This window comes from Dipodomys merriami, unplaced genomic scaffold (assembly GCF_024711535.1).
Source record: "Dipodomys merriami isolate MVZ:Mamm:240054 unplaced genomic scaffold, mDipMer1.0.p SCAF_1185, whole genome shotgun sequence".
In the NCBI taxonomy this organism is placed as follows: Eukaryota; Metazoa; Chordata; class Mammalia; order Rodentia; family Heteromyidae; genus Dipodomys; species Dipodomys merriami.
The window spans coordinates 19,626-163,804 of NW_027202477.1; the positions used below are offsets into that span (position 1 = coordinate 19,626).

A 144,179-nucleotide genomic window follows, 5' to 3' on the forward strand; every position below is an offset into this window, starting at 1 on the left:
TGTGAAAGAGATAATTTTTTTGTTGTTGTTTTTGTTTTTCTGAGACATTCGGTTCCTTTTGGAAAGAGTTTGATAGCATCCTTTGGAATTTGTTGAGAGTGCATCAGAGACTTCACATTTGATGAGGAATTATCTCACTGCCAAAATCAGAGTACACACTTAGCTTCAATTGATGCATTTCATCTTTCACTTAAAGGGAGCTAAATATCAAAAACATTTACACATGCACTTGGAGAGACTTTTGAACTACTAAGCTTTATCACATATGTACCGTATCTGGCTCTTTACAGGATTTCTTCATAACCTGCCCCTGTGTTGTCCAGCAGAAAGGAACAGTCACAAATACATTGACAACAGCTTTAGAGTTGCAGCAAGCAGGTAATTAGCATCTGCAAGGAGAAGATTGCTTATGCATCATACTCAGATTTTTCACACATTCCTGTTACTACTTCAAAAAGAATTCCTTTGTGAAAAACATTATGAAGCTAACAAATCCATAGGCAGCAGGCAACCTTGAAAAGCAGTTGTAGATAAGACACTTTTCTCACCAACGTGATTACCTTTGTGTAAGCCCTTGGCTATGATTCTTCTGTAATTTAAGTTAGCAGTTTGCATGCATATCGTCCCCAAATCACCTCATCTTTTGTTATTAATCCAAAAATATCTGAATTCAAAAAATAATAACATATTTTGTCAGGTTAGAAAGTGCATGTACTAAAAAAAGTAGTTATTTAGAAAGAGAAGATGTAGCATTGGTGTTTGAACTTTCCCTTTGGCAGAGAGTGGCTTCATGAATCCTGTAATTATTTTAATAACTGTGCTTCCTAATTAATCTCAGTAAGCCAAAATTTATTCTAGAAAGCTAAGTACAAATTACATTATGATTTTTCTATTTTTCCCACTAGGATAGTTAAGTTCCAGCGCTGTGTATGAATGTGTGTGTGAAAATAAATTTATATCAAAAGAACTTGGCAATCGACAATGATAGACAGACTTTGTCTTGAAAGTATTTTCCATATTAAGAGCCAATAATTTCACTAAGTATATTTTTTCCAACATTTTCTATTTCCTTATGAATCGAGTAATGTCATTCTTTCTGACGGAAGCATAGAATTCCATTGTGTTTATATACCACATTTTCTTGATTCATTCATCCAGGGGCATCCTGATTGATTACATATTTTAATTATGGTAAGTAATGCTGCAATGAACATGGTTGTACTGTTGGCTTTAGTATGACCTGGTTTGTGGTTACTTGGACAAAAGCTTAGGGCTGGATTGCTGGGTGATAGGAAGGCTCTATGTTTAATCTTTTCAGGAATCTCTATACTGCTTTCCAGAAGTATACTTTCCCACTAACAGTGTAGTAGCCTTGCTTTTTGGCCACATCCCTACCAGCATCTGTTTTTGTTAGTTTTCTTAATAATGACAGTTTCTAACTGGGGTGAGGTGGAATCTCAAACTTCTTTTGATTTGCATTTTTATGGCCAGAAATGTCGAATATGTGTCCACTGGCCATTCTCAATAGGCTGTATGCTTTCCCTAATTTGTAATAATTAGAATATAACTATAAATCTACAAGTAAACTCAATGGATAGTAAGAGGCAAATAATTATACTTGGACATGATTAATTAAACAGCACTATAAACATTCACACTGTGAGAGCAAAGGAACATGTTCTTAGGAGAGGATCACAAGAGCTCAATATCTATATGCCTATGATCATATAAAATGATGCGTATTGAAATGAAATTTAGAAAATGGAAACAAGATGTTTTCATTGTACTATTTGTGATTCTTTTATTCCATTTTTTCTTTGGCTTATTCCATTTTGTTGCTATTTTTTAATTTCTGTACACTTTGTCCTGTATATAAGGTTATCTTATTGAAGAGGGGAAGAGGAAATATAGAAATCATTTTAAAAAGATGAACCAATTAATGTCTGTTGGAAATGAACTGTACAGCTTGGGGAAGAGTGGGGTCAACAGGGGAAAAACTGAGAGAGAATGAGAGGGGGGATGACATTGTTCATCATGAAATGTACTCATTACTTGACATATGTAACTGTAATCCCTCTGTATATCACTTTTACAACAATATTTAAATAAAAAAGTAGAAAAAAGAGGCAATAAATTAACTATTTTTTCTATGCAACATATCAAGAAGGTATATTGTATTGTATTTTTATAGAGAAAATTCATTTTGGTAGTAGTCAGAGATTAAAATTACTGGAAATCTTGAGTGAGTGAATGAACTACTATACTAAAGTTTATTTTAGATGTAAATAACTATTTGCACAAAGTCAAATTCATCTTGAGTATTAAATAAAACTTGCTATGAATATTGACTTATATTAATGAAAGCTGAATAGACAGATATGATTTCATGTTAATTGAGTGCTGGCCAATAAACTACACACATGTCATCTCATGTGAATGAGCACAATAATTTCTTTTATACACATGCAGGTATTAATGTTCAGAGATGTTAAGTGAATTGCTTGAAATAACAAAGTAAGTGATAAAGTCTAGATGCAGTGCTAGGAATTTTACTGAAATTCTAGCACCTAATCTCATTGTTGTATTTCTTTAACTCTCTTTATTTTCAAGCAATAATAATAGTAACCATAAATATGCGCTTAAAATAATTTCCCAAGTAGATAAATAGTATAATCTTTCCTCAGAGACTCCTTTTATGCCCCTTACAATGTAGTATATCAACTGGCAATTGTTTAACTTGTTCTGTTCACATCTTTACAACCAAAATACAATATACAATATGCAATAAGTGAGCAGTAATGGCCATGCAGATTGAAAAATGATTTGCTTTCACCTTAATCCTGTAGTTTAATTTGAGGGTATAATATTACAAAATACTATAAGTAATTAAAATTATCATAATTTTAAAAATGTATATATCATGCCTTATTCATTTCTTTTCCACATAGAAAAATTCTTAAACTATTAATAGGAATTACTATTTCTTCGCACTTTTTGTTAAAAGAAGATTACAGAGAAAATATTTGATTTGGGGAATTAAATTTTCATTATTTTTTTCCTAATATGGATTCTCAAACTAATCAACAATCAGACTGTTTAGCTTCTGTAATTCTTTTTTAAATACGTTTGTATTGTAAAAAATATTGTACAGAGGGGTTACAGTTACACGAGCAAGGTAATGAGTACATTTCCTATCAAGCATCGCTGCCTCCTCCTTTGTTTTTCCCCTGCCATCCTTAACTCCCACCTCCACAAATATGCTCCTCGTCCCCCCTAAATTGTAATGTTAGTTCTTCGACATAGTGTCTTGTACATCTCATTGTTACAATGGGTCAGCCTGTATACCTATTTAAGCATTTTGTTTTTTCCCTTCCCCTCTCCAAATTAGAGAAGTGTATATACAAGATGCAGAGCACCGACATCAAATACAGTGAAAACAAGAGTTATACAAAACAGGGGTTATACCGTGCAGGAGGAATATACAAAGAAACAAAGAAAAATCACATGGTAAATTATATAAAGTGATGTAAGCAAAGACCAAAGAAACATAGGTCCCATGGTTTCCCTTATTTGTAATAACTAGTATATGTCTGGGACAAGTGGAAAAGGACAAAAGGACCAGATATGATGTGAAGCAAAATGAACCCCAAGATAAGGACAATAAGGACAGAAGTAGGTTTTTTTTTCTACCCTCTCTAATTCTTATCCCATAATCTAACGATCTATTCAAACTGAAATATAAAAACAATGATGATACTTGAACTTAATTATTTTGGTTACTATTTGCTTAGTCCAAACCCCCAAAATACACACTCAATTCATAACTGCCTGGCCAATACACCAAATATGTTACCAGAAAGTATAGGGCAGTTAAACATTCTCACTCCTTGTATTTGAAAGAAAAGAATCCATGCAAAACAAGTATAATTAAAAGTAATAAGTGAACTTATTAGACAATAAAGATGGCAGAAAATGAGAGTGTGTGGTATAGACACATCAAGGGAAAATAGCAATTGAGTGCATTGCAACCAGCTTGAGCTCTCTTCCTAACTACAGTGATTGGCTTTGGATTAGATAGAATTGGAAGTCTTGAAGATAGATTTTTGTTTAGTGGGTCCTCTTTTGTTTTCCTATAAGGATGTGATACCAAAGATTTACTGTTCTTTATCTTTTTATTCGTATGTTCTTCTTTTTTTCTTTTTTTTTCTCCTTCTTCAAATCCTTGCCCCATATGACTGTCAAGCAGATGTTGGTTTGTCAGCTTATCCTGACATCTTCCAACATTATAGGATTGCTTTTCTACTGACCTAAATCCCTTTCATCTGATTTCTCAGCTCTTCCATTTTTCATGGAAAAGCATTGTGTGAGCTTAAATGATAGTTAATTGATTCTAAAGTTATGTTGATTATATTAATTTGTTCAGATGGGAACATAAAATAAAATACAGTAATATGTCCTTGTCAATGCCCAGACAGGTTTTATTCAATGAGTTTATGGACATTCAGGAGGATTTAATTTCTTTGTACTGTATTTGATGACATCTCAGGAAGGGGACTTGTAGACTTACAATTTCACTAAAATATTGACTAGGTTGTAAATTATTGGTGTCCATTGTGATCACAGATATATTAAAATAGTTTGCCTTGTAATTTGTGATGAGTCATCATTGTATGCTAGTGGGCTTTGTACAATTTATACTATGATTTCTGAAAAGTGAAAAATTAGAAATTTTAAGTGTTTTAGAAAAGAAAAAAAGAAAATAATGGCTGTAGAATTTTCAAAGACAGTAGTTTCATTTTGTGCTATAACATTTTGGTTATTTCTATGCGCAACATGGAACCATTAAATGTGTACTAATTGTTAAACTCTTGAGGCTTCCATCCTGAAAAATATATAAAATATATATGTATATGTGTGTATGTATATGTCTCTGTGTTTATATATGTGCATATGTGTACATATCATATGTATGACTGTATTATTTGAATATTTATAATAAAACAAGATTTATTACTCTTAAAGTGCTTACATTTCAGTATGATAAAGAAATAATTCAATTCTACACTAAAAGTGTGGGAAAGTGAGCTGTTAGCTCAGAAAGGAGGATGGAAAAGACCTTTTAGGTATAAATGATAAAAAAAAAATTATGGTAACCAGTACATGTCTTAATAAATTAACGAGCAAATACAAGCAGATGAATAATAAAAATGAAACCCTATCTTGTACAATAATATGCACAGGGCTGGGAAGGTGGCTCAGTGGTAGAACGCTTGCCTTGCATGCCTGAGGCCCTGGGTTCAATTCCTCAGCACCACATAAGCAAAAAGAAAAACCCGAAAGTGGCACTGTGGCTCAAGTGGTGGAGTGCTAGCCTTGAGCTGAAGAGCTGAGGGACAGCGCCCAGGCCCAGAGTTCAGGCCCCATAACTGGACCCCTCCCAAAAAATAATGTGCACTTATTTGAACACATGAACTATTTGAGCATATATAGTCTAGTTTACTTACAAGAGTTTCATATTGCTAAGAGTTTGAAGAAATTAGTGAGGAAAGTTAGTGGATGATGCAAGGAGTTTATACTGAGTGCTGCGAAGTAAAAGGTTATCAGTTGAAGAGTAACATTATCATAGTTTCATACTTGAAAATAAATATACCTGGAATGAGTCAAAGAAGTGTTGGGGAATTTTAAAAATGCTATATATTTACAGATGAGAGAGATTTTTGCTATAAATTAAGGGTAAGAGTTAAGAAAATAATTATGATGCTGTGTTGCAAACAGCAGCCACGGGGAGTAAGGCAGTAATGGAGATCAGACCATGGAGTTGAGGTTTGGGGTACCTGGGGACCTGTAGCCTTCTGCCAGCTTCAGATCCCAAGGTTCCATTCACCAAGGTTGTGATGGTTTGACTAAACTTGCATTTTTATAACTGGACAAAGCAGTAGGCACTCAGCAGAAACAATAGTTGTAATTTTGAAATGGACTGCTTTTCCAGGGCTTGAGGGTGCAGAAGGGTCTTTCCCTGAAATGCTGGACAGGAGCCCTGACACAGTCAGCTACAGAATTGTAAGAGGATGACTGACATTCTTCAGTGCACTCTATAGCCATTTCTATTTTTAAATATCAGCATCCAAAATATGCTATGAGATATTTCACCCATCAGTATAAACTAGGATTTGTATATGGTGATGATGCTCAGGAAATGGCTAATGTAAGCCTAAGTGTAGCTTAGGCTAGGCTACAATGTTCAATGGATGACATAGAATATAAAGAATGTATTTGTCATATATTACAGACTAATCAGACAGGTAACACCATGAGAGCTCTTAGAGCATATGTGTGGTGCTTCCCTTTAAGGAATTAAACAACGTTCTCAAATTCATGATGATGGATTCAGCTATAGCTCACTAAGAAAAGATACCAAGATAAAGAATGAAAAACTGAAAGAAAAACACCTTTCAAATATTATTATCTATTGCTCATTTTATTCTATGTAGCTAATATGAAGTAAGATTGAAATAATATCATAAATCAAGGGAAAACCCAGGTTGCAAAAATTTGATTTATATCCTAATGTAGAAAATTCCTTAAATTGACATAAATTTGTATTAGGAGCCTCCTGCTGTTAAATAATACTTTCCAACCACTTAATTAATAATTAGTGCTGAATGTATGTTACACAGATCTGTTTTGATTAGGTCAAGCATTCAATGAAAAGTTATTTCTAAGATTAAAAGCTCTTTGCTTTATTTTCCTTATATATAGCTTTTTTAAATTACAAAAATAATGAATGCTTAAGAGAAAAAAACATCAGATAGTATAGATGTAACATTGACTTTAAAGAGAATTTTTCTATATAATGTTATGTAATATTAAATGCTATATACACAATTTTAAATTATTTATCAGTTAAATATTTAAATTTAAGACCATCACAACTCCTGTAAAATGTTTTTATAATGATCACTAAATGAATAGTACCTGCAAAATAAAAATATAAGTTAGGATAAAGTAACTAACAATATTTTAACACATACATATATAAAAACACAATAATAAAAAGTATATTATATATGCTATATAATATGCAATATTATATACCCATATATAATTTATTTTCTTCCTATATATAAATGTTTTAACATAAACATATCTATAAGTACCATACACACACACACACACACACACACACACACACACACACACACTACACATACACACACACACACACACTTTTATACTTATAGCACTTAGAAGGAAAATGAAATATAAGAGGAAGAAGGGACTGGGAAGGTGGCTCAGTGGTAGAGTGCTTGCCTTGAATGCATGAGGCCCTGTGTTCAATTCCTCAGCACCACATAAGCAAAAAGAAAAAAAGCCAGAAGTGGTGCTGTGGCTCAAGTGGTAGAGTGCTAGCCTTGAGCTGAAGAGCTGAGGGACAGCGCCCAGGCCCAGATTTCAGGCCCCACAACTGGACCCCCCCACCAAAAAAGAGGAAGGAGACATTTAGGAACAGTTAAATTACAAGGTTATTTTTAGAAATTAAACTAGTCAAAGCAAACCATTCGCTTATTTTTCTTTGAAATTGTTATTTTGAATCCTGCCATTCCAACATGAATGCAAGTCTATTAAATGCACTTATTTAAAATGCAAGTCTATGTATTCCCTAAAGAATATGTTTGTCGAACTATAGACCCATTTCTTTGATGAACATTGATGCAAAACTTCTCAACAAAATTTTGACCAATCGACTTCAACAATTCATCCAAAAAATCATACACCATGATCAAACAGGATTCATTTCAGGGATGCAAAGCTGGTTCAATATATGCAAATCAATTAATATTATTCATCACATCAACAGGAGCAAGAATAAGAACCACATGGTTATCTCAATAGATGCAGAAAAAGCATTTGACAAGATCCAACACCCCTTTATGATGAAGGTTCTGGAAAAATTAGGAATCCAAGGAACATTCCTCAATACAATAAAGGCTGTATATGACAAACCTACAGCCAGCATTATACTCAATGGTGAAAAACTAAAGCCATTTCCTCTTAACTCAGGAACAAGACAAGGATGCCCACTCTCTCCACTTCTCTTCAATCTAGTATTAGAATGCCTAGCTACAGCAATAAGACAAGATGCAGACATAAAGGGGATCCAAATAGGGAAAGAAGAAATAAAACTCTCCCTCTTTGCAGATGACATGATCTTGTATTTAAAGAATCCCATAGACTCCACTCCCAAATTACTCAAGCTGATTCAAAACTTTGACAAAGTAGCAGGTTATAAAATTAACCCCCCAAAATCAATGGCTTTTCTATATGCCAACAATGAGAAAAGTGTGGCTGAAATTAGGAAAGCAACTCCATTTGTAATAGCCCCACAAAAAATAAAATACCTAGGAATTAACTTAACCAAAGAAGTGAAGGACCTCTATGATGAAAACTTTAAAATCTTGAGAAAGGAAATCAACACAGAACTTAAAAAATGTCAAAACCTCCCATGCTCCTGGATTGGCAAGATTAACATCGTGAAAATGGCAATACTTCCCAAGGCTATCTACAAATTCAACGCGATACCTATCAAAATTCCACCCTCATTCTTCAAGGAAATAGAAGAGGCAATCCAAAAATTCATATGGAACAATAAAAGACCCCGAATAGCAAAAACGCTCCTCAACGGAAAGAACACTGCTGGAGGAATATCAATACCAAATTTCAAACTCTACTATAAAGCCATAGTAATCAAAACAGCTTGGTATTGGCATAAGAACAGACCTCAGGACCAATGGAATAGAATTGAAAACCCAGAAATGAACCTACAGACCTATAGCCATCTAATCTTCGATAAGGAAGCTAAAACAATAGAATGGAAGAAAGACAGCCTCTTCAGTAAATGGTGCTGGCAAAATTGGTTAACTACATGTAGAAAACTAAAGCTAGATCCTTATATATCACCCTGCACCAGAATCAACTCCAAATGGATCAAAGACCTTGAACTCAAAGCAGACACTCTGAAAATATTACAGGATGGAATAGGAGAAACCCTAGGTCTCCTTGGCTCAGGCCGAAATTTTCTGAATAGAGACCCGGAAGCACAACAAATCAAAGAAAGGTTGGACAAATGGGATTGCATAAGATTGCAGAGCTTCTGCAGGGCAAATGACATAGCTGGCAAGATCAATAGAAAGCCCACCGATTGGGAGAAGATCTTTACTAGCCATACAACGGACAAAGGTCTCATATCTAAAATATACTTGGAACTCAAAAAATTAAACCACCCAACAACAAATCCTCAAAGAAACAACTGCCCAATAAATAAGTGGGCGAAAGACTTAAAAAGAAGCTTCTCTGAAGAAGAAAGAAGGATGGCCAATAGACACATGAAGAAATGTTCAACATCCCTAGCCATAAAAGAAATGCAAATCAAAACAACATTGAGATATCACCTCACTCCAGTTAGAACAGCAAAAATCAAGAACTCTAACAACAACAGATGCTGGAGGGGATGTGAACAGAAAGGAACCTTACTTCATTGTTGGTGGGAATGTAAACTTGTTCAACCACTTTGGAAAGCAGTATGGAGGTTCCTCAAAAGACTTCACATAGATCTCCCCTATGATCCAGCAATCCCACTTTTGGGCATTTACCCAAATGTTTACAAACAAGACCACACTAAATGATTCATATTATAATAGCTTTACAGAATAAATCTGGAGCTGGATGACTTCACTGATCTGCCAGGTGTTCATTACATATCTTTGCAGTCTTTAGTAGTTTGGTTTACATGGATTGAGATAATGTGTTGCTTTTCCTGGAGTTTTTTTTCCTTTCATGAATTAATATATTAAAAATATGAAATAATTGACACCTAGAAAGGATAAGATATACGTTTTTCTTCCATATTAAACAATTTTAGCTATTATAAAGATACAGAAAGAAATAAACTTGTAATTCTTCTATGAAGCCAACAAAAATATAATTTCTGGTTACAATAAATATCTAAATAAGAAAGGCATCTTCCGTTTTACCATTTTCAACTTTACTATTAATATAACAACTGAATGTTTGCTATATTCCTAATTCAGGCCTGGGTACTATTTAAAAATCTTGAATACAAATGTTTATTAAACTTCATTATGTGAACTGGCTGCAAGTGTTATACCTCTGTTTGAGAAAAGAAGATAGCTTTCCCATAAAAACACAAAAGCTATTTAAATTTTGCTGTTTGAAATTTTACAAAATATTGCAATCATTTTGCATGGTTACAATGGTGTTATATCTCCACGTGTCTATTGGCCATCCTTCTTTCTTCTTCAGAGAAGTTTCTCTTTAAGTCTTTCGCCCACTTGTTTATTGGGCAGTTGTTTCTTTGAGGATTTGTTGTTGGGGGATTTAATTTTTTGAGTTCCAAGTATATTTTAGATATGAGACCCTTGTCTGTTGTATGGCTAGTAAAGATCTTCTCCCAATCCGTGCGCTTTCTATTGATCTTGCTAGCTATGTCCTTTGCCATGCAGAAGCTCTGCAACTTTATGCAATCCCATTTGTCCAATCTTTCTTTGATTTGTTGTGTTTCAGAGTCTCTATTCAGAAAATTTCGGCCTGAGCCAAGGAGACCTAGGGTTTCTCCTATTCCATCCTGTAATGTTTTCAGAGTGTCTGCTTTGCCTTCGAGGTCTTTGATCCATTTGTAGTTGATTCTGGTGCAGGGTGATATATAAGGATCTAGCTTTAGTTTTCTACATGTAGTTAACCAATTTTGCCAGCACCATTTACTGAAGAGGCTGTCTTTCTTCCATTCTATTGTTTTAGCTCCCTTATCGAAGATTAGATGGCTATAGGACTGTAGGTTCATTTCTGGGTTTTCAATTCTATTCCATTGGTCCTGAGGTCTGTTCTTATGCCAATACCAAGCTGTTTTGATTATTATGGCTTTATAGTAGAGTTTGAAATTTGGTATTGATATTCCTCCAGCAGTGTTGTTCAACATCCCTAGCCATAAAAGAAATGCAAATCAAAACAACATTGAGATACCACCTCACTCCAGTTAGAATGGCAAAAATCAAGAACTCTAACAACAACAGATGCTGGAGAGGATGTGGACAGAAGGGAACCTTACTTCATTGTTGGTGGGAATGTAAACTTATTCAACCACTTTGGAAAGCAGTGTGGAGGTTCCTCAAAAGACTCCACATACAACTCCCCTATGACCCAGCAATCCCACTTTTGGGCATTTACCCAAATGTTTACAAACAAGACCACACTAAAGCTACCAGCACAACTATGTTTATTGCAGCATTATTTACCATAGCTAAGATCTGGAACCAACCCAGATCCCCCTCAGCAGATGAATGGATCAAGAAAATGTATATATACACAATGGAATTCTATGCCTCCATCAGAAAGAATGACTAAAATCCCTTGTTCAGAGCATGTGTAGAGATAAAGAGTTGTAGCAAGCATTCATCACAAGCTTGGGAATTATACAGTTACATAAACCAATTGGAATAAATCTTCCTTTCTGGTCCCTGGCTAATTCTTTTCTTTTCTTTTCTTGGAGTGAAAGTAGGTCTATATCTTTTGAAATGTGTCAAATACACCCTCTACAGAACTCTGAAAAAAGTGTGTAAACAGAATAAGTGAATGGAAGCTCAAAAAAAAAAAAAAACACTGTGTAATCACAGTCTTAAATAATGATTCAGATTTTGGAATTTGCAATTATTTAAAATTCCTGTGAATAATTAAGAATAGTATGACATGTACCATTTCAACATTTACAACAAAGAATGTTAATCTATTATTAAAATTCACATAATTCTTCAGAAGAGGAAAGTAAATAACTATGACATTTGTGTCATGGTATTCTGGATGAAATAGGAAATCACTAAACTCAAAGAGAGATCAATTGCACATACTTAAATAGAAGTAGAAGAAAAACAATTGAAAACAAATTCCTAAAGTGATGGAAAACAGTTTCAGGTGGCATTCTATATGAAGACCAATATCTGCAATGCCAAACACATGCAGACTATTTTTGTAAGTAGTTAGATATAAAAATTATTAAGTTTTAAGCTGAAATAACACAATAGATGCCTGACTTTCCAACAAGAACAAAGGTATCAATAAACTGTTAAAATAATCTAACACATTTCCTACATACCTGTAGATTTAAAAAAGAATGAGGAAGATAGCTTTGAGGTAGTTTAAAAAGTCATTGGCATGAATGCAGCGGTGATACAAGACACTAAGTTGAAAATGAACTTTACAACTTGGTTGGGAGGGGAGGACTGGAGGGGGAAAAAGGGTAAAGCTAGGGAAGCAGTGATACTGTTTAAAAGAATACATTCTCATTACCTGGCTTATGTAACTGCAACTGATCTGTAACTCACCTTTAAGAATAAAAAAAGTCATTGACAATGTTTGAAGAAGTAGTTATAAGAGTTTCTTCAAAAATAAACTATTTAGACAGAAACAGAAAATTCTAGCTTTTCATGAATCTCTAATGATTCTGAAATCTTTGTGGAAAACAAATGTACACAATCTTCAGAAACAGAGATGGAGATATACGTATTCAATCCAATACAAATAAACTCATCTTGTGTTTGAAATCATTTAAGTATGACATTATGCAATATTCTGTAAATTTTATATATGTTCTGAATCATTGTTTTTTAAAAGGTATCAGTCACAAACACTGCAGTATAGATGTACAATATCAAAATACCATATTCATATATATATATCTGCATTCACATGTACAATCACAGAGCATGATGCTAACATTTCTGATATTACAAACGAGAAAGATAAACCAGGAGATACACTTTATTGCAGCATTATTTACCATAGCTAAGATATGGAACCAACCCAGATGCCCCTCAGTAGATGAATGGATCAAGAAAATGTGGTATATATACACAATGGAATTCTATGCCTCCATCAGAAAAAATGACATTTCCCCATTTGTTAGGAAATGGAAAGGTTTGGAAAAAATTATATTAAGTGAAGTAAGCCAGGCCCAAAGAAGCATAGGTCCCATGGTTTCCCTTATTTGCAATATCTAGTTTGTTGCTTTGTATGTCCCTCCCCCACAGTGTAACCCCCGCTTTCACTATATTTGATGTCAGTATAACATGTGGAGGAGATGGGGACAAACAAGTCGTTTAAGGATTCAGGTGGACCTGTTGCAACAATGAGAAGTACAAAATGTCATGTCAAAACCAGCTTTACAATGTCGGTGTGGGGGGGGGAGGGGGGTATAATTGGGTGGGGGGAGGGGGGTATAATTGGGTGGGGGGAGGGGGGAGGCGGGGAAGGGAGGTGAAGGGTAAACAAAGGAGGAGGCTGCAATGCTTGGTAAGAAATGTATGCATTATCCTGCCCATGTAATTGTAGCCCCTCTGTACAGTATGTTCTCAAATAAAATAAAATAAAATTAAAAAAAATAACTAATTTTTATTCATCATGAACAATGATTAATATTAGCATCCTGAAATTCATATTTTATGAGTACATTTTTAGTTATATTTAGATAATAAAATAATGTTGAATGCTGTTAAATGTTTCTATGAGAAAAAAGCATGTAGATATAGGACATTAGAAACCCTATTTAAGCTGTGAAAGATTTATAACCTTAAAAATAATTAGCATTATAAAATAGTATTGAATTTCATTCTGCACTACTTGATAAAGAAACAAAAATCAGCAACACTGCTCAGAATTTTGTAGATATTATTTTCTAGATATAAATGAATATAAGACCATGGATGGATCTATGTGAATGATTCACAAAAAGAAAAGAACGTAACTCATAGGAACACTATTTTTTAATGTAGAAGCAAATGTTAAAAATATTTATTAAACATTTTGTATATCTCACCTGAGCTGCAAAAGAACTGAGGTTTCATATGCCTGAATGCTAATTAAAACAGCAAGTCAACTAAATAAGGAAAATGGAATTATGACACTTTCTCAGCATAAATGAATCAAGAATTTCTACCTAAAAATAACTTAAGAGATTTGAACATTCAGTGACTCTGGTGTAATTAACATTATGTATGTAATAAAAACAGAAATGTAGAGTTCTGTCCATTGCTTGTAAGCCCAGATAATCAGTAGGTTGAGCTCTGAAGCCAGCTTAAACCCCATATAAGAAAATAATCAACAAAAAATGCTGGAGGCATGGCTCAATGGAAAGAGAACCAATTAAGCAAATGTTTTGCCCTGACTCAGTAACTCTGATCCTCAATACACAAAAGGAAGGAAGGGAGGAAGGAAGGAACGAAGGAAGGACAAAGAAAGGCTGAGCTCTAACATAGAATATAGCACAAATTTTTAAATAAGTTTTATATTGTGAAGATACTGTAAAGAGGGGTTACAGTTACACGAGCAGGTTAATGAGTACATTTCTTATCAAGCATTGTTGCCTCCACCTTTGTTTTTCCCCTACCATCCCTTCACTCCCACCTCCCGAACTATCCTACCTCCCTCACTGCCTGAATTGTAAAGTTCATTTTTTGACATAGCTCTAGTACATCTCATTGTTGCAATGGGTCAACCTGTATCCCTAGTTAAACATTTTGTTTCTTCCCTTACTCTCCCCAACTTATACCGACATCAGATACAGTGAAATCAGGGGTTATACCGTGGGAGGGGAATATCAAAAGCAACCAAAAAAATCACATGGAACCTTATAAATAAGTTAGAAACAATAGCAAGAAAGAAAAAAAAAACACTTGTGTCCCTATCATGGGGTTCATTTTGCTTAACATCATCTTATCTGGTCATATATACATAGCTTTTGACCTTTTCTGCTTGTCCCAGACATATACTAGTTATTGCAAAAAAGGGAAACCATGGGGCCTATGTTTCTTTGGGCCCGGCTTACTTCACTTAATATAATTTTTTCCAAGTCTTTCCATTTCCTAACAAATGGAGTTATATTATTCTTTCTGATAGAGGTATAGAATTCCGATATATATATATATATATATATATATATATACACACACATATACATATACATATATATATACATATACATATAAATATATATATACACATATACATATACATACATATATATATATATATCACATTTTTTTGATCCATTCATCTACTGAGGGGGATCTGGGTAAATAATGTTGCAGTGAACATAGTTTTGCTGGTAGCTTTAGTATGATCTTATTTTTGATCATTTGGGTAAATGCCCAAAAGTGGGATTGTTGGGTCATAGCTCTATGTAGAGACTTTTGAGGAACCTCCATACTACTTTCCAAAGTGGTTGAACAAGTTTACACTCCCACCAACAATGCAGTAGGGTTCGCTTCTGGCCACATTCCCTCCAGCATCTGTTGTTAATAGGTTTCTTGATTATAGCCATTCTAACTGGGGTGAGGTGGAATATCAATGTTGTTTCCGTTTGTTTCTTTTATGTTTAGAGAGGTTGAACACTTCTTCATGTGTCTTTTGGCCATTCTTATTTCCTCTTCAGAGATGATTCTCTCTAAGTCTTTAGCCCACTTTTTTATTGGGCAATTGCTTCTTTGAGGATTTGTTGTGGGGGTATTTAATTTTTGAGTTCCAAGTATATTTTAGATATGAGACTCTTGTCCATTGTATGGCTAATGAAGATCTTCTCTCAATCCGTGGGCTTTGTATTGATCTTGCTAGCTATATCCTTTGCCATGCAGAAGTTCTGCAGCTTCATGCAATCTCATTTGTTCAAACTTTCTTTGATTTGTTGTGTTTCTGTGTCTCTATTAAGAAAATTTTGGCCTGTGCCAAGGAGATCTAGGGTTTCTCCTATTCCATTCTGTAATGTTTTCAGGGTGTTTGTTTGACTGCGAAGTCTTTGATCCATATGGAGTTGATTCTGGTGCAGGGTGATGTAGAACGATCTAGCTTTAGTTTTCTACCAGTGATTAACTAATTTTGCCAGCACCATTTACTGAAGAAGGTGTCTTTCTTCCATTCTATTTTTTAGCTCCCTTATCAAAGATTAGGTGGGTATAGGTCTGTGAGTTCATTTCTTGCTTTTCAATTCTATTAAATTGGTCCTGAAGTCTCTTCTAGTGCCAGCACCAAACTTTTTTTTTATTACTATGGCTTTGTAATATGAAATTTGGTTTTGATATTCCTCCAGCACTGTTCTTTCTGTTAAGGATCATTTTTGCTATTTGGGGTCTTTTATTGTTCCATATGAATTTTTGGATTGCCTATTTCCTTGAAGAATGAGGATGGAATATTGATAGGTATCACATTGAATCTGTAGCTACCCTTGGTAAGTATTGCCATTTTCACGATGTTGATCCTTCCAATCCAGGAGCATGGGAGGTTTTTCCACTTTCTAAGTTCTGCTTTGATTTCCTTTATCAGGTTTTTAAAGTTTTCATAGTAGAGGTCCTTCACTTCTTTAGTTAAATCCTAGGTATTTCATTTTTTGTGAGGCTATTACAAAAAGAGTTGCTTTCCTGATTTCAGCCATGCTTTTTCTCATTGTTGGGATACAGAAAAGCTATTGATTTTTGAGGGTTCATTTTATACCCTGCTACTTTGCCAAAGTTTTAAATCAGCTTGGGTAATTTGAGAAAAATGTGTATTCTGATGTTGCTGGGTGAAATATTCTGAAGATAACTGTTAAATCTAGTTGATCTATGTAGTTGTTTAGATCTGTGGTTTCTCTGTTGAGTTTTTGCCAAGTTGATCTATCTAGTGGGGACAGTGGTGTGTTAAAGTCCCCAACAATTAATGTCTTTGGATCTATGTGGGATTTGAGGGAATTAATGTTTCTTGGATAAATTTGGGTGTTCTGTTGTTTGGTGAATAGATGCTTAGAATTTTAATATCCTCCTTAAGGAGAGATCCCTTCATTAGTATGTAGTGACCTTTATCTCTTCTCACTAATCTTAATTGTAACTCTATTTTATCTGACATTAGGTTTACAACTTCCATCTGTTTATGGGGGCTATTTGCTTCGTAGATTTTATTCCAGCCTTTCACTTTCAGAATATGGTTTTGTTATGGGCAAGGTGTGACTCTTGAGGGCAGCAGATAGAAAGATTTTGCTTTTTAATCCAACTAGTCCATCTATGTCGCTTAATCAGAGAGTTAAATCCATTCATGTTGACAGGATTGAAAGGTGTTTGGTAGTTCCTGCTGTGTTATCCACCTTTTTTTGCAGGCTGTGACAGCTGGGTTCTTCCTATGGTTCTTGGATTCTCAGTTTGGGAGCAGTTTCTTGATAGGCCAAATTTTTAATGCAACTATGTATATAATACTAGTAAAAGAGAACTGGGTTTGAATAAAGTGAGAATAGAAAGAAGAGTTCAGACATTTTATTTAAAGATATGATCACAGACAAAGAAAATAAGAAGTAGCAATAGTAGGATTGAGCATATGACAGTATCATGAAGCAGAAGATTTAAAGAAGTTATCTGCAGAATCAAAATTGGGAAGGTATTTAAATATTTGTGATTTTAATGAAACTAATCAAATTATTTAAAATTGAGTGTGGCTTAAGAAGACAAAAATAATGGTGAATCTTGAAATATCTAGGGAAAAGGGATTAAGTACATAGATTTCTTGCATTTCATCTGAAAATCCCAATAAAAGGAACTATATAACAAATTGATATAGATTCTCATGTTGATATGTGTATTCACATTCATTGTACATACTGTACTGGAGATTATTATGGCTAAAGTTCCCTAATAGGAAGATGAAGCCACAGCTCATGTAAAGAGGTCTAAAAAAATTACACAGTGAGAACAAAAAAGGATGTTATTAGCAGAGGATCACAAGGGCTCAATAGCTACATACATAAAATCATATGACATGATGTTTATTGCAATGAACTCCAAGTAATGGAAGTAAGAGGTTTTTGCTTATACTGTTTGTTCATGTTTTCTTTTAACATTCTTTTCCTTATTTCAATTTTTTGTTGTTAATTCCCTACTTTCCCTGTTTTTGGTTTCCTTTGTCTTGTATATATAAGTTTATCTGATATGGGGAGGGTAAGGGGAAACACAGAAAGAAGGGACAAAGACTAAACCAATTCAGCAGTGAAACACAATGGACACTATGTAGGAAATGACCTATACAAATTTGTGGGAAGGGAAGTCAGGAGGGGGAAAACTGGGAGATAATGAGGGAGAGGGTGATACTCTTTAAAAGGAAATGTACTCATGATCTGACTTATACAACTGTAACCCCTTTGTACAACCCATTTACAATAAAGTTTTAAAAAAGAAAAAGTCTTATTGATAATCCTACTGGGAAAAAAGGTAACAAAGTACATTATTTTTATTAAATGGAATTAAATTAAAAATTCCATTAGGTATTAAAATGTTTGTTAATTGCTTCTGTGAACAAAATACACTGTTTTTAAATTGATATCGTGTATAAAAAGTTAAAATATTAATATAATATTTTAAAATTATAGTTATATACTTTGCTCATATGTTAGTGTGAAAATTGTCATAAATTATAAAACGTGACTAAAATTTGATTTTTAAATAATTGAACTATTCTGTATTTGATACGGTAAAATGTGTCATTTTGAAAAAAAACAAAAAATATACAGTGTGAAACACAGTCACATTTCATTTCATATATTAAATTGTGTGTGTGTGTGTGTGTGTGTGTGTGTGTGTGTGTGTTTCCTTGGAATTTTCACAAATGCACATACTAGGCAAACACTCAACTATAGAAATATACTTTGAATCAGAAAACTATATTAAGTATATATTTACTTAAATTTGGTTTTCTCATTAACATATAATTTACAGAGAAAATGCATTCACTAAGAAATATGGAACAAGAGAATTTTGCATATGTTTAGGAGAATTCTAGAATTGACTTACATATATAAAGGATGATATACTGGTGAAGGCAGGACAGTGATTTTCTCCAGCATAACCTTCATTAGACTGTCCTTTCCCTTTCTAATTCATCTACTGATGCATTGGAAGGTTATTGAAAGTGAAGGTAGAGGTTGCATACAAATACTTTCTGGAATATGTTTTGGGAAGAAAAAAAAGGCAAGGTTATGCTATTAGTTAAAAGTCCTAAAAAACAGAAAACCATATTCTATAACACCTCACTAAAATTAAATATGCATATAATCTGTACAGGCACTTTGGAGTAATTGGGCTCTGAAGCTTTCTTCTGTCTTAATTGGTGACAGAAATCATTGAAAAACCCCACTTCACTGTGGGGGGAAAAAGAATCGATTATGCTTTTCTGTGTTTCCTTGAAAGCTTCTTATTCACATACTCACATGTAAACACATATATACATAGACATGCATATGTACCTTCATTTATAGGTACATGAGTGTATAAATGTACAAATTTACCTTCCAAAAGAATGCAAATGATTTCTACTTAAAATATAATCGCTCCTGGTTTCTTCTAAATATTGGTCAGGAATCAACTGAGCATGCTACCAAAACTGATCAAAATTCCCCCCAACTCTTCAAAATATGAAGAGAATATGTAGATTCAACAATTCTGGATGGCTTCAGTTTCTTTCCACAGCAAGAGTATGCTACTTCAGCAAGAGTTTCAACATTCTGTTCAAATGCAAAACGTTAAACAAACAACTCTGGTTGAGATATTTATGCCATTAACTTGAGCAAAGATATTCATATATATATATATCTGCGATTACCTGCTAATCATCAAATGGTATCACCTGTGACAAAGACTGCCATAAATTTGTAATTATTTATGTACCCAAAGTAAAATGAAATCCTGGTATAAATACAGAAATAATAAAATGGTTGGCCAAAGCAATATGGAGAACCTATGCTAAAGAAAGCTGTTGAAAAGAAACTTGTGAGAGTTTATCTGATAATAACTGAGCATGTCTTACTCCATTGTAACGAGCCAATAGAAATGATCTTTGATATCTGCTTTTAAAGCAGCAATAATATTGAGGCAGTATGGAAGAAAGTAATATATCATTCAATAGAGTTTGTCAAAATTCTGTTTCTAATAGAGGCTTTTACAACCAGTTGGGAAGAATTGAAATGACGTTTAGTCTAAGTAATTAACAGTCACTTTTTAGTAAGTGGATTAAAAACATGAGTTGAAATATACATATATGTGCAAAATTACATGCTTTTTTTCCGTCCTTCATTGAGAAGCATAGGTGTGTATGTGTAGGTTTGTATGTATATGTGCTATTGTACACAGATGCATATCTGTATGCATATTTTAGGGCATATTTATACGTGTGTATGCATGTTTGTACATGTGTGGCTATGTGTTTCTGTGGATATGTTTTTGTAACTTTGTGTGTGTTTTATATGTGTGGTCATAGGCTACAGGTGTGAGCCATTGGCACCTGACATATTTTCCAGTTTGTATGTATGTGGGTTTGTGTGTATTTTTGTGAAGTCTAAGAGGTGTCATTAACTATCATAATTTCTTTTTTTTTTTCTCGAAATCTAAATTTCCTAATTTTAAGTTGAGGAAATACATTTTAAATTGACTAAATGACATTGTCAATGATTCTTGTCCTATACTTGAATAACTTCAAACATCTTGACCTTTCTTTTTTATGAATTACACTTACACTAACTAAGGCTGAGGTTTTAAAATATTTGAACAGATGGCAAGCCTGTTTCTTTATAACCCTGCATTTAAGGTTGAAAGCATTCAAAACACATTTGTTTTTGTAAATACATGTTTTTAAATCAAATGCATTTTTATTAAAAATCATAATTAATTTTATATTTAAACGTTAGAATTTTAAGCTGGGCACCAGTGATTCATGCCTGTAATAATGCAGGACTGTAAATAATGCAGGACTTATGGTATACATGTGGTGGTGGACATATTCTTAGAATTTAAGAGATTGGTGGGCACAAGTAGCTTATACCTATAATCCTAGCTACTCAGGAGGCTGAGATCTTTATCTGCAATAAAACACCAAAAAATGAGAAGTGGCATAGTGGCTCAAATGGTAGAATGCTGGCCTTGAACTGATGTGCTGAGGAACAGCGCCCAGACCCAGGGTTCAAGCCTCATGGCCGACAAAAAAATAAAAATAAATAAATAAATAAAAGTAAAAATTTTCAGGGGTAAACCCCTCTGTACACTAATTTTACATTAAAAAACATTAAAAACGATCAGCGGTAATCTTTGCTACTTTATGTTGCTGTAGTAGTGAGTACCTAATTACTGCAAAGTAACCGCTGATACACTTATGGCCCATCACAACGCCATCATTTTGCTGCTTAAAGTGATTCACTCATATCATGACTTCATTAAGGACCCCAGCATTCCATAAATAAGTTTTAAAACTTAGTTTCTATTATCATATACAAAAAATCAATTTCAGAAATGTTCTGAGAGCTTTTTAAAGTGAATTATGGTAGATTCTTGCTAGAAGTTCATAAAATGTGTTTTGTTGTTGCATGCATAAGTTTTTATACTCACACATATTATCTTATCAATATATGCTATCATAAATTTCTAAGAAACCTGAAGATATTTCCTTGGAATGACCTACTAAATTGTCGATAAAATTATTTTTAAACATCTAATTTGTTAATTTTATTTCTATTAAAATAATAAAATAAAAGAGTTTATATCACTTTATTACTGGCAAATTAAGTACTATATAAGGATGATGATCTTATCATTTGAATAATTTATATTTTAAAATAATTATTTTCATATTAAATTATTTCCATATTTTGTAGTTGACATATTAGAAACACATACTACAAAGCTATACTAATTGAACTATCACTAATTTAAAATATATTTTAAAACCAAAGGAAATAGTATATTTATATACTATATTCATGGAAAATGGAATGTACATCTTAAAACTCAAAATCTCACATATGCAATTTATAACACATATTTCATCCTGTATATAATATTGATATGCCATCTTTTTGAATTATGTGTACATTAGTCAAATATTTAAATATGAATACGTTATGTTTTGATAAAGATATATTGTTTACTATCTTATTTATGATAATGAGAAGGAATAGAAAATACACATAAGATGCAATATTGATATATCCTAAAAATTAAAATGAGATATTTAATGGTGAATAAATGGTAATACCAGATAAATATTGTCATATGCTTTCTCTTTCAACAACCACAACAATAATAACAACGACAACCATAATAAAACACTGTACTTTTTATTCTAGACTTCCAACTGACTAGGACCATATCACATAAAATATATTACTTTCCTTAGTCATGTAAATGTAACTCATCTGTAAATCTGTTTGCAAAAAAACATGTATTGCAGATATAAATTGTATGTATCCCATAAACATATTTACTATAGTCATAAATATTCCATAAACTTTTCATATAAAATGTTTTATATTTTTATGCAAGACCAACTCCACAGTTTTTAATGTTATTCATTTATATTTAATATGTTATATATATTTACAAAGTTCAATTCACTTTGTATTTTTTTATCTGGCCACCTACTAACACGAAGCATTGATATCCTATGGTGTTTAAACTTATAGCTAAAGATTCCTAAGTACTATAAGTCTATGTAATCATTACAGATTTTTCATTTTACTTTTGAAATTAAATCCTTTTTAATATAATGAATTAGAATTGAATATTTCAAATTGATATTTGTTCCCCTTCATCTGTGTGTTCTTGTATAGTGGAAATTCAACAAATATCTAACAGTAATTCTCACACTTGAGTGACAGTCAATGTTTTATGACTATTGGGAATTTATTAGAGATTCATCATATAATATAATCATGCTATTTTAATATTTTATTTTCTACATTTCATATTTCCCATTATGATGAAAAATTTTATTTGTATAAAAATATTTAAGTTCCCAAGGAGGAATCTACTAATCATTCATCCAATTAAAAAATGTATTGAATAGCTGCAAAGAATAAAGGATGTGATGAACTCTGTGTGACTAAATGTAATTAAGAAAGAATTGCAGATATGGAAAGGATAAGTAGACAGCAGTGTGGGACAGCAGGACTAAGGGAGCCAGGGAAGGATGGAAGGAAGGAAGAATAAAAATCTTTTGTGGAGGGGGGATCTCTTTTAGACTTATGATTTTATATATAGAATTCAAAAACATCTCACTGAAACTCTTTTCCCAACTTGAACAGAAAGGATTCTTATGTCAATTTCAAATTGGAAATCTCCTTCAATTTTTCAAACAGTTGTTAACCTGAGCATTTGCAACTTGAATAAAAGTATGATGATTTCCAAAGCAAAACTGTGTTTAAAATTCAGGTTTCTCAATTGGGAATAGGAGAGCAATTCTCTGTTTGTGCAATGCATTGCCTGCTGTTTTCATTAAACAGGAACTGTGCTTTTTTTTTTAACCTTTGCTCCATAAAAATAGACAGAAAAAAAAGATCAAATGAATTCAAGTCTAACAATTGGAGTTTTTGGTATAGCTGTTGTATTTTACAAAAATGTCAAGTACTTAAATGCAGTTGGTTTCATTCACTGTTATTTTACAAGCAGCATTCTTTGGATTGGAGCTGGTATTGATGCAAGTTATGCACATTACCACCCCCTCAGGAGCTGGATGAACTCAGCTACAGAAGGATAAAGACAGAGAAAGCACCTGCACAGACACAGCAGATGCTGACTAGAAATACATGCTCTGCTTGTTTATTTGTATAACATGAGCAGCTACATAATTTGCCTCTAAACAAACAAATCCCTTTAGATATCAACTATAGGAAAACTAAACAATCCAAGTGGCACATTTATAGTGCCTTTATTTACCACATTTGTCTTGAGAAATTTTTAAAAGGTTCTCATAATTTTGTTACTATTCATTGTTTTCATTAATTTAAATATTTAGATCATTTTATATAAATTACATGAAAGTTTGGAAGGTGATAAAAATTATAGGTTGTATTACAGTTTATGGATAAAAATTGCATATAAATTATTTAGTGTATGTAATAATGGGTATTACATATATACTATGTTATATCATAAGATGTATATACATGTGTATATAATATATAATATTGGATATTAAAAGAAACACAAAGAGGCTAAGATTCTTTTTTTCAGTTTGGATATTACAAAACTACAGTGTTAGATTTCTATGAACCTATGATTGAATAAGAAAATGTTTGTCACAGTAATTACACCGGGACATGATTAATTAAACATCCGTCTAAACATTGACACAATGAGAACAAAGGAGGATATTCTTTGGAGAGGATTTCAAGGGCTCAATAACTACATGTATATGACCATAGAAAATGATCCTTATCCAAATGAACTCCAAGAAATGTAACTGAGATTTTTTTTGTCAGTCGTGGGGCCTGAGCTGTTCAGCTCAAGGCAAGTGCTCTAACACTTGAGCCACAGCGCCACTTCCAATTTTTCTGAGTGGTTTATTGGAGGTAAGACTCTCAGAAACTTTCATGCCTGAGCTGGCTTTGAACCTTGATCCTCAGTTCTCAGCCTCCTGAGTGGCTAGGATTTCAGTTGTGAGTCATCTTCTGGCTTAAGAGATTTTTTATTATACTGCTTGTGGCTCCTTTTTTCCCCTTTTCTTCTCTCCTGTTTTCATTATTTTATTCCCTTCTCTCTCTGTTTTAGATTTCTTGTATATAAGTTTATCTGATTTGGGAAGGGAAGGGGAATCACAAAAACAGTGGGACAAAGGGTAAACCAATTCAGCAGTGGAACCCACTAAACACTATGTTGGAAATTTACTATACAATTTTGGGGGGGAGAAAGTTGGGAGAGGAAAAACTGGGAGAGAATGAGGGAGGAGATGACACTGTTCCAAATTAAATATACTCATTAACTGAGTCATGTAACTGTAACCCCACTGTAGATCACCTTTACAATAAAATTAATACACATTAAAAAAAAAAAGAAAATGTTTGTCACAAGTTCACCAAGATTTTCCTAGGAACAATGGTTTATTGTTTGATAATTCAGAATTCCAGTGTGTAATGCTGAAAATACCAATAGAATATGACTTTTATGAATGACAACAGTGTATACTTCATGGAATATAATGTATATAATAAACTTTGCAAACATTTCATATACTTTATTTACATGTTTCCAGGCTGCCATGTCTAATGTTGAGTAAAAGTTTTAAGGGTCAGGTAGTTTCAAGGTTTTGTGTAAAATACTATTTTGTGTGTTTCCATAAAGACACTTCTGGATGCTACTAACACTTAGGTGGTAGACTGAGAGAAGCAGACCAACTTGCCCAGACAAGTGAAGATTTGAAGACAGAAGAAATTCTGAAAATAGGGAGCCTCCCAGATGACATTGAGCTAAGATACATATACATACATATATATTTCTGCCTCAATTCCTGTGTGTATTCTCTATTTTTGTATCCATTCAACCCCCCATACAAATATATATTTATGTAAATATATATTTATGTGTATGTGTGTTAGTATAATAGACCTATATTTATATTTACCCCTGTATTAACTTGTATATCTATAAACATATATAAATATATATTTATTTAACATATACATATGTTTATAAAGGAACTTAGATATATAGAAATTAATTATACATATATGACAGAATTAATGTTCATATATACACACATATTTATATAAAATATGTTCATGTTTATATATGTATATATACACACAATCAAATAGAAAACGTCTACATCTGCACATGTACATGTTTGGTACTATTATTATCTATTCTACTTCCACAAAATAAATTACAATGAAACCACAACAAAGTAGTATAAATGAAAATAAATTTATGAAAATAATGGTGGCATAGAAGTAAACCAGAGGCTGGGCGCTGGTGGCTCACGCCTGTAATCCTAGCTACTCAGGAGGCTGAGATCTGAGGATGGCGGTTCAAACCAGCCTCGGCAGGAGAGACCATAAGACTCCAATCTCCAATAACCACCAGAAAAACCGGAAGTGGCGCTGTAGCTCAAGTGGTAGAGCGCTCGCCTCGAGCTGAAGAGCTGAGGGACAGCGCCCAGGCCCAGAGTTCAAGCCCCAAGGCCGACCAAAAAAAAAAAAAACAAAGAAGTAAACCAGAGATTATGACAATTTAGAGGTGGTTTTTCACAAGTGGAACCCATTTGACTAATGAGAAGAAATCAGATCTATTCTAATGCTCTTAGGAAAGTTGGCTTTTCCTGTTCAGAAATCCTTAATTTTGGTGACAAATAAAAAACAAATCTGTAATATTTTATAAATTAATTCACATAAATTTTGTATTAATTTCAGTGGGCATCAATAAGATAAGCAGTGAAACCTGGATAAAAGAAGATGTATAATCAAAATAATTTCACATAAATATCCAAATTCCCGTGAGTATCTATTGGTTTCTTACAACATTTTGATCTGCACGGCAGATGGGTCATGGACAAATGTCCTCTTCCGATATCACAGCTAAAACTGGATTTACCATGTAGCTAGAGTGCACATAGATGTTTTTAATTAACAAAAGATTGACAGACTAGTAGAGAAAATATATGTCAGTTTCCTCAGTTTGCCAATTGTACATTATTATGAGTGACTATGCAGCACAAACATCAAATATTTAACAAAAACAACAAGAAAGAGAAATACTTCATTGAACAAGCAGATGAGACTCTAGACAATGTCATAAATCAGGGAACAATGCAAATTTAAAATGATTAAGATGAGGAACGAAATACTGACAATGACAAGGCTCTATAAAGATACTTTACAGATTACAAAAGTAAAAGTAATTAAAAGAGGAGTACTGACTGTGGAATCATTCCAAACTTTTGCTTTTTTAAATTTTATTTTATTGTAAAGATTCCATACAGAGACGATACAGTTAGTTACATGAGTAAGGTAATGAGTACATTTCGAAACAATCACAAGAAAGAAAAAGAGAAATGTAATCATTACCTTACTCACATAATTGTAACCCCTCTGTACGATATTTTCACAATTGAAAAAAATGAGTACATTTCGAATGTTGTTCAGTCTGAAATCATGAGATCTCTCTTGAGATGACACCTGCAGCTCCCTGAAATACTGAGAGCAGCAAAATGGATTTCTTTTCTAATTCTGGATTACTGACTGACTGGGTGTTCTCACTGGATTTAAAGCTGGTAAGAACTGTGGGTTTGTACTGTTGCTAAAAATGCTGATCTGTTGCCACCAGATTGCTTGACTTACCCTATAGTTTTGTCCTCAGGTTCCCCTGACCCCTAGTGAGCTGGGATTGGAGCTGGCAGTCTCTCTTTTACTTTATATTATATAAAATCTATTTTTTCCATAGCTTTTCAGTTGTCCCTTTACCTCATGTGTAATGTTGGATCCTTCTTCTCTCTGCCTTCATTATAGTCTATCCTTTGTCATACTCATGCCACTTATTCCTGGACACATGCGAAGCAGCTTCTATTCTGTGGTATGAAATCACCCAAGAAACTGAACCTTGAATTATTCCATTAGGAGAGGATGCATTTTAGATAAAACAAGACTGCATTAATAAACTCTTGATCACAAAATCATAAACACTAAATCAGGATGTAGGCAGTATGTAATGGAAGAAAAATGTAAAAGAAACAGATTTTTGATGATTGTCAGTAGAAGTAGAGGATTGAAAAGAAATTCAATTTATGACTACATCCTTGAGACCTACAAGTTGAAACAATTCCTCTTCTCTTGTGTCTTCGGGATTATAGTGTGACATGAGTTTTTCCTCTTTCACTTTAGAAGATGTGAAAAGGAGGAAATTGGAAATAGAAAAGTGAGCATTGAGGCCAGAAGTTAATATCCACAGGTTAAATTCTAATATTCATGGACCTAATGGTAGTGATTCATTTTATTGCAGCACATAATGAAAATGCATAACTAAATTACTATGTACAAATTATGGTATGGCCAATCTTTTATAAGACTCTCATGCCTACACCATTGAAAACCATTTTTTATTAATTTTCATAATTACAGTAAATTATATGGTGGTCCTATAATTTTTTGGGGGGGTCCGGATGTGGGGCCTGAACTCTGGGCATGGGCACTGTCCCTCAGCTCTTCAGCTCAAGGCTAGAGCTCTACCACTTGAGCCACAGCGCCACTTCCGGCTTTTTTCATTTTGCTTATGTGGTGCTGAGGAATCGAACCCAGGGCCTCAGGCATGCAAGGTAAGCACTCTACCACTGAGCCATCTTCCCAGCCCCTGTGGTCCTACAATTTATTAATCATTAACTTTATTGAAATTAAATATGAGCCTGGAAACACTTTCATATTTCTTGATTAATATTTACAAAACTATATTAAAATCTTAAACATACAACATGTATATTTCTTTGTCCAAATCTGTCTTCAAAAAATGCAATGCATTTACTTTATAACAAATTTTTATAGAAAAAATAGGGTATGTATAAATTAAATATGTAATCAAAATGAAATAACAATATCATCACTGTAGAGTACATCCACACTCATACACAAACAATATTTGCACAAATTATATGTATATGGGTTTTAAAACCATGCACCATAAATCTAAATGTTGTAATTCATGTGATAGAATATTGTCATTGCATGAATGATTTTAACTAAATTTATATAAGTTATACATAATATATTATGTTAAACTTATTACAAATAAATATTTATATACTTAATTCTGTCAATAATGGTATGTAAAATAAATTGGTATTCTGATATATAAGATAATCTTTGTAACATGAATTCTTATATTTTCGGTTGAAAAATTTTACTTAACAACCATATGACTGTAGTATTTGGGGTTGTATTTTTTTCCAACAATTCTATAAAGCTGAGTTGAGCTCTAATAGTTTTAGTAGTCCATTTGCTCAGAAAATTATAAATAATTTGTTTATTCTAATTACTACATTGGGGATTTGTCACTCAGCCAACTTGCATGTTTTAATTTTTACCACCTTTATACAGGCATATATTCTTATTCTACCACTGGAGGTGAATAAATACAAAAATAATAAGACAGATTTTGCTTTCACTATCTTATTGATATAGACATATGAATTTCAAACTTTAACTTTATTCAAAGATACATATTATAATATTCAAAGAAAAAAGAGTCCTATTTAGTTCTAATTAGTCCTATTTTATTTGAATAAAATAAAATCCCAATATTACTTATTAACTACTGCTTTCCAAAGTGTATAGCTTATGATGACCAAGACCTCAAACTCATATTACTGGGTGTCTGTATTTTTATTTAATACTTATATACTTATATACCATGGTCTTCATTCTAATCATAGTGTTGCGGATCTAATAATAATGTTTATTGTCATTAATTCATTTAGTTCTTAATAATGCACATGTGGCCACATGACACAGCTACTGATATGAAGACTGTTGACTTTGGGGCAGGGATGAGAGAGGATTCCTCAGAATCAATTGTTTGTCTTGTCTCACTGGCATGATTCTCTAAACTTGCAATAGAGATGAAAAGAAAGAAGGGTGATTGGCTCTTAGTTGTATTATTTAATTTGTTTTCAATGCTTTATAACATTAAGGTTTTTCTTTTTCTGTTATGAATTGGATGTGCAGTGACAGCGCTAATGCTCAGACAAATGGCCCACTCTTTTCTTTCTGCAATAGACTTCTATCAGTACAGTGTAAAATCCTGAGTGCTATCAAGATTGCTTATTAGGTTAATGTTTAAACCACTTTTGGAAATGTATTTAGCTCGTTGGCTGATGCTATCTAGCATTAAATTATGCTTAGCTTCTTTTTCTTTCCATGCAGCTCCTGATCCTTAGTCAATTTTATTTGCCATACTAAGAATGCAGGGCAGCACTCTACACTCGAACTTGTCTCAGCTTTGCTTCTCTCCACTCTTTTCTTTTGCATCTTCAGTTTTTTTATTTATGCACAGTGTTACAGGTAATTTTTCCAATATGTCACAATAATACAATGGTAATAATGGTGAAAGCACTGTTTCTTCTTGCAAGATGCTTATTGAAACTTTAATATTTGTTCCAAGTATTATTTATTTTAATCTTCACTACTGCTGTGATTTAAGTATTTTATTTGAGAACATACTTTACAGAGGGGCTACAATTACATGGGCAGGATAATGCATACATTGAGAACATTCTTTAAACCTCTTCCAAAATCATTTTTTTTCTTTCTGTCATTTTCACTCAATAAAAGTGGCCTTTCAAATTAGTGCACAACAAATTGATATAATTTGTGACATAGTTTATGTGCACTTGCCTGTTTCCTTCCTGCTTCATCTTTTAGTTCTCCCTGTATGTCTTCCACGATGGTTTAGTTCAATTAGCTAATTTGAACTATCTTTATCGCCACCCAAGAGCTTTTATTTTTATACTTATTAACCACCACATGGATTAAGAAACCTTCCATGACATTCTAATCATAAATCTTGCCTTATCCTTAAAATTTGGAATTTCATTCTTCTAATGACTGTCACATCTTCTGGCAGGCCCAGTCTCTGGAGTACTTTCTCCCTGTGTGGACATTGTGAGCTTATCTCTCCCAACTTTCCTCCAATGATTTGCGATCAATCAACTAGATTCCCAGGAGATCTCAAATGCAGTGACTGTGTGACACTAGCAGTCTTGAGACACATGAAAAGCCAAAGTTTTCTTTTGAATCCAAAGCCTGAGAATTACACATTTAGAAAAAATTTCTTCCTTCAGAGTTTACTCCTTTCTCCAGTGTATTTGATGGAGAATAACACATTAGGGAAGACAACCAGTTTCATACTTAAACTTCTGGGCATGTTCTTTGTAGTGGTTAAAGAGCCATTGGCAACAAAAGTCAATTAGAACTTGGGATAGGGAGTATATTTTATTATCTACATAGTTCTAATATAATCACATAATTTTTATAACAGAGACTATAAAGTTTTAGGGAAAAAAGGAGATTTAGTGCTGAAGGTTCATGTTGTAGAGTACCCGTATAAAAAGGGCAAAACCCTTAGTTCCAACCCCAGAACAAGCAAAATATTAGAAATGAAATAAAAAAACCAAAAGTATTTGATTAAGCAAACAGAAATGAGCAAAAAATTAAGGACACAAAACATGGAATGAAGGCAGTTTGGGCAGGAATGGTTAAGGAAATGGAATCTTCTCTTATTTAAGGGAATGGAATTATTAGAAGATACATAATAGTTCCAATTCCTTAACTTTTGGAATTCTACCTTACAAAAATGTGAAAAGAACTTCATATATATTGTTTAAAATCCATTAATTGTGTGATTGTTATTCAACAATTTAAAATAATTTAGTTTTCAATAATAAAAATTTAGTATTGTGTAAACAATGCAAAAAGAACAGCCTAAACATAAAAGAAGAAAAAAATTAAACAGAATGATTTCTTATTTGACAAGTCTTAATTCAAGAAACACTGCAAAGCTAGGTTAAAATTTCACGTTTTCTCCATTGATTTTTCTTTCTCAAGCAATAGCTCTTTTGACTACCGCCAGTAGAGTATTTGGGACATGTTTACTATGTGAATTTCCACGATATCCTTTCCTGAAATGATATTTGCTTTGCTACTATACCAGTGCTGCTTGGGATAAAAGAAATGTACAACCTTCTCTTTGTCATGAACATATGCTTAGGTCAACTTAGGAGGGATATGAAACAAAAATGAGGAATATCAAAGCCTATCAAATCTATCCAATTATTATCTAGTCAGCTCAAATAATGGACTGTAGATACAAAAAGATGTAACTTTGAGATCAGCCAACAGCAGACCAAGCACTTCAGTTTATCCTAGATTGAGTCCCCAACCCACAGAACTTGGCATAAACCTGTTGTAACCAGTAATAATCAATCCTTGAAATTTGTACATATCAGTAATACACTAATATAAATATATTGCTATGGAAAACAGATTCTTTCATTAGAGATTTTAATACCTAGCATCCTAATGTGAATCCCAAGCCCAGTGTATTTGCTAACATGAACCACAAATTAGAACTGGAAAGGCAAGTCAATATAAAGCGGAGATAACTTTAGTATGGTAACGTTAGTATGGTAAGGCTCTGAGATATCAGCATCATTCCTTACAAACACATTATTCCATCTTTATGTTTAAACATACCCATACCAATTAGAACATCATTTGTTACAGAAGTAATATGATAAGATCAGCCAAAATTATTGCCAGCATATCTTACTATTTGTCAGGTATAATTATACAGGTTTCCTTCAGATACTTTTTTAAAAACTGTTTTCAAATGCGATGTGCATCAAGGCTATATTCACTTTCAAAATTGAAACACTAAAGCTCAAGTGGATTAAACAAAAATTTTCATGGCCAATGTTGCTGGGTAAAAATATTTATTACCAATTCACCTGATTTGTCTCAGAAAACAAAAGTAAATGGACATGTAAAACTGAGTTGGCTTCCAGTGTCTTTTATATCTGGTCATTACTATCATCATAATTTTTCAAATTATTTTTGTAGCATTAATGTACTTATGTAAAGCCATGTTTCTTTCTCTCAACTTCTGGAAGTCTCATGGAGACATTGTGGTTTCTATTCAGTGAGCTGAGACACATTCATCTGTTAAATGCATGCATTTAGATTCTAACCTTAGTGTGTGAACTTACTTGGAAATACAGTCATTGTAGATTTTTTTAAGATACTACTGGGCACTTTTGATGCATGCCTGTAATCCTAATTTATCAAGAGGCTGAAATCTGAGAATCATGGTTTCACAGCAGGTTGGGCAGGAAAACCTGTCAGAGTCTTACCCCAATTAATTACTAAAGTCCAAGAAAATGCAGCTGTAGCTCAAGTGGTACAGCACTAAGAAAGGGACAATGACCTGACTCTTGAGTTAAAGTACTAGTAAGTTCAAACATAAAATAAATAAAATTATAGAATTTATCACTGAGTTTTAGGTCAAAGTGAAAAATGCCTTGTGAAAATAGAAAGGGTTGGATAGATTTGTCTATATTTCATGGAAGGCAAAGGATTGTCTACCTTTTCAAACCAAGAAAGATGGGCCAGAGATTCTCATTGAAAGCTTCCAGATGTAAGCAACTTTACTAACACATTGGTTGCAGTCTCCCAGGCTTTACAATTATGAGAAGATAATAATTATTTGTTGTTGTAGTCTGCTCATCTTGTGGTATTTTGTTATAGGAGCTCAAGGGAACTAGAATGATTAACTTTGACCTAAAATTTACCTTGATCATGTTATTTATCAAAAACAAAAATAATGACATAAAATATTTTGACTAATCCTTGCATTTAGCCATATTAAGTTGGAAGTTATTTTTATGCTTGAAACTTAACTAAGCCCTTCAATCATATCCTTCAATTTATGAGATTTAAAAGTTGTTTAATCCTCATAAATATTTTAATCTGGAAAGTCTCTTGCATACTTATTCTAATTCTCATATCTGGGTATGTATGTAACCTCTCATCTTCCCGAGTTCATATCTTCTTTATCATATTTTATCAGATTTACCCAATAGTAATTAACATGGTCTATGAAATATTTTTCTATATTGTTTTTCCCCAAAAACTTTAGGTCTGAATGTTCTAAAAGAGATATCATCATGCCTCCAAACTTATCAGACACCTTAGGTGTATGACTTTGTTAATTTAAAATGTTAAAAATGTTGTGCTTGGCACCTCATGCCTATAATTCTAGTTTCTTGGGAGACTGATATAAGGAGGATGCAGCCCAAGCAGAAAACTTCCTAAAACCCTTCGTTATCTAATAGCTGGGCACTATGGTGTATACATGTCAGGCGAAGTTCCCTCCTATCTGAGAATCTGAGATTGGGAGGATTCAGATCCTAGTCTTTCATGGCAGGAACGTTTGTGACAGTCATTCTCAACCTATTTCTGTATATGGTGACTTACATAAGTCATTGTAGCAATTGCTGGGAAGCCCAAAGTATAGCGATTATACTTTAGGAATGAGATTATGCATGAGCTCAGGCAGAAAGCAAGTCCTTCTCTCAAAAATAACCAAGGAAGAAGTGGAGCTGGTAATGTAATTCAAGAGGTAGAGTGTCAGCATGATAAATGTAAAGGCACTCAAGTTAAATCTCACTACCATCAAAGCAAAACAAAATGCTGAAAAGTAAACATTTGCTTAGGCTTGGGATTAAGAAAAAGGAGAAAGTATTACAGGTAGCAAGTAATATATATTTTCATTTAAGTATGAACTTACATACACGTCTGAATGACAAATATCCTATAAAAATTAAAAGACAAGAAAATTCACATCCCACCCAAAACCTCATTACAAGGGAAAAAAAAAAAAACATTTACCTCTTACAAATCGGCACAAGAATCCTTAAACGACTTGTTTGTCCCCATCTCCTCCACATGTTATACTGACATCAAATATAGTGAAAGCGGGGGTTACACTGTGGGGGAGGGACATACAGAGCAACAAAGAAATAATCTTATAAATGCGTTAGAAACACATGCATGAAAGAAACGAAAACATTAAAATACATATTTAAGGGTTCATTTTCCTAACATCACATTATCTGACCTTTTCCACTTGACTCATACCTATAAGGATTCAGGTGGACCTGTTGCAACAACGAGAAGTACAAAATGTCATGTCAAAACCAGCTTTACAATGTCGGTGTGGATGGGGAGGGGGGGTATGATTGGGTGGGGGGGAGGGGGGAGGCTGGGAAGGGATGTGAAGGGTAAACAAAGGAGGAGGCTGCAATGCTTGGTAAGAAATGTATGCATTATCCTGCCCATGTAACTGTAATCCCTCTGTACAGTATGTTCTCAAATAAAATAAAATAAAATATTAAAAAAAAACAAATCAGCACAAGATAAGGTTATTTTGTGAAACAATGATGAGGTTCAAATTTAGTTTTTCTAAATAGTGTCTATTTCTAAATAGTGTCCATTTTACTTTGAATTTTTGTTATAAGGATTCTTCTTTCTTTTATGGTAATATGACTTTCACAGACAATAAGAAAAAAACACTGAGAATCTAATACTTAAGTTTTTAGATATGTGCAAATGTTTTGACAAATTTACTGAATTTATATTATGTGTGTTTCCTTCATATATATGTAAATATTTGTACAAACAGAAGAAGAAAAAAGGGAAGGGTAAAGCGTTGAGAAAGAGAAAGGGAGAAAAAAGTCAGAGTCAGAGGATGTACTTTATCCTAGCTCTGTATGTGTGTGTGTGTGTGCACATGTACACAAGTACATATTTGTTGTATGCTTCTCAATGTGTTGGAAAAACTGGAGAATATAATCATTTATTTAGGAGAAAGATTAAGCATGCAAATTCAAGCACCTATATTCCCAGATGTCTTGTCCCAAGGGCAGTTGGAACCAACTGCAGCACATGAGGATCACAGCTAGGCATTTAATGGAGCATTTATGCGGAGTTATATTTATGAAGAGCCTATTGAACTATTGAATCAGCATATTGAGTAAAAATCCACTAATTTCCCATATCTGCTCAAAGAAATTTGCATTGAGGTCACAGGCTGAAGCCAGCAGTCATCTTCCCATATTGTAATCATTTTCTGCGAGAATTTCTCCAACATCCGCAACCAAACCAAGCCATCCTCCTTCCGGCTCCTTCCACCCTTGCAGAAAATTCTACCTCTGCTGTCATTGCTGGGAATCTTGTAAGTGGCTTGCAAGAAAGTGACCAAGCCAAGCATTCACAAATGAAGCCAAAGTCAAAGGAGACTGGCTCAGGCTTGGTGCCAGTGGCTTGCATCTGTAATTCTAGCTATTTGAGATTCTGAGACCTCAACGATTTTGGTTTCGCAGGAGCTTGGCTAAAAATGCCTGTGAAACTCCATCTGAAATTATCCAGCAAAATGCTGAATTGGAGGTGGGGCTCAAGTGGTAGAGTAACAGCCATAAGTGAGCAAGCCCAGGTCCTGAGTTTAACTCACAGTACCTAGAGAAGGGGAAGGGCAAAGGAGAGTGGGGGAAGGGAATAAGGGAAAGAAAGAGAGAGGGAGAGGTGAGAGAGGAGAGAAAGAGACTTACATATGAGAAGTTTCCATAAGTTTTAGTAAAATTTTAAAAATATATATTAAATATGTACTCTAAATACATACAATTCAATGAAAGCATTTAAAGGACTAGAACTTTATTGATTGAAGTGCAAGAATATGTAAAATTAGGTTTGTGCTGAATTTGATGCCACATTTAGTATAACAATAATACAAAACAGTAATGTCAGTTTTCCAGGACAGTTTTCCAGGATTATACTGAAATCACAGCTTATATCTAACTGAAAGCAAATAAAGACATTACATATGAATAAATGCAAAATCTCAGTTTCAGATATTACTCATGTTGTCTGCTTGTATATTTACATATACCTCCTTGAAAGTAGGATGCTTTAAACAATGCATAACACTTTATTTCTATAATTAACATGTATGTGTTACATTTAACTATGGAATGAAGACATCATTAAATGAAAATTAGAATATTTTTCTCATTTGACTCAGTAAATATTTCATAAGTTATACAATTACCTTGATACTTTGCTGAGGAAAGTTTATTTAAGGGCAATGGGTATAGTAAGAAATGACAGAGTTTGCAGATTTGGTATAGAATTATGTAACAGTATTATTAAAGATGGACTTCTTGTGTATATACACCACATTTTCTTGATCCATTCATCTACTGAGGGGCATCTGGGTTGGTTCCATATCTTAGCTATGGTAAATAATGCTGCAATACATATAGTTGTGCTGGTAGATTTAGTATGATCTTTTTTGTGATCATTTGGGTAAATGCCCAAAAGTGGGATTGCTGGGTTATAGGGAGCTCTATGTGGATTCTTTATGCACAATGGACTTCTATGCCTCCATCAGAAAGAATGGAATTGCCCCATTTGATAGGAAATGGAAAGACTTGGAAAAAATTATATTAAGTGAAGTAAGCCAGGCCCAAAGTAACATAGGTGCCATGGTTTCCCTTATTTGCAATAACTAGTATATGTCTGAGATGAGCAGAAACGGTCAGATGAGTTGATGTAAGGCGAAATGTACCCCAAGATAACGACTTAAAGGTTTTTTCTTTCTTGCTATTGTTTCTAACATATTTATAAGATGATTTCCACCGGGGGCTGGTGGCTCCTAGTTACTCAGGAGGCTGAGATCTGAGGATCGCGGTTCAAAGCCAGCCCGGGCAGGAGAGACCGTGAGACTCCTATCTCCAATAAACCACCAGAAAACCGGAAGTGGCGCTGTAGCTCAAGTGGTAGAGCGCTCGCCTTGAGCTGAAGAGCTGAGGGACAGCGCCCAGGCCCAGAGTTCAAGCCCCACGACCACAAAAAAAAAAAAATGATGATTTCCTTGTTGCTTTGTATGTCCCTCCCCCACGGTATAACCCCTGTTTTCACTGTATTTGGTGTTGGTATAATTTGTGGAGGGGAAGGGAAATAACAAATTGTTTAAATAAGGATACAGGTGGAACCACTAAAACAATGAGATGTACAAAATGTTATGTTGAAAACGAACTTTACAACTTTGGCGCCACGGGGTGGGGGTTGGGGGTATGTGTGTGGGGGAGATAGGAAGGGATGATAAGGGGAAACAAAGGAGGAGGCAACAATGCTTGATGAGAAATGTATCATTACCTTGCTCATGTAATTGTAACCCCTCTGGATGGTATTTTCACAATAAAAAACAAACAAATAAAAAAGATGGACTTTTTAAATTAGAAAGATTAGTACCCAGTGGTGGATATAGTAAGATGCTTTATATCTATAGTTGAAACATATTGTAATATCCTCCTAATGAGAAATACTAAGTTGTGTGTTCTTGAGAGTTTGGGGAGGAATGGGTTGAGTAATCAAAGGCATTGGAAGGTCTGGGTTGAGGGTATGCCTGATTGAAGGAAGACCATTGGCAAAAGAAAAAAAATGCCAACACTTCAATGAAACTAACCTCTAAAAAAAAGATGTTACATAAGGGAAAAAAAAGATTGTGACTTAAATAATTTAATTTTAGACATTTCAAATAAAAATTAAACTGGGCCAAAATATCAATAAGCAATACTGTAGATGTATTCCTTACTTTCTAGTTCTGAGATCTAAATGTCTGACACTAGCTTTTATACACAGATGAACTTGTTATGATAATTTATATATATGTATATATATGTATATATATTGTTTAACCAGAGGGGAACATCAAGTGGTCAGAAATTTTGAGATACAGTATCAACTTTTGAAACTTTAAGTGCTAAGCATGTTTTTCTGAGGCCATTACTTAGTCAGCTACTATTAAACATTTTTTAAATTAATGATTGGGGTGATGAACCGAAGTGTATCTTTATTAAATTTGCTGATGACACCAATTTGGTAGGACAATTAGCACATTTAAAATCTGGATTGAAATTCAAAATGACCTTGATGAGTTGGAGAGGCACCTGGATATAAACAAGATGAAACTGATTAAGTTCATGTGCTGTAATCATTCAGTCTATTTCTCATTCACAGTAGCCAAACCACTATGCAACTCTGATGTGAACTTTTAATGACAATGCTTTGAACAATCTGTTTTCATTGTACTGCAGTCACAGCAAAAGTGAAGTCAAGATTTTGAGGCATCTAACTGGCTTTAAACCAAAGTTGTTAGACTAATCGAAGTGATTTCACTGCTAAGCATCTGTAAGACTTCAGCACTCAGGTTTAAGATGGTAATATCCAGCCAAAATCACATGGGTCAGGCCATTCTTTTTTCCCCATCCTGGACTGGAAATATCAACCAAAAAATCTGTATGTTGAAGAAGCAAATGTCATGTCACTAGCCACTCATGTACAAAAAAGCAAAAGGAAATAGGATTGAGGTTCAGCTCAGTGGGAGAGCCAATTGTCTAAGCCTTAGAAACTCATGGATTGGACCCTCAGCACCATCTAAATCTAAAAAAATAGTAACTCACAAAGAAATATTTAATTACAAAGTGACATTATGCTACATTAGAAACAGTTTTTGAGGGGATTTTTATAGTTGACTTATGGCTGACTTATGGTGCCAGTGTTTCACACCTACTAATTCTAGCTACTGAGATCTGAGGATCATGATTTGAAGCTGGCCCAGGCTGCATGGGGCATGAGACTCTCAACTCAAATTAACCACTCAAAATTTGGAAGTGGCACTGTTCCTTAAAGTGATAAAGTGCTAGCCTTAGGCTCAAAGACATCTCCCAGGCCCTAAGTTCAAGCCTCACAACCTACAACAACAACAACAACAACAGAAGTAGCCATGAATAAAAGAAAATAAAAATTTACTGCAAAAGTAACAATGATGTTGACACTTTGTTATTTAAATTTTAAGGTCATGGTATATAATAAACATCTTACATAAAATTTAAATTATGAAGACATAAAATTTTAACAAATTTTCAGAAGTGTGTCAGTAGTCTGATACTCATCCATCTTTTATTTCCTCTAGCCAATTTAATTATAGTTAAGAAGAAAAAAATTCTAAGAAAGGTAGGGTTGAGGGTGAGGGTCAGGGGTAAAACATGCATGAACTACAGGAAGAATGCAGGCTGGGTAATCAAGATCTGAGACTAAGCCCAGGGAAAATGTGTAAAATCCTATGGTAAAATAATTTCAAGGCCAAGTGAGATGAAGGTGTCCTCAACTGGTAGAGTGTCTGCCTACTAAGTACAAGGCCCAGAGTTCAAATGCCAGTACAACCCTCCTCTCCCAAATGTATGTGTGTGTGTGAGAGAGAGGGGGGGAGAGAGGGGAGAGAGAGAGAGAGAGAGAGAGAGAGAGAGAGAGAGAGAGAGAGAGAGAGAGAGAGAGAGAGAGAGAGAGAGAGAGAGAATGCTTTGTATAAAGAATACATACTGAATGAATTGTTGTTACTATATGTGTCTGCCTGTGGGGATGTCTGTGTGTGTGTTTTTTTTTTTCTTTTTTTTCTTTTTTTTTAAATTTTATTTTATTTTATTTGAGAACATACTGTACAGAGGGGCTACAATTACATGGGCAGGATAATGCATACATTTCTTACCAAGCATTGCAGCCTCCTCCTTTGTTTACCCTTCACCTCCCTTCCCCGCCTCCCCCCTCCCCCCACCCAATTATTACCCCCTCCCCCCACCCAATTATACCCCCTCCCCCCCCCACACTGACATTGTAAAGCTGGTTTTGACATGACATTTTGTACTTCTCATTGTTGCAACAGGTCCACCTGAATCCTTAAACGACTTGTTTGTCCCCATCTCCTCCACATGTTATACTGACATCAAATATAGTGAAAGCGGGGGTTACACTCTGTGTGTGTGTTACTGGGGCTTAAACCCGTACCTTGCATATTCATGTAGTTTTTTGGAGGCACATCTCAACTTCTGGCTTTTATCTGGTTAATTGGATCCTCACATCTCATATCCTAGCCTTCCTAGAGAGTAAGGATTATAGGTGTGAACCCAGGTCCCAAACGAATATTTTTTGGTTCATCAAATTATATGTTGAAAACAAAGTAACATGTTGAGAGGAAATCATTCGAAAACAAATCCAGAGGGGGGGAAATGGTTAATTAATAGTTAATTAAAATAGGCCCTACACAACTCTATTTTAAGTTTTCTGAAATATGCCCATTGTCACTATTTCTTTCCTATGTACTTGGCATGCAGGAAAACCTATGTTTGCATGCTAAAATATATCTGTATACATCCAGAAAAATCATAGCTTCCTCAGCCGCCATATGTTAAATGTGTAAAAATAAAGTACTTTTAACAATAAAACAATTAAGTTGATCAGATTTTGAGAAGTTATATGAAAGTGGGGGTGTGTTTTACAATGTCTGCCTTTCAGAAATGATACATTATTTGGGTAGTTTTGCTCCTCATATTTGCATCAAATGTTTAATTATATTATTTATACTTTCCTAAATCTAAAAGTATTAAAATGTACTGGGATACAAGTTTTGAGCTATAAAAAATCTTCTAAAACCCTAATGTACATTACTATAAATGATTTCTATCTTTTCTATCTTGTTTTACTGAGATTATAAATGATCTTCTTTCTCTTTTTTTTCTCTCTTAATAATTGAAGATAGACAATATAATAAACTAGCACAGCTAGGAAAACAACAACAACCAAAAACAATAATTCAATGTGGGATGTTATTACCAAAGTGTAACTCCTAAGTGTATAGAGTAAACATCACTGTTTTTAACACTATGAAAACAGGCAGTCATGTTTCCTTATCTCCTAATAATAAGTTTCATCAACATCCTGAAAGGGACACTTTTTTTTTCTGCTTTGAGAAAGATAATTTTGTGGTACTGTCATAAAAATCAAATTTCCTTCACAGTATCAGACTTTGTCACAAAATTTGAAGCACCATTTCCCATGAGACTAATGGAAATCCACTGTCAGGTTCTGTGTGTTTTCCTCCCCAGCTTTCTGTGATGCACTGACCCCAGGGAAATAGATCCACTTTACTCAAAAGATTTACTCTAAACTAATAAATACCAGCCTAGAATGGTCAAATGGAAAGCATTCTTTTATCCTTTTCCTGTTATTTTGTTTTTTCTCTCTACCTGATTCATAAAATCTATGATATACTTGATCATATTGGAATGATTTTAAAAAACATTTTAAGATGAAATTGTGGGTTTCAAAAATGCAAATGTCTTACAATATCAGCTAAGATTATTTAAGTGATTAAAAGTTAGAATTTTATACAGATTTATCATTAAACCAATTTATTTTACTCCATATGAACCCACAGTTTGCGTCAAATAGTTACTCATTTTGGAAATCTTTTCATAAAACATAATTTTACATCCACAAGTACTCCTTTGCTACAAAGTCCAAACTTCATTTTAATATCAAAGCTGAGATATTTGCTATGTACTTGCTCTTACATTTCATCTCCAGCATCATTCTTCTTCCCATTTAATGAGCTGTGAGCTCCAGGAATCAATGACAATCCTCCAAGCAACAAACAGGCTGTATCAAACCGGTGTTGCTTGGTTTGGAAGGCTTTTGATAGTACCTTCACCAAGCTGTCAGTAACTTCAGATTGCTTCAGGATGATAGAGATATGTAAGTAGCCAATTTATTTAAGAATTATGCAAGCTGAGCACTGGTGGCTCACAACTGTAATTCTAGCTATTCAGGAGGCTCATGGTTTGAAGCCATCCTGGGCAGGAATGTCCATGAAACTCTTAGTTCCAATTAACCACTAGAAAACCGGAAGTGGAGATGTGGCTCAAATGATAGAGCTCTGAAAGATAAAAAAAAAAAAGAAGGAAGGAAAGAAGGAAGGGGGGGAGGGAGGGAAGGAAGGAGAGAGAGAGAAAGGAAGGAAGGAAGGAAGGAAGGAAGGAAGCAAGGAAGGAAGGAAGGAAGGAAGCAAGCAAGGAAGGAAGGAAGGAAGGAAGGAAGGAAGGAAGGAAGGAAGGAAAGTAGATAGGTTAGAATTCAAATAATTTATAATTCTAAACATGTTTGTAATATACAGCTAGTACTTCAAAGCTTTCCTATTTACATTATACAGGCCAATATATTGTTAGAATATTCACATAATTTTTACTGTATCAACAAAAAGTAAACGTCAGACATTTTTATTGACCCCCCCAAACAATTTCTTCTTGGAAATTTTTATCTGGAATGAATTACAATTCATTATTTTACATTAGTATATTCTGCAACCTTGTAGAACTTCCTGCTTTTAATGGATTTTTAATGACTCCCTTAAGTAACTTTATTAATAAGAACATGGTATTTGAAGCTAGAGATTATTTTACTTCTCCTTTCAGTGGTGATGAGGTTACTTTGATGTTAAATTATCAACAGAAGCAATCAGCATGTGTAATTTTTCTTTATTTCTTTTTTTGCATGTTTCTTCATTTTTAAAATTTTTATTCATTTATTTTTATCTTTTAATTGGGAAAATATGGTACAGAGGGGTTACAATCACATGGGCAAGGTAATGAGTGTATATCTTTTGTTTTGTTTTGTTTTGTTTTTTTTTGTGAACATACTGTACAGAGGGGTTACAATTACATGGGCAAGATAATGAGTACATTTCATATCAAGCATTGCAGCCTCCTCCTTTGTTTACTCTTCACATCCCTTCCCTTCTCCTCCCTCTCCCCCAGCACCGCCTCCTGGCCAAAGTTGTATGTTAGGCCAAACGAACCCCAAGATAAGGATTCAAATGTTTTTATTTTCTTTCTTGCAATTGTTTCAAATATATTTGTAAGATTATTCTCTTGTTGCATTGTATGCCCCTCCCCCATGATATAACCCCTGTTCGTTTGTTTTTTTGTCAGTCGTGGGGCTTGAACTCTGGGCCTGGGCGCTGTCCCTCAGCTCTTCAACTCAAGGCGAGCCTCTACCACTTGAGCTACAGCGCCACTTCCGGTTTTCTGGTGGTTTATTGGAGATAGGAGTCTCAAGGTCTCTCCTGCCTGGGCTGGCTTTGAACCGCTATCCTCAGATCTCAGCCTCCTGAGTAGCTAGGATTACAGGGGTGAGCCACCAGCGCCCAACTTATAACCCTTGTTTTCACTTTATTTGATGTTGGTATAATTTGTGGAGGGGAAGGGAAAAAAACAAATTGTTTACAATTTTTCTTTATTTCTAATTTTCATGGAAAATATTTGGTCTTTCAACATCAAGTATAATTTGTGTGTATGTGTGCATTTTCATTCTCTTCTAAAATTGCATCTCATCAACTGAGTTATATTGAATTCAAACCTATGAAATTTTTATCATAAAGGATTTTTTGATTTTTCCCAAATATTTTTTATTGAAAGAATAATGAATTGAATCCCTTTATTTTGTTGAAATAGTACATTGCTGGTTAAATATCTGAAAATGTTTAACCAACTTTGCATTGCTACCATGAAGCATATTCCTGTAGGGCTGTATAACCTTTTATTTATATACCAAGAGACATTTGTATGTTTATATCAGTCAAGGGCCATACAAAATAATCAATAAATATAGACATAGTAGGTCATTAAGAAGAAGCATAGAAGAAACAAACATATTTTTTATTAACAATTAAAGTGAATCACCTCAACATTTGTATAAAATAACTACTTTTCAGACTGTCCCTACTCTGCCAGTATCAGAATTCTGTTTCTTCACAGTCAATGTGTACACATTCTTATGGAACAGTATTTGCACTCATGTGGTAGAAAGTACTTTGGGGATATATTTTTGGCCTCCATCAAAATGATGTGACATGTTTTACAGCTCCCTTTAAGTAAGAAATTTGACTGCTAGAAGAAATCCTGATTTTTAAATTTTGGTTACCTGTGTAAGTCCTACTCAGTCTACAAGTCATTTTGATTATCTATACATAACAAAGAACAAGTTAATAAGTCACATTAAAATTTTTAAGACTAAAATAATTAGATATATTTTAAATTATCTCACATTGTCTCAGTTGGATGCTGGAAAATCTGTTTAATTATTTATATGTCATATAGTATAAGTCTGTGAAATTTACTTGCTTTTACAAATAGATCTTTTTCAGAAACTTTTAAGTAGGTTGTTTGTCAGACTAATATGGTAAACAAAATACTTAAGCATATATGAAACCAGTTGATTTTGTTTGATAATTCTTTGAAATATACATGACATAGGACAATGTACTTTAAATCAGACAACTTTTTGTAAAATAAATATCAAAACTTTCAATCCTTCATGCATGTTTGTATTGAAATAAAAAAAACAGAAGCCATTGCTTAGCTAGAGGATATTCTAATGTTTAACATGTGTTTTTGTCAGAAATGAAGCGAATTCATTAGACAATCAAACAGAGTACATTAGCAAATCAATTTTTATCATGATTGCATTAAAATTGAATTTTTATTACTTCATTTGTATAACAGGTCACAATCAGCCAGATTATTTGCTGAGTCATAACACAGCTCATATTTCCAAGAATGCTATTATTTTTTAATCTTAAGCATTTTATACAATTAATTCTGAGGACAATATAGTTCACATTATGTTCCTCTTTTTTCTTGCATTAAAAGTGATTGAAGTGTTGATCCTCTTCATCTTCTGCAGGCAAATGCTACTTCATAAAGATATGATTAGCTGGTTCTAGGTGTCCAGTTCCCACATATTGAACTTTGCTCACTGATTTCTTCCCTGATTGCCTGAAACATATGTCACAAGAAATGATTTCCAAGCTTTCATTCTAGCTTTTATTGACTCCAATGAAAAACTGCTCAGAACATGAAGTTGCCACAATACACTTCATTCTTACCATTCTGTTTGGTTAAAAAATTCTTGGAATCCTCAAATATATGTGTGTGTGGGGGTGGGTGTAGGTGTGTATATAATGTGTATGTATATATTATGTATATATAATGTGTCTATGTATATATACATGCACATACAAACAAATCACACACTATTTACTGTGAGAGATGGATAAGCTGAGACTTTAATTTCTAATAATAACTTTAATATACTCACAAATATTATCTATGCTGAAAATTGTATTTTAAATCACAACCATGCTACTTGTTTAAATGGTTGAAAACACATACTGTTAGTAAAACAAGGCTGTTACATGGTGGTTGAACTCCACTGATTTTAATAAGGAATATCACCTCATGGTTTTCAATAGATTCACATTCCTTGAGCTTCCTCTGCTCTTATAACAAGCAGGTAAAATATTAACTAAGAAGGAAAACCCTCCACTCCATTGTACTCCTTAATATGACAAAGAAAAGAAAGCTTTAACAGGTATGTTCATGGACTACTGTTAGGGGTACTTGCTAAGAAATAGAAGAGTAATGCTTTATAGACTTTAGAAAGATAAAAGACAGGTGAATTACATATGGTGAGTTTGGGAATACATCTATAAAGTTAGTCTCAAAGTGAACTATGCAAAATTTGTAAAGTTATCACAAAATCACTTATTCTAAATGATTGTACAATTATTAACTTAAAGTTATTCATCATAATCTCAGCAAGAACACCATGCGTTCAAACAGTTCCAAATCAACCTTAGCATCTGCTTTCATTTGTGATGTTGGCTTAGTTATTAATGAATTCTTTCACTCACTGACATTTGTGATTTAGGTAAAATAACTGTAAAACATTTTACCAGTGAAGTGTTTGTACCAAACAAGGTAGAATTCCATCCAGCCTTTCTGACTTTCCAATCTAATTAGAAAAACCCACGAACTGATAATTGTTTAGATATATCAGGCAAACATTTTTTTAAATCTAACAACATAATATGACTCTGGACATAGTCTAACACATGTTGTGTGAAGTAGAGAAAGTAGCATTAAAACCAGACTCAATTCAAAGTGCCCTTGACTACAAGAAAATGCATAAAGACTAACAAGGAATGGAAACTACAGGGAGTATAAGAATATACCAGAATGACAGGAGTCTTTCTCAAAATTCTCAGAACAGAAAAAAAAAATGGAGAAGTAGATATGAGCCAGTTAAGTCCTTATAGAACTAAGTAATTATTTTAGGCATGAACTTTGAAGCACAGTAAATTGCCTCAGGATTTTATAAGTGACATAAACTGTCAGATTTTTTAAAAGAACATTTTAAGTCTGTGTAGAAATTTAATTGGTTTATCGTGTTATAATTATGCAAAACCCAGCTAGAAGAATAGAATAGCTACACCAACAAGAACTTTTACTGTCTTAGAAAAGTTGTCATTAAAGGAATATGCAACATGCAGTAAGGACAGGCTTACTAGATGTTTAGATGTACCATTAAATGATAATTTAACAGTTGCAAGTGATAAGTATTGGCATGGTAAATTTTCTGGTTGGTTGTAACACAGAATGCATGGAAACTACAGGATCATTCATTTAAGCAACTGAAACTGTGGCTATTAATTTCCTCAATATTGTAATCAGATGTTTGGTAAGTATTCTTATAGACTTATTTTTTGTTAATTCTTCTTGAGGCTAACTGATTATCTGATGCCTCTTGCAATAACCAATCTTTTTCTCCCACTGGATTTATTGGGTCTCCTTCATCCATAATCTAGCTTTCCCAATGGTAGATTTGAAACAAAAAGAAAAGCAAAAGACAAGATATATATGTGTGTGTGTGTGTGTGTGTGTGTGTGTGTGTGTGGTGTGTGTGTGTGTGTGTGTGTGTGTGTGTGTGTGTGTGTTTGAATATCCAAATTTTGTAAGCTCAACTATTATGAATTGAAGGTAATCTATGAAAATGCAAGTAAGACTAGAAATAAATTCTCATATTATCTGGGCATCTTTGACTATCATGTACTGAAGCTCTCTATTTCAGTCAATGATTTGAATATTATATTTGCATACATATAGAAGCCATTTTAATAGCCTTTTATTTTTATTTATTGTTAAAGATAAAATAGTGTTTTAAATTGTTATTGTTATTATATTATAATATAATAAGGTTATATATTAGATATTCCAGTTACATAAGTCAAGTTCCTAATGCTCTCCCATTTTTTCTCTCCAATCCCCATCCAGAAGTTGTATAGTTCATTTCCAATGCAGGGTCTAGTGAGTACCCTTACTACATTTATTTACCATTGTCACTCCATTTCTGTGCCTCCTCTTACATTCCCAAAGACACATAAATGAACAATCTGAAAAAAAGAAAAGAAATCAAAAACAAAAGAGAAAAACTCATTTTGAGTTATATTAATTCTTATCAATGAAGTGTAATTTCTTTAATCAATTGCCGGCAGTTTCAAAATAGCACTTTTTTTTATTCCTTCTCTATACTAAGTGGTGCATTAAAGTTAAAAGATACTGTTTTATACTTGTTATATAGCATCATCCTTGATATTGGCAAATCAATACTATTATAATGTAGTAAAAATATGTTGTACTTTAGCCTAGAATCTTGAAGTAATGATAAGAAGAAAAGGAACTGAAGTTGCTCCTGTGAATGCAAAGTAGAGCATTCGTGGTGACAGGTCAGCATCTACCAGGATCTGGGTTGAATTCTTAACAGTCACACAGAGTCATTTCAAAAAATATGATGACATGCTCTTTCTTCTAAAGGGCAAATAATGACAAAAATGAATAAGTGAATGATTGATACATCCCAATATTCAAATTAATGCATACTCCTTAAAATAGTAAAAAAAAAAGTACTTTATGATTTGTGGAGTTTATTTGCATGCTCCTAGGTAAGTTTATGCAAATATATGTATGAATATGTGTAATTGTGTTTAAACTACCCATTCCATATTTCTCTCAGATGACTCCATTTATTTTCTTTCAATTAAAATCACACCCATAAGAAGACAAAAAGTTGATCTGCAACCACCAGCATTTGAGGTTGTAGGAACAGTATGGAGGCAATTCACAGTGCAACTGCTTTTACTTGTAGGAGAAGAGAATTCATCTGCCACTTCATTTATTTCCTCATAACTCATGGGTAAATAATTGGTCTGGAAGAACTCCTATTATACTTCTTTTGGTCATAAAAGAAATGATATTTCAAATCTTTCATTTCATATTGATCAGCTTTTTTCATAAATCAATATGGCCTTCTCAACACAATTGGTCTAACCTTTAAAATGGATTTTGCATCTCCTTGTTTGATTCAAAATGTTTTGGTATTCCTTGTGAAAAGAACAAGTAAATAGTATATTCCAATCCTTCAAAATATTTTCTCAAATATTGTCCATATCTCTGCAAAATAGCTTTAATTATTTTTAAAAAGAATATTTCTAGTTTGTTGAAGGCAAAATAAAATGTTTTGACATTTTCTTCTCTCCTTAATGAGATAATCAAATCAATATTTGCAATGCACAATAAAATCAGTCTGCATATATTAGAAAAGAATAGTGTAATTATAATTTGGTTTTGTGAAAAGATAGCTAATTTTAGCTACAGCTCTCATCTCCATATCAATATAGTACTTAGCTAGCCTGTAATTCAAGTAAGAACAAAGTAAATTCAGATGAACTTTTTCCAGTTTAAGGGATAAATTAAAATAGAAATGGCAAACATGAATAACTTCCAGTGGTTTCTGATTATTACAAACAACACTATGTATTAGATATTATAACCAACTACAGAGGCAGCAAAGTAAATCTCAAAAGAAAGTGAGGAGAGTCCCAGTGTGTTCCTTTGTGGTCCTCTCTTCAGGAGTAAAGTTTTAGAAATTGATCAAAACTCACAGTAACAACAATCATAATGGGTTCAGTAAATTTGCAGTAATATATATGTGTGTGTGTGTGTGTGTGTGTGTGTGTGTGTGTGTGTGTGTTTGTGTGTGTCTAGTATTTTATTTCAATGATGTACAGTTTACATTTGATGTTTATTGTATGTCTCTCATAGATCATCAAACAAATCTGCTCGTGAAAACACTCAGGGTTGAGAGTTTTCACTTTGCATCGGAAGAATCTCTACTCTTCACTACGAACAATAAATGTGGAAAAATCACCAACTGCATTTCAAGAATTCGGTCCTTAAGGAAGTCATGTCATTGCTGATCATACCTAGTCAGTCAAAATGAGTCCAGAAAAATTCAGCCAAAGAAATTAAATGTATATAAATATTTGGGCAGTAATAGAGTTTGAACTCAGAACTTTACATCTTTTTGTTGTTGTTATTGTGGTTTACTATTTAAGAGTTTTTGGCTATTTCAGAATTTTTGTTTTATTTAGACTTATGGTTAGCTAGGGTTTATTGTTAGGATGGACAACTGTTCTACCTGCAGCCATCTACATAGTTGAGAGGCTGTAGGAGCAAATCAGACAGCACACTCACAGAGGTTCAGTCTTTTAAACTTCCTGAAGCTGGACTGGAACCATGATTGTCTAGATTTTTTTTTTACCTCCTGCACAGATGGTTTGAAGATATAAATGGCTTTGCTCTAGGTCAACATTTCTTCAAAAACTCCATTAAATTGTAACCATGTTGCTACTTTTTACAAAGGAAAATAAACAGACATCATAAAGATGATGCATCCAAATATAAAGAACTCAATCTATGGTTGCTGAAATTCAAATACCTATAAATCAAAAGGTAGAGTTCCCCACACAGCAAGTACTAGCTGATGAAAGAGGAAGATTATACCTCCATGGAAAAAGAAGAGTACTGATGTCCCAGAGATTTTGGTTCACAGCAGTTTCATAAGGGAATGGTAATCACAGAGGTATTCACTCTCTGGTGGTGAGCAGGATACATTTTTGTTCAGAGGCCCAAAAGATCTCTTTGGAAGAGAGGTCTAAATCTACGACACTTTACTGTCATAAATTCTACGTTTCCACTGTGCCCATTTTCACAGATGAATTTGAAAGTGTTTACATTCAACAAGTGAGCAATATTTGTACCTCACAACATCACTTGAAGGGTCATCTCCATTCTGTGTATGGACAACTGCATTTTTATAGCTACAGTAACATAGTTGGTGTGTACCCAGATCCCCTGTTCTCCTGGTGGTTTACTTCTGTATATGCATGGCAAGATTTGTACTTTTTATTCTTTTCAGGTATATGAAACAATAGTCTCATGGAACTTTTTTTTTTTCTTTTGTTGATCGTGGGACTTGAACTCTTCAGCTCAAGGTGAGCACTCTACTGCTTGAGCCAAAGCACCACTTCCGGGTTTCTAGTGGTTTATTGGAGGTAAGAGCCTCACCGAGTTTCCTGCCTGGGCTGGCTTTGAACCATGATCCTCAGACCTCAGCCTCCTGAGTAGCTGGGATTACTGGCCTGAGCCACCAGCACCTGGTTGGCACAAATTTTTTAATGTGGTTGTTTGCACAATGTTTTTGTTTTTGCCCAAATGTTTCGATGGAGAATGTAAAAATAAATCCTCCTTTAATATCAAAACTTAACCAATTTTTTCAACCAATAAGTTTATTTGTGAACATTTATTTTTAAAAAGTTTGAGTTAAATGATTCCTAGTTATCAAAAGTATCTCTTCATTTTGTAGTTGAAAATAACTAAGTCTCTGAATATTTAGACTTCGTTTATTAGTTAAAGGTATGTTTGCTTCAAATTTCATCTATTTTTTTAATTTAGCAATCAACAAGTTAGTGACTTAAACAAATAGTATAAGAAAAGATGGCCTAGGACTGTGTGACTGAGTATAAACTGAAATTGGATCAGTTTTCCAAGTGGTCAACACTAAATAAATGACAAATAACATGTGGGTGAATAAATACATGTACACAAACATATACATGCATGCACTATAAAAGTATGTCATTCATAGGAAAACATAGAACTAAGATCATTAGATTTTCAGTGATTTCCTGAAGCTCCAAAGCCAAGTTTCATGTATTTTTAATATTTATGAAATCCCTACCTAATCTAATAATGATAATGTTTATCAAAATGCCATATAAGCATAAAAGATGTTTGTTTGTCGGGGGTGAATAACAATGAAGTATATTTTAGGCATGTGCATATACACATATTTATATGAACTCATATTTATTTGTAAATATATATACCTAAATATATAATTTATGTGTGTATAAATATGTATAGGAATAAATATTTATATATTCACATATATATGTATATAATATATGAAGTCAGAAAAATATAATCTACCTAAACTCTGTTGGAGAAAGTAAATTGAAGAAGACAAGGAATATAATAGAAAAGGTAAGTTATTTCAAACCAGCTTGTGCACATTTATAAAATTATAACAATAAAACCCTTCATTAATACGTGCTAATTCAAAATTGAATTTAAATATAAAAATAAACTACAAAAATCTAAAATCACTGAGAACAGATAATTGTAGGGTTATATGTTCAGTAAATTACAAGAAAAACGAAGACATTCTACCTCTCTACATGATAACAGTTATACTCAGAAGGTATGGATAGACAAGCAATATTTTAAAAATTCAGAATTTAAATGCCATGAACTTGTGTAGAATAGGACTAACACCTGAGCTACTTGCTCTAGGAGTTCATAATTATGGTAATATACTAAGAACTGTAGAGCTGCAACTTTCTGCAAGTGTACACGTGTTTGTGAGCCAGTACCAAGGGCTGAACTCAGAGCCTCACATTCTTACTTATCGTTTTTTCTGCTATATTTAGAGTGGTTATTTTTATTGTTATTGTAAATATGTAATGTACAGAGGGAGGACAATCACATACGTCAGTAATGAGTATATTTCCTTTTGAACAGTGTCACTTTTTTCCTCATTTTCTCAGTTTTTTTTTCTTAATTTACAACTCTACCATTTGAGCACTTTACTTTGGTGTTTGATTGGAATAAGGGTCTCTAGGATTTGTCTTCTCTATGCTGGCTTTCAATTGGGATCTTCAGATCTCAAACTCCAGTACATCTAGAACTGGTCATAAACGACCCCTGCCCAGGAACTGTACATTTTTATGTATCTCCCTTGATTAAAATTATCATCTAAGTACATCAGACACAGAAAATAACTTTAAGTACACTGATTTGCAAAATAATTTACCTGCAGTGCTGAAAAAAATGTCTCAGTGGTAGAGTGCTTGCCTCGCATGCATGAGGCCCTGGGTTCAATTCCTCAGCACCACATAAGCAGAAAAAGCCAGAAGTGACACTGTGGCTCAAGTAGTAGAGTGTTAGCCTTGAGCTGAAGGATTGAGGGACAACATCCTGGACCAGAATTCAGGCCCCACTTGACAAAAACAAACAAATAAACCAAAAAAACCTGCTAAATCTATTCAGGTTGCTGAAAAACTATACTATTACAGAAAGGAGAAAACACAAATTTGTAGTGAGCACTCAGGAATTTGGCTGAGTTTCCCAGCAATAGTATATAATACTGGTTGAACTTGGCCAAGTTCAAAATCTGTCTTCCCAGTTGCACAAATAATTAGGGAATAATTGAATTATACCAATTGTTTGGTTGTTATGAAGAATCAATAATTAGAGATACAAAAATTTCCTTGATCTATGACTTAATATTGTAATTCAGATTATGTAGTTAATTAATACCTGAAATGTCTGCTCTTGAGCTTTTTTTCCCCTTTAAAATGCAACCACCATTTCTCTAATACAAACTCCTGTCAGCTTCCTCAAGGGCTTTGTAAAATTTAGTTATATTCTCAAAATCATAAATCATCTCTGTCAAGATTAGCATGTCTAGTCAAACAATCTATTACAAAGAGATTAAATTTTAATTTTTAGGAGAATAAATACTATCCAAGAGGAAGAATACCCTTGTTAAATGAAAATACATCTACACATAGGCACTTATAACTGCATTTAGGACAAGATTTTACTTTTGAATGTAAAAAGATAAAGTGCCAAACAACAGAGATTTGTTCAGTATTTTACAGAGATATGTTCAGTATTTTCTTTGTATAGTGTCAATGTTTATGTTTATATGTAACTCTTACTATTTAATGAAAATAAATTTTTAATTGCTTGACATCAGGAAACGTTATGCTTTGCTCTAACTTAGGTTAAAAGTATCTTAAATGAAGGCGAATGATTACCAATTGGTTGTCTGTTTCTGAAGTTTTATAGCCTTATTATTCAGAGTATTAAACTCATTGTGACACAATTGAATGGATAAAGCAATCAGAAACATATATCTGTTTAATTAAAATATATTTTATTTTATATTAAATTTCAGTCAATTAATTTAACATATTTTCTTCTGTGTAATCAGATGCTTACCAACATGCATATAACAACATAAACAAGCTAGTGTTGGGGGTTAATGTAGTTAAAACTTAAAATGGCCAGCAGATGGCGATGCATCCCCTTACATGAGCTTACTAGACTTACTAGAGTTTATCTCTTGAACAATACAAAATTAATTTTGATAGGCTGAATTATGTTTGTTATTGAATATGTCAGCAGATAAATGTTTTCATCATTATTTTATTCTTTAAATGTCTCAATGCCCAATAAATATTTCAAAATATATTTTTATTAAATGCTTCAAAATATTTTCAAAAGTCAGGAAGCACTCATTTTATAACTTCTTTAGGAAAATGTACCTTTCAAAATATTAGTTATACATATAAAGGTCAGTTGAAGAAATTCGATTTAAATAGGAACAGTTCAGATAGTTTTAAAAGGTGCTTAATTCCCAAGAGCTCACACTACCGTGGAAAAAAGAAAAGAACATATTTATAATATAATTTGATAAGACATTGGAGCAGAGAGCTTTGAGCAGAGAACAAAAGTGTAGATGGATTGCAAAAAAACTGATAGAAAAATATCTTCATAGAAAATGTATTGGTTTAGTTGCATTAGAAATAAAGTCAATATTTTCCCAACTGTGAGATGGAGAAATGTTACTTAAGGGAGATCAGTGTAAGGAAAAATAAGTAAGGAATGTAAAAAATATTCTTGGATTTTAGGAAACTGATTATCTGCATGACCACAGTGTAAGAGTAACATCAGAGAAGGAGTTCCAGGAAGATGGCGGAGGAGAAGCTGTAATCTGAACAAGCTATCGCATAGAAAGCAGTTTTAGAGTTCCAGTGAACAGTCCTAAGCCAGAGAATCACACCAAGTGTGCCATCACAGGACAGAGAGTTAGACAAGAGAGGGAAGCCAAGGCAAAAAGACACATTTGAGTGCTCGCCAGCAGCTGCCGTGGCGGCGGCGGCAGGGTCGCAAGCGGCGGAGACCACAGCCGGGGCCATACCTGAGCGCTCACACAGAGAGTCCGGGACGAAGGAGCCAGACGCAGCGGGCGAGCAGATTCTACTGAACACCAGCAAGAACCAACAAAGAGCAGACATCTTCATCCTGCAGCTTGCAGACCAGAGATGACCCAGGATCCAAGACTCGGCGTGAGTAGAAGCCCGATGTCCTCACTCCTTCTCAGGGAGCAGAGGAGGGAAGGCCACCCCTCCCCCCCAGCACCAGTGATCTCCATCTTGGATACCGACAAAGCTCGGAGGAGCTGCCAGCTCCAACCCAGGCCTTGGAATAAAATGAGTCATTTAGCAGGTCACAAGAACTTAAAGGCGAAGTGACCTGCCAGACTCGGCTCCATCCAGGGAAAAGTCACCCAGCTCAAGCGCCAGCCATTTGAGTGGCTTCCCTCACTGGGTAACCAGAGCCAGAGGCTGCCCCTCCCTCTAGCAGCCACCACAATCAATTGTAAAACAGAATCCCTGAGAACGGCTCCAGGCTGGGCTCTGGGAGATTTTTTTTTTTTTTTTTTTGCACAAAACAGCCCCAGGAAAAAGCTACTGATTGTTGAAAGGCCTCAACTCTACCCAGAACCTAGCCTCACCACTGCATCCCCCTCTTTTGTGATTCTCAAAGCAGATCACCCTCCCAGAAAACTAACCTGGGAGGGGGATCTCAAAATCTTGGGTAAAGCAGAGCATTTTTCTGCCTCTTCCAACAAACCGACTTAAGAAACCAATCAAGCCACAGGACCTCAAGCTGACCAGAGACTCCAACAAAAGGCTGGTTACAGAGAAAAGGGAGATACAGGATTCTTCCCACCCCTCCCTCCCCCCCCGAAAAAAAATCAAAGGACTTTTTTTTTCTTCTTTTCTTTGTTTTTGTTTGTTTTTTGTTTTTCTCCTCTTCTAAAACTTTTATTAATCTTTAATTTTTGCCTCTTCTGAAAAAATAATTGTTTTCCAGTAACTTTTTTTCTCCTCTTATAATTTTTATTGTAGGAATATGTAAATGAGCGTTTTCCTTTCTTTTCTTATCTTCTTTCTCTTTTTCTTTCTTTCTTAATTATCTTTTTGTTTTTTGTCTAGCTCTACTGAACTTCTGATCTTTTCTTCTCCCTTTCCCATCCTTAAAGTTTTTCACAACTCCTCTATGTCCCTCCCTTTCTCTCAACATATTCACATTCCTCTCTAAATAGATGGTCTTTTAATCTCTATAATAACATTAATTTTTACATTTCTATTTTTTTTCTGGTCTCTTTTCATTCCCCTATCCCTCTCTTCTTTTTCTCTCTCTCTCTACTTGCATCCTACCCAACCCATTTCCTGCATTGTGATTAGGACATAGTTAACACTCCCTGTGCCTCCCCACACCAATCTATTCCCATTTTTTACCCACATCTCTCCCTAATCCTAATAATTTCTGGTTTTCCAAATTCTTTTCTGCAGTTCGAAGTCTTTCAAAATATAGTTGTTTGATGTTGAATAGATGTATCTGTTGAACTAGATTGTATGTATCTGTAGACTATTGACTGTACAAATGCAAACTTTGGTTGATGGTTGCCTTAAGATAGTGCTCTAGCACAAAACTGGTGGTATTTCATCTCAAATGGGCAGAGTAAGCCGGAAAAACACAAGAAAAATGGCAAATTCGGGTATCTCAATTCCCAATCTTGAAAATCAGGGGTCAGATCAGATAATGAACAATCCAGAGGAGAGTTCCCAAATAGCTCTACAAACACTGGTGGCAAACATAATAAATGAGAAGTTTGACAACTTACAAAGGACTATGTATGAGCATGATAGGGAGAGAGAGGAGGCATCCCAGAAGTTTATACAGGAATATCATAAGCGTGAGGAAGCTACTCAAAAACTAATACAGGATTTGCGTGAACAAATTGGGAATACTCAAAGAGAAAGGGAGGAATGGCGTGAGCAGGCTGAGAACACTCAAAGAGAACGGCAGGAATCCCACGAACGTGAGGAAGCTAAACAAAGAGTAATACAGGAATTGAGAGACCAGGTACAGAACACACAAAGGCATCCATAGAATCCATTAACAAAGAGCTGAAGGAAGTCAGGGAGACCACAAAGGGAAAGCTGAATGGAACCCACAGAAGGAATGGGAGTCCAAAGAAACCACATCCAATCAACTAAGTGATTTGAGGACAAACACTGAACACCAAATTAAGGAAGTAAAGAGATTCATACAAGACCTAAAACAGAGTTTCAACAAAGAACTTGAAGCCATCAAAGCTGACCAATTAGAAGGAAAAGAGATAAAAAACAAAGTAGAGAGGCTTGACAGCAGGTTAGACCATGCAGAAGATCGAATCTCAGGGATTGAAGAGAGCCTAGATATTATAGAGAAAGAACATACAACCATCCAAGACAAGTCCAAGAAATATGATAGATCTATTCAAAACCTGGAAGACACCATCAGAAGGCCTAACTTAAGGATAATGGGTGTAGAGGAGCACCTAGAAACAGAAGTTAATGGTCTAGGAAATTTGTTTAACAGGATCCTAGCAGAGAACTTCCCAAACATGCAAAAAGATAGGCCTATTCAGATAAAAGAAGCCTTTAGAACCCCAAATAGACCAGACCAGAATAGGACATCCCACTGTCACATTATAATCCACACAGGATCAACTCAGAACAAGGAAAAGATCCTTAAAGCTGTCAGGGAGAAAAGGGTAATCACCTATAAAGGGAAACCAATTAGAATCACCTCAGATTTCTCAGCAGAGACAATCAAAGCAAGAAGAGCCTGGAATGATGTATGCCATGCCCTAAAAACAAACAACTATCAACCAAGAATACTGTACCCAGCTAAACTCTCCTTCATAACTGAAGGCCAAATAAAAACCTTCCACAGCAAAGAAAAATTGAAACAATACATCTCCACCAAACCAGCCCTACAAAAGATTCTTAAAGATGTCCTACACATAGAAAACCAACAAGACCACAATAAAGGCCAACAAACTGCACCCAAACGGGGAATCCAAGAACCATAGGAAGAAGCCAGTTTTCACAGCCCCCAAGAAGGTAGATAACATGGCAGGAACTCCCAAATACCTCTCAGTCCTATCTCTTAACGATAACGGACTGAACTCTCCAATTAAGCGACATAGACTGTCTAGTTGGATTAAAAAACAAGACCCTTCTATCTGCTGCCTGCAGGAGTCACATCTTGCCCGTAAAAACAAACACATTTTCAATGTTAAAGGCTAGAACAAAATCTACCAAGCAAACGGCCCTCATAAACAGGCGGGAGTTGCAATCCTAATATCAGATAAAATAGACTTCAAATTAAAATTCGTGAGAAGAGGTAAAGAAGGTCGCTACATACTAATTAAAGGATCTCTCCTTCAGGAGGATATTACAATTCTAAATATCTATTCGCCAAACAATGGAGCACCCAAATTTATCAAAGAAACACTACTTTCCCTCAAATCCCATATAGATCCAAAGACATTAATTGTTGGGGATTTTAACACACCACTCTCCCCACTAGACAGATTAATTCGGCAAAAACTCAACAGAGAAACCGCAGATCTAAACAGCTGCATAGATCAACTAGACTTAACAGACATTTACCGAACATTTCACCCAGCAGCATCAGAATACACGTTCTTCTCAGCAGCAAATGGAACGTTTTCTAAAATAGACCACATTCTAGGCCACAAAGCAAACTTGTCTAAATTCAGAAACATTGAAGTTTTACCTTGCATTCTCTCTGACCACAAGGGAATAAAATTAGAACTCAACACCAAAAGCCACCAAAGAAAGTACGGTATCACATGGAGGCTGAACAACACACTGCTGAATCAAGAGTGGGTCATGGAAGAGATTAGAAAGGAAATTCAAATGTTCATGCTATTCAACAAAAATGAACACACAAATTACCAGCTCCTCTGGGACACAGCAAAGGCAGTACTCAGAGGCAAGTTTATAGCTCTGAGCTCCTACATCAACAAATTGGAGAGATCTGAAACTAGCAATTTAATGACACATCTAAGCCTCCTTGAAAAAGAGCAGCAAGATAAACCCCAATCCAGTAGACTGAAAGAAATGATCAAAATTAAATCAGAATTAAATGAATTAGAATCCAAAAAAACTATAGAAAGAATCAACAAAACAAAGAGTTGGTTTTTTGAAAAACTTAACAAAATTGACAGACCTTTAGCAAATCTTATCAGAAAAAGAAGAGAACACACCCAAATTAATAAACTCAGAGATGAGAATGGAAACATCACCACGGAAACAACCAAGATTCAGAACATTACAAGGGAATACTTCTCAAAATTTTATGCTAATAAGTTTGACAACTTGATAGAAATGGACCTTTTCCAAGCAAATATTGACATGCCAAAACTAAACCAAGATGAGTTAAACTATCTTAACAGGCCCATATCAGGCATTGAAAGAGAAACAGCAATAAGAGACCTCCCAGCTAAGAAAAGTCCAGGACCAGATGGTTTTACAGCGGAATTTTACAAGGCCTTCAAAGCAGAGCTCACACCAATTCTCCTCCAACTTTTCAATGAAATTGAAAGAGAAAGTTCACTACAGAACACATTCTATGAAGCCATCATAACCCTCATCCCAAAACCGGGCAGGGACTCATCAAAGAAAGAGAACTATAGACCCATTTCTTTGATGAACATTGATGCAAAACTTCTCAACAAAATTTTGGCCAATCGACTTTAACAATTCATCCAAAAAATCATACACCACGATCAAACAGGATTCATTTCAGGGATGCAAAGCTGGTTCAATATATGCAAATCAATTAATATTATTCATCACATCAACAGGAGCAAGAACAAGAACCACATGGTTATCTCAATAGACGCAGAAAAAGCATTCGACAAGATCCAACACCCCTTTATGATGAAGGTTTAGGAAAAATTAGGAATCCATGGCACATTCCTCAATACAATAAAGGCTGTATATGACAAACCTACAGCCAGCATTATACTCAATGGTGAAAAACTAAAGCCATTTCCTCTTAACTCAGGAACAAGACAAGGATGCCCACTCTCTCCACTTCTCTTCAATCTAGTATTAGAATGCCTAGCTACAGCAATAAGACAAGATGCAGACATAAAGGGGATCCAAACAGGGAAAGAAGAAATAAAACTCTCCCTCTTTGCAGATGACATGATCTTGTATTTAAAGAATCCCATAGACTCCACTCCCAAATTATTCAAGCTGATTCAAAACTTTGGCAAAGTAGCAGGTTATAAAATTAACCCCCAAAAATCAATGGCTTTTCTGTATGCCAACAATGAGAAAAGTATGGCTGAATTTAGGAAAGCAACTCCATTTGTAATAGCCCCACAAAAAATAAAATACCTAGGAATTAACTTAACTAAAGAAGTGAAAACTTTAAAATCTTGAGAAAGGAAATCAACACAGAACTTAAAAACTGGGAAAACCTCCTGGATTGGCAAGATTAACTTCGTGAAAATGGCAATACTTCCCAAGGCTATCTACAAATTCAACGCAATACCTATCAAAATTCCACCCTTATTCTTCAAGGAAATAGAAGAGGCAATCCAAAAATTCATATGGAACAATAAAAGACCCCGAATAGCAAAAACACTCCTCAATGGAAAGAACACTGCTGGAGGAATATCAATACCAAATTTCAAACTCTACTATAAAGCCATAGTAATCAAAACAGCTTGGTATTGGCATAAGAACAGACCTCAGGACCAATGGAATAGAATTGAAAACCCAGAAATGAACCTACAGACCTATAGCCATCTAATCTTCGATAAGGAAGCTAAAACAATAGAATGGAAGAAAGACAGCCTCTTCAGTAAATGGTGCTGGAAAAATTGGTTAACTACATGTAGAAAACTAAAGCTAGATCCTTATATATCACCCTGCACGAGAATCAACTCCAAATGGATCAAAGACCTTGAACTCAAAGCAGACACTCTGAAAACATTACAAGATGGAATAGGATAAACCCTAGGTCTCCTTGGCTCCGGCCGAAATTTTCAGAATAGAGACCCGGAAACACAACAAATCAAAGAAAGGTTGGACAAATGGGATTGCATAAGGTTGCAGAGCTTCTGTAGGGCAAATGACATAGCTAGCAAGATCAATAGAAAGCCCACCGATTGGGAGAAGATCTTTACTAGCCATACAACGGACAAGGGTCTCATATCTAAAATATACTTGGAACTCAAAAAATTAAACCACCCAACAACAAATCCTCAAAGAAACAACTGCCCAATAAATAAGTGGGCGAAAGACTTAAAGAGAAGCTTCTCTGAAGAAGAAAGAAGGATGGCCAATAGACACATGAAGAAATGTTCAACATCCCTAGCCATAAAAGAAATGCAAATCAAAACAACATTGAGATATCACCTCACTCCAGTTAGAACAGCAAAAATCAAGAACTCTAACAACAACAGATGCTGGAGGGGATGTGGACAGAAAGGAACCTTACTTCATTGTTGGTGGGAATGTAAACTTGTTCAACCACTTTGGAAAGCAGTATGGAGGTTCCTCAAAAGACTTCACATAGATCTCCCCTATGATCCAGCAATCGCACTTTTGGGCATTTACCCAAATGTATACAAACAAGACCACACTAAAGCTACCAGCACAACAATGTTTATTGCAGCATTATTTACCATAGCTAAGATATGGATCCAACCCAGATGCCCCTCAGTAGATGAATGGATCAAGAAAATGTGGTATATATACACAATGGAATTCTATGCCTCCATCAGAAAGAATGACATTGCCCCATTTGTTAGGAAATGGAAAGGCTTGGAAAAAATTATATTAAGTGAAGTAAGCCAGGCCCAAATAAACATAGGTCCCATGGTTTCCCTTATTTGCAAAATCTAGTATAGGTATGAGTCAAGCGGAACAGGTCAGATAATGTGATGTTAGGAAAACGAACCCTTAAATATGTATTTTAATGTTTTCGTTTCTTTCATGCATGTGTTTCTAATGCATTTATAAGATTATTTCTTTGTTTCTTTGTATGTCCCTCCCCCTCAGTGTAATCCCCGCTTTCACTTTATTAGATGTCAGTATAACATGTGGAGGAGATGGGGACAAACAAGTCGTTTAAGGATTCAGGTGGACCTGTTGCAACAATGAAAATTACAAAATGTCATGTCAAAGCAAGCTTTACAATGTCGGTGTGGGGGGGGCAGGGGGGTGTGATTGGTTGTGGGGGAGGGGGGAGGCTGGGAAAGGAGGTTATGGGTAAACAAAGGAGGAGGCTGCAATGCTTGGTAAGAAATGTATGCATTATCCTGCCCATGTAATTGTAACCCCTCTGTACAGTATGTTCTCAAATAAAAAAAAAAAAGAGTAACATCAGAGTGATGAGAGAAAAAAGTGAAGCACATAGGTTATGATTCATAAAGCCATGAGAATACAGAATTTTCTGAAGTTATTATAAGGTAAAATGAGAACTAGTGAATATTATAAAGCAATGAGAAATTAATTAGGACCAGGTGGAAATGGCTTGTGTTTATATTCCTAGCTACTCAAGAGGCTGAGAATCACAGGTCAAAACAAGGAGTAGTTGAATCCATGCAACTCTTATCTCTATGAAACCAGAAAAAGGATGTTAAGGGACGTGTGGCTTAAATAATCCACCAAGTGAAGTAAGAGTGTGAGGTCCTGAGTTCAAGCCACAGTATTAACATTCAAAATATGGTTTACTAAACAGCTGTGCAATCAGACGTCATTTCAGGAGCCTGGAAAACATCAATGAAAGCCTCAATCAAACTATAGGAGGGGTGCTGAAATGAAAGGAAGAGACAGAAACATATGTGCATGAATCCTTACCTCAGTGTGTTGTACTTTGAAGTATGAATGGAGATCAGACCTCCATATGTTCATATTTTTTTCAAATTAGTTCTAAAAAACTATGTGTCTTATTACACAGGAGCAACCAGAGCATTTCCTTTGTGGAGTAGACAGAATCCTTGCTGATTATATGAACAACAACCACATGATTTAAATGAGAGAGAAGAATAAAGTATTTCTTTTTTTCAATTCAAGGTTTTCTGTTTTATTTTTAATAAGATTTTTATTGTAGAAATACTGTACAGAGGGGTTACAGTTGCATGAGCAAAGTCATGAGTACATTTCTTATCAAGCATTGTTGCCCCCTCTTTTGTTTTTCCCCTACCATCCCTTCCCTCTTACCTCCACAACTACACTTCCCCCACACACCTAAATTGCAAAGTTTGTTTTTCAACCTAGTGTCTTGTACATCTCATTGTTACAATGGTTCAACCTGTATACCTATTTAACATTTTGTTTTTTCCATTCCCCTCCCCAAATTATACCAACATCAAATACAGTGAAAACAGGATATACCGTGAGGGAGGGACATACAAAGCAACAACAAAAAATCACATGGTACCTTATAAATACATTAGAAACAATAGCAAGCAAGCAAGAAACAAACAAAAACACTTGTGTCCCTGTCTTGGGGTTCATTTCGCTTAACTTCATCTCATATGTACATAGCTATTGACCTTTTTTACTTCTGAGACCTTTATATTTGATAGACTCAAATCACCTGTTACCCATGTACAGGTAAGACACTGAGACCTAAATAGGAGGTGAATAATTTTAAGTTGGATAAAGGGAATAAATATACTTACTTGAGATTTGATGTAGTTACCTTCTGAAGGAGTGTTACATTTCCATAGGTACCTGAAGTCATGTGTACCAGACTGAAACTTAAAGATATGTAAGGTACAGAAAAGATTTGACACTCAAATTAAAAAGAAAAAAAAGTAACTTTTTAGAATGAAATAAAAAGAGCCATAAAGAAAAAGAGCCATAAAGGAAGAAAATGTGTACATATACAGACATTCTTACACAGAATAATACAATATTACCAATAGCTAATATGTAGTAAGGGCTTATCTGGTATCAAATATTTGGTTAGGTGCTTTGAATTCATTAGTTTTCTTTACTTTCCCAAACAATTTTAGAAAGCAGAACTAGAATGGGTGCCGGTGGCACACGCCTGTAATCCTAGCTACTCAGGAGGCTGAGATCTAAGGATGGCAGTTCAAAGCCAGCCTGGGCAGTTAAGTCCATGAGACTCTTATCTCCAATTAACCACCAGAAATCCGGAAGTGGCACTATGGCTCAAGTGGTAGAGCATTCTCCTTGAGCAGAAAAGCTGAAGGACAGTGCCCAGGACCAGAGTTCAAAACCCATGACCCGGAAAATAAAAGCATAACTGGGATGATTCCAATTTTATTTTATTTTTTTAGTAAAATACACATAAAGAAGTGACCAACTTAGTCATCCTTTAGTAATTGCCCAACCTTAGGAAGATGGGAAAATGTCCAATCTTAAACTTGGATCATATGAATCTATTATTTGTTCTTTTCTTTCCCAGATTTTACTGTCTTGTAACATGGATGTCAAGATCTCCTTGAACTTGAGATTCTCCTGTGTCAGCCTCAGGAGAACGGGGTTATAGAAAAGTATCAGTGCTCACATTTTTAATGTACATAGTTCAACACAGTAAACACTGGGAAAGGCGATCATAGTTCAACCACAATATTCTGTGTTTGGTCGTTGAAGTTATTCCAGGATGAGAGACTCTTTATTCTGGGTTTAAATTAAAGCAAGAACTAAATAGTGTGGGGAGGGGTTGTCACTACATGTTGGGCAGGACCTCAGGACAATTTAGATAAAGGAAGAAGATTTGGAAAGCATAACAGGACCCTGATCTTGACACTGGGCATCTTTCCACAACAAAATTAAGTTTTTAAAAATGAAAACTTTCAGCCAAAAAAGAGAAAATGATGTATCTGGGCACTCCTCTATGTCACTCATTCAGGAAAAAAATATGTGAAGTAAATAACAGATGATGAGTGCTTCTTATGGAACGTGTAAAACAGTCTTCTTGAAATGCTAAGCTCTGCTTCTCAAGCTTTATGTAGCAAAGTTGTCACTAACAGCAAAAAATATGCCAAATTTGGGATTGGAAAAAATGTCCTAGTGATGTCATTATCTTCTTGCATTTGGAAACCAAATAGTAATTGAACACACACATGAAACTTAAGTTCAGTATGTATATACTTAGTGACCAGGGAACAGCAATGAAAATAAGGTGTACTTTATTTAAATGAATATGCCTAAAATACTCATTTTTTTAAATTATTAACTAAATTTTATTAAGACTAAAGATGGCGACCAGTGATTATGGGTTAATCTTGCCTATGCACTTCAATACTGTGGCATCTAAATATGTACTAATTAAATTTAAATTCACCTCTATTAACTACATTTAAATAAATTAAATGCACAGTAGTTCAGACACAACAGTCACATCTCAAGGGTCCAAGGAAGGTAACAATTGCTGTACTTCCTACTTCAGTAAGAGAATCTCTTCCTTAACCTAGGCTGGCCTTACATTCTTCTCACCTCGATTAAACTTAAGACAGTTTTCTCCTCCTCTTTCTTTCCTTTAGGCTCTTACTCTGCTTTATTAGAACATTTTTAAAAAATTGTAATTATAATTTTTTCCTCTTCCCCTTTGAGATATATGTAAATGTATTCCAGCACTGCTAGCCAGTTTTATAACCCAACAATGACTTCTTCAGAAAGCTTAGAGCTATCTTTTTGAAATGTAAATATTAAGAAAAATAGTCTTCTGTTCATACCTTTATAATTCTGTGGTAGGAGGTAGAAGCCTAACTTCATAGTGTACCTCCTTCATATTACTGTAAAAATATAGGAAAGTTCCACTTTATAATTACAATGTACAATTATACATGTAATTATAAGTATAATGGTATTAATATAATCATGTATCGTATAATATGTATATAATATACACTTATATATTTTTATACATAAATATAATTTTATATTTTATGGAAAAAACAGGTTACTTAATATTTGACTGAAAATTTTCATTATTGCATAATAATTTTACACTTTTATAAGGTACAGTGTGATATTTCACAAAATAATTTGAAGCTGGAAATGTTATTTACACTGCTTTGGTCAAAATTTATATGCATGTCTTGAACTGTCTGTGCTCTTCTTAAAACTTGATATTCAAACACTGACATTGACTTCCATTTTTTAAGCTCTGATATGTTGTTCATTTAATATCATTTCTAGAATTTGAAAGAGAATATAAAATATTTCTACATTCAGTCACTGATGTGTGAAAATATTTTGGAAAAAAATTGTAAGTAGTAGGTACAGACTTTTATTTATCATCATCCTCTGATTCATACAGTAGAGCAACTACCAAGATAGTTGTATTTGATATTATAGATGAAATAAGCAATCTAGAAATTTATACTTTATTTCATTAGATAGAGAGATTATTAGATTACAGATATATTGCAATATCCATAAATATCTATAAATCTATCTATAGTTAGATATATGAAAATTATCTACTCATCTATAGAAGAGACTTGAGCATCCATGTGTTTTGGCTTTGGTGGAATCCAGAACCCATTGCTTGAAGGTGTCAAGGCAACACTATGTTTCATGACCAAGGTGAGATAATATTCATTAAAAAGAAGAAAGTTTAAACAAAGTTTAACTAAGGATGGAAGGGTAGTGATGTGACTATAATTGTATGAGAGAGAATATTTCTCACATTTACTTTAAAGTAGACAATGCATCTTTCTCATTGTAAGTCATATTCCAGCAATTTTCCTATGATTTGTGTTGTCTACTAAAGCAATGTAGAAATTTGGACTGAACATCTAAATCACTGACCAGAGAAGTAAATGTTCCCTTACATTTTGTTTGGTGTCCTACAAATGAAACATATGCAAGCATAGACAAACATGTCAATATGACCAGGGAACTGTGTTTGCTTAGGCCAATCTAAAGTACATTTAAAGATTCTTGGTGTGAATCACACTCTAATTAAATGGTATTATGAGATAAACATCATGTAGATGTAAAATCTCTGGCATCTTTGCTGTTATATGAAAGGCATTTATCTCTGAAAGACAAAGATAAGTTTATTGTGAGAAACAAATACAATGAAATTAATTGAGTATAATAAAATTACAATATGTCCAAATACTGTAATTCTTCAGGCATATATAATAATACAGATTTATTCTGATAAAAGGTCTCAAGCCTTACTCTTTATTGTGATTGGATTTGAAGTGACTTTCTTTTTTTCTTCTTTTTTTTAAAAATGTTTTTTATTGTGAGAATACTATACAGAGGAGGGGTTACAGGTACACGAGCAAGGTAATGATTACATTTCTTATCAAGCTTTGTTGTCCCCTTCTTTTTTTTCCCCCTACCATCCCTTTCTTCCCATCTCCAAAACTAATTCCCCCTCCCTTCCCCCGCCCCCTGCCTAAATTGTAAAGTTCATTTTTTGACATAGCATCGTGTATATCTCATTGTTGCAATGGGTCAACCTGTATCCCTGTTTAAACAATTTGTTTTTTCCTTTCCCTTCCCCAAATTATACCAACATCTAATACAGTGAAAACAGGGGTTATACTGTGGGGGAGGGACATACAAAGAAACAAAAAAAACCTCAGGTGGTACCTTATAAATATGTTAGGAGCAATAGCAAGACAGAAAAAAATCACTGTGTCTTTATCTTGGGCCATTTGTTAGGAAATGGAAAGACTTGGAAAAAATTAAATTCAGTGAAGTAAGCCAGGCACAAAGAAACACAGGTCCCATGGTTTCTCTCATTTGCAATAACTAGTATATGTTTGAGACAAGCAGAAAAGGTTGGATAAGATGATGTTAAGCACAATAAACCCCAAGATAAGGACACAAGTGTTTATTTTTGTTGTTTTGTTTTGTTTTTATAGGCCTTGAACACTGGCCCTGGTCATTATTCCTGAGCTCTTCAGCCCAGGGTGTGTGCTCTACCACTTGAACCACAGTATCACTTGGGGTTTTCTGGTGGTTAATTGAAGATAAGAGTCTCATGGACTTTCCTGCCCGGGCTGCCTTTGAACTGTGATCCTCAGACTCTTGCATAGCTAGGATTACAGGAGTGAGCCACTGGTGACCTGCTGAAGTGACTTTTTAACAACATAATTTTCAAATCCTTCAAGAATATAACAGTATTATTAATTCAGATAATGGTTTAAGAAAAGTATAAATGAATCCAAAATATTAGGCAAAATATATCAAAGTAATTCAGAGCTACATCAAGAAGAAACTCTAGTAATTTTAATGTTCAATATGGACTTAAATGATTAAAATGAAATTGACTTGTGTACTAAGATTGAGTACAAAACCAGGCAACCAAGCTATCTTTAGAAAACCTATCTAGAAAACCTTCAGTGTTAGGAAGTAAAAACAATTTAAATGTGTGTAATACATTTTGTTTGCAAACATAATTTTCTAGAATTCCACCAGAAGATATGTAAAAAGTATGCTAAGACTATAGCATTGATAATCTCTGTTTAGTGCACTAAGGTTTCAATTGAAAGGTAGTCCTAATTTGAATCAACATCTAAATACCTCATTTAATTACTCTGTGCCAGCGTAATTGATTTTCTAATTAGAAACTGAAAACTGCCTAAAATGGGGGGAAAACATAAAGTAATTTTAGTCCACCAAAATAGGAGTTTGGCAAAGACTTCATTTAAATTTGTAGGATATATCAAGTTATATATGTACTATTAGAACTATTATTTCAGCATCACATTACAAGGTCATCTGAACACAAGTATAGTGAGATTTAGTCAAAGATGCTCATGGTGCCCACACAAATCCTGCAATACAGAAGTATCCTGGTAGAAGTACACATAATATTTAGATGGTGATTTGTTTAAAAACATGAACTAGCTGGGCACTGATGGCTCACACCTGTAATCCTAGCTACTCAGGAGGCTGAGATCTGAGGACTGAGGTTCAAAGCTAGCCCAGGTAGGAAGGTCTGTGTGACTCTTATCTCCAATAAACCACTCAGAAAAGGGGGAAGTGATGTTATAGCTCAAGTGGTAGCTGAAGAGCTGAATGACAGCTCCCAGGCTCAGAGTTCAAGTCCCATGACCAACAAAAAATAAGAATAAAAATAAAAGAATAAACCACCATTACTAGAGAAAACGTTCATAATGAATTATATGGTGTATCTTTTCAGCAGAGTGAATTTTCAGCACAGACATATGTAATATGACCATAAAGAGACATGGAGGTAGTTGCATCTATTTTTTCTGCAATTAATCAAATAGGATTAGAATATACTCTCTTGTAATTCTTGGTTGTCTGCAGGTATCAACTATGTATCTGCTCAAATAAAAATTAATTCTTGCCAACCTCAACCCAAGCTCAAATACTTTATATTAGCAGAGGATCATTTTGCTAGATTCCTTTGCTTCCCACAAATTCTCATGACATGGGCAAAGCCTCGTCTGTGCCACATTTTAAGGATACAACTTGCTCCTGTTAAAACTTGAAAACATGTTCAGGCATTGGTGGCTCATTCTTGTAATCTTAGCTATTCAGAACACTGAGATCTGTGAACTGTGGTTCAAAGACATCCTGGGTAGGTTAATGCTTGAAAATTATCTCCAATTAACTGCAAGAATCAGAAAGTGGATTTGGGACTTAAATTGTTAAATGCGCGAACCTGGAGAGAAAAAAAAATTTCCAGGGAATGTAACTAGAACCTGAATTCAAGTCCTGTTACTGGCAAAATAAATAAATAAATAAATAAATAAATAAATAAATACTACTAAAACAAACAAAAAAACTTGGAATCATGAAGCATGAATTTCATGAATCTACAAAGTGAAGGCCAGTGTGAAAATATTCTTAGTTGCTAACATCAGGCTTCTTCTACACTCTAATAAAAGAACATTATTTTTAAAAGAAAAATGGTTAAATTTGTTGTTGTTAAAGTATTCCATCATCTCTAGAAAGTATACATTTATCCCCACCCTCTTACATGCATGCTTGTAGTTTAATTGGCAAAATGCATTGGTCAACATTTTATTTCCTTTTGAATGAACGGCTTCAAGAAAATGTGCTCTTTGACTCCTTAATATGTCAACAGCAAAAACAAAAAGCAAAAAGCAAGCAAACAAACAAACATAAAGATAAGAGTTGTCATTCCTTACTGACTGGGCAGTGCTATATAGTACATATTATCAACAGACTGATTAAATTTTGATCTACATTTTACCACTGTTAATTTGTTCATTAAAAATATATCTAAACACCATAAATTTTGTTCTGCAAAAACATTTTCAATGTTTTCAATAAAAATATATCTAGATTACCAAAAGATACAATTTAGTTGCAAAATTTTGTAATTTTTAGAAAGTGGCAAGGAGATAGTCATTACACACTGCACATTAAAAGCACCTTTATATAATTATATTTATATTATTAATCATATTCTAAAACTATAGTTATGTACTGATATTAGTTTGTTTCATTTTTGTGAATGCATTATAAGCATATAGTATTATACCATAGTTGTGAATACTGTGTACTGTTTTATTATTTGCCTAGATCATGGTTCTTGTGACTAATCTATTGGAAAATCAAACTAGATTCAAAGTTTGTTATCATTACTATTATTATTTGCAAGTAATCTTTTATAGGATGGCTAAAAACTCATCTATGATTTATGCATTTAATTCAATATTTTCTAAAATATAATTTGAATATACATATAAATCACACTTTTCAGTTCCATAATTATGTTCATTCAGCTTTATTCCTTACTCTGGTTCATCTTCTGCCCTTTCTATACCTAAACCATCTGGCTGAAACATCTGGACTGACATTGAGTCAGCTGCACAATCCGTTATACACTCAGCCTTTTTCTAACGATTCACTACAAATGGGACCCAGCCCTTCCTGAATAACAATCATGTAAAAACTTTTTTATAAATGATCATTCTTATGCTTAAATATTTTTACAAAGTAGTTGCTACTCAGCAAAGCACTTTGTTGGTAAATATTGCCTCTTTCAACAGTCTCATCAATTCCTCCTGTACCCATCTTTTCATGCAAAAATTCCTCTTACAATTGGTGCTGCAGATGTCAGTATGTTTTCTCCTTACTTCTTTCTAACTGTTCTCTTTTCTTTTCCTTGGATGTTCCCTTCCTGTGGCAGTGGTCTCCCAATCCTTATTGCTCTGTTTTATTTTAGCTGGTGATATACTGCAATTATCACCCATACCCCTGTCAGAGTTTTTGCTCCTTCCTACAGCAATATAGATGGTATTTTCCATTATCTTTGCATTAAGGTCATTAACCTTTGCCTTTCCAGTGTGCAGTCATTTGTGAAGAACTCAGAATGTAGAGTCTGATTTTCTGGTTCCAAAACCTATCTGCAACACAAGCGTTGAATGTCTCTGCGGGTTATTTACCATCCCCTTGCCTCAATTCCCTTCTCTGTAGTATTGACAGATATTATATAGCACAGTTCTGAGGACTGCTTGAATTTTTATGTGTATAATCATATGTATGCATTTATTAGATTACCGTCTTTATGAAGTAGGCTTAGTGAAAGTGTTTAATTCCATTGTTAAGTTCAATTTTTTTTTATTTTTTATTTCAGCTCAAAATAGATGTCATTCCTTGTTGCTAGTGGCAGTATTTTCAGGATCCTTAATCTCAGTTCCAATAATCTCATTCTTAATTTCTACAAACTTCTTTTCTTACTTTTTGCCTCAAGTGCCAAGTCCAGGATTTGTTGTCTACATGGATTTGCACATATTTGCTTCTACCTTATTGTTCGGCCATTCATTACATTCCCTGTCCTGCCTTCTCTGTCTACTTACTTGAAGTCCCTGGAGCATGCATTACAATCACACCAGTATGCATTGCCTCTTTTTCTATTGCTCTCCCACCTCCACAATCCGTGGTGAAATTAAAGCCATCATAAATACAATCTTCATTTTTTTTTACTTGTTCATAGCTGAATATGAATTGGAAAAGCAAACAACCAAACATGATAGGCTTCATTTCAACTTCATGATCATTAAACTCATGGTGTTTTCTCTTTGTTGGTTACCACACTTTACCTATTTCTTTAGAAAACTCTCATTTTCTATCTTGTTTCAAACTTTCTCATCTTAAATACTTGCATCTCCATTCTGTTCTTACTGTTTATTTCTAATATTTCTAATTTTGCATGACGTATTAGTAAAATGTGGAAAATATTCACAGGATTATGATATTTCTACACAGGAACACTTACTTGCATCTCTCCTTAGACCAATTTGAATTCCTTCCTAACACCAGATAAAACTTTGTGTCTTTGGCTACCTGATGTAGGTGTTTATTATTTAATTCCAGCTCTCCTATTCCTGGATCTTCTTTCAGTTATCTTCTTCTCTTGTCTCACAGGTTGCCCTCTCATTGAGTAGCCAAACATGTTCTTTTGGATCTTATTAACCTTCAGTAACAAAACATGTTCGAATATGTAACTCAATGGCAGAGCCCTTTCCTAGCAAGGCCAAAGCCCTCCATTTGATCCCCAGTATGGTAAAACTATTCTTGGATTAACATTTTTGATTAATGAACTTTCTGTGCTCCTCTGTCAAGTATGAAAAATCATTCTTAATAGCAGCTATAATTCTGTCTTTATTCAGGGGTGAGCCAACAATGATCATAGACTCTGAACCTCTCATTCTCAAGATTTAGATAATAGCTTCCCAAAATACACTCCTGCAGAGCAAGGTGTACAAGTTAACTTGTAATTTCTTAGAATCTTAAGAATCACTAAAAAGGTTTTCAGAAGCAGACATCACTGTTCCTTTGTCATTTGGTGCTTAAAACCCATCTGGCCCTCAAGCTTAGTCACTAGTTGAAAGATCAGTTTCTCACACAGCTTCACAACACAGCCAGAGTCTGGTGTATTACAAAGTTCTCCTCAATATAGTAGCTACATTTTCTTTACTCAATATATACAATTCACAGCCTTGACATCTGTTATAATAGCACAGTTCCCATCAAAATGGTTGACTTCCCATCTGCCACATGTGACCAAGCACATTCTTCCTCCTGTTGAAGATGCCTCCCCTCCCCATTTCTTCAGAGTGCAACGTGAAAATGAAGCCATTGGTTGATCATTTTATGGCAATTCTTCACCAACCCCAATTGGTATTATTTTCACATTTCTACTTTATTAAATTTTATTGTTATTACTATGATGAAATACAAAGGGGTTACAGTCTTTTTGGTCATGTCACCCTTCCATTGCTCTTGCTTGATCCCTCTTTTTCCTCTCCCATCCCTACTCACAAATTTCAGTTTACTTTCAACATAGTAAATACCACTGCTGCATTTGTTCCCTCTTTGTCTCTGCCTTGTGTCCCCCTTACTCTCCCAAAGACATATGAAGTGAGAAACAAGACAAAATAAAACAAAAAACAATAATAACAATCTCTTTTTTCCATTTTCTGGAGTTTATTTTAATAAATATTTTATATGATTTTATAAGGCATATAGGCATTGAGAGTTTGTATTCCTCCACTAAGAATATCCTCCTTTGATATCACTGTGTGTTATTTTCACATTTTTTATCTTTTATACCATATGCTCAATATTTTACTATCTGTCTTGAATACTAAAGGCCACCTCACAAATCCTAGGCAGCATCTATTCTAGCTGCAAGGCCTGGTTGGTCGCCACAAAAAAAAATGTACCTTTAATGAAGGCTCTCTGACTCCGAGGTGAGATGGGAAACTTCAGAGGTAGAGCTGTGATGGGAGAGGAAAGACTCACACTTGTTCCAGCCATGTGAAAGGTAGCCATGCCCTCCCCAGCTGCCTGGCACCTTGATGAATCTCAGAAATGTTGCTCTGGGCATCCAGGATGAGATTTACTTCTGCTCTTTCCTGGTCCAGCTTAGAAAACTTTCCTGACAGAGGACTTCTAGGAGTACAGTCAGCAGAATCCTGTGTGACCTGATGCTCATTCATGCTGGAGGACATGGTGAGTGGGGCAGGGACTGCGCTGTGGGCATTAGTGACCACGAAGATGTAAGATTTGTCATGAGCACCACTGACCCATGAGGTGGGGTGGTTAAGTCTCCCATGAGTGGGGCTAATGAGGGCCAGCACATCATGGGGATACTGTGTTATCCCCCACTCTGGTTTCAGCTAGGGTTGGCACTGACCCGGGTGAAACTGGGTGTCACCCATCACAGGGAGAAGGCTGCATCCAGTTGTGATGGCAGCCACAGAGAATAATCTGCCATTATTCCTGAGAAGAGCTTTCTGTGAAATGCAGTCTCTTTGAGGAATTTGTACCTCATCTGACTTCTGGGACAGGCATGTGTGAGCTACAGCTGAGCTCCTTGTATCAGCCACTGCTATGGCCTCATGATTCTCATCCCAAATAAACATTCCAGGGACACCTTGGGCTGGAATACCTAGATTGTCTGGTGAGACATTATCAACATTCAGATACAGGGCATATCTGTGTGCCCGGAACTTGTGATCACCTGAATGTAGGTCTCAGGGCCTGTATGGCTGGACTTGAACTTTCCTGGGTCAGTCAGGCTCTGGAGGGCATGACTCCTGTTTTCTTAGAATTCTTCAGTACACCAGTGTGGCTTAAGAGTCCACAGGAGTGTTGGGCCACGGCAAAACATTGTCAACTGTCCTAGATAAAGCTCCGTACTGACTTGGTACTTCTCATGAGGACTTGGATCCTAGCAGAAAGAAGATAAAGGCAGCATCTAAGGTACCCACTTAGTTACCCACTTATGGCTGTGACAAAATATCTGATATCAACCAAGCAGGAAAGGTTTCATTTGGATCATGATATTAGGGCTTTCCATGCTAGAAGATTGTTCCAGAGCAAAGCCTCACACAATGGGAGAGTTGCCTCAGGGCAGTCTGTACAGCCATCCTCTTGTTTATACACAGGCTTTTAATCAATAGAGATGAAGTCCCATAATCTTTATGCCCATCTTCAATCACAGATGTCCAAATCTGCACCTCCTGAGTAGAATTACAGGTGCGAGTGACCATGCCTGTGATAGCTGTAGTTGCTATTCACTGTCAAATAGAAGAGTGGAGACATACCCATGTGTTTCGCAAAGCATATCTCTTTTTGTGTCTAAGAGGATCTCAAGACAGCATTAGTTCAGAAAAGGATGGAGACCTGTCCTGAATGTGTATAGTACCCTTCCATAGACTATAAGCCTGAGTGAAAGAAAAATGAAAGCAGGGGAAAGCAGGGACACACAGGTCCCTTTCACTCCCCCCCTACCTTTGTGAGTTCCACAATTTGAGCTGTTCCCCCTCTGTTAAATTCTCCCCACCATGATGGATTGAAATATTCAGGCAAAATAACCTTTCCTTTTTCAGTTGTCTGTGTCAGATACTTTGTGACAGCAACACACAGCTGACCTGTGGAGTTGATGGTGGGAGATATTTGGAAATGTTTGGGACAGAGGATAGAGAAGGTCCCTGATGCTGTAAGCAGAGGTGAATGAGGAATTACTGTTTGAGCTTAAAAATGCCAGAACTATGTTTTGATTAGACAAGGCTTCTGCCTGTCGTGTATGGTCTTTGGCCTCCATCCCTGAGAGTTGTCTGTATGGTCCTTGGATCTCTAAAGTCAGTGTGTGAAGCTGCACAGAATTTTGTCTTTACAGGAGTGGTTTTGTGCTCTTGTGTCCCAAGGCTGGGACTCCATGTCCCAGCTCTTTTCCCTTTTGCTATTTTCTGAATGGAGACTCTGTGGATGCCTGGGTAATGGCTGGATGGGATGGCAGGTCTCTTCACAATTTTCGCCTATCTGGGATGTCGGGAGTATACCAATGGTCCAAGCTTTTTATTATTGAGATGGTGTCTTGTCAACATCCCTTAGGCTCTCCTTGACTCCTTTCAGTCTCTTTCTGCCAAGTGCCTACGTAGGATTATAAGTGTGTGTCATCGTGCTTGGCCCCTTTCCCCAATTCCTGACAAAAGAAAGTTCATCTGAAACCCTACTCTCACTGGCAAATAGATAACTGTGATGACACATAGGAAAAAATCCTGTTCTGGAAAATGCTTCTTATTTTTATCTCTTGCATTCAAGCATCTAAAACAGAGGCTCAGAAACCACAGGCCCAGTTTGTGGTGGCCATAAAGCTCTGGACTAGCTTCTACTAGATGTGTGGCTCTGCCACTGCCGTGATTCTCACCTCCCCCAAAGACAGCCGAGATGGCTGTATTTTCAACCAATCCCTTCAACGGAACACTGAAGAAACTCTACAAGAGCTATAACATATTGATATTTTCTCTAAATACTACTCTCTTTAATTTGAGCATGATCCCATGGTCCCTTCTTGAAAGGTTATCTTCAGGCTGAGCTCAATATGTAGACACAAGGTCACTCCTGATATTGCCTTTTACTTTATCTGAGACTTTTTAAAACTAGAATATGTGAAGAATGAAAATGGAGAAGAAGAAAAGAAGAAGCTAGAGGTTGAAAGATGATTTGAAGAAAAAAAAGGAAAGGTGAGTGGGCATGGTGGTGTGTGTCTGCAGTCCCAGCATTTGGCAAGCTGAGGCAGAAAGATCAGATGAACCTAGGACTTCAGGGGAAGCTTGGACAACACAGGGAAAACCATCTGTGAAACATTTCCTACAAAAACAAGACAATTTCCTACAAAAATGTCCAACTGAAAGCAACAGAAAAAAGAAAAAAAAGAATGTGTTCATGGGTCCAGAGGTCAACATTCAAATGAAAGCAAAAAGATAAAAAAATGAAGTATGTGATGATGGTCTTTCAACATCAAAGCAAGACCTTCCTGTGAGGGGTAAAGGAGAAGTGAAGATGGAGAATGACAGAGGGCTGACATGGAGGTGACTAAAGCCTTAAAGATACTTTACAACATCCTTTGCATCAGCACTCACATTTTGTGGTTTCCTATCTGACCAGAGTTAGAGGCATGAGTCCCTCTGGACAGCCCTTCTTCTCCTTTGGTGCTATTTTATTTTATTTTTGCCAGTCCTAGGGCTTGAACTCTGGGCCTGGGTGCTGTCCCTGAGCTACTTTTGCTCAAGGCAAGCACTTGACCACTTGAGCCACAGCACCACTTCTGGCTTTTTTATGTAGCTTATTGCAGATAAGAGTCTCCTAGAGTTTCCTGCCTGGGCTGGCTTCAAACTATGATCCTCAGATCTCAGCCTCATGAGTAGCTAGGATGACTGGCATGAGCCACCGATGCCCTGCTCTTCATTCATTTTACCCTTTGCTCTCCTCACCACAGCTATGGTGTCTACTTACCTGTGTTCTCCACCTTCCCCAACCCACAAATCTGACAGATGCTCTCCACCCATTTATTCATGTCCTCCTCTGTCCTCGCCAACAGGTAAAAAGTGTGCTTGTTGTTCTGAATGGCAAACACAAAACCATCTGGCTACCTCTCATTCTAGAAGGTCACACCAGAATTTACAGCTTCACAGAGGCTCAGGTCAAAACACCTCTGGGGCTTCTTAGAGAGGTCTTTCTTGTAGTATACCACAGCACCTTCATCATTGCTTGTCTGGCCACTCCACAGGATAAACCAGCATTTCCTGCAGACCTAGATACCACTAGGCAAACATACAAGGGGAGTATAATAGGTGAAAGATGGTAGGTGTTGGGGCTGCAGCAGGCTGCATTGGAGCCTGTCTCATTTTTAGGATTTCTACACTGTGAGAAATGGAATAGAGATTTAGAATCTGCATTTGTGAAGCAACAATCTCTGGCAAAAGTTCTTATCATATGTGGCACTGCATACTTCCAGCTAAGACATGGGATGATGACCCAACACCACAGAAAATGCATCCACCCAGACCTAACATCAGGGCAAGGACCCTGTACTTTCAGGTAGGATCCATCCTTTGAGGCCAGGAGATCTCAGTCTGCAAACAGGGAGTCCCTTCCCATGAGGCATGGTGAGTGGAGCCACAATAAATCCTGGTTAAGCAGCAGATAAGGTTTCCCATCTTCAGTAGAGTATGTTTTGAAACTGTGCATAGCTAACATTTGAGGTTTGCCAGTTTGAACTCAGCCCAGATAGGAAAGTTAATGAAACTCTCATTTCCAATTAACTACCAAGCAAAAGCCAAAGGTAAAGGTGAAGCTCAAGAGAGTTAGAGAGCCATCCAGTAGAGCAATTTTTATGGGACAGAGCACTTGCCCACACATCCCTAAAGAGTGAGTGGATACAACCTACAGCATCCACTCTATCGAGCCATTAAAACAATAAGGTGATTCAACCTCTTTACACTGGCAGTGGGCTACCAACTGAAGAGGCAGGCATTGGGAAAGACTACTCTCCCTCCCTGCCTGTGCCCCAGCATGAGGGCAACATCTGGGTGACAACACCACCCCTCCCTCCAAAACAACACTTACCCCCCTTGGGGATCCATGCTCTCTGGTTCTGACACCTGTGGTGGGAACCTTACTCTGAGGTGTCTGTGGTGAGTCACCCAACACTTGAGCATATGAAGCAGCCTGTGCCATAACCCCCACTTCCCCAGTCCCCCCAACATTCACATCCAGACCCCTCCCACAACTTTTTGTTCTGGGGAACCCTCCTGCCCCTTCCTGAACTCACACATAGTCCAGACTTTTTCTCCTGGAATGACTTCTTCAGCCAGCCAGAGCACACAATGTGCCCATGGTCCATGGCCAGTGCAGGGAACTGAGCCGTAGGCCAAGCTCCTGATGCTGAGGTCCAGCACCAGCCCTGGGGCCCACGTCCCCTCTATGCACACATGCACTCCCCATCCCATGGATTTGCCCTCCCCAGCCCCACTAGGAACCCCCAGCCAGCTTCAATTGATCTGGCTCTCGCCACCCTGGGCTGAGGTTGGGGATGCAGAAGGCCTTAGAACTCCAACAACAAGGGTTTCCCCAGAGCCAGGGAGAAGGCAGGGTAGTTCCAACTAAGATGTGGGAGAGCAATTCTGCACACCATCCTTCCCTGGTGGAAACAATGAAGAAACATCTGTGTAAGAATCAGGAGAAGAAGGTAGGACCCACACACGTTGCACCCAGCAAAGCTCCCATTGATGGAGAAGGATGGCACACAGACATTTTTTAAAACAAGAAGGAATTTAGGAAAGAAGCTAGAACTCTTTCAGGAAGAATGATCCAACTAATCGATGATAAAAGACATGAATTGGTGACTAGAACCCTTTGTTTTCAGATGGGAGACAGTCTACAAAATCCAAAGACTAGAGAATGAAATCGAGGGAGGCTGAGGATCCAGGCATGGGCATGGAGGTGGGTGACTGAGAAGGGTGGGGAGGGGCAAAGCCACGGGCTGGGAGGCACACAGGGCAAGAGCTGGGCCACTGCTTCTGGAGTTTGCCCTGTCGGTCGGGTGTCTGGGCTCACCATGGATGGTGTGCACATTGTGTGTTCTGGCTGGCTGAAGAAAGCTCCCAGGGAAGACAAGTGTGGACCCTTTGTGAGTATGAAAAGGGGCAGGCCCAAAGCTGCTGGGAGGGGCATGGAGGGTGGCTGGTAAGGGTGAGGTAGGGACAGTGAGGGGAAGTTGGGGTAAAGGCACAAGCCAGGTGGCTCTGTAGGTGGGATGGGTGCCCCCTCCCCCTAAGCCTCCTACCTCCATGCAGACATGGCAGAGTGAGTGAGGTTCACACTGCATATGTTACAGCATGAGAATGCAGATCCACAAAAGGGGGGCCATCACCCCAATGCTGCCTGCTGGGGCACAGGTAGGGAGGGGCTCTTCCCCTGTGCCTGCCTCTCCATATGGCAGCCCACAGCCTGTGTAATCTGCTTGAATCACATGATTGTTTTTATGGCTAGATAGTGTGCATGCTGTAGAGTTTAACCATTCACTTATTAGTGTTGGGGGGTGTGGTGGGGTACATGTGTGTGCAGGTACTGGGGTTTCAACTCGGGGCCTGGGTGCTAGCCCAGAGCTTTTTTTACACAGGGCTAATAGACCTAGAGAGCTTGATCCACAGCTATGCTTCTGGCTATTTTCAACAGCTCGTTCCAGAGTCTGACAGACTTTTCTGCCCTTGCTGACTTTGAACCGCTATCCTCACATGTCAGCCTCCTGAGTAGCTAAAGACAGGCGTGAGTCACTGGGACTGCAGATTGTTTTAAATTTCTGTTCTGCAATATTTAAGAGTTTTCTTGTTGTAGGATTGCTGTTGAAAAGGAAATATTCTTTGGAATTTCATATGGAAACAGAATCTCATTTGCAAATAAGAAAAGTGTAGCCAGGGGCCAGGGGCTCACACCTGTAATCCTAGCTACTCAGGAGGCTGAGATCTGAGGATCACAGATCAAACCAGCCTGGGCAGAAAAGTCCATGAGACTTATCTCCAACAAACCACTAGGAAACCAGAAGTGTCACTGTGGCTCAAGCTGTGGAGTGCTCGCCTTGAGCTGAAGAGCTGAGCAACAGTGCCCAAATGCAGAGTTCAAGCCCCACGACTAACAAAAAAAGAAAAAGAAAAAAGTTTTTTTTTAAAAAAATATCTTTACCTTACTGCATTGTTGGTGGGAGTGTAAACTTGTTCAACCACTTTGGAAAGTAGTATGGAGGTTCCTCAAAAGACTCCACATAGAGCTCCCCTATGACCCAGCAATCCCACTCTTGGGCATTTACCCAAATGTTTACAAACAAGACCACACTAAAGCTACCAGCACGACTATGTTTATTGCAGCATTATTTACTATAGCTAAAATATGGAACCAACCCAGATGCCCCTCAGTAGAAGAATGGATCAAGAAAATGTGGTATATATACACAATGGAATTCTATGACTCCATCAGAAAGAATGACATTATCGCATTTGTTAGGAAATGGAAAGACTTGGAAAATTCTATTAAGTTAAGTAAGCCAGGCTCAAAGAAACATAGGTCCCATTGTTTCCCTTATTTGCAATATCTAGTATATGTCTGAGTCAAGCAGAAAAGGTCAGATAAGGTGATGTTAGGGAAATGAACCCTAAGATATGTATTCAAATGTTATTTTTTTCTTTCATGCAATTGTTTCTAACACATTTATAAGATTATTTCTTTGTTGCTTTGTATGTCCCTCCCCCACAGTATAACCCCTGCTTTCACTGTATTTGATGTTGGTATAATTTGTGGAGGGGAAGGGGAAAAACAAATCGTTTAAATAGGGATACATGTGGACCCATTTCAACAATGAGATGTACAAGTTATTATGTCGAAACAAACTTCACAACTTTGGTGTGGGGAGGGGCGGGGAGGATTGGGTGGAAAGGTGGGGAGAGGATGGGGAAGAATGGGAAGGGGAAACAAAGGAGGAGGCTACAATGCTTGATAAGAAGTGTACTCATGGGCTGGGAAGGTGACTCAGTGGTAGAGCGCTTGCCTTACGTGCCTGAGGCCCTGGGTTCGATTCCTCAACACCTCATAAGCAAAAAGAAAAAAGTCGGAAGTGGCACTGAGGCTCAACTGGTAGAGTGCTAGCCTTGAGCTGAAGAGCTGAGGGACAGCGCCCAGACCCAGAGTTCAGGCCCCTAGTGAGTATCATGGTTGCATTACTTGAGCTCTGCTTTTTCTTTGATTCCCTTTCCCTTCCATGGATCAGATAAACTCATATACAAGATAAAGGATACAGAAAACTGAAACAGAAAAAAATAGAAATTGTCTTTGTGTTCTGTTTCCTTTTCCCACCTCATAACCCTGTCTAGATGTTCCAGTATTTACTCATGTGAATTCCAAATTCATATCCTGTGGCTGACAATGGCAAAAACCAAAAGGGACTGCTGGGGACATGCAGGCCCAATACCTATCATGCTCATATTCAAAGCTTTGATATAAGTCATGTGAATTCTACCTCCTCTGTGTTTCCTAGTGGTCTGAAAGAAACACTGGGTTGTCCTGTGGAGCAGCAAGGTATGGTGACCCAGATGTGTGAAATACTATAAGAACAACTGTAAAAGCCTGGCATTGGTGGCTCACCCTTTAATCCTAGCTACTCAGCAGTCTGAGATCTGAGGATCACGGTTCAAAGCCAGCCCGTACAGGAAAGCCCATGAGACTCTTATCTCCAATAAACCACTCAGAAAACTGGAAGTGGCACTGTAGATCAAGTGGTAGAGAGCTAGCCTTGAGCTGAAGAGCTGAGGGAAAACACCGAGGCCCAGAGTTCAAGCCCCACGACTGACAAAAAAAACCCAAAACAATCATACCAAGAAGCCCCTGAGGAACATCGATTTGGGCTTCTGCCAGTGGGTAGGTACAGAGGTGAACTTCCACACCATGAGGCAGCCGAATGGCTTTGTGTTATTCATTGATACCACTGAGAGCCCTTTCTACTTGTTGGCCAAGATAGAGGAGGACATGACTAAGAGGGTGGACAGTATCTGTTGGATCTGTGGCTTTGTGGAGATCAACCAGAGAATAGATTGGTAGATGTCATGATTCTGTAGTGAGGAGAACCATGGTATCACTGAGCTTTTCTCCTCGCCAGGGAAAATAGCCAAGGAGAAGAGGCTGGCTGACTATCAAAGGGACTCCAGTCCCTGATGACTGGCGGATTGGCAATCAAGAAAGGTGGGTTGTGATGAAGCAAAAACATCTTGAAAAGTGTCTTTGTGGCTCTAGACACTGCTTCCTTGGCCATCTGCCATTCTTTTCTTCATTTTTCTTGTACACCCACCACTTGCTGGCCTAAAAAGCACCTAAAAGTACCTAAAAAGCATCAAGTCTTGACTTCTGATCCCAGTTCTTAAAACAAATAAGTTCAAGATTAAGTGTTGCAGAGCAACAACATACATACATATTGAGCAACTAGTACAGTTTTCATTTTGCAAGTGCCTATGTGGCAAACAGAGCTATTTTTTCTATCATGTGTATATTCTCTTCCATTACATTGAAATATAAAGCAAGAGGAAAGCTGGGCACAAGTGTCCCAGAACTGATATTTTACCTACTCAGGCCGCTGAGGTCTGAGGATCACATTTAGAGGTCAGCCCATTCAGGAAAGTCCAAGTAGGCCCCAGTCTCCCTTCAGAGCCCATGTTTCGGTGGTTAAGGCACAGGTGGCTATCCTAGAGGTGAGTACCTCTGCTCAGGGCAGAGTGAGGTTCCAATGGTGAGGGGAAGGAGGGGAAGAGAGGATCCTACCTGTAGGCAACCCCTCTGGATCACAGCCCACAGCCCTTGCAAGGAGGCTGAATCATATTATTTTTTTTTAATGGCTGGTTTGTATGCCATAGTATTTAAGCACTCACTAATTAGTGTTGGGAATGAGAGGTGGGATGAGCTGGTGTTCGCTCAGGTACTGGTACTGGGGTTGAAACTCAGGCCTGGGGACTATCTAGAGCTTTTTTGCTCAAGGTTGTTAGTCCTAGACCACTTGGGCCACGGCTCTGCTTCTGGCTTTTTTGTTTGTTTGTTTGTTTTTTTGCAGCTCATTGCAGGTAAGAGTCTCACAGACTTTCCTGTCTGGGCTGACTTGAACTGTGATTCACATATTTCAGCGTCCTGAGTAGCTAGGATGAGAGGTGTGAGCAGCCACTGGAATTGTGTATCTATTTTTTTAAACTTGCTTTGGTAATATTCAAGAATTTGCTTGTTGTATGTGTGCTTTTGAAAGGGGAATATTCTTTGGAATTTTCAATGGAAACAGAATCTCATCTGCAAATAGGCAAAGTTTTATTTATTTATTTGTCTTTTCGTTTTTGGCACTGACATTGAACACAGGAATTTGTATTTTCTAGGCAAATGCTTTGCCACTGAGCTACATCCCAGCCCCAAGTTTTTTGTTTTGTTGTTGTTGTTGATCATGATGTTATTTTGCCAGTACTGGGGCTTGAACTGTTCTTGAACTCCATTTTATTCAAGGCCAGCACTTTCCCACTTGAGCCACTGTACCACTTATGTCTTTTTCTGTTTATGTGGTACTGAGGAATTTATTGTTTTTGTGGGGGGGTCCGGTTGTGGGGCCTGAACTCTGAGTCTCGGCACTGTCCCTCAGCTCTTCAGTTCAAGACTATCACTCTACCACTTGAGCCACAGCGCCACTTCTGGCTTTTTTTGTTTTTCTTATGTGGTGCTCAGGAATCAAACCCAGGGCCTCATGCATGCAAGGCAAGCGCTCTATCACTGAGCCAACCTTCCCAGCCCCAGTACTGAGGAATTGAACCCAGGGCTTCTTGCATGTTAGGTAAGCACTCTAATACTAAGCCACATTCCCAGCCCTTGTTTGATTATTAATTCTTTTGCCATTCTTGGGGCTTGAACTCAGACTTAGGCACTGTCCTTGAGCTTCTTTTTGCTCAAGACTGGCACTCTACCGCTTGAGCCACAGTGCCACTTCCAGCCTTTTCTATTTAATGTGATACTGATGAGTTAACCTTGGTAGGCAATACTGTACCACTAAGACACATTCTCAGCCCTTCTCCTTACTTTGTTTTATTTATTTATTTATTTATTTATTTATTTATTTATTTATTTATTTATTTATTTATTTGTTGGTTGGTTGGTTGGTTGTGGTGCTTGAACTCTGGGACTGGTGCTGACCCTCAGCTCTTCAGCTCAAGGATAGAGCTCTACCACTTGAGCCACAGCACCACTTCCAGGTTTCTGGTGGTTAATTGGAGATAAGCATCTCACAGACTTTCCTGCCCCAGCTGTCATGCAACTTTGATCTTCAGATCTTTGCCTCCTGATTACCTAATATTACAGAAGTGAACCACAAGTGCCTGGATTCTCCTTAATTTTTGACATATCATAGAGAAAAAAGTCACTCATAGATCTGGGAGAAAAATCTGTCCGGATCTCCTAATCCCATTTTAGATTCTGTTCCATCTGCTCTCACAGGTGAGATGACTGGAGAGGAGGTGAGGAGAAAGTGGAAGGCCCTTGCTCTGGTTTTCCCATGCCGCCACCATACATGTGTGGACTGGAAGGCTCAGCACGACAAAGCTCAGGGTACTGGCCTATGTTGCCCTGTGGGATGTGTCCCCTAGTTCCTGCTCTCATACCGGGAAGGCTACTGGGGAGGAATCCAAATGGCAAGGCTAACCTGGAGCAGCCCCTCACCAGATGCTCACTTAAGCTGGGTGCTGACCTTGCCCCATGGCCTATCTCAAGTTATGATGTGGGGGCCTCAGCCTGATTGGAGGGAGGCAGGGAGAGAGAGCTCACTGGATTCTCCCACAGAAGCAGCACCCTCCCCTATGCCTCCTCCCAGGACCTGGACCCCTGGCCAGGCCTGCTCATGGCATCCACAGTAGTTTGGATAATACCCCTGCTCTCCTCCTCCTCTCTTTCATCCTCACCGGGGTGGACTCAGGGTCACTGGGAGCCGTGAGGGGTGGGGAGTGAGGGGGCCTCATGTTTACAAGGTCTTCATGTCACCATCTCATGTCCCCCAACCACACAGCAGAGCGACTCCTCTGAGGTCCCAGGAGGTGATAGTATGGGCAAAGACAGCACTGCCCCAGGTGGTGTGCAGCTGACATGGAGAGCTGCACCCATCTCCAGTGGAGGCCTCTTCTTGGGGAGCAAAACAGCTCATGACACTAAATGAATGGAAGGTCATATGTAGTGGGCTCACACCCTTCATCCTACCTCCTAAATGAGGCTGAGATGGGGAGGATTATGGTTCCCAGAGCTAGCCTTGGTGGCTGGAGCAGGCCTTGGAGTACCCTCGGTGGTGTCTTGTGGGGAGGGGGAGACAGGTGGTTGGACGGAGCATGATCAGAGATTGGCCAGGAGGATCAGTGATCAGTCCTTCCAAGGGGCAGGGCCTGTCACCTGGCCTGAGAGAAAGGGGGACCCTGGGGCCTGTCATGATGGGGAGCAGGGTGCTGGCATAAGTGACCTGGGGGTATCTCAGTACTGGGTGCCAAGAATGGGCCCAGCAGGGGTCGCACCTGTTCCATCTAGGTGGTGACTGGTGAGGCCACTTGGGTGGTAAGTGGGGTGAATCAGTGTCCACATTACGGGGCCACATCTAGGTTGCCATTCAGGGAAGGCCGCAGTGCAGACAGAGGGATGGACATCAAAAAATGCCGAACTCATCTCCTGGGCCTAGAGCTGTCAGGGGCGGTGGGCATTTTGCTCTGAAAATCACTGGATTGCCTGGAGATAGAGGTTTTCTTCTGGGCATTCATGGTGATTGAAGGTGGTGATGGGTGACTAAGCAAGGAGGTTTGAATGGGTGGTCTGCAAATTCCTCACAGGATGTGTCCTCACTTGACCCTAGAGACCCAGGGTAGGGTCATCCCCATGAGGAAAGGAGCTGGGCCCATTGCTAGCCAAACCCATGTCCACAGAGAATCTCTGCAGCTCTCTCACCTTGAGAATTCTCACCAGCAAATGGTGTTTCAGAATGTGTCTATTGTTTACTTGTGATCATCTCAGGCCAATGAACGTAACTCCTTAGCATCTTCCATCTGGGGATTGAGGTTCAAAGCCAGCCCCACAGACTGACTGAACACTACATTTTTTTTCTTTGAAGGAAATTTTATTTTTACTTGATAAATAATTGAATATATGTGTGTTATATAAAGTGCCACACACATTCTAGAATAATTCAGGTTAACTTGTATATCAGCTTAAACAGTTATCATCTCTTTGTGAAAACAACATTTAAAATCATCTACCTATTTTGAAATAGATAAAATATTACTATTCAAAATATCACCTTGCTATAGTATTTCAGTCATGTTCACCCTTCATCACATTCTCCTTTTGCTCTCCCTCATTCTCCATTTCTGATACAATTATTTATATATTCATGGTGTGTGTGTGTGTGTGTGTGTGTGTGTGTGTAACTGTGCTGTATTAGAAACATTCCAAATATTCACAGTCAAATAAATGTGGTTGTTGACTAAAATTGTGCTATGTCTAACAATGGAGTGCCACTCATCGACAAGAAAGGGAGGAACTGATATAGTTAAATTAAACATTTATATTAAAGAAAAACCAGGGAAAAAGAACTACCACTGTGTTAGGTGCTGGCAGATCATCCTATAATGACATCTGCTCAGGAGACAATTGACAACTTGGTGATAGTGCTTTAAAGGCAACACAGGAAGAAAATCCTGAGATGCCCTATCTTCAGTTAACTGGCAAAAATGGGAGGTGTGAATCAAGGGGTAGAGCACTGGCACAGAGTTAGAAAGCTGAAAAAGAGCACAAAGTCCTGAGTTCAACACTGTATGATTTCATCTATATGAAACTTTAGAGACAGGCACCAGTTGTTACTATCACTAGCTATTGAGGAAGCTGTGATCTAGAGGACTGTGATTTGAAGCCAGTCAGCCCAGCTAAGAGAGTCTGAGACTCTTCTTTTTTTCATTTTTATTCTTATTATAAAAGTGGTGTACAGAGGAGTTACAGTGACATTAGTCAGATATCCAGCCGATTTATTTTTAAAACAATGTCCCCCTTTCCCTCACTCTCCACCAGATTTTCCCTGTCCCCGCCTACAAGTTGTATAGTTCATTTCCCATGTAGTGTTCAGTCAGTACACTGCTGCATCTGTTCACCCTGGGTTTTTGTTTTTTCTTTTATTTTTGAGATTGTATTTTTTCTGGCCACTTTCTTCCCCTGGAAGTGGCAAGTATTAGGCATATATAAGAAGAGAATTCTTTTCTGATTGATCATTTTCTGTGTATGTGTGCCAAGATGGGGACTTGAACTTAGGTCCTGGGTGCTAAACTTTAATGTTTTTTTCTCTCCAATTACTTGTGGGCCTTGAACTCAGGGCACTGTGCCCCAGTCCCACCCTCCTTTCTCAGAAACAATCACCATCAGTGCTGGGAATGTGGCTTAGTGGTAGAATGCTTGCCTTGTATGCATGAAGCATGTACTGCATGAAAAGGAAAAGTCAGAAATGGCGCTGTGGCTCAACTGGTAGTACACTAGCCTTGACTGAAGGAGCTGAGGCACAGTGCCCAGCCCCTAAGTTCAAGGCTTAGGATTGACAAGAAAGAAAAGAAAGGAAAAGAAAGAGAGAGAGAGACAGAGACAGAGAGAGAGACACAGTACACAAGAGCAAGAGCGAGAACTGGCACCATTTAAGCCACATTTAACCACTGATGGTGAACTCCATATCCTCTATTATCTGCTCTGAGTCTTGCTTTCCTGAGGTTCCTGAGATATCCAGCTGCCTTCCCAGCACTTTGGGTTTGGTCTGGTTTCACTGGGCACCCACAGGTTGCAGCCCTGGCCTGCACCTCCACCAAGTGGGGGGAGAGAGTCCTCTGGTGGCTATGGTCGGTATGGCAAGAGTGCATTCTTAGGCCAGGGCAGAGAGGAGAGTGGAGCCTAGGCCAAGCCCAGGCTGCCTGTGCCTCACCAGGAGGAGGAGGCCTGGACCTTAGGGGCCGCCTGCGGATCACGAGGAAGAGATGCCAGCACCACAGCCATTAGACTTCTACCCTCTTCGGAAAATATGCTGGAATTGGCACATTCCACCCTCCCATCCATTCCCATTTCACTCACCTGTTTGGGAAGAATAGACACAGGATCTGGCAAGTGCTTTTGCCATGTCAATTCTTTTGGTCTGAATATTTTTGTCTTCCTCATTTTTCATAATTCTCCATAAAATTATGGAGACCACCACCAATGATGACCACGAATGTCTTTGATATTGCATCAATGTATCATGAACGAATAGTTATTTAGTGCAAGTATAAATAATAAAATAAAATAAAAAATATCATTTTAGTACAAGTATACATCATAACCCTAAATATTATTTTCTATTCATCAGAAATATACAGATAAAAGATAGATAATACCTATATTATGTACAATATACACAAATACCTGAAAAATCAGGTGGAGGGGTTGGCAATTAGAGCCAGTAAGGCTGCTGCATTTCATTCTGTGAGTTTATGTGAACATTGTGAGATTTGCTGGCATTATGTTCTTAAACACATGATCTGTGAGCGGCGACCTGGTTGGTTCTGCATTCTCCATTCTTAGATCTCTCCTCTGTACCTCACCTGACTCTTCTAGCTGGTGGGCCAGTCCAAGGTACGCTTGCAGGTAAGGCGAGAGACACCACCGGTCACAAAAGGATCTTTTTCAATATCTCAGTAGAAAACACGACACTTACTTGTAGGGTTCCCTGGAGATTTTTGCACCAATTTTTTTTTTTTTTTGCCATTTCATGTTCAAGCACCATGACTGACCAAAAAAAAAAAGAGTCTCACAGACTTTCCTGCTCTGGCTAGCTTTGAGCTGGGATCCTCAGATCTCAGCCTCCCCAGTAGCTAGGATTACAGGCATGAGCCACCAGTGGACCAGCTGTTATTAATAATTTGTTTCCTCACTAGTTTATAGAACTCAGTCCTTAACAATGACTGTGTTTAATAAATTGGTTTTCAAGGGCCAACTATGTATTCCACAGGGTAGATGTGGCAGCATCAGGGATGAGTTCCACTCTCAGGAGTGTCTGGATTCCAAGCAATAGGGTTTTTAAAGTCTGGCTGAGCCTCTCCCCAGTCTTCTAGAGTCTAGCTCTGGCCTAGGGAAGAAAGCTTCAGGGGGGCTGCAACCTTCACTGTGCCCTGGGACTTAAGATATGCAAATGAACTTCTGTGGAAGACATCAAAGGGACAGAGGTAGCCTGAGAGTTAGCAAGACATGCCTGGAAGACATAGAAAGCAGACAAAAATGGAGCAAACCTAAACCAATTCACTACTCTTCAGAGGCATTCATAGACTCCCCAGCCTAGTCTACACAGAAGCCTGCAGTAGAACTTCCTGAGCAGCCTGTGGCCATTCCTGAGCCCAGTGGACCTGAAGACGCCCCAACCCATGTGCAACTTAACCTAGGACAGAGTGATGTAGCAGGTGAACCTTCCTGGGACAGACATATGATGAAGTTGAAATAGAATTGTGTTAGGTGAGTGAAGTCTGACACCTAATGGATAGTAATGGAATAGGAGTGCTAGAGGAAATAAATACCTCCACTCACCCACATGATTATTGTGCTCCTTACACACACTAGCCATGTTGGTGGTCTCTTTTAAATCATGATGGGTTTATTTTGATCTAACCACATAATGAATGTAGGAACGTCAATATTCTATAATAGACGTTCTATTTTCTATAATAAACGTTAAGGATCTGATTTCCGTGAGCAAAACTTTTCCCAGAGAAGTGACTTTCCTTCATAACTGTTAATAATCAATAATACTCTTTTTTGTTTTTTGGCAGGTGCTGAACTTGAATTCAGGGCCTGGCCACTGTCCTTGACTTTTTCAGCTGGAGGTGAGTGCCCTGCCACTTGAGCCACAGCTCTACTTCTGGCTTTTTGGTGATTCAATGGAAATAAGATTCTTATGGACTTTCCTTCCTGGGCTGGCTTTGAACTGTGATCTTCAGAATTAGCCTTTTGAGTAGGTGGGATTACAGGCATAAGCCTCCAGTACTTTCACATTTTCATGTTTTTGACATATTGAGTATTCTTGAATATTCTTGAATTCTTCCCTCCCCTCCCCTTCTCTCCCCTTTTCTCCCCTCTCCTTCACTTCCCTTCCCCTCCCCTTCCCTCCCTTCCCCTCCTTTTCCTTTCCCCTCCCCCTCCCCTTCCTCTCTACTCCCTTCCCCTCTCCTCCCCTTCTTCTCCCTCTCCCTCTTGGTAATGGGGCTTGAATTCAGAGCCTGAACACTATCTCAGTTGTTTTTTTTTTGTTGTTGTTGTTGTTCAAGGCTGGCATTCAACCACTTGAGCTCCAGCTCTACGCTTAGCTTTTAGTGATTAATTAGTGACTCTTCTGAACATTTTTTGTTTTGCCCAAGGCTGGCTTTGAACTTTTACCCTCATACTCAGCCTCCTGAGTACCTAGCATTAGAGGACTAAGCTTCCAGTACCCCAGCCTTGCTTTCTTAAATGAGTCCTAGAATCTCAGCCTAAGCAGAAAAGGCTATCCTGAAAACAAGCCTAGGCAAGAAAGTCTGTGAGACTCATATCTCCAATTAACCATCAGGAAGCTGGAAAAAAATGGAGCTGTGGCTCAACTGGTAGAGTGTTATCCTTGAGCCAAAAAGCTCAGGGACATCACCCATGCCCTGAGTTCTAGCTCAAATACTATCATACAAGGCAACCAACCACAAAACTTGTATGGAGAAGGGAGATTTGAATACATTATAATCATGTGGAAATTTTAACAATGAAAAATTTCACTGTTTAATATAAGCTAATAATGCATAAAAATCTACATTAGAATCATCTCTGGATATAGTTAGCAGATCACTTCTCAAGCTATGTACCAGCCATTTGATGAGGTCTTATTGAACCTTGGTTTCCACATCTGTCAGTGGGGCTCATGCTTCCTGCCTTGGGCTGTTGTTATGAGGAAAGAAGTGAAATGATGAGTAGATAAAACGTTGCTGTATTGGAAACTCCCATAGAACCTGAAGAAATTGCTATTTAATTCATAGTGATCTTGGATAAAGGCATCCTTACTACTGATTTTTTTCCCTAAATTACTCTATGAAAAATCCAGCTTACCACAGGCTCTAAAGAGAGCTGCAAAGTAATTTAAATGATGCTCCAGAAATCTACAGACTTGATATACATTTCTCTGTAATCCAGTAATTTGAAATGAAGTGTAGGAAGTGAGAATGGAGAAAACACTTGATACTTAAGAAAAAGGTATTTTTCAAAGAGCTGGTTTTCCAGATAGTTGTACCAGAATTACTAGAAAGCTAGGCTAATTAGCCAAGACACAGCAGTGACACATTAAAAAGATGAATAAGCTTGTTTGGATGGCACATGCCCATAATTCCATGCTCAGGATGCTGAGGAAGAAGAATTGTTAATTTGATCAAATTTAACCTACATAATGAGTTCCAGGCCAGCCATGGGTACATAGTAAGACCCTGTCTCAAGATAATAATGATAATGATAATGATAATGATAATAATAATAATAATAATAATAATAATAATAATAATAATAATAATAATTGTTGAGTGCTAAATGCATGCCAGGCATTTTGCATTGAATTTTTTTTTAATCTTCACAGTGAAGTTTTTATTCTGATTAATATGCAAAGGGAAAAATGTGAGACAGAGAATGCTAAAGGCAGGCTGAAGATCAAGATCAACAGAGCTTGCTTGTTCCACTGCGCCCAGTTGAATCCCTCCCTCCCCCCCCTGCACTGCTTTTCTGCAGCCTGTCTCTGAGTACACATTCAGGTCTTCTCTTCCTGCTTGTTGCCCTCATGCTCCTGGTGGAGTCTGTCCCAGGCACTTGTTGCAGTGTCTTTCAGGGAAGCAGTACAAGTGATGCATGGCTGGCTGAACTGGAGTAGCCATTGCGATAGCTTCACCTCTTTGCTTGCACCTTCCCAGCCTGCCAAAGCATTCATGATCAGCTCACCTTACTTGTGGATTTTTTACATGCATTTTGACCAAGTGTGGCAAAAATAAAGAAATCAATCAAAAGAAATTTCAGAAATAAAAATATTTTCCCAAGTTGGTTGGTGAAGAGAAGCTCTCAAGGCATCCTGTGTTTTTGTCAGTTGTGCGTAAATTAGGCAATCTCCTAAGTGTTTCCTTGCCCTTTACTTTGTGAAAATCAGCTTCCCTCCACCCAAAAAGCCAATGGCAACCCCCCAAAAAGGTAAAAATTTCATGTGCTTAATTTAAAGGACAGAGTAAACAAAATGAGATTCATTGAAAGGTGTGCCTATTGCAGTGGTAGGGGTGTGCTTGGTAGTGGTAGGGGAAAAATGAATCAAGAATCTGCAAGACTGCACTGAATTTTATGTATACTGAGCATGCATTTCCCCCCTCAATATCTGTCTCCTTTTAACCATTTCCCTGTGGATACCTTGTCTCCCTGCAAAGTCACCAAGGTGTTGTTAGGTTCACCAGACACAGAGGGCAGGGTGATTTTAAGCAGCTGTTGTGTTGCCATCTGGTTCTATAATCTCTGATTCTCAATCTCTGTGGAACAAAAGCTCACATGTCCACTGCACAGTGTTTCCATGGTGATTAGAGAAGGACAAGATCTGTAAAGGACAAGATAGGACCAAAGTTAGATAAATGGTAGTTTCCTTCCCCGTCTTTCACTTCCTCGAGCAAGATCTAGAAATATATCCTGTAACCAAGTATAGCCATTCCTCTTTGTAGAAAACTCAGTCACATTTTCATGCTTCCTTCTCTCTCCATTCACAGGGTTCCCACATATACCAGTGTGGCAAACAACACTGACTTGGCTCTTTGTCTCTAGACAATGGAGAACAAGGCAGACCACATGCCATCATCAGTGCTGAGAGAGGGGACCAGGTATACCAAGACATGGATTTAGCATCTAAGTAGGTGACAGCTCCCTGAATTGCTCTCTGCTTGATATCCTGCACCAAAAGTGAGTGGAACATCATCTCTTTTGGTAGCTAAAGAGTTTGCCAATGGCTCTGATTGGAGAATGAATGATTGAAACATGAAGTTCTGCTGGACAGACTCCCTCACAGCCACCCCATTTCACAGAGATGTGTGTGATCAGATCCCCTTGGAATTTGGAGTTGATGTGGCAAACCCACTGTAATGGCCCCAGAAAAGCCACCCTCCTTCCTATTTTCAGAGCACCACGTGACCTGTGCATTTCATCTTTTTCTCTGGCCCCTATGGAAGTTCATGGCTCAATTTAAAGAACAGTTGTAGGCACCCTTGCAATCCTCACACTCCTATTTCTATTCATGATAACTTTTTAAATCTAATACTTTTAATTTTTTAAATTATCTTTAAGCAGTTGTGCAAAGGAGTTCCCATTTAACAAGCAGTTTATAAATATATCTTAATCAGTGTCACCCCTTTCAACATTCTCACCCATCCCTCCTCCACTCAACTCTTCTTTCACACTTCTTCATTTTGTAGGATATACATTGGATTCTTGTCTGCATTTCCCCCTTTTTCTCTTCATTTGTCTATACCTTTCCTCTTGGCCCCCTCATCCCTTTCAAGTACTTGCTTCCTGGTGTTTTATTTTGCTGGACTTTGATTGGCTTTCTAAAGAATTACATTTTTGAGATCTCCCTTAAATAAATCTACTGTATTTTAGTTAATGCATTTGTATAACTTGCATACTACTCAATATATGTATTATGTGTTTCTAAGATGAATATAGATTCTACATATTAGGTAAACATGGTTCCTTTGTCTCTCTGGGCAGGCATTGCTTTTGTTGTAAACTTAGATCATACTGAGAGAAGAGAGACATAAGAATTATCAAGATGACAAGGGAAGTAGATGCTCTTTGAACAGATAGTATGTGCCAGGCAATTTATATGCATCATCTTATTATCAATGAGGAAATTCCTAGAATGGAGACCATTTTACAGATGAGGAAATTGAGGCTTAAATTAGTGTCCTAATACCTCGTCAGAATGGATGTCATTTAGAAAACAAATGACAATAAATGTGAAGATGCAAAGGGAAAAGGAACTCATTCACTGATGGTAGTAACATAAATTAGAACAGCTAGTGTTGGAAGCAAGTATGTGATCAAGTTATAGCACTTCTGGGTATATATGATAAAAGATTCAAGTCAGCTTGCTATAGAGATACATGGGTGCCAGTGTTTATTGAAGCACTATTCACAGGCAAATTATGGAATCTATCTAGGGTTGCATTGGTAGATGAACTGATAAAGAGAACATGGCATGCATATACAATGGAATATTTTTCAGCTATCAAGCATAATGAAATTATGTCATTTGAATGAAAATGGATAAAAAACAGAATTTGTTATTTCAAGTGAAATAAGTCCATCCCACAAAGAAAAGCATTGTATGCATATTTTCTTTCATTTGTAAAACAAAGCATCCAAGGTCAGGACTACTAGGAATGTAGAAAAGGAAGGTAAATTAAGGAGGTCAAGAAGGGGGACAAGAAATACAGTGGCAGAGGCAAATTTGACAAAAATACATTATATGCATATATAGAAATACTATTATGAAACATTTTCTAATGTACAATTTAATATATAGTGATTTTAAAAAGTGTCATAACTCAGTTAAGACAAGATAACTGAGAAGCCGAGCAAGACCTTAAATCCAATTTAACCAGAACTGCGCCCTAGACCTCCTTGTGTGCTTTTGAAAGGCTTACTGTGGTGCTGATGGAGACTTTCTAGGAGAACAGTTCTGAAAATGGTGCACAGCTTGAATTGCCTGCAGATTTCTAGAATGCAGGGAATTGAGTCTTATCCATAAAGTTCTACTTTCAGAAGGCCATTGTAGGGGCCCAAGAACTTGCACTTAAAGCCAGCTCTGATGTAATGCTGGTGCTGCTAGCTCTTACCACTACCAGTAGGAGATTTCAAAACTGGTTCTTCATGAAGACAGTACTGAACAATGTTGGAAACGTCTTGTGATGTTCAAGTATTATGTAGAAATAAAGATACCAACTTGGCTTGACAAGGCAAAGTTTCCTTCTGCATGTTACTGATAGGGAGCCAAGTAAGCAAAAGCTCCAGGTGGGCATTTTGTCCAAACTCATTCCAAGTAAATTACTGCCATTGTTCTAATTGGTCAGAACTTTAGGTTCACAACTTGTAGAGTTGACTAGTTTGAAAGGGGTTAAAAGTTTATCTGCAAAATCAACCAAAACAGGACACCTGTGGCAAAAGCTGGAAAACAAGTCTTACTCACCTAGCATTCTACCACATTCTGAGTTATGACTGTAGCGACTAGAATGATAATTCTTACAACAGCTTAACTAAAATAGCTTCTTGTAAGATGGCAGTATTTATGTCAAGCAACCAGTTTTACAGCAAACATCCTGACTCCTAAATAGCACTGAAACATAAGTGATTCTGTTCAGGGACTAATAAAATAACAACCAGGGAAAGATTACAGATCATATTCATTAGATATTTACTGAATTCCAGCCATTGTTCCTTCAGCAAATTTGTTAGAATTGTTGAGATTAACTAGACCACACATGCTGGGGAGAGGTTCAGCAACTAGTGCTTCTGCTTTTGTTACTTTGCCCATTCTAGGGCTTGAGCTCAATGGTAGAGTGCTTGCCTTGCATGCCTGAGGCCCTGGGTTCGATTCCTCAGCACCACATAAGCAAAAAGAAAAAAGCCGAAGTGGCACTGTGGCTCAAGTGGTAGAGCACTAGCCTTGAGCTGAACAGCTGAGGGACAGCACCGAAGCCCAGCGTTCAGGCCCCACGACAGGACCACCCCCAAAAAATAAAAGGTGGCACAGATGGAAAGAGAGGATCAAGAATTTGAAACCAAGGACTCAGACTCTAAAATCCATGTTCTTACCCATTGGTTGGTGGAAGTCCACACCTGTTGGAGCTCAGTGACCACAATGCAGGAGTACAGACTTTCTCTTTGGTGATTTACAAAATGATTTTTCCCTGTTGCCTCTTTATTTTATGCAGTAATACTTCAGTTGACATTATTAATTTCATCTCCAGACTGGAGAGGAGAAAACCACACTGCTGGAGAAGCTCACCTCAAAGATGGCTGTCACCTAGGGCTTGGAACCTACACCCTCAGATCTCTTGTCCAGAGGGGGCAGGACAAGGATCTTGAGGTAAAGGTGTGTTTCATCATCTTCATTATTAAGCCCTCATTTTTCCCCATCTAAGTCTGAGAATACAGTTCAACTATTACTGAAGTTTCTGGATTTAGGAAGTCATTCTATGTGTTTAGCTCCCTTCAGAGTACAAAAATAGCACTGAATACAACTTTTGGAACTAGGGAAAGTTCATTTGAGAGCTTGATACTTTAACCTCAGCTTCTTTTCTTTGGATACTGTAGTTCTAAAATTCAGGTGTGTGTGTGTGTGTGTGTGTGTGTGTGTGTGTGTGTGTGTGTGTGTGTGTGTGTGTGTGCATGTGCACGCGTGCCCATGCATGCATGTGCACACTCATGTGTGAGCTTGCTGTTCTGTAAGGTTTCATCTATCTCAGGGTCTGGATGCTAACCTTGAGCTATTTTACTCAAAACTAGCAGTCTACTACTTGAACTACTGCTCCATTTTGAGCAATTTTCTTGGTTCATTGCAGATAAGGACATTGGATATTCCTGTCCAAGCTGTCTTTGAACTTCAATCCTCATATACTAGCCTCCTGAATAGCTTGGATTACAGATGTGAGCAGTGGTTCCCAGCTCCCTTCAGTTTTGAATATGGGCAACAGAGTGCCTATGATGTTGTCTCTCAAAGAAACATCACTTTATAGACCTTTCAAAAAAACATTTGTATTTGCCATTACTTTGAAAGGATGAAGTTTTAAAACTACCAGTAGATTTTTATTAATCATGTTTTAACAAATGAGCATATTTATTATTATTTTTCTCATTTTTATTTTGTTAAATACTACTGGTTATCAACTACAAGAGCTCCTGTTGACTCGTCTCTATAAACCTAGCTACTCAGGCAGCTGAAATACAAGAATTTTGGTTCAAAGCCAGCCCTGGAAGAAAAGTCTGTGAGACATTTTATCTCCAGTTAACCAGAAACAAAAGATGGGAGGGACCTATTGCCCAAGTGGTAGAGCACCCAACTTGACAAGATAGTTAAGGGACAGTTTTCAGGTCCCGAATTCAAGCCCTAGTACCAGAACAGGAAAAAACAAAAACAAAAACAAAAACAAAGGATCTTTGTTCCCTTGTGTATGTTATTTTGGTTTTAAAGATATTTTATTATACAATGTACTTCTCTGTAAATGTTGGAAAAGATAAAAAGTAACATACTATAGTGTTCTTATATGTAAAGTGGTATAATATCATTTGAGTTTAGATTATGTTATTAAAATATATGTTCTAGCTAGGTACTAATGAATTATGCCTGTAATCCTAACTTTCAGGAGACAGAGATCTAAGGATCTTGGTTTGAAGCCAGCTGAGGAGACTATGAGAATCTTATATTCAATAAATTATAAGAAAAGCCAGAAGTGGAGCTGTGACTCAAGTAGTAGTACAGTTATATTAAGTTTAAAAGAAGTGCAGGGATAGTGACAAGGCACTGAGTTCAAGCATCAGAATGGCACTGCCCCCCCACCCCACCCCATATATGAAAGTGTCATAAACTCCAAAGCAAACACTGGAAAAAGTAAGAGTAGTGAGCTAATGAAGAAGATCAATGGAAACATGAAAAAATGCACAATCCAAAGGAAGACAAGAAGAGGAAAGGGGAACAAAGATGACAATTGGAAGATAAAAAGCAAATAGACAAAGATAATGAAATTAATTATATCAAAATTCACATTGAATGTAAGTGCTCTAATCTTTTTAGTTGGTAGTCTAGATTGACTGTTTAAGAAAGCAGGGTCCAACTCCATGCTGCCTGCAAGCAACCCAGTTTAAATGTAAAAACACAAAATAAAAAGTATAAAACATACGATAACACTAGTCAAAAAAACATGTCAGTGGCAACATTAATAACAATCAAGGTAGATTTAAAAGCAGAGAATGATTATGCATACAGAAAGACATTTCATAAGAAAAATTCACTTCTGAAGAGAATACAACATTTTTTTCCTGTCATGGGGCCTGAACTCTGGGCCTGGGCGCTGTCATCAGCTCAAGGTTAGTACTCTACCACTTGAGCCACGGCACTACTTTGGGCTTTTTCTGATTGTGTGGTACTGAGGAATCAAACTCAGCACCTCATGTATGCAAGGCAAGCACTCTACCACTGAGCCCATTTCCCAATCCTAATTACAACATTCTTAAATGTCTGCATACCTTGTGAGAGAGTTCCAAACAACGTGAAGCAAAAGAGTATAGAAATGTGAGGAGAAATAGAACCACAATTAGTAGAGTACAAAATCTCTTTCTCAACCATTGATAGGACACACAGAGAATCAGCACAGAGATGGTAGACTTGAATGTCACTATTAACCAAAATATCCTAATTGATATTTATAGGACACTATCCAGTAACAGTTGAATGTGCATTATTTTTTAGTAAATATGGACTATTTACCAAAGTAGAGAAAATATTAGGCCAGAATCAATTCTCCATCCATTTAAAGTTTTTGTTTTGTCTGGGCACCAGTGGCTCACACACTCAAAAATCTCAGCCACTTGAGATTGGCAGCCTGTATATACACAAGATACCTCATCTCAACCAATAGCTGAACATGGGTGATACATGCTTGCCTTCTCATCTATGTGATAGGCTAAGATTGAGAGGATCATGGTTCCAGGACAGCCAAAACAGAAACATCCAAGAGACTCCCTTTCAGTGATGAAATTGAGTATGATTACAGACATTTCTTATAAGATAGAAAAGTTATAGTAGGAATTTTGAGATTTGAGATTCAGCTCAGTGAAATAGCACTCGACTGTCAAGTGCAAAAGCCTTCAGTTCAGTTCTCATCTCTGCAAAATATAAAAATAATTATAAAAAATAGGAAGATCACAGCTCAGGATTATACCTTGATGGAAAGTGAGAATTTTCCTTAAAAAAAGAAACGAAAACCCAAAAAGGAAAAAGAACTAGATGGATATCAGTGAAGAAGTGCCTGCCTATTAAAAGTGAATCCCTGAGTTCAAATCCAAGTATTGCAAGAAAAAGAATTGACCACATGTAGAAACTCAGCACCACCAGCTTGTCCCTGAGGCTGAGTAGAAGAAATAACCAGGCAGCTGTCAGCATTGTTTGGCATCTGCTATCCTGGCTGTGACCTCCCAGCTCTCCCAGAACAAGGGAACATGGCACATGGCCCCCCTCAACTCATAGCAGTCCACATCCTAAGCATGACATGCTGCCCAGATGTTCACCAGATGACCAGGGTCAAAACATTTATCTTAAAAAAAAAAAAAACATTTATCTCCCTCCAAGTCTGAGCCACAGGAAGACTCCAGGAATCCAAGATGGATACTGACCTTCCAGGCAAGGTCATCATCATTGGGGTATACTGCAAAGGGTGTCAGACATGACAGCCAGCAGGACTTCAGGCTCACCCTAGGACCTTGATGCCCTAGGCCCCGTGCCCTAGGCAGACAACATTTCGGCAATTTAATGTTCCATTTCATTCATCCAACTCATCATTTATGTGATTGCTATACCTAAGGGCAATTTCTCCATCTGAAGCTTCAAGAACAAAATTATTTCCATTTAAAAGTTAACAAGATGAATCTAGACATTACTAAAGAGGTCTGGTCAGGTCACCCACACAAAGCATTCCATCATTCAAACTTATATTATATGACTTCTCTCCACCCACAGCCACTAACGAATGATAAAAAATTTTTATGTAAACTAGCAAGTGGTAGACACTCTGAAAAATAAATTAATATTTCTCTCTTCAGAAAGATCTCACTGAAGTAAGACATAGATTCAGTGATCCCAGAGGTAAAATAAGATAGTGTTAATAAAAATGATTGAGTTGAAAGGCATGTTAGACAAATCTAAGCTGATGAACACGTACCTGGTGAAGTATTTCTTGAATGTCTGGGAGCTGGGTTACCAGCATTATCCACTTCTCTTCAAACTGTGCTAAGAAAACCCAAAGTGTGTCCATGTCTGCTGCTTTCAGGTAAAGAACTTGGTTTCCAGAACTCAGAGCTGCAGATTCCCAAGGAGAACTGTTGGTCACGTCCTTGAATTCCTAAAGAAAGGTTTCCAGGATCAGAGACTTATCAAATTTAAGTATAGTCAGAATAACTATGTATAGTACTAAAAACTAAATACAGCAACATTTTAATACAGGTACAGGTACATTTACACACAACATACACACACATTTGTTATAAGTGTTAGGATTATTCCAGGTACCTAGTAGACACTAGAGAACAAGAAATTTGTTACCAAGTAGATTTCACTTTTGAAAAATATATAAGCCATTTCAATTTCCTCCTTTGTTTTGGTCCAAGACTAGGACTCAAAGTCAGTACCTGACACTTTTGCTCATTGGCTAGTACTCTATCAATTGAGCCATTCCTATAATGCAGCCATTTCAATTTCAAATTTTATAAGGAAATATAAAACCCAACACAATTAACATAAAATTTTACTATAGTCTATTTCAGTCCTACAATAATTTATTACTAGAATAATTATATTATCAAAGGCATATTATCTTTTATTTTTTTCTTAATGGTATAGGTGATGAACCATTACATAAATAGGGAAATAGGTACATTACTTTTTAGACACTGTTAGCCGCTCTTGCATTTTCTCCTGCTTACCACTCCCCACTCTCCTCCCCGCCAGCTTGTAAAGTTCATTTCCAACATAGTGTCTAGTTAGTATCATTGTTGCATTAGTTCATCCTTTGTCCTACTGCAATCTAAAATACTTAAGATAGGTTTTTCAAAACCTTATTAGAGTATAATATTTTATGTTATGACTAAATCTGTACCATCACCACCACCACCACCACAATGGCTTTTCAAGCTCTTCTATTGTCCCTGAATATTCTGTTTTAAATTTACTAATTTACAATTTTTCTTTTAAAAATTATGTTGCCGGATGCTGGTAGCTCACACCAGTAAACCTAGCTACTCAGTAGGCTGAGATCTGAAGATCACGGTTTAAAGCCAGCCCAGGCAGGAAAGCCCATGAAACTCTTGTCTCCAATAAACCACCAGAAAACCAGAAGTGGTGCTGTGGCTCAAGTGGTAGCCTTGAGCCAAAGAGCTGAGGGCCAGCATCCAGGCTCAGAGTTCAAGTCCCATGACCAACAAAAAAATATATATCATGTTATTAAAAATGTTTATTTAACATATTTGAAATTTTCCTGTGTGTAAATTTTTTCAGCTATATTTAAAAATTTAAATTTATTATCAAAGTGAGTTTCCGTAGTTACAAACCATGAAAAATAAAAAACAAAAAACTAAGGGAGAAAGACCAAAAAAAGATTTCATACCTACATTTGTGTGTTTATTTCCTTAGGTGCATCATGGATAAAACCCAGGACTTAAACACTCAAACAGTCAAAACACTCAAACACTGAGTGCAGTCTCAAATTCCAAGTTCATTTTATAGTACAAAATGTATCTTTTTTACTTTGCTCTTTATTATTCATTCATTATTATTATTATTTTGTTTTTTTGTAGTGGGGCTTGAACTTGAGCTCTTTTTGCTCCTAACATTCTACCACTATGAGCCATAGCTCCACTTTCCTGTTTTCTGGTGGTTAACTGGAGACAGTCTCACGGGCTGAGTAGTTAGGATTACAGGTGTAAAGGATCATTCTTTATTGTTATTATAAAGGTGATTTATACTGGTGTGGGCTGGCTGGCATGGAGGATGCTGCCTCACTCTCACCCTACCTCCCTGCATCCCTGGCACTGGACTGCCTAGCCATGGTCGTTCATGGGTTCAGGGCCCTGCTTGCAGGCCATGAGGGAAGGAGGTACCAGGGGGAAGGGAGACCCATGGGGTGCCACTGGCCCCTACGTGAGGTGCAGGGGCAGTGCTTGTGGCCTGGCCACAGCAGCAAGGGCAGCAAGGGGATGGAGCTCACTGCCATGGGCATGGCAGGGCTGCAGGAGAAGGTGTTTGCTGGGCAGTCAAATATCTATTCCTACATGAGCCCCAACAAATGCTCTGGAATGTGTTCCCCTTCAGGAAGAGACCTCACACATCACAAAATCAAGTGCCAGGGGAAACCATTAGCTGGAATCTACAAAATGCAAGAAGAAAAGAGAAATGCTGGAAACATGACAAGAAGCGGGCTTCCTGGCTACATGGAGATGGGGGAGGGGCTGCTGTACAACTACTGTGACCACAGCAAACCTCCATCGAGGCCTACCTGTGGCTCAAGCAATAACCATACTGCCCTCCTGCGCAAGACTATGTGCCTTCACAAGGAAAGGATTATCTTTTACACATTTAATCTTAGAAGATTACTTCAGAATTTTTGAAGTATATTAAGATGCCTTCTTACTGTAATATTTAATATCTGTTACAGGTTCCTGAGCAGGCTTGAGCAGATGGCCTTATATTACCAAAACTTTTATATAGTACTTGCTTTTTACTTTTTTGCATACAAATGGAATATTTGTGCTTCCCATCCATGCAGTCCAGGACTCTACACAGTTTTAGAAGGAAGAGTCAGGCATGAACTAGGAAGCTGGCAAGTGTGTCCTACAGCTGTTCTGGAACTTGCAAGGGTGCAATATACCAACCTGGTCTCGACAGACGGCTCCAAGCTTTGACAGGCCCACATTGAAGTATGAATATGTTTTTTAAAAGATTTCCAGTAAGTTAGTCTACACTTCTGCTTTCTCAAGCTTAACGACCTGCACCAGCCAGCTTGCATGGAGGGACCCAGGTGCCCTTCCCCAGAGGCAGCTGGTCCAGGCACCTCAAATTGGAACATGAGGTGGAGACCCCCTGGGGGAAAGGCACTGCTCCACATGCCTGGGAGGGCTTTCCTGAAATGGAGTTCCTTATAGAAATGTGAACACTGAACTAATAATAATAATAAAATTTAAAAACTAAACTTTCAAAAACAAACAGAAAACAACTTACATGCATATAGGTCTGGCAATGTATGCAGTTTTTGGTTTCATTTGGGGTTTGTTTTTTGTTTTGTTTTTGTAGAGGAGAATGAGGTGGTACTCTACTCTAATCAAAAATAAAGTTTTGTAGAGGACCAGAAATTACTTACCCAATGCCCCACCCACCAAGTTGTGCTGGGTTAGAGTTCCCAGCCTGCTGTGGAGAATTTCTGCCTGTCAGAGCACAGCCTCAAGCTGAAGCAGGGTCCAAGGAGCTCTGCCCCAGTCACCACAGCCATCCATGGCCCTGGGTTAACAGTAAGTTCATTGATTGTGATAGCAGAGGCAGAAGATGCCTCCTCCCTCGTCATTAGGGACCACTTTTCTCACTGCTCACATCCAGGCCCCATTTCCTGCCCGCCCTGCACCCAGGTAAGTGTGAATAGAGACAGGTATGAGAAATGGCCCTTGTCCTCAATCCTCCACTCTGGACCTTACCATGGTGCTACCTAAGAAAGACTTCCCCCACAAGCCGCTAGCATGGTCAGTAGTCATCAGACTGGAGGAGGTTCTGACAAGGGTGTGTAAATGTGAGATGAAATGACTTAGTTGTAACTGTTTGTAGCTTTGTACTTAAGCAAACAAAAAAGGAAATAAAACTTGACACATTTATAAGATTATTTCTTTGTTGATTTGTATGTGCCGCCCCTACAGTATAACCCCTGCTTTCAGTGTAATTGATGTCGGTATAATTTGTGGAGGGGAAGGGGAAAAACAAATCGTTCAAATAGGGATACAGGTGGACCCATTGCAACAATGAGATGTACAAGTCTTTATGTCAAAAACGAAATTCACAACTTTGGGGGGGTGAGGAGGGGAACGGGGAGGATTGGGTGGGGGTTCAGAGTGAGGATGGAAAGGGATGGGAAGGGGAAACAAAGGAGGAGGCTACAATTCTTGATAAGAATTGTACTCATTGTCTTGCCCATGTAATTGTAACTCCTCTGAACAGTATTTTCACAATTAAAAAAAACTTGAAAATTATCATAAAAATGAGAAAAATTAAATTCTTTATTCTAGGAGAAAAAAGGTTATATACACAGGGGTTACAGTTACATAACTCAAGTAATGAGTACATTTCTTTTTAGACAATGTCACACCTTTCCCTCACTCACTCTCAGTTTTACTCTTTTTTTCCATGACAAGAAAATATTTTATTGTTTTTTGTTGATATATGTTAAATTTCCACTTACTTTCAATCATAAAATAAAATAACTTAATCATAAAAATTTGTTGTATACATTACTTTGTGGTGATCAAAAAATTCTTGATATTTTCCCTTGATGGTTATTCCTGGCTAGTAATTATCTAAGCATGTTCTATTGCAACTTATAAAAAAGAAACTTGTCTATGTTGCTCCTGATTGTACCCATGTCTAGAGATGCATTGAGGGACTGTTCGTTCCAGTAATTCAAAATCTGCTGAGTAGATTCCAAACACTTATTTAACTCATCTGAATCTCTGATATAATTCACAGGAGCAAAGTGGGAATGAAATTAAATGATAAGTGCACTCTGCTAATGGCAGATGTATCAGCATCTCTCCTTCTGCTGTTAGTGTACATTTTGCTATCACAAATCAAGTATAGTGACAACAGGGGATATACCATAGAGGGAAGAACATACAAAGGAAACAAAAAAAATCACATAGTACATTCAAAACAATGACAACAAAGAAAAATTTCTTGTGTTCATATTTTGGGGTTCATTTCACTTAGCATTATCTTATATGGACATATGTACATAGTTTTTGAGCTTTTCCACTCATCTCATAAAATTATCCTAGATGCACACTAATTATTGCAAATGAGGGAAGCCATATTTATTTTGGTCTGGCTTACTTCACTTAATATTATTTTTTCCAAATTTTTCCATTTCCTAACAAATGTGGTAGTGACATTCTTTCTGATGGAAGCACAGAATTCCATTGTGTGTGTGTGTGTGTGTGTGTGTGTGTGTGTGTGTGTGTGTGTGTGTGTGTGTGTCTCACATTTCCTTGATCCATCATCTACTGAGGGGCATCTGGATCAGGGTTGGTTCAATATCTTTGCTATGATGAATAATTCTGCAATAAACATAGTTGTGCTGCTTGCTTTAGTATGGCCTTGTTTGTGATCATTTGAGTAAATGCCCAACAACTTCGAAGTGGGAGTGAGGGAGGTGGGGGAGGGAAGGGATAGTGGGAGAACAACCAGGGAAGGGGTAACAATGCTCAACAAGAAATGGACTCCAGGATTTGAACCAGAGGAATCTTCACAAGGACCAACAAACATGAAAGCAAAACTGCAAACTCAACTGCTGCGGGTAGAGAGGTGGCATTTCCTACCGAGTTTCTACTCCAAATATACCTGGTCTGCACACTAATGTCCACAGCACTACTTGAAAACTAAAGACAGATGAAAACTAAGCACTTACAGACATTTGTTTTAATACACACGTTAATATTTCATATCATGCAAGCCATTGGTCATTTTTCTAGTTATTCATTGTGTTTGAGAATTGAATAATACTGTAGGATAGTTGAATAAATGAGAAGGGAACAGAAATAAATATGTTAATTACCAATATGTTTGAAAAAATGGTGGAAATTATTTTCAAAGTGATCAAATACTCCTTTCTGCCTTTAATTCTGCTCTAGACCCCAATAATGTAATTCATATGCAGCCCTCTGGTGATTTGGCTTCACAGCTTTTGCACAGTAATCATGGGTGTGCTAAGGCACAGATCCAGCTGCTGACTTGACCTCACTTTGAGTGCATTATGACTCAGTATCTTAGTCAGGCTATGTGGATAGATCTTGACCTCTTACTTCAGGTGTGACCAATGGTCAAATTTCATCTCTATCTAAGACAGCTCCTGTAGATTTAGAAAGGGTTTCCCGCATGCTGAGCTCTACAGCCCCTCACACACTCATTCCAATGCTGTAACATGTTTATCTGTGATGCTGTTTAGGGGTCTTACTAAGAATTAAGAGGCAGTGGAATAGTGAAATGTAGCAAAGCAACAAGCTTATATAAAGCTAAATTAGAGAGGAGTCTAAAAGCCTGGAATATATGAAATTCCTCAGGGAAGTGCTTCATTTATTCTTCTTTTCCCCTGGCACTTATTAAGTGAGTCAGCACCCCCTGTGAATTTGGGAGTTCCTCAATGGTGTCTGCCACTTGCAAGGGTAGTGGTAGTTAGTTGATTTGTCATGCCTAGTCATGCAGCAGGCACTATGTATCCACACATTTAGAGAATTGTAAGAACAAAAACATTTCAGTAGGAAGTTAAAGAAGCATTAGATTGGAAATCCAAATTGTTATGAGAAGCCTTGGTATGAGAACACACAACAATCATCAAAATGTGGAGATGTGGCTCATGAGTTAGATCATGCCTTTTTTTGCCAGTCCTGGGGCTTAAACTCAGCTTCTTTTGCTCAAGGCTAATACTCTATACCACTTGAACTACAGTGCCACTTCCAGCTTTTTCTGTTTATGTGGTACTGAGGAATTGAACCCAAGGCTTCATGAATGCTAGGCAAGCATACTACCAGTAAGCCACATTCCCAGGTCATAGATCACCAGCTTTGAGAGAATACCACCAGGAATGGGTGTGGAGCCCTGAATTCTAATCTCACTACTGGGGACCACACAAAAAAGTGAAAAGAAGGATAGTAGGAAATGAAGGAAAGAAAGAAGCAAAGTTTCAAAATATGGAAGGGAAGGGAAGGAAGGGGAGGGAGGAGGAAAGTGCTTAGTTGCAGTAACAGTTTTTCTTTTTCTCAAGGTGACTTCACAGTCTGGGCATCTGCTAATGCTCACCAGGTCACCCTCAGTAGATGGCAATTGTCTAGGTGGGATGGTTGCCACCCTTACTCCTCTATAGTGGCTGGACTCTCAGAGCCAGATTTTCCATGCATAACAATGGAAACAAGGAAAAAATATGTGTTTTCTTGCAGTATATATCTATGAAGAAGTATCCAGGCAGGCAGAGGGATTCTGGCTGTTGTTCCCTCTGCAGGAAGGATCAGAGATCATAGTATGCCCCACCTCCATCAGACTAACCTCCCCATGGCTACCGCTTCCACTCCCATCCTAAGGTGTCCAGTCAGCTCCACACCTCTAGTGCTGGCAGCACAGAGGATTCAAGGGATTCCTGGGCCATGTCTAGAAAGCCACCCCTGAAAACGAGCAGAGCATTGAAACACCTCCAAGTTTTCCTGGTATCATAGCTATCAAATATGAAGATTGGGGCTGTTTCCTGTAAGTCTGGGTCTTTTAGCAGATATTGTATGGGAAGAGCCAAAGTATGCATGACTACTGATCCCTCATCCAATTCCTCATCCCCATGCAGAGAGGCCAGGTGAGTCTCTCGATTATACACTGTTGCAAACCTGTTCCCATAATCACTTCAAAGACTGGAGATGCTCACTCAGGGGAGAAGATAGAGTGTGGATGGAGTGTGCTGGGTGGTGGCAGAAAAGAGGGCACAGGGTAGCAGTACTGGAAGATAAACCTCCTATCATCTTTCACGATTCTGGTTATAGCAAAGAGATTAGTTGGAAAGCATGTGTGTGCCAAGGCTATTTGCTCATGCCTGTAATCCTAATCAGGAAGCTAAGATGTGAGGATCAATGTTCAAAGCCAGCTAAGCCATACAAGTCTGAGAAACTCTTTCATTTAACCAGCACATAGACAAACTGAAATAGGTATACACAAACACACACACACACACACACACACACACACACATACACACACACACACACACACACATTATGGAAATGTGTTATGTATGTGAATGCATTTTGTGAACAAGTGGAAGTTTGTTATAAATGTAGATCCTGTTGAAGATTTTATTTAGAATTTCCAATTTGTTCTAATGCCCAGAGTCTGATTTTTCTTACATTCATGGCTTTGTTTTACAGTGGTATTATTGAAATGACATACTTCGGAGAACAGCCAGAACCCAACTAGGCAGAATGTGATTCTCCCTGGCCTTTTATAGGCTCAGTTGAAAAATGCCATGTAGATGGGGTCTTGCACAGGAATGGATGTTGCAGTAACTGAAAGTTTTGTTGTATGGAGTTGTTGGGTATCAGCTATATTCTCAGGAAGTTTGTAAACTTACAACTTTTTCAGTCATGTTTTTAGTAATAGGTTTGAACACTTTCATGAGAATATTGTTATTTTATTTATTTTTGTGCCAGTACTATGCTCTTGCTCAGTTTCTAACTTCCCCATAGTTGGCATTGTACCTCTTGAGCCAAACCTCCACTTCTGGCTTGTTCCTTGCTAATTGAAGAAGAGTTTCATGGACTTTTCTAATTAAAATGTCTTCCAACTGCGAGTCTCAGAATCTGGTCTTCTAAGTACCTAAGTACCTTCGAAGCCTGAGAAAGGCATCCAGATATAAAGTTTTTAAGTGTAACACAACCACAATTTCAGTGATATTGTTTTACCTGATCTTCAAATACAATATTATATTCACTAACTTACACAAGTCTCTCTTGAGTTTTGGGTAACATCTATCTGAAATGTGATATTTGAAAAAAAGAGAACCACAAGCAGAAATTTTGGTATTATTTTTATTTTTGTTTTTTATTGTGTTGGTAAGTATTCAAAGCCAACAAAACACTTTTGGAAGCACTAAATATAATAGCTTAATGATTTCCTACATAATTTCTGAATTGTATTGCTCTGTCAAAAAATAAGTATCATATTTTAATGTTATTCCTAAGGATATCCTTTTCAGTGATAGCCTTATACATTTTGGTCATCAAATTTATATTACTAATAGTTTCAAAGTTGTTGATATTTGATCTGTTGGAATATGTGAAGCCTTGTCATTGACATTGAGTGAAAACTGGGTCACAAGGGCTTGGATGTGTGTATATATTTGATTTCTACAAGTGTATGATAAAGTCATGGTCTGAGTTTTGGTGGTATTTTCAGCCTCATTTATGTTAAGTTTTTTGTATGATATTGCGGCATTGGAAAGAAAGACAGTGAGAAGCAAAGGGAGGCTCACCATCAGCATGGTCTTCGTGTACCTCCTCAGGTTCCTTTCCCTAAAGGAGGTCTTGTTGTGTTCACTGCTTATATTTGTTCTCTCCTCTGTTCCTGGAATACCACCAGGGAAATTCCTCTTCAATAAGATTTTCAGCTTTGGAAGATTTTTTTTGGCAACAGTTTTCTCCATTTTGTTCCTTGTGATAGAATGAAAAGGTAGGTGCCACATTGTCAGGACCTCTGCAATCACTTGATCTCCTTGTTTCCAACAACTTTCAGAACTGTTTCTACTTCCTAAAACTGCTAGTTGTGGTGTAAGGCAGAAGAGTGGACCATAAGGGAGTACTTGAAAGCAGGTAATTTAGGTTTAACCTAAAGGCTACATTTTATTGTTAGGTTAGATAGAGGTACACAAGAAAAGAAAAGTCTCCCCTACACCGTTTCCAATCCAAGGCAATGCATGAGGTCACGGTGGATTTATATGCAAGGTATTCTAACAGTACCTGGCTGAACCATGTGGAATTGAGGACGAATGGGGAAAATTCTTGTGGGGTTGTGCACAGATTGATGGGAAACCAGTGAAGACCTCCACCTCCCAAGTTAGTTCCTGAACAAAGTGACAGGTCACTCCAATGCAGATGCCCTAGATCTTCATGTGCTGATGCCCCAGAAACCTTAGCCATACTTCAGGCCTGAGAACAAAGGTGAAGAGGAAGATGGCCAATAGTTCATTATATTCTAAAGATGTGCTGATGTGCTATCTCTTAATTGCTTACATACAATAAATTTCCTTTCTCTTCCTTCTCTGTGTGTCTTTATTTGATAAAAGGGGAAAATGGCCAGATTGAAGTTGGGACTTCAAATCAATAAAAACCCACCCACAACAGCTCTAAAGTGTTGAAAGAATGAACTTGTTGCAAAGATTGCCTTGGAAAGACAGTCTTGCTGCTCTGGTTAGTCCAGGAGCCTGGGGAATGGTAGGGCTGAAATGCCTTTCTCATCTGGAATTTTGAAGGCTCGCAGAGGCTATTATAGCCACGGTTCAAACAGGAAGAGGCTTTAGTGTGAGGGCTAGTTGTGATAATGCCCTCATCAAGGGAAGTTGGCACACTGTTTCCTTTCATGTGTCCCATTTAGGACAGGCTGGAACAGTGATGTCCAAAGCAGTCACAATCAGTAAGTGTCATATGTAATTTCTAAATTCCTAATACCTTACTTCAGTAACTTAAACAGAACCAGGAGACATTTATTTAAAATTGTTTTATTAAAACAAAATTATCCAACTTATATCACTTGAACATGTGTCAATTCAAAAGACTATGGAATTTTATATCTTAATTGTGTATCACATTGTTATTTTTGGATTTAACTGAATATACTTGGTGTGTATTTTATCACTCTATTAAATCTTCATTTCACTACTTCATTCTATATTTTTTTATATTTTCTGATTTAATAGTATGTTTATGTAACAATCTTATTGTATTTTTATATGTTTGCTCATTATGGCATTAAATATACAAAGAATAAAATTTATTCTTACTAGGATAGGACTCAGTGTCTTCTGGAAAATACAGACTTAAGGATGTAAAATCATGAAGTGTGCAACAATGTGAATCACTTTAAAATCACTTTCTAAAACAATTATTCAACAAAACTCTTTCTATCTTTCCCAGATTCCATTGCAAAAAACTTTTGCTTTTGTTGTAGCCCTTATCATGGACTCCTTTCAATTGTGCAGCTTTAATCAATTTGCCATAGTTTAGCTTTTATTTTGGTATTCAATAAGGAATCTCACTGTATAATTTGAACACAAAGGGAAATTCCAGTATTTGATAAAGAGTTCAATTTTCTGTGACAAAGGGAGACCCATGAGTAAACTGCCATAAAATACTCAATAATATTCATATAAAATATAAACTTATTCAACAAGTTTATATAATTACCACATAAATGTACTTCATAATATTTTTAAACCGCAATACAATTACATATCTATGTCATAAAATAATTCAGATCACAAGTATAGGATACTAATCTAAATCTATTGCATCATCCTCAATATATCCTTATAAAAATTTTTGTTTTTTCATTACCCTTCACCTTGGGTCCCTTTTTTCTCTTGCAAATAATGGTCTGGTGATGTCCTTAGAGTTTGGCCACCTCTCAATAGCCTCTTCCCTTTTCTGCCTCTAGGTAGTCACTCACTTATAAGACCTGAAGGAATGTTCTCAGATGACTTGTCCCAATGTGTCTGTCCCAATGCCTCAATTTGACTGACTATGCCTACTCTTGCTTTGGCTGGTTGGGGTCTGTGGTAATAGCAAAAAGGGTGACAGGGACAGGCTAGAACTGCGGTATTATGAATTAATGGTAGCAGAAGAGAGTAATTGAAACTAGACTACCAGGGAAAGGATATAGGTGACTGAGACACAGGATTGGAGGGGCATGGAATTGGGTGGCAGAATTATGTGTGCAGGCATTGGTGTAGCAAATAGAGGCATCTGGAGCAGTTTATCAAAGAAAGGGTAGCAGAGACAGAGTGGCAGATAATAAGTTGTCAGGGATTAAGGTAGCACAATCAGGGTAGCAAGGACATGGGTGTGGGATCAGTGTAGCCAGTATTAGGGTACCAGTGATTGGCATGGCAGTGAATAGTGTGGTGCAGAGCTCTGGGCTTGCTCTCTAGTATTGGATGTTAGAACTTTTGAGACCTCCAACAGCTCATCATCAGCTCTTTGGAAGTGAGCATGTGCCGTCTATCAATGCACATGCTAGGTGTTTCAGTTTCTTGAGAACCAGCTGTAGGATCTTGCCCTTATGTCCTTGAGAATCCAAACCCCACAATGCTGCAAAACAGGCTCCACATAGTGAGCTCTAATCACCTCTTGCAAGCCATGCTACTCCAATCTAATGTCAATTATCATGGTTACACTATGTGCCCTGAGATGTGCTCAGGGCACATAGTGCTCTGGGCAGCTACCAGCTTCTCACCCAAACATTCTGGGGCTCCCTGGCAAAGGACAACAACAGATCCTGCTACTTCTCCATTCTCTCACTGTGGTCCTGGACAAGCAGTCTGTGCTACTTTGATCTCCATATCTTCTTCAAGCCTCAGACCTTGCTCTGTATTCTCTATTTAGGCACTCATTTGTTCAAACTGCCCCTCCTTTTCCTTCCAGGTGATGCCCTCCATGTTCTCATCTTTGTTTTCGTCTTGCAATCTACCTGTGGCTTTTGCACCAAATCCTTGAAGTTCCTCAGCTCCCTCTCCAGTTGTGACTGATGCATGAAAACCTTCATCTCCCTTTTATGTCTGTTTGTCAAGGTTTGTTCTGGAACCCATTGCAGTACTAGGTAACTAAGAATGTGGGTGGAGCCTAAATACTCCCCTAGTATTGGTTGTAGAGAAAGATGCAAATGAGGTATCATCAGTCTCACATACTCAACCCCTAGGTCAGCAGAATAAAGTGATGTCACAATGGAGACACCACCCAGCAGCTATAACAGTATGTGACCCAACAATAGATAATTTAGTTAGTAGAGAGTAGCCAAATCTAGTGGAGTACATGCACAGATTTATAGAACACTACTAAGGGCATCCATAAATCAAGTTAGTTTATAGGCAAAGTGGCATGCCAATCTTAGGCTTGGCTCTACACCTTCCTGTTTGGCAGGACCCCTAGACACACCTCAGACCTAACGACATGGGTGAATAGAAAAGGAGGTGAGTATTGTTTAGTATTCTGAAGGTGTGCTGAGGTGCTGTCTTGTCATGGCTGCCATCTAATAAATGTCCTTTCTCTGACCTTCATGATGTCGCTTTATTTGGCATAAGAGGAAAACTGGAAGATCTAACAAGAATACCTAGAATTTGGGCCAGGGGGTTGTATACTCCATTTTGAGATCATGATAATCCCACCACTTACTGAGCCAGGAAGTTGGGTTAGGAATTCACAAGCTGATAATTGACTCCAATTTCCCTACCTAAAAACATCCCTCAGCACCCCTCATAATCCCATTTCCCAAATGTGTGGACAGCCTTAAACTCTGTTCTCCTGGAGAAGGATTTGAGTATGGGATATCATCAACTTCTCATGTGTGGCTGCCTTATAAATGCAGATTTTCTCAGGCTCAAAACAACTTCAGTGGTGGGATACTCTGTAACAGGTTATACAGAACTTGGTCAATGGATCACACCCCTAGGTAGAACTGTCAAGTGCTAAGGACCACTGAGGGCTCACTTGCTGTCCATGGTATTGCACCAAGGACTTCACTGTCAATGTTGCCCACAGTGCCTAGGCCAACGCCTCTCAAGGACTCCAAGCCCACCCTGCCATGTCTGAGTCTGTGTGAGTTAATTATCATTGAACAACTATGTTTCACAGTCTGTGAGCCACTCACTTCTATAGGCATATGCATTTTAGGGCCTAAGTATAACTCTTTAGAACTCCTTTTACTTCCTCTTGTGTTCTGAGAGCAACAGGTAGTACAGTGCATCTGTCTCCCAGGGGCTGTTTTTTCTCTTCACAAATTTCTTAGAAGCTGCCATTAAAGCAAACAAGTATGAAATAGCACACAATGCTTCCCCTGCATTCCTGGACCTAAGAAGTTCCCAATTCTGAGCACAAACTGTTCAGGGTTGAGTTCTAAAAACTTCACTGATTGGTGAACTTAAAACACTTTTCACAAGGCAGGTATCATCCAGTACAATAGTTGCCACCTATAATCCTAGTTAGAATGGCTGAGATCTACTAGATCAATCAACTTACAGACAATGCAGCACGGAAAATTCTAAGATATTAGTCCCAAAAGAAGAAACTGAGACAAGGAGAGACAAGTGGAAATGGGGGAAGCCTTAACTAGGAGAATGTTTCTCTGAGCAGAGACAAGGGTAATTATTCCAACAAAGTTCTAGAGTTGTAGCTCATCAGTAGAGACTATCAGGTCAAGCCTGACTAAAGCCAATAATAAAACATATAAAAATAAAAACTTAGCTGGGTGCTCACACCTGTAATCCTAGATAATCAGGAGGCTGAGATCTGAGGATAGCACTATGATATCCTCTTTTAACACACTATGTGCTTTATCTAAGACTTAGTTAAGGTTCCTGTGTGCAAATCTCACTCTCACAAGTAAATGTTTGTCTGTCAAAAATAACAAAGTCTACAAAATCTACCTAATGTATCATCAGTAAGTTAACGATAAATATTTGTTAAGTGTGAGTGTTCAGGCATTAGACTAATTCTTTAAAAAATTATGTTGTCCTTCTTTCCACTTCAACAACTGAGTAGAAAATAGAGGCATCTCTGGATTCCTTTGGTTCTTTCTAAGTCTATATTTTCCAGATTGTTTTTCCATTGATACAGAAAACTCCAAAACTGTTGTTACTATTATGTATTGTATTGCAAGTATGTAGAGTAATTTTAAGCATTGAAAATGGATCAAAAGGATTTCAAACTTCATTTTGTGAAAAACTTCCATTCATTATCTAAATTCAAAAAACAACAATTACTAAAGGAACTATTGCTTTGGTAAAAAGAAGTACATGCTAGTCAGAGATGGTCTCTTTCATGTAGGAATCTTGGAGGAGTTGAGTCTATAGTGTGCTGACTTTGAGAAGGAGGTTGCCATGATGTGTCTTTTTTAACACTTACTTTTTGTTTGGCAGTAGAGGCCTTGTGGAACAAACACATTTGTCTCTGATTGATTCTCTTTTAGAAAATCCATGGCTAAAATTGATTGCATAAGACAATAATTGTCCTCCTACCATTTCCTTCTTAGTAATTGTACTTATATTTGTGATTTTGGAACTTTTACCTGCTTATATGTAAGAGTCTTCTGTGGAGTGATTTAAAAAGATAAATGTCAGTATCTCTGTTATAAAGTAGTGGTATAGGTGTTTCTTATACTTTACAATATAAGGTCAGTAACAATGATCATTTTAACAAATCTAGTTTAATTATGCAATCATTATGGTCTGGCAAGGTGGCTCAGTGGTAGAGCACTTGCCTTGCATGCATGAGGCCCTGGGTTCAATTCCACAGCACCACATAAGCAAAAAAGAATAAAGCCAGAAGTGGCGCTGAGGCTCAAGTGGTAGAGCGCTAGCCTTGAGCTGAAGAGCTGAGGGACCGCACCCAGGCCCAGAGTTCAGGCCCCACGACCAGACCCCCCCCCCAAAAAATTATGTAATCATTAGACATTATGTTAATAGTGTCTGAGAAAATTCAAGGTCACTTTATTTTCAAGAGAAAGTCAAAGTAATCAGAATATTGATATTTTTGAAATGTATACAATGAAGCATGTATATTTCCAAAGGCAATGTTACCCACAAGACATTTCCAGAGTTTCTGATTTCGTCATGTATCTCATATAATTTTCCTTTTTGTCTAAATTAAAACTTACTATATATTTTTTCTGCTATTCACTTGTATTTATCATTAAATTGTATTCAAAGAAGTTTCAATTCAATGAGTTTGGTTATTAGTACAATAAATCTTGATTATTGTTGACTCTTCCATTGTTTTTCCCATCTTTCCCACTACTACCCATCCTCTCAAGTTATCTTGTTCCATTTTACATATGTACCATCAATGTAACGATTGTATTTGGTATCCAGTCTTTTCATTAATCTGTCCCTTTTTTTCTTAAACGTCTTCCCCAGCCAAATATGATTTCCCTTTGTGCTATTTATTTTCTTGCACTCTTCATTTTTTGTTATTCAAAGAACGGCCATCACTGAAATACTCTCATGAGTATACCAAGTTTTGTGTTTTTTTTTCATTTTGTATTTATTTCAACTTGTACACAGGAGCTGACATTCAATACATTAGTGCATGAGTACAGTGGATTTTGATCATTGTCATCTCTTTCATAATTTCCCCAACCTTCTCAATCCCACCTTTTCCTCAAGTTTCTTCATTTGGTAGAATATGCATTAAGTCATATAACTGCATTTTCTACCACTTTATTGCTTCATTTATCATTTTCTCCCCATCTTGATCCCAGCCCTACCTCTGAGTACCTGGTTCCTTGTGTTTATTTTGTTGGAAGAGGAGTTAGCTTTTCTAAGGAATTATATCATTTGAATTCCTCCCCAAATCTACCACATTTCAGTCCATATCTATAGTATACTTGAAATCCACCCAAGTGTGTATGTTGTATCATTATAGATTATATCTAACTTCCTGGACTTGACTTTCTTCTCTTAGTTCACTTAACATGATTTTCCCCCAGGTCCTTCCCTTTCTTTGCAAATGATAGAATATCATTCTAATAGATGAGTAAAATTCAACTGTGTGTATACATATAGATATGCATTTATATGCATATAGCTATCACATTTTCCTGATCTACCTGCCACTTGAGTGGAATAATCCATGTCTAAATGTGATTTCTTATAGTTACTGATGTAAAACAGTTGTTCACTGCAGCATTTAACTTTGTGCAGTTCTTGTTTCTTCTTACTTATAGCCATGTGTTTTATGTTTTGGTTTTGTTTTTATTTTGGTTGCCATTTGTGGGACTTAAATTTAGGGCCCTGTACTCTTGCTTGACTTTTATTCAATCAAGGCCAGCATTGTACCCCATAAACCACAGGTTGATTTCTAGATTTTTGCTAATTAGTTGGAGATAAGTGTCTTATGAACTTTCTCTTCTTTTTTTTTTCTTTGTGACAGTCGTGGGGCTTGAATCTTGGGCCTGGGTATTGTCCCTCAGCTCTTCAGCTCAAAGCTAGCACTCTACCACTTGAGCCACAGCACCGCTTCCTGTTTTCTGGTGGTTTATTGGAGATAAGAGTCTCATGGATTTTCCTGCCTGGGCTGGCTTTGAACTCTGATCCTAACATCTCAGCCTCTCCAGTAGCTAGGATTATAGGAATGGACCACCAATGCCCAGCCTTATGAACTTTCTGCTAGGCTGGAGTTCTACCTGGATCCTCACATGTCAACATCCAAAAATACCTTGGATTAGACACAAGTGCAACCAGTACTTGACTACTTCTCATTATTTTATGCTTTTGTTTTCAATGTTTTATGAACTAACAATACCATTTGTATAATCTTGTGGATACAGTCTATTTTCTAACAAAAATCATTCATTTTGTAGTCTGATACTTTACATTTTTATATATGTCGACTCCTATAAGTCAAATAGTTTCATAATTGTATATGAATCTGTTTCTAACAGAAAGATTAAAATGTGCTTATATATATATATATTACACTTTGTAATATTTTAATATATAACTATATACATATATATGCATATATAATTTATGTATAATATACTAAATATATATCTTTATACATTTATGTACATATATATGTGTATATATGGTATATATGTGCTAGTATTAGGATTTAAACTCAGCGCCTATATGCTTTTGCTTTTCTTTTTTGTTCAAGGCTGGCACTATTCCAATTGAGCCACAGTTCCACTTTTAGCTTTTTGGTTCTTAGTTTGAGATAAGAGCCTTATGGTCTATTCTACTTGGTCTAGCTTGAAACTATGATCCTCATCTTTCAGCCTCCTAAATAGCTAGGTTTAAAGGCATGAACTACTAGCACCAGTCCTATTATACTTGAATTGAAAAATAGATTTAAAGAACAAAGATTTGTATTTTCAAATTAGTATCTTTTCATTTACACTAAAACACACTGCTTTCAAATTGATTTGTTTTTGTTATTCCAACTCACTTACCAAGGAAGGAAAGGAAATGGAAAAGGAAACATTAAAAACCAAGGAACCTCTGAATATACCAAGGCTCATGCCTGCTAGCTATTATTTCTTTGCTAGAAAATATAACAAGATGATATATTCTACAGGTAAAGCAGAAGAACAAGCTCTCCACTGAGGCTGCAGAAAGGCTGATGAGGATGAGGCAAACAACTTTATCTAGGAAGTTTCACAAAGTGTTTGCGGTGGTAGGTTGAGTCTAGTAGGTAAATGTAGCCAATCTTAGAGGAAATTCATTGTAAAAGGCCATATAGAGATGAGGAGAATAACTGAAGGTGAATATGCGATTAGAGGGGATTGCTTTCTTGAAGATAGATGTTTATAGAGTAGGTTTTATACTGTTGAAAATGAGACAGTTAAGGAAGGGATGCATATTTATTTTTTTAGGTCCAGGAATTAGAAATATTATAACATTATCTTTGAAAATTGATAGTAAAGTAAGTGTATTTACAATTTCTATTGCAACATATGGTTTTACCCAATAAGTGGTTGTTTATTCTGAATGGGTTTAGAAATGAAACATCATAATGTATTTGAACACACAAAAATAATGACATACAACTTGCCGTGCATGGAATTAAAAAATATGTAACAAGGCTCATGTCTGAAATCGCAGCTGCTCAGGAAGCTGAGATCTGAGGATAGCTGTTTGAAGCCAGCCCACGCAGAAAAAAATTGTGAGACTCACACTACCAATTAGCCTCCAAAAAAAAGTAGGAGATTGATGTGTGGATCAAGTGGTAGAGTACAAGATCTGAGCTATGCAGCTCAGTGACAGCACCTGGGTCCTAGTTCAAGCCTCAGGACTCATACAAAACAATAAATTATGTGACTAAGGCATGTTGTGCATATTAAATAGAGTTCTCATTCCTTATGCCCTTCATAGTCTACATAACACAAAATTCAGTTTTGTACATGTATTAATTATAGTTACTATAGTAGTACAAATTGTTATAAACATATTATATATATATTACTTATATATTACATAACATTAATGATATTATACATATATTATTCCTACATTATTTATAGTAATTATAGTAATATCAGTGATATAGATGTATGTTTTAGAAAAGGGAATACATTTTCTTTGTTATAACGAGGAAGTAACAGTCACAAAAATTATTCCTTTTGGATTACATATATATGTATATATATATATAACTATTTCTTTTGCCTTCAAGATACTGAATGATAAAAGCATTTTCATATGCACTGGTGTCATTGGCATGGAGGTGTTCTCCTAAAGCCTTTACTCCATGCAGAATAAACAGTGGAAGCCTGAATAATTGTCATGCAGGAATTTCTTTAGAAAATTAACCAATCTTGTTTTGATTAGTAACAAATTTGTGCCCAATAAATTCCAATTTTATTGCCATTATAACTATAATTAGAAAGCTAATGTGGATTCATCTGCTCCATATCTCTTAAAAGGTAAAGTGACATTCACAGAATATCCTCAGATAAGCAAGATGGAAAACTGGATTTGAATTCTAGGTCTGCAACTGGTCAGTCTTAGGTACTTCGGAAATTTGGTTGGCCTTGCCTGCCTAGTTCTTTAGGTAGATAGATAGATAGATAGATAGATAGATAGATAGATAGATAGATAGATAGATAGAGATATAATGAAGTACGAATAAAAAGAACAGAATCTTTTCTCAAGTATGTATATTTACATTTTGAAAAGGTAATTTAAAAAGTGTAGCCATTATTGTGTATTTCTTTGAACAAACGATTGCATTTCAGGAGTATTTTTACTTCAGCCTCTATAAGAAGATGGGAAATTGTATCTTTTGATTGTTTGCCAGTTGGTTTTGCATGTGTTTTCAAAAATACATACACATTTTAAATAATGGTATTTATTTCATAGGTCACAAACCAAATAATTGGAGTGGATGACCCTAATGTCTTATTTCAGTTGCCTGAATCAGACTCACAAGAGTCTAAATTTCCTAGTTATGAACATTTCACCATGCAAACTTAACAACATAGAATGGAATGTGAAGGTAGAGCCTTCACATACCTCTAAAGCTTTAAATATATATTAGAGTCATATGCACCTACACTAGTCAGCATTCATGAAACACTGATATATATAATTATGTTCATATCAGAAATATACTTTAACTTAAAGTAAAATGAGATGGGTTGTATACTCTCAATCAAAGAGCAATGATCTCCCACTGCAATTTTTCTCAGTGGGAAAACTCTCCCATGCATTTTACTGACTTAACTTCTATTTTGTGCTTTTCCATTATTGGAGAGGTCCCATTGTGTCTACATAACAATGCTGTAACAGCCTGAGCTGCCTTTCAGTTGTACCTCCATTCTTGTGATCCTGGTCAACTCTGCAGCTGTGATCACATATTTAGTGGACACTTGATCTTGTCAAGCCCTGATTTAAAATCCAGCTTTCACTTCTCATTGTCACACTGTTAAAGATATCACTCCTCTAGATTTATTTTTTATCTTCTTGTATTTCAGACACTGCCTTGGATATAAGATTTTGAAGTAGAATTTTTGTATTTTTTATTGTAAAAATACTGTACAGAGGGGTTACAATTAAATGAGCAAGGTAATGAGTACATTTCCTATTGAGCATTGTTGCCTCCTCCTTTGATTTTCCCCTACCATCTCTTCCCTCCCACCTCCACAACTACTTCCTCCTCCCCACCAGTTTTAAAGTTCATTTTCAATGTAGTGTCTTGTATATCTCATTGTTACAATGGGTCTACCTGTATCCATATTTAAGCATTTACTTAACATCATCTTAAATGGTCATATGTACATAGCTTTTGACCTTTTCTGCTTGTCCTAGAAAGAAGTAAAAATTTTACTTTGCATTTGCTCTGTTGAGGTGTTAGTGATACCTGATGAACTGCATATATAATAATGTTAATAATGTGATGTTTGGACATATATTTGTTTAATTTTTACAATTGAGGAAGTAAATACACATCACTTACAAAACTGTTTTCATGCACTTTGGTATTGCTTTATTGTGACCTTCCTAAATGCCAGGCATGGCAGCACATATTCAAAATCTCATCACTTCTGTGGCTGAGACAAGGCTGGAAAGATCCAAGCCACCGGGACTGTATAGCAAAAAGAGCAAAAGAACCTTCCACAGGTTTTATTACATACTTTTTACACTTAGCCATTATGACCACCATAATGGAACTCCACTTCTTCACTAATAACTCACAGGATGACTGCTGATGATTGGTATCTTGCTAGGTGCTCATATATGTTTGTGTGTCTTCTTTGATAAAGTGTGTTTCCACAGTTTGTATTGAGGAGTTCAGAATATCAGGTCTGTCCATAACCACAACTCTGTAACATCACAGATGATGGGATACCTGCCCAAAGAACTGAGAAATCACAGAGAGGGATAGGAAAGAGGGACACCGGGGGACCCAAAGGTTCATCTCCAGTTTTTGGTGGTCCTGCTTAACAAGCTTTTTATTCAATTAAATATAAGGGTGTGGCCAATTGTATGTGCATAAACTAGGTCATCCATCTATCTTGTGGTTACAACCACTAACATGAGGTACACTTTGTATACATAGTGACAATTAACTCTCTTACTGCTTGGGAGCAGAAGGGAGGAATACATATTTTAGCCATAAAGTATCTCATCTCATCTCCAAGGTCTTACTATTTTACTGTCCTAACAGCTCTAACTTAAACACACTTAAGGTAGTAACTTATACCTCTATCTTGCATGATTGGTTGGCCTTTCCAGAGTACATATCTCAGCCTTCTGAGTGCTGTTTGAGATGGCTTTCTAATCTTTTATCCCTTTCCAGATCTCACAGCTCAGCTCTAGAATCCTTCACAAGTACTCTTACAGTTGTATTTTTTTGGAAATGATATTTTTTTCAAGGACAGGCTTCACTTTTTAAACTCTTAATATTCCCTCTTTCTCTCCCTGTTCCTATCTCTCCCCTTTGTGCTTGTGTTTGTGTGTAGGTTGTGTGTGTGTGGGGTGTAGTAATGAGATTTGACTTCGAGCCTCGAATTCTTTCTTGGTGTTTTCACTCATGCCTGATGCTGTACCATGTGAGCCAATGTTCCACTATGCCTTTGACTGATCAATGGAACATCAGTGTCTCATGGATCTGGTTACCCCAGCAAGCTGTGAGCCATGATCCTCCAATCTCAGCCTCCTGGGCATTTAGGAATAGGGATGAGCCACTGGCATCCAGATCTATTGCCAAGTGGTTTTTGGTTTGTTTTGTATTGTTGTTGTTGTTTGTGTTCATCCAAAATCTGTAAGGAAAACAAATCATTTATCATCAGGACTATTCACATAAAATGTGCAGTGTTGAAGGATTAATTATGTTTGTCATCCTGTATGAGTTTTATCTGTTTGCAACTACAGTATGTAATTTGAATTTTTGAATTCTTTTGTTGGAAACAGTTGAGTCACATATAAAATTTGATTCCTCTTGACTTAGTTTTATAATGTGTTTTTTCAGAACAGAATGTATTAAGGTTTAATTTTTCATTTCTGAAACAAGACTTTTATGTTCATTCAATGTCTTGTAAATCATAAGTTCATCGTTTCTTGGCATCATGTGAGTGCTGGGTAGTTTCCTGTAATCTCTCCAAGTGTTTTAGGCACAGTGTCAGACACTTTTCTGAACACATTTGAATTTACTGCTCTGACAAATATGCAAGGTTGTTCTTTGTAATTCTCCTGGTATTTTCACTGTACTTCTCTGAATTCTGCAGTGATAAGTCATGTGACAGTTATGTTGATTTTCTCCCATGTTACATTCGTGATTGCATCTTGGGAACTACTAATATGCACTATTGTACTTCATTCCATTCAGGCTTTGGCCTGTACCCCTCTCACAGCAGAGAGCCAGAGATTTGGAATATTTTCTTCACTGTTTATCTTGGACATCTGTCTTTACTTTCTAGCAATACATTAATTGAATTCACTCTCTAAAGTCTAATAATGCCTTGAAAATGATTACTGCATTTTCATGGCTTTTTTTTTCTTATTTGGCTTCAGGGAAGAACTTAGGTCAGCAACCGTAACTTAGGTTAAAGGAGATTGCAATCATGGCTCAATAAATGTTATTCATTAGATAATGATTACTTCATGGTCTGACTGCCTGCTTCCTTTTCATTTTTATTTTTCAACATAGCCTTTTCTTCTGGAAAATATTTCTGTGACAATTGAATATCAATTCCTACTGTAAGCAGTAATTAATTTTATTCCAACATCAGTTCACAGTACCCTGTGAGTTTCTTCAGGGTATTTTTTTAGGGTACTTCACATTCTTGGCTATCTTTTAAACATCAAGCATCCAATGATAAAGGCATATTGCTTAAATCATCATTTTGATCACTGAAAAGGAAACCATACTGCAATTTCAGTATATGGCAAACAATTTTCTGGTTTTAAGTTATTTTAGATTAAAATTGATGCTGCAAGAATGAACATTCTGTGTATAATTTTATTATATTTTCCTATTTATTTTGTTTTAGTATAGGTTCCAATATAGAAGTATAAAGTTAAAGCATTACTATTATTAGTTTAGATTAATATTTCCAAAAAGTTCAAGAAAATTTTCTATTTATTCACAATTTTCAGTCAATAGAGTGTCCATTATGACCCACGGAGAGAGTTTCAAATTTTTGTGTTTCTTAAAGGTGTTGCTAGGTAATCAAATCCAGTGCTTCATGTGTCAGTCTACTGTGTGCCTATGAGCCTGACGTGGCCTGTGGTTTTATTCTCACTCAATTAATACAAAGAAAAAGTTCAGTAGGAAGGAATTATTACTTGGTTAGTTTATCTAATATCTCTCTCATACATATAGAAATAGAATTAATTATACACTGACTGAAAATGGTATTCTTGTATTACATTTATTAGTAGTAGCTGTTTTTTATAGCCTCTCCCTTCACCCTCGAAGTCCTGCCTCTATCCTACCTCCTCTCACAAGCTCAACTTGACCCACTTCCAGTCAGCCTCCTCCTTCGAAACCCTGTCCTGCTCCACCTGAAATCCCACCTTCAAATAACCTACACTCTAGTAGCCCTGCTATAAACTTTCAAAGCCCTGCATGCAAACAGCCTCCTTCCTCAAATCCTTGCACTGCTACTTGGAAATCCCTCTTCCACTCCATCTCCTCCCTTCTCTGCCACACCAGAAACCTATCTCCTCCCTCAATGCCCAACTTGCTCCACCCAGAACCTCACCTCCATTCAGCTCTTCCCTTGAATGCCCACTCTTATTCTCTGGCTGCCCTGCCACTAACCCTCCAACCCCACCCTTCCCTCAAACCAGTCTTCTCCCTCAAACTCCCTAAAGGCTCCAGGGGAACATCCCCTCTTTCTTCTCCCCCCCCCCATAACTAGCTACTCCTACAACCCAGCCAATCCTCTCAAAACCCTTCCCTGAACTAAACTCCTCCCATGAAGCCCTGTCCTGCTACATCAAAATCCATCCACCACCCTATACTTGCCCTTGAAGCCCTGCCTTGTTTCACTAGAAGCTACTCATACAGCCCACCTCCTCCCTGGAAAGCCTGCTGTGCTCCACAATATACTTTCCCACCTCCCCATCCACTCACTCCACGTCCTGCCTTTCTCCCCCATTAACCCAACCCTCAGCTGGGCTCCTCATCCAACAACTAGTTGGGCTCCTCTGGAGAATCCACACTCCGTTCCATAAGATACCCTGCATATAATTATCCTAAACCATTGTAGCCCTACCACCTTCTGAAAGCCCCACCTTAAACTAGCCTCTAGGCTCCAAGTACTGTCCTTCTCCACCAGAAAACCCCATCATCCTTGCTCATTCTGGAAGCCCACATTGCTCCACTGGAAACCATTCCACCAGTTGGCCTCCTTCTTGAAGCCTACCAGGCTCAACTGGAAACCCATGTCCTTCCCTATTCCCTTCTTTGAAGGTTTGCCTTGCCCTACTGGAAACCCTGCCCACAGTAGGCTCCTTAAATATCCTGCCTCATAACTGAAATCCCCAATCAAACTTACTCCACCTCTCCAAGTCCTGGCTGGATTCACCAAAAACCCCACTCTAACTAGTCTGGTCCTTTGGATCTTCACCCTGCTTTCTCAAAGCCCTATACTGACAAGGCTCATTCATTCATTGCCGCCCCCTTCTGCTCTGTCAGAAACCCTTCCACTATACCACATGCCAGAAAATACGGGGTTTTCCACCAGAAACCCTGCTCTTTACTAGCCCACTTCTTCATAACATGCCCTTCCCTCTCAAAGCCACACCCCTCAAAAGCCTCCCCATCAGCCCAGCCTTCCTCCACCAGAAACCCTGCCTTCCATCAGCCTCTTCCCTCAAATTTCCCACCCTGCTAGACGGGAAATCCCACCCTGCCTATCCCATGGAGGCCCACAGCGCTCCACCAGTAACCCTTCCTCTAAGTAACCTCTGTGAGAGCTTGAGGGGCGAGGATGTCCTGCCCCACACTGATGCCACCCTCATGTATGCCAGGACACTTGGGGTAGCAGTGTCAAAGGGTGGCTTGGGGGACAGGCCACCAGATATAGGAAGAGGGGCTTCCAAGGGGATGGAAAGAATGAGATGCCATAACAGACACGTGACAAGAGACATGGCTCCTGGAGCAGAGCAGTGCCCGGCTCTCCTAAGGCTTGAGAAGAGCCCGGGATTGCCTGAGGAAACTGGATCAAGGAGAGGTCTGGGAAATCCCAGGCTGCCAGAGAATGCCAGAAAAGGTCCAGGCAGGCAGGGAGGCCTGGGGAAGCCCTAGGCAGCTGAGAGAACTGGGCAGAGCTGAGAGGCTTGAGAGGAGCAGAGGCTTGAACAGAGGCCAGAAAGGCCTGCAGAGACCTCAGAGGCCTGTGAAGAGTGGAGAGGAGTTCAGCGAGCCCAGCGGCTTGTGAAGAGGTGGAGAGGCCTGTGACAAGGCAGGAGGCCTGAAAAGAGGTCAGTGGAGAGTGGAGAGGTGAGGCTTGCAAGAAAGAGGAAAAAGGAAAACAACTTACCCCCTGGAGTTTGCAGTTGCTCCTAATTTTAATAACCTAGGACAGGGTTGCAGACATATTAGTAAAGCACCGTTGACACCTTTAGCTGTGCTTATGTGGATGTTCTCGCTCACAGGTCATTACACCTCCTCACTTGCAGCCTTCTTCTCTTAGCCAGGCCTTGCAAACAACATCTTCCCTTTAACCCTGCCGTTTTGCACTGGACACTGGGATACCTGTCAGCCTCCTTCCTAAAGCCCTGTCCTGCTCCACCAGAAACTCAACCCCTAACAAATCCATTACTTCCTACCCCCCGCCCAAATGTCTCAAAGCCCTACCCAGCCTGGCCTCCACTCTCAAAGCCCTACCCTGCTCCACCACAGAGGCTGTGGCAGTGCAAACTCCTTCCTATGAACCGAGAGGGCTTCATTGGAAACCCCACACCACCTCATCCACAAAAGTCTTACCTAGTACCTGTTTTATTCCAAATGTGATTTTAAATTGGTATACAATTCATACTACTCAACACGATAAAATAGTTTTACAAAAAGAAAACATCCAAGTGTGATAGTTATTAGATGCCATAGTCTAGTTTGGGGTTATAGTACCAGACAGATACATATTGTGTGAAGGTGTTATCTTATACTGTAAAGCATTCTTTGCAAGTATCAGTAATGTTTCATAAGTGTTCATTTTATTTCTAAAAAAATTTATGCACATTTGTGCCCATTAACTTTAAGAATATTAGCTATTTTGGTTGAGGAAAGAGTATTAGTGTGCAAAAGTATAATTTTAGAGTTCCTTTCCATACATGTACTGGAGTTTTAATAACAGAAGTTCTCTAAGTACCAGAATTAACTTTCCGTTTCCTTCTTCCACTAAGGTGCCCTTTGGAAAAAAATGAATTGTGATTATACAGGTAAAATTTAGAAATAGAAAAGTATAATTATATAATTACATAATTATATAATTATTACATAAGACAAAAATATAAGAAATGCCCTGTGTATTTCTGAAACAGACAAACAAAAAAGACAATAATGAAGCAGAAGGGAATCAGGAACTTTGTATGTGTGATATATAACTGGAGACTTTAAGAAATACAACGAATCAGGTAAAAATATCTTTGATCAAAATGTCATGTTGTTCAGTCTATTTCATTGTAAATATTACTTTTGTTAACCTCTGACTGAATGTTTGTTTCAGCAGTGATATGCCCAGGGAACTATGTGGTTAGGCAATTTCATCATTGTAAGATCATTAGGTTCATGGACTTTACCATACCTGAAATAACACTAGATATGCAATCCTGTTGGTCCAACACTGTAAGCCAGGCCTGGGTTTTACCAAAGCTCTGTATATGTATGCTATTGTTTTATTTAGGCTTTATTTTTGTTTATTTGGATGTCTTCTGGTCCAGGAGGAGGCAGCAGTAACAGTTCGTGGATGGTGAACACATGCATGTATCCATGGCTGAAATCTGCTCTTGTTTTATCTAGGCTTCCCCTAGAAATAAATGATGACAATTATATCTATCATGGTATAGTGTCACTATTAACATCTAACACATGTTGACTATATGTTTTCTATATTTCTTTTTACCATTCTCTTTCTCTTTCTCCCTTTTTCCTTCCTTCCTTCCTTCCTTCCTTCCTATCCTCCCACCCTCCTTCCTTCTCACCTTCCTTTCACTTTCTTTTAATTTTAATTTAATTTTAATTTAGATATTTTGTTTGCGAGACAGGTATTCTACAAATAAAGACACATCAACAATCTTTTTATTTACTGATTTTGCCAATACATTATCAATTTTGTTGATGGTCAAACAGAAGCTAGGCTAAGCTCATTCTTACTTTGGTCTGCCAAGTAGCTGGGATCATGAATGCATTCCAACCTGCCTGGCTTTACAGTGATATGGAAATCTTAATACCTCCCTTCCCAGACTGATTCTGAACTATGATACTCTCAAATTCTACCTCTTCAGTTAATTATGTGAACTCCAATAGCCTGCTCTCAGTATAGGTGATCCAAATGAATGATTAAAGGCAATAATAGTCTCTTTTTGCCAGTCTTGGGGCTTGAACTCTGGGTCTAGTCAGTGTTCCTAGGCTTTTTTGGCTTGACACTTGAGCCACTGTGACACTTCAGGTTTTTTCTGTGATTAATTTTGGAGATAAGAGTCACACAGACTTTCCTTCCCAGGCTGGCTTTTAACCATGATCTTGGGATCTCTGTCCCCCAAGTAACTAGGATTACAGGTGGAAGCCACAGTTGCATACCTGAAATTTGAGTTTAATCACTGTTTTTTTATGTTAAAATATAGGGTAAGATTGAAAATATAATTACAATAGTCAGATTTTTTTTATAAACTTTTTTTTGGGGGGTCCAGTCGTGGGGCATGAACTCTGGGACTGGACGCTGTCCCTCAGCTCTTCAGCTCAAGACTAGTGCTCTACCACTTGGGCCACAGCACCACTTCCGGCTTTTTTTTTCTTCTGCTTATGTGGTGCTGAGGAATGGAACCCAGAGCCTCATGCATGCAAGGCAAGCGCTCTAGCACTGAGCCATCTTCCCAGCCAACAATAGTCAGATATTTTAAAAAGTAATTTTGTTTCACATTAGAAACTCATCTTTACCAGAATTAAGGGATTACTTTTCTGTTTGTCGTCTTGTATGTCATTTGGGAAATTAAACTTCATGTCTTCCAAGTGGGATAAATGGCCTTATGTGCCGGCTCATATCTATGATCACTGTCAGAAATCAGAGATCAAGAGTATCACACTTTGAACATAGCCTAGACAAAACTTTACAAGTCCCAATCTGCACAAATAAGTGAAGCATGGTGACTCATGCCATTAATCTCAGCAACACAAGAGGCATAGGTAAAGGTAACATGGTCTGTGCATTTTCCACACAACAAAGAGATTGAAAGAATTTAAAAGCAAAAAAGGCAAGAAGTACAAAAAGACTATAGTTATAAACAATAAATATATGTAAAATTAAATGCATATTTACAATAATTAATTTTAGTTGCAAATTTGATTTTATAACTATTTCTCCACATTGGTTTTTTTTTAGTCGGGGGCCTGAACTCTTGGCCTAGGTGCTGTCCCTCAGCTCTCCAACTCACGGCTAGTGCTCTACCACCTGAACCACAGTGGTACTTTATCTTTTTTCTGCTTATGTGGTGCTGAGGAATTGAACCCAGGGCCTCATGCATGCAAGGCAAGCACTCTACCACTGAGCCACCTTTTCAGCCCCTATTTCTTCACCTCTTCATTAATTTGCCTTTCTGGTCTTGATCTCACTGTCACCTATGATTACTTGATTCCTAGTGTTTATTTTGTTGGACTATAAGTTAGTTTTTCTAATAAATTATATCATTTAATTTCTAATATGAATCTATCATATTTCAGTCCTTACACTTATATACACCAAGTGTACCCAATTGTCTATTGTATATTTAGAGATTAATTCTATCTTCCTCAGGTGAGACAAAACATACATTCTTAGTTTCTCTTGACTTAATCGAGTTTTTACCAGGTCCTACCATTTCCTTAAAATGATGCAGTATCATCCTTTCTAATGGATGAGAAAAATTCGATTGTGTATATATACCACCTTATCCTGGTTTATTTTTCAATTGAGTGAAAATGTCTAAATGTCATTTTTTTTTGTATTTAGTGTGCTCTATCTCTCAATGTAGCATTTAAGTTTGCATAACTTTTGTCCTTTTGTGTTTCGATGTGTTTTATGCTTTGGTTTTGATTTTTATTCTTCATGCCATTTCTGGAATTTGCATGAAAGGACTTGCACTCTCCTTTGACATTTTACACTCAAAGCTGGCATCCTATTACTTGAGCCACAATTCCATTTCTGGATTGTTGCTGGTTAATTGGAGATGAGAGTTTTATGAACTTTCTGTCCAGACTCGCTTCACACATGAATTCTCAGATATCCACATTCGAAATATCTAGGACTATACACAAGTGTCAGCCTCACCAGGGAGATTCTCTGTGTTTTATGTTATTCCTGTCAGTATGATAACAACTTGTTATCTTACTCATACTAGGTAAATGAAAGCAACCTGTTATCATTTACCTAATATTGTGTATGCAATCTATTCTGCAACAAAAGGTGCCTTTATTCACTCCTTGGCCTGATGGCTTACATCTTTAAATATGTCAATATATAAATCATTAGTTCAGTATGATACACGAATCTACTCTAGAGGGAAGGAATAAACATTTGCTTGTATTTAGATGACCGTTTCTAATATATATACATATATATTGTTTTACAGTATATATTTCAAATATATTTAATTATCTTATAGATGTAGTATAACATTACTTATTATATAATTGTGTATATTATATGATTAGTATATGTAATATATAATGTATTTATAATATAAATTTATACTATATTATATAATATATAAAACACATAATAAAATATAATAAATATAATATAACCTAGTATAATATATAATGAAAATAAATGATTATCAATTAAATAGATAATAATAAATATGTTTATAGAATTGTCACATTTATATACTTATATATACAATATTATTTAGATGACAGTTCATAATACTTTATTTCTCTATAAATTTAATTAATTAATTTTTGCTAGCTTTGGGGTTTGAACCTGGGGTACAGCTGCTTTCCTCAACTTATTTTCTGAAAGCAAGCACTCTACAAATTGATCCATATCTCCACTTCTAGCTGTCTGGTGAAGAGTCTCACAGAATTCCCTGTCAATATGTTCAGATCTCAATGTCCTGAGCAGCTGGAATTAAAGGATTGAGACACTATTCGCCCCCCTCTATTATAGTTGAATGGACAAATGAATTAAGAGAGTTGTAATTTTATCAAATTTTTATATTTTCAGTAGCACTAAATCACACTGTTTTTTTTTCTAATTTTTTATTACTATGAAAATACCCTACAGAAGATTTACAATTACATGGGCAAGACAATGAGTACATTTCTTATCAATCATTGTTGCTTCCTCCTTTGTTACCCCTTCCTATACCTTCACATATCCCCCCTCCTTACCCCCTCCCCCTGCCCACTCTTATCTCCCCCTCCACTTCCACCCACAACCCCTCTCCCACGCCAAAGTTGTAAAGTTTGTTTTTCGACATAACGACTTGTACATCTCATTGTTGCAATGGGTCCACCTGTATCCTTATTTAAACCATTTGTTTTTTCCCTTCCCCTCCACGAATAATACCAACATCAAATACAGTGAAAGCAGGGGTTATATGCTGGGAGAGGGACATACAAAGCAATATAAATATGTTAGAAACAATTGTATGAAAAAAACATTTGAATACTTATCTTGGGGTTCATTTCACCTAACATCAACATATCTGACCTTTTCTGCTTCTCTCAGACATATACTAGTTATTGCAAATAAGGGAAACCATGGGGCCTATGTTTCTTTGGGCCTGGCTTACTTCACTTAATATAATTTTTTCCAAGTCTTTCCATTTCCTAACAAATCCCACTTTTGGGCATTTACCCAAATGATCACAAACAAGACCACACAAAACTACCAGCACAACTATGTTTATTGTAGCATTATTTACCATAGCTAAGATATGGAACCAACCCAGCTGTCCCTCAGTAGTTGATTATCTCAAGAAAATGTGGTATATATACACAATGGAATTCTATGCCTCCATCAGAAAGAATGACACTACCACATTTGTTAGGAAATGGAAAGATTTTTTTTTTTTTGTCAGTCGTGGGGCTTGAAACTGGGCCTGGGCACTGCCTTTCAGCTCTTCAGCTCATGGCAAGAGCTCTACTATTTGAGCCACAGCGCCACTTCTGGCTTTTTTTCTTTTTGCTTATGTGGTGCTGAGGAATCGAACCCAGGGCCTCATGCATGCAAAGCAAGAGCTCTACCACTGAGCCACCTTCATAGCCCTATGGTTGTTCTTCTTATGGGCAGTGCTTGGATCAATTCTAGTGCTTAATGTGTCAAAGTCTATTCTGTGCCTTCCAAGCCTGACATGACCAGTGGTGTTATACATATTGATCAGAAATGAAAGGAATTAATTTAATCTAATTCCTCATATATACAGAAATACAATTATTTTAAACACATGCTGAAAGAGAACTTTTTTGTATTATTGGTAAATGTTTTATTCCAAATTTTATATTGTTTATAGATTTCAACTAATTGTTAAGACAAATAGTGTTAGACAAAGGACATTCAAAAGTATGGTAGCAGTGGGGCATTGGAGGATTACGCCTGTAATCTTAGTTACTTAGAAGGCTGAGATCTGAGGATCACAGTTCAAAGTATGCCCAGGCAAGGAAAGTCCATGAAACTCTTATCTCCAATTGACCAAAGAAAACAAAAAATGGTGCTGTGGATCAATTAATAGAGCCTTTGCCTTTAGCTGAAGAGCTCAGGGACAGTCCCCAGGCCCAGAGTTCAAGCCCCATGACTGACAAAAAAAAGTATGGTAGCAGATACTAGATTCCTTAGCCTAGTTTTGGGTTATGCTACTGGCAGATACATGTTGTATGACATTGGGTGAAGGTGGTGCCTTACACTGCAAATAATTCTTGGAAATATCTGCTTGGTAAGATTATATTTTTAGACCATTTATGTGCATTTTTGCACATTAGCTTTAAAATGTTAATTATTTTAAATTCTTTGATTTACTTGAGGGAAAAGCATGAGTGTGTAGAAAGGTGACTTTCAAGACATCTTTATTTTTTAATTTATTTTTTATTGTGAAAATACTGTACAGAGGGGATACAATTACATGGGCAAGATAATGAGTACATTTCTTATCAAGCATTGTAGCCTCCTCCTTTGTTCCCCTTCCCATCCCTTCCCAGTCTCCCCCGGCCCCTCACCCAATCCTCCCCCCCCCCCACCAAAGTTGTAAAGTTCGTTTTCGACATGACAACTTGTACTTCTCATTGTTGCAACGGGTCCACCTGTATCCTTATTTAAATGACTTGTTTTTCCCCTTCCCCTCCACAAATTATACCGACATCAAATACAGTGAAAGCAGGGGTTATACTGTGGGGGAGGGACATACAAAGCAACAAAGAAATAATCTTATCAATGCATTAGAAACAAATCAGAAAGAATGACATGGCCCCATTTGTTAGGAATGGAAATACTTGGAAAAAATTATATTAAGTGAAGTAAGCCAAGCCCAAGCAAACATAGGTCCTATGGTTTCCCTTATTTGCAATATCTAGTATATGTATGAGTCAAGCAGAAAAGGTCAGATAAGGTGATGTTAGGAAAATGAACCCTAAGATAAGTATTTAAATGTTTTTTTTCTTTCATGCATTTGTTTCTAACGCATTTATAAGATATCTTTCTAATGAATGGTTTCAGAATTCCATTTCCATAAGGCTTATTGAAGTGGCTAGTAACATAAGCTCCCAAAGTAACAGAATGATCCTTCCTTTTCTCCTTCCAATAAAGTATCATTGGAAAAGAGGGATGTGAGATGTACAGATATAAGTCTAGAGCAGAAAATATACTTGAAATTATAAAAAAAATATTTTGTTGACATATGAAGAGCCAGATTAGACAATGTCTTTTTCATTTTCTATTGAAAGGAATTTTACACAAGTATGTTTAATGGAAGACATTTTGAAGAATAGAAGACAAGAAATACTCAGTGCTCAATATAAAAAAAAGCTGAAAGGAATCAGCAACCATATAAGTGTGATATAGTGTTGGATACTTTAAGAAATGCATTGAAGCTGGGCGCCGGTGGATCACGTCTGTAATCTAGCTACTCATGAGGTTGAGATCTGAGGATCACAGTTCAAAACCAGCTTGGGCAAGAAAAGTCCGTGAGACTCTTATCTCCAATATACCATTAGAATACCGGAAGTGGAGCTGTGGCTCAAATGGTAGAGCACTCGCCTTGAGCTGAAGATTGCAGGGACAGTGCCTAAGCCCAGAGTTCAAGCCCCACGACTGACAAAAAAAAAAAAAGAGAAATGCATTGCTTCAGGTAAAAAGTTATTCATTGGAAAGGTTATTTTCACTTGTGAATCTATATGTATATATGTTCCAGCAGGATCTGCCCAGTGAACTGTATGGTTAGGCAATTTCATCATGACAAATTCATCAGAAGGATGGACTTCCACAAACCTTAACACCCCTGCAATATGGTTCACTGTACATGCAAATTTAAGTGGCCACCATTGTATGTCACACCTGTGTTTTACCAAAGCTTTGTATATAGTCTGTTATTTTTCATGTAAGCTTGACACAAAATATGTCTTCCCCTAGAAATAAATGATGGCATTTATAGCTAAAATAGTTAAGTATAAATCTTCACGTTTAACACATGGCTTAATATGGGCTTTCCTTTCCTTTCCTTATTTTATCTTCAGGATATTGATTTGAGTTTAGATGTTGTGTTTGCAAGACAGGTACTCTACCATTTGAGGCATTCCACCCATCATTTCTTGTTTAAATTAGTTTGCTCACAGATTAGCAATTTTTGCACCCAGCTGTACAGAGGCTATACTCCTACTTACCTATGTCTGCCATGTAGCTGGGATCATGGTTGCATTCCAAAATCCCTACCTTTTAGTGTGAAATGGGTGATAATTTCTTTCCTAGACTCTTTTTGAACTGAAATCCTCTCAAAGTCTATCTCTTTATTAAATGGTGTGAGCTGCAGTGGCCTGCCTGCCCCTATTATATATGACTGAAATGAAATGATTGAAGGCAATTTGAGCTTAGACACTGGCATAATATATGTGATTTGATATTAAAATATAGGGTAAGTTTGAAAGTAAAATTATAGTAGTCAGATATTCTGCTAAGTAATTTTGTTTCACATTAGAAACACATCTCTATTTAAACATCTTGGTTTTTCTTCCCCTTACCCTCCCCAAATTATACCAACATCAAATACAGTGAAAACAGGGGTTATGCTATGGGGGAGGGATCCATTGCAACAATGAGATGTACAAGATGTTATGTTGAAAAATGAACTTTACAATTTAAGTTGGGGTGTGGCTGGGAAAGTGGCTCAGTGGTAGAGTGCTTGCCTTGCATGTACGAGGCCCTGGGTTCGATTCCTCAGCACCACATAAGCAAAAAGAAAAAAGCTGGAAGTGGCACTGTGGCTCAAGTGTTAGTTTGCTAGCCTTGAGCTGAAGAGCTGAGGGACAGTCCAGATTGCAGGCCCAGATTGCAGGCCCCACGACTGACAAAAACAAAACACAACAAAACTCATGCAATGTACCTTGATCAGACTCACACCTTCTTTTCCATTCTCCCTCAACACTGCTAGTGGGAGATTTGATTGAAAACTCAGGAGAAGGGCCCAGAGACAGAAGATTCATTACAAGAAAGAGATGAACAATTGGGTGGGCTTCTTGGGGTGCAGAAGTTTTCTTGTGGAGCCAAAAAAAACATTTGTATGTTCCACAAAAATGCAGAGCAATAGGGAAGTTTTCCTAAAACCATTTTTCTTGGTTCACTTCTAGATTGAATGCTCTTTCATAAATTTGCCCCATACACATAGGTTTTTGTTTTTGCTTTGCCAGTGACAGCTGCTTCTATAGAGATAGCTCCTGCCCAAGTTCTGGGAACACATTATTTGGACATTTCCTGTTTGTCTGTTTCTTTGTAGTGTGAGCTGTTGATGCTCAGTGAGCACCAGGGGAAGTTGGCTCTGTGGTCTTTTCTCTGTTCTGGTCTGTGCAAGGTAGCCTGCTCTCCCGGTGCCATTTGCAACTGAAGAGCACAGACTCTGGAGCCAAAGATCTTGCTGTGTACCTTATAGAAAAAATGTGAGTATCAATACACAATCCTGAAAACAGATAGTTATAACTCACGCATCAAGTATGTATATGGCTTATTTCAGTTCCGATCTATAGTTATTTCCGCTTTTGTTTTTGTTATTTGGAAGTTTTTGTTTTGTTGAGACAATATTTCACTATGTACCTGAGGTGTGCCCTGAACTCGTGACTCTCTTGCCTCAGCCTCTCAAGTGCTGAAGTTACAAGCCTGTGTCACCACCTTGTTCAGATTATTTTTGTTTTTTTTTGACCCATTTCTGGGTCTAGAACCTAGGGCCTGAGTGCTATGGCTGAGCTTTATTGCCTAAGGCTATTGCTCTACTTGAGCCACAGCACCCCTTCCTGCCCTTTTCCTGGTTAATTGGAGATAGAGTCAAGTTGCCATAGAACTCAGCCTCCTGAGTAGATAGGATTGCATGCATGAGCCACCATGCCTAGCCTTTTTTTCTTTTCTTGGGGCAGTGGGGGGGAAGGTGCTAGTGCTTGAACTTAGGGCCTAGGCACTTTCCCTTAGCTTTTTTGCTCAAGATGAGCACTCTGATGGAATTCTATGCCTCCATCAGAAAGAATGACATTTCCCCATTTGTTAGGAAATGGAAAGGTTTGGAAAAAATTATATTAAGTGAAGTAAGCCAGGCCCAAAGAAACATAGGTCCCATGGTTTCCCTTATTTGCAATATCTAGTATAGGTATGAGTCAAGCGGAAAAGGTCAGATAATGTGATGTTAGGAAAATGAACCCTTAAATATGTATTTTAATGTCTTCGTTTCTTTCATTCATGTGTTTCTAATGCATTTATAAGATTATTTCTTTGTTGCTTTGTATGTCCCTCCCCCACAGTGTAACCCCCGCTTTCACTATATTTGATGTCAGTATAACATGTGGAGGAGATGGGGACAAACAAGTCGTTTAAGGATTCGGGTGGACCTGTTGCAACAATGAGAAGTACAAAATGTCATGTCAAAACCAGCTTTACAATGTCGGTGTGGGTGGGGGGAGGGGGGTATGATTGGGTGGGGGGAAGGGGGGTGGCTGGGAAGGGAGGTGAAGGGTAAACAAAGGAGGAGGCTGCAATGCTTGGTAAGAAATGTATGCATTATCCTGCCCATGTAATTGTAACCCCTCTGTACAGTATGTTCTCAAATAAAATAAAATAAAATTTTAAATTAAAAAAAAAAAGATGAGCACTCTGCCACTTGAGCCATAGTTCTACTTCTGGCCTTTTGCTTCTTAGCTACAGATAGAGTCTTCATGGACTTTCCTTCCTGGGCTGGCTTCAAACTTTGATCCTCAGATCTCAGCCTGCTGAGTAGCTAGGATTACAGTTATGAGCCATTAGCATTAGTGTTTTTATTTAGAATTTGGTCATTCTGCTGCCTAGTCATTCTCTTTGCAATCATACAGCACTCGTAAGTGATATTATTGCATGTCAGGGGAGTCTGCCATCTCTGTTAATCATCACCCTCAAAAGAAAGTCTGGAGCTTTTAAAATCTATAACTTTTATAAATCACTGAAAATATTGATACTTGTTTCCTGTAAATCGACAGAAAATTGTATGAAATCCAACAGACGGTGAGAAATTGACTATTTACTTCTGCCAAATTTGGTCTCAGCAATTATGACAAAATGCTTGGAGTTCTGGATCAAGCCACTTAGGCCTTGGGAGATCAGAACATTAATTCATGGACCCATTGTAAACTAAAGGAAAGGGAAGGCTAAGAGCTGACTCATTTGGTCAATTTTTCATATTTTTCCCTTTTCCTTCCCCCGTTCCTTTTCTTTTCCCCTTTTCCTTTTCCCTTTCCCTCTCCCTTTCTCTTTCACTCTTTCACAGTACTGGTATTTGAATTCAGGGCTTTGCTTGCTAAGCAGGTATAACTCAGCCACACCTCCTATTTTTACTTAACTTATTTTTCAAATAGAGTATTACATTTCTGTCTGGGCCAGCTTGAACTGCAATTTTCCTATTTGTATTCCCCAAATATCTGGAACTACAACTATATAATCATATGTTCAGATTTTTATTGGTTGAAATGAGGTCTCCCAAGATGAGTTCTCTTAAACTTCTTGTCTAGGCTGACCTTAAACTGTAGTCTTCCCAAGTAGCTAGGACTACAGGCATCACCACTTCTTTTTAGATAAGTTTTCACTGTGTAGCCCATGCTGGCCTTGAACTTGCTGTCTACCCAGGCTGCCCTTGAAATTCTCAGTTCTTCCTCAGCCTTCTGAGTGCTGGGATCAAAGACATAACTTAGAGTGATATCTCCACTTCATTGAAAAGCAACAAAGACAAAAACTCACCTTAAACTTAACTATCTCTCATATCAACTACTGAAATTTTCACTGCTTTTCCCTTTCAGAAGAAATTAGACTGACATTGTTCATTAGGATGATGCTTAATGGTTTTGTGATCTGCTGTTCCCTTCTCCCTGCGTTGGTAGTCAGCTTCTATAGCCCTCCCTAGCTTTGCCCTTGGTAATAATGTAGTAAATGATGTTCTTACCATATAAAATATTAACTACTTTATGCTTTGATAGATGTAAGACAGTTTCTGGCAAGCATGAGAGTGATTTTGGAATCCCTTTTGTCACAGAATAGTGGAAAACCGTAGTAGAAAAACTGTGTAATTCAGTGTTTTCCATGGCAGCTCATCAACTGGTAAGGAGAAGTGGCTATTTGCAATAAGCAGGGAAGGGAGTGGTGGAAATACCAGCATGTGCAGTGAATACTGAGTACTTCATCTTCCTTTAGGTCATCTTTCTCCTAGACTTCTCTTCTTTGGACTTTTCACACTGTACTCTCTTGAGAAAGTTGAAGAAGCTGTTGAAGAAGCTCTGCAATGACCCTGAAGGAGGACTGAGCAAGGTAACTTGAGTTGGCCCTGAACCTGTATTGCTTCCTCTCTTCAGAGAGATATGACTCTACCAAATAAAACATACTGGACTACAGATATATGCAAATAAATTGCCTCTAGAAGCTTTATTGGTATTTTTGCCAACAAGGATAGTAAATACCACCTTGATTTGTCATTAGCATTAGAAAGGAGGCAGAAAAGCTGTATAACTTATCTAATCATTTTAGAATATATTAAGTTACATAAAATCTATGTAAATAAAGTCTGAAAGATTTGTCTAGCCAGGTTCTTGTAGCTCATACCTGTAATACTAACTACTCAGGGTTGAGATCAGAGGATTTCAATTTGAAGCCAGTGTAGGCAGGAAAGCCTATGAGACTCTTATCTCCAAATAACCAGTTGGGGGGAGGGGGGCAGATGAGGAGGGGTAGGCTCGAGATGTGGCTCAATTGGTGGAGTGCTAGTCTTGAATGAAAAAGCCCAGGGACAGCACCAAGACCCTGAGTTCAAGCTCCATGACAGGCACACACACAAAAAAATGAAGTCTAAAAGAGAAAATATACATGGAAAGACAAATAAGAAGGTTTGGTATTTAAAAGAATTATCTCCCATACTTAATTTTTATTATATAACATTTGTTCATAATCTTTTTGAGTTTCATAACTGCCTGATGGTAGTAGAAAGGGCATATACATTTAGCAGATCTTTTTTATTTTCTCATTTTGTTTTTTGGTGTAAAACTGGAACTCAAACTTAGTACCTGTTGCTTTGGCTCATTAGGTAGTGCACTACCAACCAACTAAACCATGCCTCCAACCCTGATGTTTTTGTTGGTTGTGGGGCTTAAACTGAGCCTGGGCATGGTGCCTGAGCTCTTCAGCTCAAAGCCAGTGCTCTACCATTTGAGCCACAGCATCTAATCCTAATCGGTTTCTTTGCCAGTATTGGTTCTTGAATTCTGGGCCTATTCCTTAGCTCCTTTTTCTCAAGACTAGCATTCTACCACTTGAGCTATTTCTGGCTTTTAATTGCAGATAAGACTTTCCTGACAAAGCAAACTGCAATCTTCAGATCTCAGCCTCCTGGGTAACTAGGATTAGAATCATGAGCTAAAAAGAAAACTTCCTTTATTTTTAAGAGGAAAAAAGAGTGGTCTTAGACATGCCAAGGTCCTAAGTAAAAATGTGAGCTCTTTAAACTTTTAATTCAGTGTTTTTCTCCAGTGGAATTCATACCAGTACTTATTTTTAAAAATAGTTCTGTCACTGCTAAAAGATAAAAGCATGAGTACCTAAAGTATAACCCTAATGCACTTCTGCTGAGTGATAGATGTCTATTGACCAGCTTAGCCTGTGTAAAATTTCATCAGGGCTGTCAAAGCCTGTGATCTACAGCATTGATAGTCTATTGTGACAGTTGGTTCTGTAATAGTATCTGGAATTTTCTCCTACTCATTTGTCTGCCTAGCTGGATGTTGAGACCTGGCAGCAGGAACAGCCTGTGGTACTACATACATGGACCAAGAAATCTGCCCATAACTATGAAAATAACTGCCATGAAGTATCTGTCTTTGTTAGCCCAGGGGCAACCTATTTTGAAGTGGAATTTGATGAGAGGTGTGAAACCGAAAAGCGCTAAGACTTACATGTATTTTCTTCCAAGCAATAGTGGATCAAAAACAAGAGAAAGAATATCATAGAGATTATGCCTTCACAGGTATGATTATCTGGAATTTACAGATTCTAGAGTTAGGAAGACACACTGACACAAAACTTGGTACTTATAAGTGGCCTAAGGTAAGTCATATTCCCAAATCAAGGTAAATAAGTACTTCTGTAGCAATTCTTGTCCTTTTTCCAACTTTAGAGCTAAAGGTATGGTGTTTGGAAAAAGAAGGACTACCTAGGCTCTGGTGGCTCATGTTGATAATGTTCAAAATCCTAGCTACTCAGCAGGTTGATATCTGAGGAATAAGATTTAAAGCTAGCCTAGGTAGACAAATCTAAGAGAGCCTTATCTCAACCAGCAAAAAGCAAGAGTGGAGACATGTTTTGAATGGTAGAATGACAGCCATGACCAAAATAGCTGAAAAAGACTCAAAGCTCTAAGTACAAACCTTAATACTGGCACATTTCTAGAATGTGTTATTAGATAGTTTTGACCATACATCAGGCTGTCAAGGGATGAACACAGGTTTAGGGAGAGGGAAGTCAGCTAGGGAAAGGCATTTTAGAAAAGAAGTGCTGAGCTCAGGGCAGGACTTTGAATCAGCTTAAACAAGCAAAGAAGAAGGTAGAGACATTTCAAATGGAGGGCGGTACACCTACAGTGGGCCTGTGATGAAATGGGAAGGAACAGGTGACTAAAAAGGGGATGATAATGGGTAGATTCTGAACATGTGGTACTTGTGGTTTTAGTGGCCTTCAAGTGGTAAGACCTAGTTGCACTCTCAAGATAGACATTGTGGCTAAAGATTCGTAACCAGTAACGAACAGCAAGTCATGATTGGGGACTACCTCACATCACTCATGGGCATCTTGAGGAAATCTACAAGGAAGGTATCCAGGACAGTAGGAAGGAGTATCAGGAAGAAATTCTGGCAGAGAAAAGAGAAAGAACTTAAAGAGGGCCAGAGTTTGCAGAGCCTGGGGTTCAGTGGAGAGGCTTTGCTCTGCAGGTGGTAACTGGGGAGTGATCCAATAGAGACAGTAGAATGGGATTGAAGGAAAAGCAAAACCACAGCATGAAAGGACCATTTCAAAATGTGGTTCACATACAAAAGAATAAATATGGGGGTCTGGGAAAGTGGCTCAGTGGTAGAGTGCTTGCCTTGCATGCATGTGGCCCTGGGTTTGATTCCTCAGCACCACATAAGCAGAAAAAGCTGGAAGTGGTGCTGTGGCTCAAGTGGTAGAGCACTATCCTTGAGCTGAAGAGCTGAGGGACAGCGCCCAGGCCAGAGTTCAGGCCCCACAACCGGACCCAAAAAAACCCAAAACTGTACAGAGGTGTCACATTTCTGGGAGTAAATAATGAGTACATTTCCTAACAAGCATTGTTCCCTCCTCCCACCATCCCTTCCCTCCCACCTCCACAAATACACTCCCCTCCCCCTTCCCCTGCCTAAATTGTAAAGTTCATTTTTCAACAGAGTGTCTTGTGCATCTCATTGTTACAATGGGTTAACCTGTATCCCTATTTAACCATTTTGTATTTCCCTTCCCCTCGCCAAATTAGAGAAACGTATGCACAGGATGTTGGTTTACCAACTTCAAATACAATGAAAACAGGGGTTATAGTGTGGGGGAGGAACATATACAGAAACAAAAAAAATCACATCACACATCATAAGTACATTAGAAACAATAACAAGAAAGTAAACAAATACTTGTGTCCCTATCTTAGGGTTCATTTCCCTTAATATCATCTTATCTGCTCATATGCACATAGCTTTTGATGTATTCTGCTTATCACAGACATATATTAGTTATTGAAAATAAGGGAAACCATGGGACCTATGTTTCTTTGGACTTGTTTTACTTCACTTAATAAATTTTTTTCCCAAGACTTTCCAATTCCTAACAAATTGGGCGATACCATTCTTTCTGATGGAGGCATAGAATTCCATTGTGTATATACACCCATATTTTCTTGATCCATTCATCCACTGAGGGGCATCAGGGTTGGCTCTATATCAGCTATTGTAAATAATGCTGCAGTAAACATAGTTGTGCTGGTAGTTTTAGTATGGTCTTGTTTGTGATCATTTGGGTAAATGCCCCAAAGTGGGATTGCTGGGTCATAGGAGAGCTTTATATGGAGTCTTTTGATGAGCCTCCATATTGCTTTCCAAAGTGGTTGAACAAGTTTACACTCCCACCAAGAATGCAGTAGAGTCCCTGTAGCCACATACTCTCCAGCATCTGTTGTTGCAAAAATGGAACATTTCACTAATTTGCGTGTCAGCCTTGCTCAGGGGCCATGCTAATCTCTGTATTGTTCCAATTTTAGCGTATTTGCTGCCTAATTGAGCACAGAACATTTTTTATATGTAAAGTGTAATTGATTTTCTTAAACTAGACAATTCAAAAAAAGTAAGCTCAAAAGATTTCTTGTGAAATTTTAGAACCATGTATTTCTTTTTTTTTAGCAATACAACAAACTGTTAGTACCATGTATTTCTTACATAAGCACACATTTAAGAAGAAAGTCAAGATTGGCATGTCAAAAACAAAATAATTCCAGATATTTGTTGTTCAAGAGATGTGTAGGAGAAGGAATTCAATTATTCTATACAAGGCACCTGTCATAATGAACACTGCAGCAAGTGTTAAGGTTTGTTAAAAGTGTTAAATGTATTTAATTTTGGGTATTTGCTTATATATGGCAAAATTAGGACTGTTTGGCAGGTCATAAACTTTTCTATAAAGTATTTAAGGTTTATGGTAGCAGACATATGGTACTAATTATGTACATTTCAGAGTTTATAGAAACATTACCAATAAGAAGTTGCAAAGTCTTTGCGTAAAGAAGCAGAGTGAAGAGTTAAGACTTTGTTAACTACATAGTTTCTGTTAAATTTTTAGGGCTTCCTTACTTTACATGTTAGTGAGGAACAAATGATGATATAAGCCATATACAAATGATGAGATGAACCATAAAAAGTAATCTTCGTGGATAACTTTAAAGACTACTCATAGCCTATAAAACTCTTTTTAAAGGGCTGGGAAGTTGGCTCAGTGGTAAAGCGCTTGCCTTGCGTGCTTGAGGTCCTGGGTTCGATTACTCAGCACCCATAAGCAAAAAAACAATCCAGAAGTGGTGCTGTGGCTCAAGTGGTAGAGAACTAGCCTTGAGCTGAAGAGCTGAGGGGCAGTGCCCAGACTCAGAGTTCAGGCCCACGACCGGACCCAAAATAAAAACCCAAACAAAATCCTCTGTTTGAACATCATAATCTTGGCCAGTTTTAAATGCACAGGAATATGAGAAAATAGTAAAATCTAATATGTAGAACACTTCAAATACTGAAAACACTGGTAATTGTTTTTTTTAATTTTATTAATCATTAATATTTAATTTTCGGTTTTCTTTATTTGTTGCATTGTTTCCCTTTTTGTAATATAATACAACTGTTTATAAGTCGTCATCAGGAGGTACTTTGAGAAGCTTACTGGGATGGCCAAAGATTTTTTATAGGTGCATGTGAGTTTACAAAGAAGAAAATTAAGAACAAAATATTTATTAAAAAAATTATCAAGTACAGTCTGAATCAGGAGGGATGAAAAATGTCCACACCCAAAATCTTAGCCCTCATCTGAAGCGGTGGTATTACAGAGTTGAGACCACAAAAGTGAGAGACTGTTTTTGTGGTTTTTTTTAAAATATTTTATTTTATTTTATTTGAGAACATACTGTACAGAGGGGTTACAATTACATGGGCAGGATAATGCATACATTTCTTACCAAGCATTGCAACCTCCTCCTTTGTTTACCCTTCACCTCCTGTGTTTTTTGTTTTTGTCAGTCGTGAGGCTTGAACTCTGGGCCAGAGCGCTGTCCCTGCACTCTTCAGCTCAAGGCTGGCTCTCTACCCCTTGAGCCATGGTGCCACTCTGGTTTTCTAGTGGTTTATTAGAGATAAGTCTCACGGACTTTCCTGTCCAGGCTGGCTTTGAACTGTGATCCTCAGAACTCAGCCTCCTGCATAGCTAGGATTATAGTCGTGAGCTGTGGCACCCAGCATTGTTTTGTTGATTTTTATTTTGTTGGTCATGGGGCTTGAACTCTGGGGCCTGGGTGCTGTCCCTCAGCTCAAGGCTAGCGCTACCACTTGAGCCTT

At 37.2% G+C, this 144,179-nt stretch overlaps 1 non-coding gene across 1 annotated transcript; it reads right to left on the minus strand.

Moving 5' to 3' along the window:
- Positions 1-142,271: 142,271 nt before the first annotated feature.
- LOC138822938 (U6 spliceosomal RNA) lies at positions 142,272-142,375 on the minus strand. The gene has a single exon (XR_011370689.1). It is a non-coding gene; the product is annotated as a U6 spliceosomal RNA (small nuclear RNA).
- Positions 142,376-144,179: the final 1,804 nt, after the last annotated feature.